The following is a 144,179-nucleotide window of genomic DNA, read 5'->3' as shown; positions in this document are numbered from 1 at the left end:
GGTCCAGCCTGGGCATTGTAAGTATTGGAGGAGTAAACCAGCAGTTGAGAGCTCTTTGTCTGTCTGTCTCTCTTCATCTCTCAGCCTCTCAAAAAAAAATCCCCCCCCCAAAAAAAACTAGGTTCTCTTTGGCAGAAGCATTAATTCTGTTCATAAATGGTCACTACAAAATTTAATTGGTAAACAAGTTCAGATTATGACATATAAAATCAAATAATCTAAAAGAATTTAACATTATTTGTATATAATTAGCCTAACATTTGGGAAATGTTAATGAGACTAGATCATTCTGCTACCCTTATAGAAAATGTCTCAAATATCTAATTCCAGGTCCTTTAAAACTGATAGACATTTCTTTTTCTTTTTTTTTTTTAAAGATTTATTGATTTATTTCAAAGGCAGAGATACACAGTGATAAAGAGAGACAATGAAAGAGAAATCTTCCATTCCCTGGTTCACTCCCCCAGTGGCCACATCAGCTGGGGCTGGGCCAAACCAGGAGCTTCATCCAGGTCTGCCATGTGGGTGCAGTGGCCAATCTTCTGCTGCTTTCCCAGGCTCATTAGCAGAGAGCTGGATCAGGAGTGGAGCAGCTGGGACTTAAACCAGCACCGGTATGGAATGCCGGAATTGCAGGCAGAGGCTTAGCCTTCTATACCTTAGCACCCCCTCCAACTCATTTTACTTCATTATGTTTGTTTTGTTTTGTTTTGTTTTTTGACAGGCAGAGTGGACAGTGAGAGAGAGAGACAGAGAGAAAGGTTTTCCTTTGCCGTTGGTTCACCCTCCAATGGCCGCCTGTGCTGATCCCAAGGCAGGAGCCAGGTGCTTCTCCTGGTCTCCCATGGGGTGCAGGGCCCAAGCACTTGGGCCACCCTCCACTGCACTCCCGGGCCACAGCAGAGAGCTGGCCTGGAAGAGGGGCAAACGGGACAGAATTCGGCGCCCCGACCAGGACTAGAACCTGGTGTGCCGGCGCCACAAGGCAGAGGATTAGCCTAGTGAGCCGCAGCACCGACCCATTATGTTTTTAAAATAATTTTTTGCTGTATAAATAATTTTTATGAAGAAATAAAATAACACACTGACAAGGCATATTATGCCAATCATTTTCTACCTCTCAATCCTGCTCATTAAAAGTAAACACTGATGCGTTCATCGTTCCAATATTTTTTTCCCAACAGATAGATTAAATACAATGAAATTACATTGAGTGTATTGTCATTCCCCTTGCTCCTCTTCATGTAATTGCATATGCATACTTGGGGCCTTTGCATGTATCTCCCTCTCTTAACAGTGACTGTAAGCAAATCACTAGAAATGACTAGATTAGGTCGCCACTTGGTGCAGCCTCTATGATGGCATATGTAATAAACTCTGACAGTTTGGAAAGGTAGGGGTGTCTATCAATGGAGGAGGAGAAGGAGAGAGAGCAAAGTTGGACAGCTGGACAACAGGCTAGGCTTCTGAGAGAGGACCAGGCAGGAAAAAGGACATTGAAGTCCAGATGGCAAGGGTGAGCTCTCAACCTCTGTGAAACTAAGCAGTGTTTGAAGGAAAGAAGGAAAGGAAGAAGGATTCAGACTTTCTGAATAGCTACCCATGCAAGCCACAAAGGATAGACCTTCTACTATAGCACGTGCAATTCTCACCACAGTTCTGAGAGGCAGGCCCCATTGCCAGCAGTTGATGAACAAACCAGGGGCTTAGACAGGCCCTTCACAAACAAGACGCTTGGCTGAGGTATGAGCACTGGTCTCTAAATGCCAAACTCCAATTCTTTCTGCAGTGTCAGGGTGGGATTTAGATGGACAACATGTACAAAGCAGCTATTTCAATGTCTAAGAAGTGAAAGTTGCTCAGAAAAATTCAGTCTCTTTCTCCATAAATAAATCTATTTAGAAATATTTGTGTATCTGAAATTAGACATGTATCCCAAAAGGGGAGTTTTTCTCCCATACATACTTACCACAGATTTGATACTACAAAGGTGTTTCAAAAAGTTCATGGAAAGTGGAATCAAAAGATAAGGTTTGGGTAAAGCATTTGGTGAAGGCATTAAGTCACTTCCTGGGATGGCCACTTCCCATATGCAAGTGCCTGGTTTGAGTCCTGACTGCTCTACTTCAGATCTAGCTTCCTGCTGATGTATACCCTGGGATGCAGCAGATAATGGCATAAGTACTTGGGTCCCTTCCACCCACTTGGGAGACCTGGACTGGGTTCTGGGCTTGTGGCTTTGGCGTGTCCCAGAAGTGAGTGTTGTGAGCATTTGGGAAGTGAACAAGTAGATGGAAAATCTCTCTGGGTCTCTCTGGCAATCTACCCATGAAATAAAGCAAAAAATAATTAAATAAGTTTTTAAATGGTAAGAATGTATTGTGTGAAAATTTAGAAACACATCACATGCATAGTTTTTTCATAGTACTCATTTTCCATCAACTTTCTGATGTGCCTTGATGTATGAGTAGAATAGTGCTCCAATCAGTCTTCGCAAAGTTGGATATACTAGCTAAGATATGACATGCCTAAATTAAAAAAAAGCAAGGAATCTATTGTGAGTCTGTTTATGTATTGATAGAATGTGAGGGTCTTTACCTTTCCACGATTAACTATGACAGAAGAATCTTGGGTATCAAGTCTTCCTGTCATAACAGCCCAATAGGTGTTTAAACTTTCAGTGAGTCAGAAATATGTGAGTTGAAATTCCCCTGAAATCTATGATGAGAAAGTACTTGTGTCAGCTCCTGCTAAGCTCCCACTAAGCACTCTGCTGATGATAATTAATCAGGGAAGTTTGCTCACTGACATGTCATACAGGTCAGTCAGGTTCTTGTGCAATGATCCGGGCAACAGCTCTTGGCCCACAGCTCTGACAAAGTGATCAACAGTAACACTCACACATGTGCTTGGTCTGCCTTATCCAAGACTGTATCCAGAACTGCAGAGAGAGCTTGGGAGCCGGAAGACCCTCCAGGAGTGTTTGATGATCAAATGATTAAACAAATGCAAAATCAATATGCCCAGTGCTGATCGTATCTGCCACTAGCAGCCATGAGTCAGCGAGCAAGTATTCAACTATCTGGCCTTAAGTTTTGTATTCAGTGAAACAAGAATGTCGCATATGGTGACCACTTTCGGCTCTTAGCCCCCTTGTTCTTTCTCTTAACTCCTACATGAAAGCACGTGCTCCCGAGGGATCTTTGTTCTTTCCCTTCTCTCAACACGTCACGTTTCCCAGGGAAGATTCTTGAATCTGAATTTGTCTTTTTTAGTTTGTTCTTTTAAAATAAATTTATAATGGCTATAATAATGGCTATCATGGCTCCCGAAACCTAACCACAACACCTTTAGAGCTGATTAACCAAGTTCTGTTAGCACCAATGAAAGAATAAGCTTTTAGAGGAAATTTTAGCTCTAGAATAATTCTGCCTAAAAGTCTTTTTTAAGGAGCAATGAATTTCATTTCATAATAACTATGAATAGCTTAAATACAAATATCTTGGAGAAGAGAAATGTTGAAAATTCAACCTATCTGGTTGACAGATGGCAACTCCTTTATTTGGATAGGTTTCTATTATGGGATAGTGGGAGGAGCAAAGGTAGAGGAGGAAGTAATAGAACACTCAAGGGTACCTGAATGAGGAAGAGGAAGAAAAATGACTTTGAGATTAGGCGGAAAATAAATGTGACCCACTGAGGGTTTGTCCTTTGTCTAAGCTCCATAAAACAAGAATTCTGTTGATATGGTGTATAATTATTTGAAAATAGGTAAACATTTTTTTGGAATTTTTTGTTTTATTCTTCCTTTTCATTTCTATTCAGTTCTTTTTTTCTTTGAAATTCACAGTAAATCAACTAATACTATTGAGAGGTGCAATTTTGTTTTAAAAAATACACCTTGGAAGACATATCCCAAAACTTTTCTCATAGTTTCTGTCAATGGCTAAACTGCTAATGGAGTAGTTCTTAACCATACAATGCTATGTTCCTATTGCACACACATGAGTCTTGAGTAGTAGACTCTTGAGTTCCAGCAGTAGCGTTTGAGTAGTAGTCTTGAGTTCCAATTTTGTTTGGCCAATATTTCTAAAATTGTTTTCCTTCATCATATTTAAATGCATCTTAAACAGACTTGGGGCCAGCACCATAGCTCACTTGATTAATCCTCTGCCTGCAGCGCCAGCATCCCATATGGGCTCCGGATTCTGTCTGGGTTGCTCCTCTTCCAGTCCAGCTCTCTGCTGTGGCCCAGGAAGGCAGTGGAGGATGGCCCAAGTGCTTGGGCACCTTCACCCACATGGGAGACCAGGAAGAAGCACCTGGCTCCTGGCTTCGGATCAGTGTAGCTCTGGCCGTAGCAGCCATTTGGGGGGTGAACCAGCAGAAGGAAGACTTTTCTCTCTGTCTCTCTCTCTCACTGTCTAACTCTGTCAAATTTAAAAAAATTAAAAAAAAAAACAGACTTGGAACCAGATATGCCATTCATTTCCATCTCTCAAATTTTGTGATGCTGAGTTTTCAGGGCAAACCCCAGAATCTGTTTATATCAGCAAACATAATACGTGAATGAAGTTAAAGATCAATTTAGAACCACCTTTTTGGTGGCATGTACCAATGCCATCTCACTAGTCCAAGTGATCAATTTCAGTTCACAATTGATCACACTGATAGGTCTAAGAGTCAAAGGGATCACACAAACAAGACTAGTGTCTGCTAATACTAACTGATAGAATCAAAAAGGGAGAGAACGATCCAACATGGGAAGCGGGATACACAGCAGACTCATAGAATGGCAGATGTCCTAAATAGCACTCTGGCCTCAGAATCAGCCCTTAAGGCATTTGGATCTGGCTGAAGAGCCCATGAGAGTATTTTAGGCATGGAAAGCCAAGACACTCTGGGGGAAAAAAAAGAAGAAGACCTAAATGAAAGATCTCTGCAAGGGAGGTCACATTGGAAAGAACGGGGCCATCAAAGAAGGAGGTACCTTTCTCTGAAGGGAGGAGGGAACTTCCGCTTTGACTAAGACCCTGTTGGAATAAGATCTAAGTCAGCAAACTCAAAAGGCTTCCATAGCCTTGGCAACTCATGACTAGAGCCTAGGGAGATTACTGACGCCATAAGCAAGAGTGTCAAATTGTTAAGTCAACAACAGGAGTCACTGTGTACTTACTCTTCATGTGGGATCTGTCCTAATGTGTTGTCTGATGTGAAGTAATGCTATAACTAGTACTGAAACAGTATTTTACACTTTGTGTTTCTGTGTGGGTGCAAACTGATGAAATCTTTACTTAATATATACTATATCGATTTTCTGTATATAAAGATAATTGAAAATGAATCTTGATGTGAATGGAATGGGAGAGGGAGCGGGAGATGGGAGGGGTGTGAGTGGGAGGGAAATTATGAGGGGGAGCCATTGTAATCCATAAACTGTACTTTGGAAATTTATATTTACTAAACAAAAGTTAAAAAAATTAAAAAAAAAAAAAGAACCACCTTTTTTTTTTTCTTTTTTGACAGGCAGAGTGGACAGTGAAAGAGAGAGAGACACAGAGAAAGGTCTTCCTTTTCCGTTGGTTTACCCCTCAATAGCCACTGTGGCCGGTGCGCTGGGGCCGGCACGCTGGGGCCAGCGTACCATGCTGATCCGAAGCAAGGAGCCAGGTGCTTCTCCTGGTCTCCCATGCGGGTGCAGGGCCCAAGCACTTGGGCCATTCTCCACTGCACTCCCGGGCCAGAGCAGAGAGCTGGCCTGGAAGAGGGGCAACAGGGACAGAATCCGGCACCCCGAGTGGGACTAGAACCGGGGTGCCGGCGCCGCAGTCAGAGGATTAGCCTATTGAGGCATGGCGCCAGCCCTAGAACCACTTTTTAAATAAATGAAGATACAGAACATTGGTTCCTGCTACTTCAGGACTTCTGTAAACATCAGTCTCCGATTTCTCAGTAGATGCAGAAACATGTCTGGCTTGACTTGCCCAAAATGGAGAAGATAATAATTTGAATTCTTTAACATATGTTCCTTGAACATATAAGAAGTATTTGATTGCTAGGTGAACATCTTATCCAGAAGATTTTCATTAAAGCATGTGTGACTGGCAATAAAGTAGATTCCTGTGACACAGATTTAAAAATATAACATTAAGAAACAACTTAAAAAGATATACTGTTGAGTAGCATTAACTCAATTTTTAATTAAATGTAAGGTCTGATATTTGAGTTTAAAAAACAAAACCTATATAACATGAAATAAGGTGCCCCAAAATTGGATATTTTAGTTCACAGTAAATTTAATGAGATAATAGCATATCATAATTTCCTAAATAAATAAAGGTTACTTTGCATTATTATAAGTGTTGTATACAAACTAAAAGAGGGCTCACTCTTGTTAGGGTGACTATTTTCAAAAAGAGATAACAAGTGTTGATGATGGTATAGAAAATTGGAAATCTTTATACATTATTTGTGGAAATGTAAATTGATACATCTGCTATAGAAAAAAATATACAAGTTCCTCAAAAAGTTATAACTAAGGGCTGGTCCTGTGTTGTAGTGGGTTAAACCATGACCTGTAGTGCCAGCATCCCATATGGGCACTGATTCAAGTCCTGGCTGCTCCACTTCCAATCCAGCTCCTACTAAAGCATCTGGGAAAGCAGTGGAGGATAGTCCAAGTGCTTGGGCTCCTGTGCCCACATGGAAGGCCTGGATGAAGCTCCCGTCTCCTGGCCCAGCCTGGCTGTAGTGGCCATATGGAGAGTGAACCAGCAAATGGAAGACTTCTATTTCTCTACCTTTACCTCTCTCTCTCTCTCTCTCTAATTCTGCCTTTCAAATAGATAAATAAATCTTAAAAAGTCATAACTATAACTATCATACATCCACCAATCCTGATGGCCATAAATCAAAGGAAATGGAATCACAACTTTGTAGAAATAGCCACACCCCCGTGGTTTTTTGCAACATTATTTCCAACAGCCAAGATATGGAAACACCAAGTGTCCAGTGACTGATGAATACAATGGAATATTATTCAGTCTTTAAAAAAAGAACATTTGCAACAAAATGGATGAAACTGGAAGACAATATGCTGAGTCAAACAAGCCAGACACAGAAAGAGAGATAACACTGCATGATGACACTGATGCGTGGACTCAGGAAAAAAAGTGAAATGCACATAAACAGAGTAGAGTAGGGAGGAAATGGGGAGATGTAAGTCCAGAATTTCAGACTTGCCATTATGTAGGATAAATAAGTCTATGGATCTAATGTATCACATGAAAATTGTAACTAATAATATTGTGCTGCATACTGAAAATTTCCTAAGAGTAGATTTTAGGCACTTTTATCTCTCTTTCTCTCTCTCTCTCACACACACACATAAATAATGGATATGTTAATTTGCTGGGCTGTTGTAATCATTTCACTAATTTTATGTATATGGAAAGTTCATGTTGGAGCGGTGTTGTGGTACAGCTGGTTAAGCCACAGCCTGGAAAACCCATATCCCATATGAAGATAACTAGGATGGAGTAACGGCCCCAATTCTGATGCAACTTCCTGCTTAGATGCATCCTAGGAGGAAGCAGGTGACAATTCAGATGCTTGCGTCTTTGTCTCCCACATGGGAGTCCCACGTGGAGTTCCTGGCTCCCGGCTTCAATGTAACTCAGCCTGGATGTTGTAGCCATTTAGGGAGTGAACCAGCAGATGAAAGATTTCTCTGTCTCTCTCACACTCTCTTTCAAATAAATAAATAAATTCAAGAAGAACCCTTGTTTTTTTTTTTTTTTAAAAAAACTTCATGTCATGCACGTGAAATATATTAAATAATAAATCAGCCAACCACTAAATAAATAAAGGAGGCAATAGTCTCATTGTCTTTTCCACTTAGACATGATCTGCAAAATTGTGTTTAGCTCCAGTTATCATTTGAGGAAGTATTTTTAATGAGATTAACAAACTGAAATTTCTCATCCAGTGGATGCCTGAAGGCTAAAGGATTTTGAATCCTATTCTTTGAGTGAAATTGAAATAAACTGGGATTTATCCAATAAAGACCAAGACTCAAAAAAAGACAAAAGAATCTCAGCTGAAAGATGGTAGTCAAATGGTGGGAACAAGGAAAATGCTAGCCACAAGCTGCATTCTGCAGATACTGACACTATCTGAATTAGAGTGCTCGATTCTAGATGCAGTCTTCAAATTAACCAATTCTCTTACAATGGAAATGATAGATTCTCATGATTAAAAAAATCAAATAAATTGACAGGTATAGGATGCAATATGAAAGCATTCCCACCCAACATCTTAACCACATTCCTCAGAGAAAAAGAATGTAAATAATCCAGTATGTATATGCCAGGTTTTCCAATACAATTATAACACATGTCAGTCTATTTTCATAGATATTTTCTTACATTTATATTTTGATTGTCTTTCCATATTCACCACATAGATTATGCCTCATTCTTATTAGTTGTAGCATAATAATCTATAACATGATTCAAATCTCTCTTTTTTATTTTTATTTTTTTTTCCAAAGAAATCTTTTATTTAATGAGTAGAAATTTTGTAAGTACAATTTTAGGGATATAGTGATTCTTCCACCATACCTGCCATCCTGCCCTGACTCCCAAACCACCTCCTCTCTCTCCCATTCCCTGTCCCATTCTCCATTAAGATTCATTTTCAATTAACTTTATACACAGAAGACCAACTCTATACTAAATAAAGATTTCAACAATTTGCACACACACACATAGACACACAAACTGTTTGACAACAAGTTTTATACTTAATTCTCATAATACAACTCATTGAGGACAGAGGTACTTCATGGAAAGTTAGTGCACAGAGACTCCTGTTGTTAAGGTAACAATTAACACTATTATTATTTATTTGAAAGGCAGAGTTATGGAGAGGCAGAGGCAGAGAGGAAGAGAGAGGTCTTCCATCCACTGGTTCACTCCCCAGATGGCTTGCAACTGCTGGAACTGAGCAGATCCGGAGCCAGGAGCTTCTTCCGAGTCTCCCACGTGGATGTAGGGGCTCAAGGACTTGGGCCATCTTGTACTGCTTTCCCAGACCAAAGCAGAGAGCTGGATCCGAAGTGGAGCAGCCGAGAATCAAACCAACACCCCATGGGATGCTGGCACTGCAGACGGCAGCTTTACACACTAAGCCACAGCACTGGCCCCCAGGACTTTTTTTTTTTTTTTAACTTTGGGTTACCTGTGTGCTTTTACTGGGTCATTTTCTGCATTCATCTTCTTTCATAGTGATGTTGCTGTTTCTGTGTGTAACACATCCTTGAGCATCTTTTGTAGAGCTGGGAGTGTAGTTACAAATTCTTTCAATTTCTGTTTGTTGTGGAAGATCTTTATTTCTCCTTCATTCATAAATTAGAACTTTGCAGGGTACACTATTCTGGGTTGTTAGTTGTTTCTCTTAGGACTTGGAATATATCTTGCTATTCTCTACTTGCCTGTAGAGTTTCTGATGAGAAGTCTGCAGTGAGTCTAATTGAGTTTCCTATGAATGTGATTTGGCATTTCTCTTATGTACATTTTAAGATCTTTTCTTTATGTTTTACTATAGGGCATTTTACTACAATGTGTCATGGGGAAGATCTTTTCTGGTCATGCATATTGGGAGTTCTGTGTACTTCCTGTACTTGGATGTCTCTTCCTTTCTCCAGATTGGGGAAGTTTTCTGTTATTATTTCATTAGGAAGGCCTTCTAATACTTTCTATCTTTCCATGCCTTCTGGTACTTCTAGGATTCATATGTTTGGTTGTTTGACAATATCTTGTAAATCTCTAACTGTGTTTTTTGTTTTCTAATTTCTTCTTCTTTTTGGTCTTCTAGTTCTGATATACTTTCTTCTGTCTCACCAATTCTGTTATTAAGGCTTTCCATTGCATTTTTATTTGATCTATTGAATTCTTCATTTCCATAATTTCATTATGACTTCTCTTTAATATCTCAATTTCTTGAGAACTTTTCATTTAGATTGTGAATTTGCTTCTGATTGCTCCTAAGTAATCTCATGATTAATTTTCTGAATTCCATTTCTGGCATATCCTCTATCTCTTCATCTTCACCTTCTATTATTGAAGAGTTGTAGTGTTCCCTTGGGGGGCTCATATGTTTTCCTTATTCTTATTTAGGTTTTTTCTTTTGGTTTTCGGCATTTGTGTGTTTTTTTTTCTTTTTTTTTTCTTTTTGCTTTTATCTTTAATTTGTGTCTTTGTGATTTACTGGAACATCTATACTTTTAGTGACTTCTAAGAAGTGTGTCCTGGATGTGGCCTGGGTGCTCTGTTCAGTATTTGAGGTTGGGGCTTTGTTGGTTTCCTCTGGTTTTTTGATTAGAGGAGGTTGTTCACTTCTTTTGGTGTGAGCTGCCCTTTTCCTCAGTTTTGAGATGCCCCAGTGTTAGTCTCTGGTGTGTACAGAATTATATCATCCTGCTTAATGAATTGCACCTCTTATCTGTGGAGTTTTCTCATGGTGAGGTTTCCTTCTGTTATGAGCTGCTATGTGTCTTGCATTGCAGGTGGAAGCACAGAGCCCTGCCTCCTGGAGCCCAGCTCACTTCTCAGTTGTGATGGAGGTGGGTACGATCTATGGTGCATGGAGGTCCACCTACTTTAGCCTGGCTCGTTTCTCAATGGTGGATGAAGCAAGCTCAATTTTTCTATATTCAGGACTTCTCCTTGTTGTACAGCTTGGTGGGGGGAAGAAACTCTTCTGAAATGTTGTGGTCCTCATTCCTGGGTGGGGGGTGTGTGGTGAGGTGGCCCCCACAATTGATGGGCTTGTGTGCAGGAGGCAAAGATATCAGTCCTCTGCTTCCATTAGAAAACGTAAAGAAGCAAAATGGCTTCTCCCAGCAGGCTGCAGGTCCAAGTGGGGAGAGAAGAGGGAGGGGTGTGGGGAGGGGGGGTTGCCAGACCTCTCTGCTTGTTTCTCTATATCTTCTCTTTTCCCCCATGGAACTTCAAAAGCAGTTTGCCAAGCTCTCCCTCCTGCTGCTATTTGCAGCTCTGTGGACCCATGATTTCTTGTCTCACCTGGTCTGCTGGGGGCTGGCACCAGCCTCCCCGATCTGAGCCTCCACCTCTTCCCTTTCTCATTTGCTCTTTCAGGGTGGGCCTGCCCAGTTTCTATTGCTCTCCCAGGCTTCCCATCTAGAATTTCCCATGGCTCTATCTTCATTGTGTATTGTCTCCCCTTTTTAGCTATCTTTTTTCCCCATATGGCTCAGATCATCCTGTTGCTATACCACCATCTTGGAACTTCTCCTCAATTCTCTTTTAAACATAATAGTATATGTAATGTTATTCTCTTGATAAAATTGTTTTCCATTTTCTATTACCAATAATGCCACAGGAAATATTCTTTGTCATTCATTATATGTTTTTACAGGAATTTCATGGTTGCCACTGGTGACACTACTGGGTCACAGAGCACATGTGCGTCTGCTGTTGTCCTTGGCCCTGCCCATCATCTCTGAATCACTCCTTTTGAATGTTCTCTTTCTCCACACCTTCACCAACTAGGTACCTTCAAAACTGTTAAATTCTTCCTAGGTGACCATTGTATCTTGTTACTGTTTTAATTAATATTTCTTTTTTATGAGAGAGATTGAATATTATTCCATATGTTTATTGCCAATTGCTCCTCCTTGACCTATGGACTCCTTCTTTATGTATTTCACTTATTTCTAAACTGTATTACTCAATCCTTTTTTGATTCATTGATTTTTGAGTCCTCTGCATATTAAGAAAATTAGCCCTTTACAGTAGCAAGTATTACAAATACTACTTTCTAATTTGCAGTTTGTCTTTTGACCTTGTTTGTGGTATATTTTCATACCACAGTATTTTTATTTGGTTGAATTTAGTTTTATCATGTTTTTATTTTAATTTTACATTTTATTAACTTCTTATGTAGTTGAATTTAGTCCAGTTCTTTTCTTTATGATCCTAAGTTTCACGCCATACCTTCACTATGCCCAAACTATATTTGCTAAAGTTCTTCATTTATTTTGGGGGCTGGTGCTGTGGCACAGTACGTTAAGCTGCAGCCTGCTGCACCTTCATTCCATACGAGTGCTGGTTCTAGTCCCAGTTGTTCCACCTCTGATCTAGCTCCCTCCTAGTATGCCTGGGAAAGCAGCTGAAGATGGCCCAAGTCCTTGGGCCTTTGCCACTCATGTGGGAGACCTGGAGGAAGCTCCTGCTCCTGGCTTTAGCCTGGTCCAGAGCTGGCCAGTGCGTCCATCTGGGGAGTAAACCAGCAGAAGGAAGATCTCTCTCTCTCTCTTTCTCTTTGTCTCTCTCCTTCTCTCTCTGTAACTCTGAGTTTCAAATAAATAAATAATAAGGACTTCTCCTTTAAAAATTATTTTTGTATGATGGGAAAAATCACTATATTCCTAAAGTTGTACTTATGAAATTTGTACTCTTTAAATAAACAGTTTCTTTGGGAAAAAATAAAATTATTTTTATGATACAGGACTTTCTGCTTACATGTTTGTTCCATTTGAAATTTGTTTTCCATTGAAGAGTAGACCAGAGAACAAACCTCATGTTCCCCCAAACAACTATAAATATGTCTCAGTGTCATTTACTGTCTTCATCCTGCTGATTTGAAAGGCAATCTTTTTCATACATAAAATTTTCTTATGTATTGAGCTCTACTTTTGGATTTTCTACATAGATCTTATATAACACCAACTATTTTCATTTCTGAAAGATTTAATGTTCTCCCTTCCATAATATTTTCTTGGCTATTTACACATGTTTCTTTTCTAGGTAGCAATTTTATGTTTAAATTAATGTGATCAAATTAACATCTTCCATCTACCAAAACTATCAACCTCTCCCTATGTTCATCTTTCCTTACTGAGAAGAAAAAAAAGTTCTTTCTCTCTCTACCTGTGTCCTGGTTTGCATTTTCTGTTGCTCTTGTAGTTCTCTTTCTCTCATTCATCGTTAACTACTTGCTAACTAAGGATCATTTTACAATATGCATTAGTATAACCCACTCAAAGAAATGACAAAAATGTTTGGCTCTATTTTCCTCTGTTCCTTTCGCCTATTATACTTTTCAGCAGAAATTAGTAAGACTCATCTGTATTGATGCCTTTACCGTTTCATGTTGTATTCTTTCCTAAACCAGAATACTAGACTCTTCTCTGTACCACTACCCTAAAGTAGCTTTTATCAAGGTCACTGCTGTCCATTATTTGGCAAATCCGGGTCGGTTCTCCCTTCTCATCCTTTTTGACTTTCAATATCATATTTGACCAAAGGGATTAACCTTTCGATACCGTTAGTTTTTTCTTCTGAGGCTTTGGGGTCACCACATTCTCCTGCCTGTCTCCCGGCTCACTCCTACATCCCCTCTGCTGTCTGCTCTCTTGAATCTACTGTCTGAGGATAAGTGCACTGTGGCCTCTCGTCTCCTTTCTTCCCCTCTTCTGCCATCACCTCTCCTCTCCTTCCATTCCTCCCTTGCCAGTGTTTCATTCTTTTCTCCTTCTTTCCACCCCCTTGATCTTATTTGGTCCCACACCTTTCCGTACTCTATTTCTCCAACTCCAAGCTCCCACTTGTGCTCCAGAGTGCTCTCTCTGACGGTCCACACCCAATCTTTGTTTGGATGCTTTAGACACGCAAGCATAATATGAAGGTGCTTCAAAAGGCTTGTGGAAAATGGCACTAGAAGTTTATTTTTATGTGAAGTATTTTGAAATCTATGCAGTTTTTTCATTATATCCACTTTCCATGAACTTTTTTGAAAACCCTATATATGCATGGATTTAAAAAATATTTTTCACCAAAATAAACTTATCCTTAAAAATTATTTATTTCTGGAATTTTGGTTAACATGAAATATTTGTACATTTATGGCATATACAGAAATATTTCAACAGATGCACTCAACATAAACCAATCATACCAAATAACTCTTCCATTTCCTTTATGGCTGACTGTTCTGCAGAACACCAGAACCCTTACTGTCACCCAACCATGTTTGGTACCCATTATCCAATCTCCCCCATCCTTGCCCTGATAACCACTATTTTAGAAAACATGCAGGTGCCAGTGCTGTGACATAGTGGGTAAAGCTGCTGCCTGCAGTGCTGGCACCCTGTATGGGCACTGGTTTGAGTCCAGGCTGCTCTACTTCTGATCCAGCTCTCTGCTATGGCCTGGGAAAGCAGTAGAAGACGGCCCAAGTCCTTGGGCCCCTGCACCCACATGGGAGACCGAAATAAGCTCCTGGCTCCTGGCTTCGGATCGGCCCAGCTCTGGCTGTTGCAGCCATCTGGGCAGTATACCAGTAGATAGAAGGCCTCTCTCTCTCTCTCTCTTTCACTCTCGCTCTCGCTCTCACTCTCACTCTGCCTCTGCCTCTCTGTAAATCTGGCTTTCAAAGAAATAAATAAATCTTAAAAAAGAAAACATGCAGTATTTTTCTGTGTCTGGCTTCTTTCACATAACATAATGTTCTCCCCTACTATGCTGTTGGTGAGAATGCACATTCAGCCATTATAGAGGACAGCATGGAGATTCCCCAAAAAACAAAAAATAGTCCTATCTTATAGTCCAGCTATCCACTTCTGGGCTTGTAACCAAAGGAAATGACATCAGCATGTGAAAGAGACACCTGTACTCCCATGTTTATTGCAATGCTATCACATTAACTAAGATGTGGAATCAATCTAGATGTCCATCAACAGGTGAGTAGAATATTATTGAACCAAAAAAAAGAACAAAATCCTGACATTTGCAACAAAATGGATAGAATCTGAGATAGTTATGTTAAACTTATCTTTTAATTGAGTTTTCCACAAACTTTTTAAAGTACTGTTATATATACAAGATAGAACTCTTTGCTTTCTATCCCAATTTCCATTCGCTGCTACCTTAGTCTTAACCAGAAGTACAAATGGCAGGACTTCTCTTTCCTCCTTGCTAATGAAAGACATGTTAGCATTGTCCTTGGATTCTTTCTCCCCTACAGTCCCCTATTCAATCCATCAGCAAGATCTGTCGTGCTACTTCTTTCTTACAATATAAAGTCCTATTACTCTCCCACTACTACTGTAGCTGAAGGGCTTGTCTAAGTCCAGACTTCCATCTAGCCTGCTTTCAGTCTTGCTCTTCACTCTCCAGAAGTTGAGTCTTTACACAGCAAACAGCGTGATCTTCCCAAATCAAATCCTATCACCGTCCAAATCAAAATGTCCTGATGAAATCCAACTGCTAACTTTGGAGTGTAGGCTCTTCAGGAAGTGACCCTCAACCAGCTGTGTGACCACCTCGTTGGCATTTCACTCCAGGAATTCCAGTCTCCTTGCAGTTCTTCCAACACAATGAACTGCCTCAGGGTCTTTGATTTGCTGGTCCCCTGTTGGCTGGGTTCATCTCCCGATGGGTTGTAGGACTGAGTCTCATCTTTAAGGCCTTCACTTCTCTGCAAGAGACTTCCTCACCTACTCTTGCTAGCACAGCATTCCTCCATACCAACACACCCACAGTCCCGTTGTTCTCTCCTCTATAGCCCTGTTACAGTTTCTTCAAGCTTTCTTAAGTGAGAATTAGTATTTTTTCATCTTTCTGGAGTAGAACATAAACCCAAGAGTGAGAATTTTTCTCTGTCATAAAGATGCTTAACAATGGCTGGAGTAGTGCCTGGTATATAGCAAGCCAATAGTAAGCTAGGTAAGTTTTGTTAGTTCTAGGGGGATAAAAGACCATATCATTTGGAACACATAGCATTTGGAATTTATATATTAACTAAAATCACACAGAATTTATAGATTACTGTAGGGGAGCACAACACCTACTCCCAATATAGTAATTCCTGACCAGAAGCAAGACATGTCTTTCCAATTATCCAAGTGTTTATTTTTAATTCTAAATTTTTGTAGCCCTAGTCCATACAAAGACTTATTTTTCTTTAGAAGGCTTTTTACGTTGGGGAGGCAAATATTCAAAATTGTTATGATAAATTTCTCCAAATATGATGCCAAGTAGGAGATAGAATTAATTTTTTCACCATATTGTAAAGAACAGAACTTTATGGCAGCTAAAAAATAGTACAAGATGGCCGGCGCCGCGGCTCACTAGACTAATCCTCCTCCTGCAGCGCGGGCACACCGGGTTCTAGTCCCGGTCGGGGCACCGGATTCTGTCCGGGTTGCCCCTCTTCCAGGCCAGCTCTCTGCTGTGGCCAGGGAGTGCAGTGGAGGATGGCTCAAGTACTTGGGTCCTGCACCCCTTGGGAGACCAGGAGAAGCACCTGGCTCCTGCCATCGGATCAGCGTGGTGCGCCGGCCGCGGCGGCCATTGGAGGGTGAACCAATGGCAAAGAAGACCTTTCTCTCTGTCTCTCTCTCACTGTCCACTCTGCCTGTCAAAAAAAAAAAAATAGTACAAGAAAGAAGTTTCTAAAAATTAGAACTGTTCAATGTTGGGTTAAGGGGCTGATGTGGTACAGCAGCTGAGCCACCCACTGCGACACCAGTATCCCATATCATAGTGCCGATTTGAGTCCCGGCTGCACCACATCTGCTGCAGCTCCCTGCTAATGTGCCCAGGGTAAGCAGCAGAAGATTGCCCGAGTGCTTCAGTCACTGCCACCCATGTGGGAGACCAAGAAGGAGTTCCAGGCCTCCAGCTTTGACGTGGTCCAGTCTCAGTCACTTGGCAAGTGACCCAGAGGATGGAAGATCTTGCATTCTGTGTGTGTCTCTCCCCGAACCCTCCTTGCCCCCTGCCTCATAACTCTGACTTTCAAGTAAATAAGCCAAACTGTGAAATAAAACCTTCGCACTGAAGCCGCCTGGTGAGGAGATGACCAAGCAGGGACTGTGCTATCACAAGAAGCTCCTAAATCTGTGGAGGCTGGGTTAGAAGGCACCTGAGGGCCATCTGAACTTTAAGCGACTATGACTCATATTCCCTCCTCAGATTTCCACCAGTTGGATGCATTCCAAAAAATTAAATCAACCCCGATTTTCACCAGCCAACAATTCTTGAAGGGTTCTGAGAGTGAGTAGCTTCATAGTGAAGTCCAGAATCCATTCATATGCCTTCAGCTCTGCCCTACAAATTATATCTCCTTTCATTAAATAAATCTTTAAGACCAGATTCTCCTAGGACCTAACTTTTCTGAAATATTTTACTGTACTTAAGCACCATGAAACAGTGTTAAAATCCAAAAGTACTTCGTATTTCCCTTAAGAAATCAGATGACAAAGCTGAACAGCCAACAGGTTTTGCAAGATGTTACTTGTCTCTGCAAGTTATTGCTTTCAAATAGGCTAAATCAAACAGTGTGAGACTGTACTGAAGAAGTTTTGTCCAAAGTTGTTACTACTGACCTGCAAACCTGAATTTTTTTTTTACCACCTCTAAAACCTTGAAACATACAGTGGATAGGAAAAAAAAAAAAAAGAGTGAAAGGGAAGGTAATAATGATAGTAGCCTTGCTTGCTATTATCTTCATTTGAAAGAAATGATATTGTTTGCCAAAGGTCCAAGGCTGTGGAGCTAAGCCACAATTCTAGATAGCTCAGCAAGGCTTAGCAGAAAGCAGAGAGTGCACTTCTTTGTTGCAGGGTTTTATGGAAAGGAATCATTTCACAGCTTGTATGGATTCTGCAAAGGCCTCAAGCTAGGAAGTGGAAGGTGACCTGCGGGAGGTGTGCAAGGGTCACTTGCATGATATGAGATGTCTCTTCAGGCTGCTGGATTACACTTATGAGCTCTTACAATGTGTTTGCCACTCTGACCTCCTTGTCGCTCAAGTCCAGGGCTCTCGTGAGCTAGGAGAGAGACTCCAAACCAACACACATGCACATGACACAATGTCACTCATTTGTCAATCCAAATTCAAAGAGAAAAGAGACTGCCTTGTTCCCAAAACAAGCGCTTACACATTTGAGCACATTAAACTCATGCTTTAGACAACAAAATCTTGTCTTATGAAACACAAGAAGTGATCTGAGTCCCTGACTATCCTAGAATATCTGTCTAGCCGACTTTATCAAATTTCAGAGCTTTAGATGTCATTTCCTCATGTGGACACCTCAGGCTATGGTTTTTAGGTACAGTAGGGATTATAAACTCTCCTCTTGAAAACTCCCTTAGAAAACCATGTATGCCTGCCACCAGGAGGAAGACACAAGTCAAACCTGAGACCCAAGGACCTTGCCTTTAAGATCTGCTCAGTGACTTTTCATCGCAGGATAAGCAAGGCTAAAGCCAGGTTCACTAAATGTTAATGTCCATTCCAACAGAAATCCAGTTTCCTGACCCTTCGGCTTCAGCACGCAGTCTCCCAGCATTCTGGCGACCCAGCTCTGCTCCCTTTTAAATTTTCCCTTTACCTCGAGTTCCTTTGCTTATAAAATAGGAATAGTACCATCCTCTGTGCTTAACAGGGGTAAGGGGCAGAGCTACTAAGATAATACAAATACATGAAAATACTTTAAGGGATTTTAAAGCACCGTATTATTTCATAAAATGGGGTGTTTAATTGTAGAATTTTTTTAATGTAGCTTTGTTTCTCACTTGCATTCTGTGCAAACAACAGAAAGGGAGGGATGAGGAATGAGTGACCTGTCAAGCTTTAGCCATCTGCAAAATATGAGTTTTCTGTGGAACGGAGGAGATGATGCATGACACACAATGAGACTTCGCGGGGGTGGCTTTTGGAAGCCATCCTCACTACTTTTCGGGAATACCAAGACATGATAACCATGTACACAAAGTCAGCAAGCTTCTTAGAACTGGAAGGCTGTGAAATGCATGGGTGGGTTCAAAATATCTCTAACATGGTGCTTCCAACTGAAGAAACCCCTAGACAGCATGTTTACACAAAACTATTGCTTGAATTCTTATCTTTTTTAAGATTTATTTATTTATTTGAAAGTCAGAGTTACACAGAGAGAGTAGAGGCAGAGAGAGAGAGAGAGAGAGAGAGAGAGAGAGAGGTTCTTCCATCTGCTGCTTCACTTCCCAATTGGCCACAATGGCTGGAGCTGCGCCGATCCGAAGCCAGGAGCCAGGAGCTTCCTCCGGATCTCCCATGCGGTTGCAGGGACCCAAGCACTTGGGCCATCTTCTGCTTTCCCAGGCCATGGCAGAGAGCTGGATCAGAAGTGGAGCTGCCTGGACTTGAACCGGCGCCCATGTGGGATGCCGGGGCTTCAGGCTAGGGTATTAACCCACTGCGCTACAGCGCTGGGCCCCAAATTCTTATCTTATAGCTATAAGATAAGAATTTGCACAGGCAAATTTAGCTATTAATTTGCAGAGGAAGCTTCAATAGATCATCATCAGATTAACCGAGTTATTAGTGTTAACCACTCTCACTTAGTATTTAGAGTATTTACTCCAATACGAGTTTCAATATAAATTATAGATACAAAAAAAAATTCAGTCCCAGGAGGAATTTCAATAATCCAGTCTACCTTCTTGTTTTACAGAACAAAACAATGAGACTCAGAGATGGTAAGTGACTTGACTAAAGACACACAGCTAACACATGTGGGAGAGAGATTATGACTCACCTGTTCTGGCTTGCAACCTGTGACTTGTTCCACCCTGTGCTATCTTAGCCCAGTGTGAGAAATATTTAATCAAGGGCTAATGACAAAAGACAATGAAGACATATTGAATTTCTTCTTTGAATTTCTTCCCGTATCCCTGCAGCACCTACGAATTCAGATAATTACGCTGTGAGGAGACAAGTGGCAGGGGAGCAAAATACCTCCTCTACTTCCTAGCCCTCTGTCAAAGGCAGGGGAGGTGGCAATTGCTACATGGAAGTTTCCAGAGGCAGCGGGGAGGGGTGCAGAACTCTCGTTTGGCGTCTCCCATTGTAAGCTGTAAATCTGAGATTTGGGTAGCTTTTGAGGATGGGAGTTCGGAGAGGGAAGGAAAGGCCTTAACCCATAGCCTTGGACTCAAAATATTCTTTGCTTCAGTTGCTCTCAGATTACCCTGAGCCATAAGCCACTACCTCCGCTGAGGCCCAGAGCCCAGTGGGGAGCAGTGAGGTTGATCTGCTGTTACTTAAACTCTTCAGGTTTTCTATTATCTAAGTCAGTTTCCCTCTCATAATGAAGATCAAGTTGTAGTGATCTGATTTGCTGAGAAGAGAGAGAGAAAGAGAGAGAGAGAGAGAATCATAGTGACATATCATTTTACAGGAGACAATACCAGCAAGTTCTGAATCAAAATCAATCTGGCAGCTAAGCCGCACACGTATTTGGACCAGCAATCAGTGGTTCTTTGGGGATGGACTGAGCTGGGCGGGCTTCAGAAAGGGACACACTGCAGTGGCATCTGTCCCAGGTTCTCACTGCTCGCCCCAGCACCTTCTATCACGGTACACTACTCTCCTAAAATTCCAGCGAGCTATCAGAAAATGAAAACACACCCCACCATATTCAGAAAAATATTAATTTTCTACTTAAAGCCATTGGAAGGAACTCTGCCTGCCCAGAACAAGAAACCAATTAAACATTTTCTACATTCAAATATTTGGGAAATGTTTGTTTATAAAATGAAAATGCAGGCTTTTTTTAATTATAAGAAAACTTGGTGCCAGTTAGGAGTGAAGGATCTGTGAAATAACTAATTCAAACCAGATGCCCAGAGAAATTGAGTTCACTCTTCTTTCCCAAGCAGTATTTCAATAGAATTAGTGCCTGCTGCGTTGTGCATAGCAAGTGTGACCCATGGCCGAAAATGAAGATGGGCTGAGGTTCCGTGTCGGGAAGAATGGCCTGATGCTTCCCTCCACCCACAGATGTTGCGGGGTGCGTCAAGGGTCCTCATGGCTTCCATCTTTACAAAGAGAAGGGGACGAAGCTGGCAGGGGGACAATGTGCCTGCCATGTGACCTCTCGGTGCCTTTCTCAAATTCTCTAAAACCTCTTGCTTCATCGCTAAAAAGCAGTTCTCCATTGCCATTGCTTTTGCAGTTTAATAATCATGTATGCTTAGAAATGCATATCTAACATCTATCCAAATACAATACAGAAAAAAGAATTAGTCCAAAAACAATGGCTTTAAAAAAAGGTTTATATATAAAATATATATATATACATAAAAACCCTCCTCCGTACGTCTATTCTTTCAAGGGGATGTTCTAAAAGAATTCAAAGTGGTGAATGACTACTGAGCATTCAGTCCCATTGCCTTTGGTCCGTTATGGCCTTGAGGTGAGGGTGCCACCCCTCGCTGGCAAGCTGTCATAATCACGTTTTCCCGTAATGGAAATCGTTGATGGAGGCAACCAAGTCATGTGCCATGCATGCTTCCACACAGCAGTGTAAATGTTAGTAGGTCACAATGGAGAGACAAAGATAATTTGACAAGCAATCTGTTTATTCTTCAGATTAGAAAACTGCGTTCAGGGCCACATTAAAGAATTGTACACTCGGCCACGAGAAAGAAGCCATCACTTGGTAACAGGCAGAATAGGGGCTTTCAGACAATCCAGGGAAGGACAATGAGTTGCCCCTCGGCCACCACAGGTGGTGACAGAAAGTGAAGGTTCTATCTCAAAGGCAGTATTACAAATGCCAAATGGGAAATTGGAAAAGAGGGGAAAAAAAAAAAAAAAAAAACAACATAGGCCAAAGACGGGAAGAGTGGCCTTCAACTTTCTAATATTTAAATGGGAGCAAACCAAGCAAGGGAACGTTTCTGATGACTGCAATACCATGGGTCATTGTAAAGGTGTCGCTGTGGGGGCAGGCGTTTGCTGAGGAAGCTGCTTGTGATGCCTTTACCCCATGTCGGAGTAACTGAGCTTCAGTTTCAGTTCTGCTTCCAATCCCAGCCTGCTGCTAATACCCACCCTGGGAGGCAGCAGGTGCTGGCTCAAGTATTTTGGGTCCCTGCCTCCACTGAGTGGTGGGCTCCTGGCTTCAGTCCTGGCAACAGCCCTGGCTGTTGCAGGCATTTGGGAAATGAACCAATGGATAGAGGATCTTTCTCTGTCTCTCTCTCTCTCTCTCTCTCTCTCCCTTTCAAATAAAATGGAAGTAAATACATTTTTAAAAAGGTTAAGAATGGCATATATAGCACACTCCCAAAGAAACTTTGAACATATCCAAAATGCACCTTTGTCCTTGAGTGTAGGAATTTAGCTGGTATTTAACCTAGGCTTTCGTGAGATGCCACAGTAACTGCCATTTCAAGCGCATTTATGTCTGTCTCTCTGTCTCTGCCTCTTTTCCAGATCCCTCCCCACATGCTCTCCACCCACCTGGAAAATGTGTTCTCTTTCAGAATTTTCCACCGTGGACACCCCTTATTCTTCCATCGCAGCCCAACTGTTACTTCTCGCCCAGAGAGAGGCTCCCTTTTTCTTCTTTCCCTGAGTCTCTGTCTCTGCTTCATGGAACTTGCACATTTTGAAATTAAAGCTTTCTTCATGTGTTTGCTTAGCGTCTCACTCCAGTGAACTCCTCAGGATCAGAGAAGTGGTCCTTTGAGAAAGCTTTCTAGGTTGCCAGCATCTAACGTGGTGCCTGAAGGAATGTCAGAATGGATGCAGAGGGCCAGCAGCAAACATAAATACCAGTGGGTGCCCACCACTGCTGCTGGTACCCCAACAAGTGGCACTATGGGGCCTGACACTCTAGATAGGGAGTACAGGGCGAGGTGGCCAAGGTCTCTGGTGGTAAATGACTGCCAAGGACCCCTAACAGTCCAATACTGCTAGGATTCTGATCCCCCAGGCCCACCCGCATCACCTGATTGGCTCCAACAGCCCACTGACATGATGGGGCATCAAGGCTGAGAGTGGCTCAAACGAGAGAAAGCTCTAAAGTTGTTTCCATCGGTTCAACAAAGGGTCCCGTTTTGCTTTCGGAAAAATCAACTGCTTATTAAAGTGTCACAGGCACAGCCAAATAAACGGAAGTCTGTAAACATCAAGTCGTGTCTTTCTTTTTTAGGGAAGTATCTTGATGGAGGGACTGTACCATCAGTCAGAAACTGGCCAGGGGGTGCCTCTTCTTCCCAGCAGGAATTATAGTTGAAATGTCACCCCTATGGTTGTGACCATCTATTTAATACCCATGTCTCTCAAATAGACTCAGCTGCCTGAAGGTCAGGACAGTGTCACTTTTGTGACCACTGTGTCCCTAGTACCATGTCTGGTATATTCAATGAACTAAGGAGTGAATGAATGCATGAGACTTGCGTTCTCCCTAGGGTTGGTCTTCCCGGTATCATGTTGACGGTCACTGCCATCACCTTTTTTTTTTAAGTAGCAAGAAAAATAAAGCTGTGGTATTATTCTCTTCATTCCTGCTTTTAGTGCTGATTGCAGAGGTCCAACCTTCTTGCAAACTGGCCTCTGCCTCTTTTGGTGGCTGCTTTAACATATAGTTTTGTCACCAGCTTTGGGTGCCTTTGAGTAAGTCACTGTGTCTTGCCAGCATTTATTCTCACATCTGAGAAAATGATGATATCATTATGACCCTTTGTTGGTACAGGTTCATGGATCAAATGTGACTTGAGTATTTGGAGAAGAATAAAATTCTATTAAAATATAAACTACTATTCAATTAAATACTTCTTCTATCAAGGCTGTAGGTAGAGGCAACGGAGCAGAAAGCAGGGTCAAGGTCAGGTGTGACCTGGAAGCATGTTCAGGACAGGAATGGGAATGAACCTCACTGCTAACTTCAGGAATTCTGGAACATCAGAATCACCACTATGATGATACTTCAAAAGGTTGCTGGAAAATGGAACCAAAAATATATTCATTTTTGGTGAAAAAACTTTTGAAATCCATGCAGAGTTTTTCCATGTTATACATTTTCCATGAATTCCTTAAATAGCCTTTGTTTTTGTAGAGGGACTTCCTATGTCACCTGTAAAGACAGGGGAATGAAACAGGAGGTTTCTGGTAACCCCGTGGACAGACAGAGACTACCTGGGCCTTGTGGGAAGAATGTCAAGGAGACAAAACGAGTCCAGGGAGCTTGCTCCTGGCCCAGCCTCGGCCATTGCAGCCATCAGGAGAGTGAACGAGAGGATGGAAGACTTCTCTCTCTCCCTCCCTCTCTCACTCCCTGTAACTCTGCCTTCAAATAAATAAATAGATCTTTTAAAAAAAAGAAAGAAAGAAAATTCAGGGTCCCTTGTTCAAAATTTATTAAGAATTTCAAGACAGCAACAGCAAAGCAAAGTCAAGCATACAGCCATTGTGTGCATGGGGTCCTGTGCTACACAGCTCATAGCCCAAGAAGCTGCTTCCCCAAACCATTTGAGATTGGCAAAAAAGAACAGGATAATCAAGAGAACTCATATTTTTTTTTTAGATCTATTTATTTATTTGAAAGGCAGAGTTACAGAGGGGAGAGGGTGAATTTAGGGGGAGTGAGGGATCTCCCATCCATTGGTTCACTCCCCAAATGGCTGCAACAGCCAAAGCTGGGCCAGGTCAAAGCCAGAAGCCAGGAGCTTCATTCTATGTCTCCCGCGTGGTAGCAGGGGCCAAAGCACTTGGGCCATCCTCAACTTATTTTCCAAGGCACGTTAGCAGGGAGCTGGATCAGAAGTGGAGCAGCCAGGACATGAACTGGCACCCATATGGAATCCTGGTGCTACAGGCAGTGGCTTAACCTGCTAGGCTACAGCCCCGGCCCCTCTAGTTCAGTTTGAGCACTGATAATAGGTGCAACTTTGCTAGCAGCTTGGGGATAAACAGGGCAGGATCACAGAAATGAAGCAGGCCATCACAACCACAATTACGTCATCCTTGGGCTCAGGCCACCGAGGACTAGCATCAAGGGGAGGGGCCGAGGACCTAACCTCCTCGTAGTAGTCCTGGACAAGACTGCAGTCTCACAGTGACTCCTGGGGAAATAAGATAGGCGATATGACGTAAACATACAAATAATTAAACAGAATGAAGAGAGAAAATGACCATGAGAAACCAAATAAGAAACACCCACTGGTTAAAAACTCAGGCTACTTGGAGACAGAACCAACCAAGCAGGACTTTTCCAGTCTGATTTCCATCACTGTCATAGGCAAGAGAGCAGGGAAGTCCAAAGGGAGCAGGTTGTCTCAAGAACGAATGGAATAATCTTGTAGAATTCTAGTCCTGGCTGAGAAAAATGTCTGAGAATGTCATTTTTGCGAAGGATGGACACATTGAGCATTCATCAAAATTTACTTATTTTTAACACTAACACAAAAGTTGTATATACTATTCCAGAAAACTGGAAAAGCAGAATCACAATTAAGAAATCACTCATAAGTCTACCATTAAATAACAGTCATTGTTAGTTTGACCTTTTGGTATATGAGCTTTCAAACTTTCATTATATACCAATATATATAATATACATCAATTTCATTATATACCATTATATACTTTCATTATATACCAATATATATATATATAATTATTTTCACATTTAAAAAAAATTAATTTATTTATTTGAGAGGCAGAGTTACAGACAGAGAAAAAAGTCTTCATCTGCTGGTTCACTCCCAAAATGTACACAATGGCTGGGGTTGGGCCAGCAGGAAGCCAGGAGCCAGGAGCTTCTTCCGGTTCTCCCACATGGGTGCAGGGGCCCAAGTACTTGGGCCATCTTCTGCTGCTTTCCCAGACCATTAGGAGGGAACTGGATGGGAAGTTCAACATCCAGGACTTGAACCAGTGCCTATATGGAATGCTGGCATCACAGATGGAGGCTTAACCTATTATGCCACACTGCCAGCTCTTCACACGTTATTTTTAACATTAGCAATGCATCATGATTTTCCACTTGCTAAATAATTTTTCTATGTGACTTTTTAAAAAATAGCTACATAGTAGTTCATCAAAGAAATCCTCCATAACAAACTTTCATTTTTTTAAATTTATAAATAATGCTAACATAAACATTTTTTGTAAACACACATACTTTTACCAATATATTATTTATTCTTGGTATTTTAAAAAGATGTATTTATTTATTTGAAAGGCAGAGTTCCAGAGAGAGAGAGAGATCTTCCACTGCGGTTCACTCCCCAAAGGTCCATAATGGCCAGGCCTGGGGCAGACCAAAGCCAGGAGCCAGGAGCTTCTTCCCGGTCTCCCACACGGGTGCAGGGGCCCAAACACTTAAGTCATCCTCTGATGCTTTCCCAGGTACATTAGCAGGGAGCTGGATCAGAAATGGAGTAGCCGGGATCGGAACCAGCACCCATACGGGATGCTGACCCCTCTTCTCGGCATTTCTGTGAAAAATTTTCATCTGCTATGGCATTTCCTCAGACTGCATTCTTGGGAAGCCTCATGGGGAGAACATGGTAATGACCTTGCAGTAGTACCTGAGCAGGTTGCCTCCTTGGTGTTCCCAGCACTTCACCTGGACAGCATGTATGGCACTTGACATCCTGCACTCTCCTGTTATTTAATCTGTAACTGGAGATTCCTCGAAGGAGAGGGCACAGGAGGCTCCTCTCTACCCCCCAGGGCCTGGTCCAGGTCAGGTACTCCATAAATGTCTATGTAATCGCTGAACGAGTTCCTCAAGTCCTGCAGCCCCGTTCTGATCTCAACCCCCTGCCAGCTTCACTCCCTCATTGCTGTGACATTTCCTTCCCAGCTGAGGGACAGAAGTTTAGGGGTAGGGCCTGAGGGGGTCAGTTAGTTCCTCTGATGCGTCTACCACCCAGCCACCAGAGGTGGGTCTTTTGAGAAATGTAGCAGGAAAGGCGGTTTAGGATTCCCTAGGCAGGTATGGAGGAACGAAGAAGCCAAGCCTTGTCCGAGAATCTGTGCCCTCCAAAAGTGACTTGATGTTTTATTCTCCAAATTAGTCACAATTTTTATATTCAGAAAGCACGGCTAGGCTTGCTTCTATAGACCATTCAAAAGGAAAGAAAGACAAGCTTAAGCACAAATGGCCTATTGCCTTTTAAAAGTGAAAAAAAAAAAAAAAAAAGCTAGTTCTAGACATTTGCTTGGTATATTCTGCTCTCAAAAGGCCGCCTTGGGCTTTTTCCTGCTTCAGCCTTGCAATTGTCTCAGTTGCCGTGAGCTGTTTAAAAGTATTAAATCACATCCTACCTCTTAGGAGTAAATAATGCCATCAACTCTCATGCCTATGCTGCACCGATTAATTGCAACAAAACCTCCTTCCTCACGTGGGCCTCCTCCCGGGTGTCCCACTGTGCGCTTCCTGCTACGCACTGGGTTTGGATTAAGAGCTGGACTGCAACCGTGCATGACACAAGACCTGTGCTTCTTTCAGGGAACTTTCCAAGTGATGGGAGAGACGGGAGAGTAAGCCAGCACCTGCTGGGCAGCGTCTGCCCCAGGTGAGCCTAGCAGACCCACTTCTGCTTTTTCTGGGTGATGGCGAAGGCTTGCTCTGCCTTCTGTAAACTAATGTTTTAAAACTAGACAAGTTCTCATCGTGAGCTAAAAAGACTAAAAAAAAAAAAATGCCACTCAGTACAGTAAGGGCATTTAGGGAAACAAATCAGCTTTCTGCACGTACACACTGTCCACCGGATACACTGCAGAAGACTGGAGTGAGCTGCATTCCTACCTGCAGCAAATCCCGCTCTGCAGGCTCCCAGCCCTTCCTTCCCCGACAAAGGCCAGAGCCTTTGAGAGGATCCCAAACAGTGAAGAAATGATTCTATCCCCAACCACAGGTCACTGGGCACTTCCCCCTCCTTCACGCGGCCGATCCTGTCCCCCTACACCTCTGCACTGAGGAAGCATCGAAGGGTGAGGGAAGAGCTTGGGGCTGATCAGCGCTGAATTTTGGCCCAGCTATTCGTTAGTCTCAGGTCCGGGCGTAAGTCACTCCATCCCTGAGTGCCCACAAGCAGGAAGAGCCTCCCTCACAGCAGAGTCCTAAGACTGCGGTTGGAAGCTGTGTCTCCTAGCGGGCAGTCTGCGGTCGGCTGCTAGGGGTTAAATATCTTTCCTCATTAGAAGCTCTGTGACCTTGGGAGGGCCATTGCAGTGCTCTGCGCTTCAACTCCGTCAGCTGTACAATGGGAATAAAACCAGTACCTGTATCATCAGGTTGTAAGATTAAATAGAGTCATACATATAAAGTACTTAGAATAATGTTCACTCTCGCTACCAAGCTACAAGAGCTGGTGCTGATAAAAGACATAACCGTGTTGGCCGGCGCTGCTGCTCACTAGGCTAATCCTCCGCCTGCGGCGCCGGCACAACGGGTTCTAGACCCGGTCGGGGCGCCGGATTCTGTCCCGGTTGCCCCTCTTCCAGGCCAGCCCTCTGCTGTGGCCCGGGAGTGCAGTGGAGGATGGCCCAAGTGCTTGGGCCCTGCACCCCATGGGAGACCAGGAGGAGCACCTGGTTCCTGCCATGGGATCAGCATGGTGCGCCGGTCGCGGCGGCCATTGGAGGGTGAACCAACGGCAAAGGAAGACCTTTTTCTCTGTCTCTCTCTCTCACTGTCCACTCTGCCTGTCCAAAAAATAAAAAAATAAAAAAATAAAAAAATAAAAAAGACATAATCGTGTTGACAGGGGGTGGGGGCCTGGGTGACGGTCATAACGATCTGCACAGTCACAGCTCCAGATCCCATGGGCTCACATTTAATCGCCCCTGGTTAACTCTCTTAGGATCTAACGAATTACTTGCATCTTCCCTGACTTAGTAATGACAGTAGCGTTAGCTGAGCATTTTCTATGTATCAGACGTAAACGAGAAAGAAGAATGGTAGAAGGGTTGGCTCATTTAATTCTCACAGTGTTAGGAGCTGGCTACTATTATTAGGTCCATTTTACAGAAAGAGCAACTGAGTTACAAGGAGAGGAAATGGTTGCAGGAAAACACACAGCTAACAAGAGGACTGGCTTCAGACCCACGCATTAACTCCCAACTGATAAGACAAACACAGTCTTGCTCCCCGCTGAATTCTACCAGGGCTTGATTTCCGCCCCGTGAGGAGCCAAAGCTCTGGAACATTCTTTGAGCTTCCACGTGCCAGCTGCTCTGTGTAACTGCAAGGCGCCATTCCAGAAAGCACTCAAGAAAATGACCAGGGCTTTTGCCACCGAAGATCGCGTTATTTTGTGACTTTGGCTGAGCCTTTCCCTCGAGTCCCTGTGTTGGGATAAGAGGGAGTGCTCCTGTTTGCCCTAGCCGAAGACAAGACGGACTGTGGACTATTATCTTACCTTGTTATCTGAGCTGCTGGTGCACAAGGAAGTTTCCTTTGCTAATGGTTGAACTGCTCTTCAGATAAAGGCCTCCCCTGGATCTCCGCAGCTCTAATTAATCAGCTGTTAAAACAGTAGTTGATAAAGACAGGCTTACTTAAAGTTCGAATTGCCTGCAATCAGAGATAACCAGTGAGTTTGGCAGTGCGATATGAAAAAATGGGGGAATGATCTGTTATCAAAGCGTACATGGCACTCAGATGAAAAATGTGGTTCAAAAATAGTTAAAGCAATGCTCAAGTTGGTAAAAAAAAAAAAAAAAAAAAAAAAAGAAGAAGAAGAGGAGGAGGAGGAGTATACATTTCTTTTAACCTGTGTTGGCAAAGTGCAAATGACAAGACACACATCCACACGTACACATGCACACATCAATATGAAACCATGATCCATGCTGACGCTTCCGGGGAAGCTGGGTGAACAGAGCTGGAGCAGGCTTCCTGAGTGTGGGCGCACCGGAGTACGCAACTGAGCACCATATCCCTTTGATGGCACTGACGACTTCTAAAAATTAAATTGGAAAGTTGATTTTTTTTTCCTCAGAGGCAAAAGATGTGCCTGTTTAAAAAATATAGTTTTAGGAAAATCACCTGAAAAAAAATGAGTACAGGATGGATGAAGAGAAAGAAACTTCCCCTAGGAAATGCTAAGATGAAGTGTGGGAAATCAAGTGTATGAATTGGCTTGGACGTTAATCGCTCTCCAGTGGACTTAAAGGAGACAAGGATCGAACTGAACTGGATGTGGAGGGAAGGGCAGTTCTACTCCCTGGGAAAGGGTTATGACTCGGGGCGTAAAGTGCAGCACAGAGGTGAAATCTCCTGAGTGGTATGTTCGTTACCGCATTGCATACACCGGCATTTTCAATCTGCTTTGCTTCCTCAACCTAGTAGAGTGAAGTGGAAATACCAGTGGACTTGGAGTCAGGCAGCCTAATTACAGAATAATAATTATTTTAAAATTACAAATAAGGAATAGTATAAAAACTTTCAGAGGGAGTCAGTCAGCTTCTGAGCCTCCGTGTGCTCAGCTGGAAAATGGGTGCGCAGTGCAGGGAGGCTACCGAGCTCTCTTACCTCTCACATGTCTTTCAAGCCTAACAGCCCATAATTTTACATTTGGCCTTGTGTCACTTGTACTCAGATGCTCTTTTTATTGTCAATTTCAAGTCACATATTTAAGAGCTCCTAAATGTTTGGGTTCTTAGAAGCAATGTTAGCTGAAAAACACAATGAAAAATGTGCAAGGCCTTTCCCAAAACCCTCTTGGAAAGTCTGACCTTTCAAACGCAATGGCAGTTTGTAATAATTCAGAACATTTGGACAAAAATGCCACCTACCTCCGTACTTACATAATGCCAGCCCCGTGGGAATTAGATGTCGCTGCTTTTCCATGTCAGTAAGCCCATTTTACAGGCCTGAAATTGCCTCTGGAAGCTATGTCCCCATTCTGTTTGGTATGTATGTAACATCTTCCCTGTAGTGCCCAGACGCTTTCCAGAATGGGATAGAAATCAGCCAGTACTATTAATTATTGCTTTAGCATGTGACAGTTCAGGAACTGACAAGTGTGGGCAGCTGATGAACTGGATGTGCGTGGGGAGGAGAGCGAACCTGGATCTGAGAGTCAGCGCACCCCAGTTCCCTGAGAACCCGGGCGTTCTGTCCCCCTGCTCTCAGTGAGTCCCAGTCCGCGCACATGAAAAGGAGATGATAATACCCCAGCCACCTCCACCGCGCTGCTGGCTGAGGCTCACATGTGGCTCACCTGATGAGAAAAACCAGAGGGACCCACAGAAGACTGGCGTGTAAATTAGCGAACGGTTATTATTTGCCAGGATGATTGCTCTGCAACCGAAGAAAGAACCAGCTGTGGCAAATAAGAAGGAGAGAAGAAAAATAAATATCCCTTAACCAGTTACCAAGAAACTAGCTTTTGAGAAAAATTCAGTTGCTTGTGATTGGTTCTCCCAGATTGAGTATAGAGAACCTGCAAAGTAGGTTGGGCCTCAAATTAGTTAAAACAAAATGAGCATTTACTACATGCTGGTCATCGGACTACAACTGTACCCACAATGTCTCATCTGATCCTCACCAAACCCCATGAGGGAGTTGTTATCCATGTTTTATAGATAAGGAAACGAGACACAAAGAAGTCAAGTTGCCCAAGGTCACACCGTTGTAGCCTGGGTTTGATCCAGGTGGGCCAGCTTCAAAAAAATAAACTAAAACGCAATCATCTTTGCAGGATCTCATGACCCACAGGTAACTTACTAACCAGAAGCCGGTCTGTCTCAGGCCCAGCCCTGGGGTTGCCAGCATTCTCCCCTCAGTTGTGTTCTCCTCCTCCTCCATACCCATTCTCTTGGTAGGTAGGCCAAGGGAGACTCCTGGGACCGTCACCCCCACCTCATGGTCCATCTGGGTGTGACAAGGCAAGCTTGCTCCGAGAAAGAAAAGCAAACAGTAAGTATAAAGAGGAAAAAAAAAAAAAAAAAAAAAAAACCAAAATTACCATCAAGATGCACTGACTTTGAGTAGCCCTTGTCTGGACTGTTGAGGAACAGCTTTTTTTTATGTTTTTTGATTTTAGATTTTTTTTGTTTGTTTTGATTTTTTTCTTTCTTTTTCTCCCTCATACAAAGTGCTGAACCCTTTACCTAGAATAGAGTTAATCTGTGTTTTAAGTTAAATGAAAATAGATCTTAATAAAAAAACAAGACTAGGAATAGGAGAAGGAAGAGGAAGAGGGGTGGGAGTGGGGGTGGGAGGGCAGGTATGGTGGGAAGAATCACTATGTTCCTAAAGTTGTATTTATGAAAGGCATGCAAATAATAAAAAAGTAATAATAATAAAATAAAATGCATGCAAATAATTTTTAAAAAGTCAGTGGGGGGAGGCAGGCAAAGAAACCAGGACTCAGTTCTTTCAAAAGCCCCCACAGTGTCTGCCTCCCTGTTGCCCCACAGCCCTTCTAGGCACAGCGCCATGCCTGGCATGTAGTAAGTGTTTAATAAATGTTCTCTCTCCTCTTCCTTTCTCTTCCCTTCCCTCTCACTTTCCTCCATCTTCCCTCCTCTTCACACCAGTTTTGGGCACAAGGACTGAATGCTCCCAGTGGATTCATGTGGATTTCTAATGTGACCCCCCCACACCCAGTGGAGGTGAAAGGGCACCCACCCTCCACCAGTAAGTTCAAATTTTCAAGCTGCCCGCTACCTCCTATCCCTGCCACACACCTCCTAGATGGGTAACCCCCAGCAAGGACGTGGAATAGACGTGTCTTCCCTGGCTGTTTTTCATTCTCTTTGCTATTTGCAAACAGAAGATTGGCGTCCAGATGCCACGCTCAGTCCTGCACATCGTGACGCGTAGTAGCATTCAAGAAATGCCATCGAGGCTGCTGTGATTGCTGGGAACAATTAGCTCTCTTCCCTGGACTGCTCACGACTTCTCAGGGCCTAAAAAAATGAAATGTTTTCTTCTTAAATTCAATGCACAGATTCCTCCCACTCACTAATTAAATACCTAAGCAATCTGCCCTTATAAAACTACAGAGACACGAGTCATACTTGCCTGGATTAGTTTCTGCGCCCTGGTCTCTGAGAAGGATTTTCTTTGCATTATTTGCTACATTTTTGCTCCTGGTGCTCAACAACAAGCGATGAGTGAAGCCAAATCTTCACATGATGCCTTGAATCTGCCTGATGTCTCCTTGTTCCCAAGCACCTGCTTAAACAAAAGGCATGAGTTCCTCTGGCCTGCACACTATTCACAGCAGTGAGCTGTTCTAATTGGTGTGGGGCTGGGTGCTTGTGCACGTGTGTATCTGCTCGTGTTCAGCAATATATTTACTCGGTTTCTTTCCTCTTTTTTTTTTTTTTGGTTTTGTTTTAACTTCCATCTCAATGCTTAACTTAAAAGAGAAGGGAGGCACATGTTTTCTGTCCAGGTGGAGGAGGGAAAAGGACTTAGCAAGCAAGCCCTGTTGAGAATAAAAGCCTTTTGTTAGCAAGGTGTCTTAATATTAGCGTAATGACTTCAGAGGAGAAATAAGGGGAGGAAAGGTGAGATGGGCTGAGATAAGACACGAGGAGTTGGCAACATCAACACGCAGTACAGTGGCGAACCACAAAAGGCGCACACACGAGAAATGCTTGACTCTGGAGAGAAACTGTACCTTTCAGCCGGGTTTTAAACGGACCCAGTGTTATTCCAGGCAACGCTACAGAAATTCACTCACTGACTTCCTCCAGTCTCCTGCAAGACTTGTTCTAGACGCACTGCTTGTGGAAGTGTGGGCTGGGAGCCACCCCTTCTGCTCACCCCAGGGAAAGAGGCTGCCTCTCCTGGTCAGAAGCACACAGCTCCCGTGGTCAGGCGGTGTGCTCATTCTCCCAAATGCAGCCAGTGTCTCCTTAGGCAATGCTTCCTCCTATTTGGGTCCAAAAGACCCGTGACACATTGCGGAAGTACAGTCAGCTGTGTCCCAGAGTGAGAGATGTGTGTGCCCCAAATTCTGTGAGTGTTTTCTCGCCTCCTCCCTGGCCAATGCTAGGATAAAATGACCTTTTGAAGAGTATTGAGATAAGCACTTCCGTTTTCTTTATCCCAGTGCTGATCTTGGACACACTACTTCAGAGCTAGTCAGATTCAACTCAGGGAGGGTGCTGGCCTCCGCCTGGGTTCTTTGGAAGCTCTCCAGGCAACAGAGTGCGCCAATCAATCATAGGGAATCAGCCTATCTGAGCTGCTGTAACAAAATACCTTAGCCTGGGCAGTTTGCACACCCAGACATTTAGCACTCACAGTTCTGGAGAAGGTGGTAGCTCTGGATTCAACGTCTGGTGGACAGGTTCCTGTGGCTTCTTTAATGAGGGCACTGAGGCCACCCGGGAGGTCTCCACCTTCGTGACCTCAGCACCTCTTAGAGGTCCCACTTGCTGACAGTGCGCTGGGCATTAGGTTTCAATGCAGGAATTTCGCGGGGACACAGACACGCAGACCACCACAGGGAGGGTTGCACTGTCTGCTTTCCACCTCACAGCCATCGCTGCGTTTCATTGCCTAAAGCCAGGGCCTTGAAAGCAGGAGTCTGGGTTTTTTTGTGTTTTTTGTTTGTTTGTTTTTCCATATATTTGATGTGTCTTTCAGTTCTTTTAAATGGCAGGGTGAATCTGGTTCCTGCTACTCTATCTTAGCCAGAGGCAGAAGTGTAGAAGTCCACTGGAAGTTCTGAGGAGCTATCTCTCCCTAGGCAGAAGTCTTTATAAAATCTAGATGTGCCGGCGCCGCAGCTCACTAGGCTAATCCTCTGCCTTGCGGCGCCAGCACACCGGGTTCTAGTCCCGGTCAGGGCGCCGGATTCTGTCCCGGTTGCCCCTCTTCCAGGACAGCTCTCTGCTGTGGCCAGGGAGTGCAGTGGAGGATGGCCCAAGTGCTTGGGCCCTGCACCCCATGGGAGACCAGGAGAAGCACCTGGCTCCTGCCATTGGATCAGCGCGGTGCGCCGGCCGCAGTGCGCCGGCCGCGCTGGCCATTGGAGGGTGAACCAATGGCAAAGGAAGACCTTTCTCTCTGTCTCTCTCTCTCACTGTCCACTCTGCCTGTCAAATAAATAAATAAATAAATAAAATCTAGATGGAGAAGTCATAGCTCCCTCCTTTTGGTAAAAAATTTTTTAAAATTTTTTTTAAATATTTATTTATTTGAAAGGCAGAGAGGCAGAGGCAGTGGCAGAGAGAGAGAGAGAGAGAGAGGTCTTCCATCCACTGGTTCATTCCTCAGATGGCTGCAACAGCCAGAGCTGGGTCGATCCAAAGCCAGGAGTTTCTTCTGGGTCTCCCACACAGGTGCAGGGGCCCAAGCACTTGGGCCATCTTCTACTGCTTTCCCAGGCTGTAGCAGAGCTGGATCAGAAGAGGAGCAGCCAAGACTCGAACCATAGCCGCCCGCCCCTCCTTTTTCCTCCTTTACTTCCTTTGTAGGCCAAGGAGAGAAAAAAAAAAAAAAAAAAAAAAGAACTTCGTCTCTCCTGTGGCTAGTAATCATAGACATTGCTTTTGTGGTACTTCATATGAATTAGGGACTAATGTTTACTCAGTATTAACTAGGCCCCAGGTTCAATGTTTTATGTCACTCATCTCTTAAATCATTGAAACGAGTGTCCATAGAAACTATGTGCACTGCTGTATCTAATGTCCCAATGAGAAGACTGCAGCATAGCAAAGCCACTTTAGTCTACCCCCAGGTCCACATAACCACTAAGTGGTCAGGTGTCAGCCAGAAAGTACCAGGCTGACTTCACGGATTAAGTTGTGTCTTCCAAACCAAGCTGCTGCACTGAGCGTTCTCATCTCTATTTTATAGATTTCAAAACCCAAGGCTTGGGACCAGCCTGGCGTAGCCAGTAAAGCCACTGCCCGTGATGCTGGCATCCCCTGTGGGCACCGCTTTAGGGTCCCGGCTGCTCCATTACTGATCCAGCTCTCTGCTATGGCCTGGGAAAAGCAGTAGAAGATGGCCCAAAAGCTTGGGCCCCGCCACCCATGTGGGAGACCTAGAAGAAGCTCCTGGCTCCTGGCTTCTTGCTGGACCAGCCCTTGCCCTTGTGGCCATATGGGGAGTGAACCAGTGGATGAAGATTCTCTGTCCCTGTCTCTCCCTCTTCTCTCCATGATGCTGACTTTCAAATAAATAAATACATCCTTTTTAAAAAATATTTTATTATTTATTTATTTGAGAGTACAGTTACAGTGAGAGGGAGAGACAGAGAGAAAGGTCTTCCTTCTGTTGGTTCACTCCCCAAATGGCCAGAACTGCCAGAACTACACCGATCCAAAGCCAGGAGCCAGGTGATTCTTCCTGGTCTCCCACATGGGTGCAGGGCCCCAAGCACTTGGGCCATCCTCCACCGCCCTCCCGGGCCACAGCAGAGAGCTGGACTGGAAGAGGAGCAGCCGGGACTAGAACTGGAGCCCATATGGGATGCTGGCGCCACAGGTAGAGTATTAATCTACTGAGCCATGGCGCCAGCCCCAATAAATAAATCTTTTTTTTTTTTTTTTTTTTTTGACAGGCAGAGTAGACAGTGAGAGAGAGAGACAGAGAAAAAGGTCTTCCTTTTGCCGTTGGTTCACCCTCCAATGGCTGCCACGGCTGGCGCGCTGCGGCCAGCGCACCGCGCTGATCTGAAGGCAGGAGTCAGGTGCTTATCCTGGTCTCCCATGGGGTGCAGGGCCCAAGCACTTGGGCCATCCTCCACTGCACTCCCTGGCCACAGCAGAGAGCTGGCCTGGAAGAGGGGCAACCGGGACAGAATCTGGCACCGCGACTGGGACTAGAACCCGGTGTGCCGGCGCCGCTAGGTGGAGGATTAGCCTATTGAGCCACGGCGCCGGCCCCCAATAAATAAATCTTAAAAAAATAAAAAACCCACAAAGGTCAGAGAGGTGAAGGGTTTGGCTTCAGGAGGCCTGTATCCACAGCACAGGCCCAGTTCCTGGGATACAGAAGTCACCCACCCTCGGTTTAATATTAGACAACCTTTGAGTCTTACTTAGAGCCACTTTTACACACAGCCCTTGTTATTAAAGTGCTAAGGTGCATTACAAAGGATGGTGAAAAATCCCTGTTACTCAGCTTTACTGAGACTGGGAATCTTCTATTCTTTGCTTCATCTTATTTGAGAGGATTATTATAATTAGCTTTGATCCTGATTTCACAAATTCTAACATATAAACAAAAAAGGCTGCCCCCGGGCAAACTTGAAAAATATCCATTTGCAGTCTAATTATTTCCGTAGTGCTCATAGCAATGCATGAAGTACAGAGGAAAATTATGGAAAAATGTTTTCTGGGTTCATTCAGGTATTTTTCCCCGGAAAACTAAATATGCCAGTAAATTTCCTTGTCTCTTTTTCTTTTTTTTTTTTTTTAAGATTTTATTTATTTATTCGAAAGTCAGAGTTACACAGAGAGAAGAGAGGCAGAGAGAGAGAGAGAGGTCTTCCATCCGATGGTTCACTCCCCAATTGGCCGCAATGGCTGGAGCTGCTCTGATCCGAAGCCAGGAGCCAGGAGCTTCTGCCAGGTCTTCCATGTGGGTGCAGGGGCCCAAGGACTTGGGCCATCTTCTACTGCTTTCTCAGGTCATAGCAGAGAGCTGGGTCGGAAGAGGAGCAGCCAGGACTAGAACCAGCGCCCATATGGGATGCCAGTGCTTCAGGCCAGGGCGTTAACACATTGTGCCATAGCACTGGCCCCTGTCTCCTTTTCTTTTAAAGTTAATTTATTTATTTGAAAGGTAGAGTTACAAAGAGAGAGGGACACACACACACATACACACACACACACTGGTTTACTCTCCAAATGGCTGCAATGGTCAGAGTTGGACCAGGCCAAAGCCAGGTCTCCCATGTGAATGGCAGGAACCCAAACACTTGGACTGTCTTGTGCTGCTTTTCCTAGGCCTTTATCAGGGAGCTGGATCAGAAGTGAAGCAGCCAGGACTCTAAACCGGCGCCCATATGGGATGCAGGCATTGCAGGCGCCAGCCTCTCCTTATCTCTTTTGAAATTAATATTTACAAACACAAGAAGGTCATTTTATGGCATATTTTGTAAACTAGTATTAAAATGATGGCAGTAATGCATATACTCCTTGGAAAACCAAAAATGCAAGAATATAAAGTTAAAGAGTAAAATATTCTTTTCTCCTTAAACCTTATTATCATTTCCCAGGGGGCCCAACTGGTAACAGTTTCTTCTGTGTTCTTTCAGAAATTATTATTGTATAAACATGCCTATAGAATAGATATAAATAGATGCTTTATTTTTGCAAATGTATCTATACATTTTCTTTTTCACGTAATATATCTTGGGTAGCTTTCTACATACACTGATGACCTGCATGATGTTATATGTTGTGCACACATGATATGTTGGAAATACCAGGATATTAACAGAGGTGCATCCAAGAAATATAAATTATTAATATAAAATAGCAAAAGTGTGTGCATTATCCATGTTGCTAGGTATTTCTAAATCATCCCCCTAAAAGACAGTATCAGTTTGTAAGCTGATCTTGAGTGTTTCAGGGTAGGACTCAGTAGCTATCTGTTGAATATCTGAGCGAAGGAGTGTCCACTTCTGCATGTTCTTGTCAACAATGGCTGTTGTTGAAATCTGAAAATCTGTATCTGGCGGGTTAAGTGGGGGTACATTATTGCTTTAATTTGTACTGCAGTAATTATGAGTGATGATAAAACTCTATTTGTTTACTGGCCTTTTATAATTTATTTTCTAAAATATGTCTGTACTTTATCCATTTTCTATTGACTGTTTTGTCTTTTTTTAATTAATTTTATAAGGGTTATAAAATTCCAAATGGGCTTTTTGCTGGTTTTATGAAGGTTCTGCTATAGACTGAATATTTCTGTCTCCTCAGAATGTGAATGTTGAACGCCAGTCCCCAACATGATGGTATTTGGAGGAGGCACATTTGGGAGATGACAAGGTCTTAAGGGTGGAGACGTCATGAACAGGATTAGTGCCCATATGAGAGAGACTCCAGAAAGTTTCATCAACCCCTTCCACCATGTGACGTTATGACTGAACAGCTGCCTATGAGTCAGGAAACAGGATCTCACCAGATGGGGAATCTACTTATGCCTCGGGCTTGGCCTTCTCTACCTCCAGACCTGTGAGGAATCAATGTCTACTGTTTATAAGCCATGTAGTTTATGGTATTTTGTTACAGCATTTCCAGATTCTCTATTCAATAAATGGACCTTTTTCCTGGTGTACAGATTAGACAAATTTCTCCCAATATTTTGTTATATTTTAACTTCTATTTTTATATATATCAAGTTATTAGCTCTTTTTTCTATTATTTCTAGATGTCTGATGTCATCTTTACACTTTACACATGGACTTTTTCTGGGGTGGATTTCTATAGCCTTCTTAATATCGTGAAGACCACTAAAGTAATATATTATCCACTTAGTATATCAAATTAAGGGAGAATGGATTTTCCTTAACATATTTTCTTTTCTCTGAAGGATTGAGGCTACTGAACACAGTAAAAGTGCTGCTATTACCCTCATATAAATAAGAAAATTATAATACATTGAGTTGAGAAGTAACTCAATTGAGATGAGAGAAAGAGAGAAATGGGATGGGTGATTGACCCCCAGACCCACATACTGATGTCTTGAAGGTAGAAAAGGTTTGTGAAGAAAGAAATTAGGGGGATAACAGGAATGAAAGATCGTCCAGTGGGGCAGGGGACACATGGAGAGTGAGACAGGGCTGTTGATCAAAGTTCAAAGACTTTCATTTCCCAGGCAAACGGCACTTAGTGACACTTGAAAAAGAGTGTGGAAGGTCCAAAAGAAGTATAAGAGGGGAAGCCTGGTCAAACTCCTCCTTTCCACTTCGCCTCGAAGAGATCCATTCCTTCCTATCTCTCTGCTCTTCAGGCCTCAAGAATAAAACCAACTCCCAGTCAGCACTGCCTGCCATTACTTCCAGATGCAAGACTCTTTGTTCCTTTAACAAAATAAACAAAGTCCTTCTCACCATTCACCAGCAGAGGCCATCTTCAAGTAGGCAACTCCCTGACTTAATAGTTCTTTTTACCATTTTAGTTTCCCTGGATAAAATTGGAGCCCAGAAAAGTGAATGACTTAATATGGCCTATTCAGAACCAGGAGCAGAATTATTTTCCTCTTCTCCATACTCTTCCAGGTTTTGCTGGGCTTTGTTTTAATTGGAAAATGAATCAGTACAAGTAAGCACTTTCAAATGGAACACTTTTATAAAGGATTCTTAGAATAGACCCTGATACAGAAAAATCAAGGTACAAGAAATCGACCACAGGACTTGCTCCATTCTTCAAAGGTTATAATTAATGTGTTCTCACGCTGAGGAGGATTTTGCATTCCCGACATTATTCAATCATATGTTTAAAGCAAAGAGACATCTCCCAATTTCTGTGTTTCATAATAATTCTGCATATTTGGGGTTTGGCTAGGCTTGGCATTAGCTGTGTTCCAACAGCATAAGCTGTCTGTGACTTTAAACTGGAAATGCATTCTACTCCTCCAGTTCTTTCTCATCCTCACCCTGCCCCCTCCCTCTCTCTGTGTTTTTTAACTGTTGGTTTTAGACACTATTAATATCTCAATTTCTCCATTTCACCAAGGTTCAGGATTTATATAGTTGAGTCTTTAAACCTTATGTGATTTTTGAGATTCTATTTTACTCCTGTCCTAACTGTACAGCCAAGTATGTCTATTTCTTCACTAGTGATACCTACAAAATATGGCTAGTTTCAGTACTATTTCCAACTTCTTTGTTTTGTCTTGTATTTCTATTGTGGCACTAATTACTCGCAATATGATTAATGCACTCGTACTCATGGCTTTGTTCCCTTTGTTTTTCTGATAATGCTAATTAATCCAATTTTGAAAAAAAAAATGCTTCTAGTCCTGCTCATACACGTTAGATTGCAGGTGCTTCCCCACCCCAACACACACACACACCCACCCCCTGCCTTCAGTTTTAAATTAAAAAGAAAAATAAGAGTAGGCCAATTAGTGATGTGGCCACCAAATGCGCTTATCAGTGTTGTTCCTCAGAGAACGTCTGGGGCCGGCAGTATTAGAAATGGCTCTGAAGTAAGAAATTTTCCCTAGAAAATCCTTTTGCCTTTTTGCTTATTTCTTAATTATTGCATGTGCAAGGGGGAGCATTTCTTGGGTTGGGTACAGCAGACTCTAATATTTCCTGGTGGAAATGTGGTTGAAGATGGCTGCCTAAGATAAGGGATCCAATCAGATTTAGACCAAAGCCCATTTGCCTCCCTCCTATCTCCACGTCTCAGTCTCCCTGCAGCTCCCTCATAGCAGGTGCTCATTAGGTTCAATGTTGGGAGACTCAGTTTTAAACCTGGAGTTGCTACTTGCTGTGCAGTTTGGTTTATGTTCACAGCATTCATTTTCTTTGACAGATCAATAATACCCAATGGACTTCCTCCATTTTTTAAGGGCTCTGCTAAACTACATTATACACATTAAAATTCGAGTGCCGCCTAGCTTTTTCAGACACCAAAGATGCAGTGATTTTTGCCCTAAGAAGATACATTAAAAAAAAACTATTTCATTTCTCCTTAGGGGAGAAAAAGACCTCTTAGAGGACTAATTTTGTATTTTTTAATAAATTAACATTTTAAAAAACCTTCCAGAACTTTAGAAATGTTGCATAAATAACTACATCATCACTCACACTCTTTCATTCAATATACATACATATTACTTTAAAATGTACATAATTTCAAAAATTTTTACCATCAAGTTAGAATATTTATGCCCCCTATGGATCATGAAAAGTGACCACAGATTTCCTCTTAGATTAATCGTTTACAATATATTCCATCTCATTCTGAGCTTGCATGCTCTAATCTGTGACTTGTGTTTCTTCCAGAATGCCCTGGAAGAATAGTTTTAAATAGTTTAAGAACCTCCCATGGAGGGCCATCTCAGCCCACCATCATTCTTCCTTCCCTCCCTCCTCCCTCCCTCCCTCCCTCCTTCCTTCCTTCCTCCCTTCCTTCCCTCTTTTCCTTCCTTTCCTTCCTTTCCTCCTTCCTCCCTTATTTTTCATCTTGTCTCCTTTCTTCTCAGAATTAAAATGTCAGAGGAAATCAGCACAAACTCTCATTCGCTCATCAGGGATGGGATTAAGTACGCACAAGCTGCAAAGAGCTAAGTATTTCTGTTGAGGTTCAAGGTTGTGCTTTTAACTTTTAAAATTAACTTTGCAATTGAATTCATTTCAACAAAAGGCAGGGAACTTGGCAAAGTCCCCACCCCCCACAAAATTGGATTAAGGTGCTAATTGTTTTATTTGAAATATCACTTTCAAGGAATTAATTCATTTTGCCCTTGACTGAATTGGTTGGAAACCCCAAAAGGTCTCTGGGAAAGAAAAGGAGAGCTGCATGCCTTGGCCTTCCTCATCCCCAATCCCATCTTTATTTACTATGTTAAAAGAGGCAGCTCTGAAACAAAAGGTGAGAAAATCATGTCAGTTGAGGGAATGGATTCCCCTTATGGAAAGCAGACTAACGTATTTCCTTCTCCAATGAGATAAAGCTTATGTGTTTACATGGCTGTAGAGAAACCACAGTCACTCTACTCTAGACATTTATTTATCAAGCCCCAACTGTCACTTTGTTTTCAGTCTTCCTTGCTCATATCTTCATGAGTTGCATTGAAAGATTCCATGTCACCCAATACCATCAAATATATGTCGCTGTCCATGAAAGCTTTTTCGAGTCAGGTGAAAACATAGATGAGACAACCCTGTATTTTCAGCAGTTTTCTCAGCCTTTCTTATTGCATATTTTAGCGCGAGGATAGGACTTTTCCAATATCTGTTTTTTATTTGCATGAGTCTCTTTCAACCAATTTTCAAAAAGTGGTTGAATACAGTAGGTTATAGCAGTTACTTTTATAAAACAGCATAAGTGAAATTCTGTGAGGTGAGTAAGATGCCCTCAAAGCACACTGAAACTCACAGTTAGCTGTTGCTGTCTTGCAAAGGGCCTGAGTATTTGGCAAAATGTATTGTGAATGCTTGTGTGGGTTATTTTTTTACTGCTCATTTTAGTTTTTTTTTATTTTTATTAGGTCTTGGATTCTTTTGTTTTTAGCTCCTGGTCACATTTAACATATACAGTATGTTTCATATAATTTCAAATTTTCAAAATAACTTTCATAATGTCTCTATTGTAAGTTCCAGTATTCCCATGCATAATTACTTATCTTGCTGTTTCCAAAATTTATGTATAATGACTAACATCAACAATGACACTGTGTTTTCCCTGAGTTCTATAAGAAGGTGTTTCAAAAAGTTTATGGAAAATGGAATTAAAAGATGTTTATTTGCTTAAAAATATTTTATTTGGGTGCAAAAAAAAAGTGTTGAAAAGCGTGTGTTATGAAAAACCATGTTTGGGGACCAGAGCTGTGGTATAGAAGGTAAAGCCACCACCTGCAGTGTCAGCATCCCACATGAGCTGCTCCACCTCTGATCCAGCTCCCTGCTAATGGTCTGGGAAAACAGTGGAAGGTGGTCCAAGTTTATGGGCCCCTGCACCGGAGTGGGAGACCCGGAAGAAGCTCCTGGCTCCTGGCTTTGGATCAGCTCAGCTCTAGCCATTGTGGTCATTTAGGGAGTGAACCAGCTAATGGAAGACCTCTCTCTCTCTCTCTCTCTGCCTCTGCCTCTCTGTAACTTTGCCTTTCAAATAAATAAATCTTTAAAAAATACTAAAAAATAAATAAAAAAGAAAAATATGTTTGAATTTCACAGTTGTTTTGCACCAAAATAAATTTATATTTTAATTCTGCTTCTCCATGAACTTTTGGCAGTGCCATCACATAATGGTGCTTTGGTTACTTAGGGCAAAATCACAGTATTCAGGCGATGACTCCATGCAGCTTAAGTTAGTACCGTTCATAATGCACAAACAAGAAACTGGTGAATTAAATAACCAAGGGCCTCTGCTATATGCCAAGCACTCCACCCCGGGCTACACAAATGCCACTTTATTTCATCTTTATGTCAACCCTCTGAGGGAGTTTTCTAGTTTTCCTGTTTTATACACAAGGATACCAGAAAAGTTAATCAAGATAACACACAGCACATGTTTGTCAGATCCCAAATCACCTGAGAACGAATTCTTTTCTCTTTAGTTCTAGAGCAAATCCACTGTCCTTTCTGGAATTCAGTAGTTATTTTTATTAGGAAGCGATCATTTTGGTGTCAGTTCAGTGGCTTGTCTTGGAATCTCTGTTAAGTGCACTTTTAGAAATTTCCAGAAAACAAAGGGATGAACAGTTCAGGTTGTCTGTAATTTGGCTCTAGGGCACTGGAACATTCAAAAAAAAAAAAATCCCACAAATTCAGTTAAAACAGAAAGGATGAAGAAAGGGAAGAAGAGAAGAAGGGAAGAAATTCTTCAAATTAACTTCAGGATGATCAAGTTTTTCACACTTCTCACCTGCTTGAAGTGATAACAGACAGAGGGGCTTAACCCTTTTAGTGGCCACATAGATCTTACCAGGTTCTGTAGTTAAAAAACAGAGGACTGGCTTTATTCAAAAGTTTTATTTGAAAGTCCCGCCTTCCCCACACCCCCCACCAAAAACTAAATGCAGTGGACTTATTCAAACACTTTTGACTAACTAAACAGGGCTCCACCTGTATATAGGGCTCATTAAGTTTTTAGAGTTTTTAAAAAGATTTTTATTCATATATTTGTGGAGGATATGTGTGTGTACATACAAATATATAGATATTTCTTTTTATAAAATATGTATTCATTTATTTTAAAGCCAGGGTAAGAGAGAGAGAGAGAGAGAGAGACATACACACAGAGACCCAAGTACTTGGGCCATCATCCGCTGCCTTCCCAAGCACATTAGCAGGGAACTCCATGGGAAGCAGAGCAGCTGGTACTCAAACCAGGACTCTGGGAGAGGATGCCAGTGTTGCAAGTGGCGGCTTAAGTCACTGCACCACAATGGCAGCCCCTGTAACTCTTTCATCCACGTGTGTGTGTGTGTGTGTGTGTGTCTGTGTTTCATTGTATATATCTCACTATATGTAATCACCTCTTAAATTTAGCTTCTTTATTTGAGTTCAAATAATTATAACTCACAACCTCACCTTCACTGAGGATGGTACGTGTGAAAAATCAGTAATGATTTCAGTCATAGTCCATCCTGATTTCCTTATACACTCTTTTTCCATAAATAGCTTGTTTTCAATAATAGATCCATAAGTGTTAGGAATGACATTTTTCATGTAAGAGTTAGCCTTGTTTTTGAGATGATCTTCACAGATACATACACATATTTATGAAACAGTGGCAACAGAAATTAACGCTAATACTCTTATTAGAAGCAGTAAGAACATGTGTGAAAATATGCTACATATATTAGCTTTCACTTATTTAATATTTAATATAGGGGTGGGTGTTGTGGCACAGCAGGTTAACCCATGGCATCAGACTCATTCATTCCATATTAGAGTGCCAGTTCAAGACCCAGATGCTCTGCTTCTAATCCTGCTTCCTGCTAATGCGCCTGGGAAGCCAGCGGCTGGTGGCCCAAATACTAGGGTCTCTGCCACCCATGTGGGATACCCGGTTGAAGCTCCTGGATCCTGGTTTCAGCCTGGCACAGCCCTGGCCATTGAGGTTCATCTGAGGAGTCAACTGGCAGATAAAAGATCTCTGTCTCTTCCTCTGTCTCCCCGTTACTCTGTAATTCAAACAAATATATATATATATATATATATATATGTATGTATGTATATATATTTTACAAAAAATACTTAATAGAATGCAGCTGGATTATCTGGACTTTTTTTTTTTAATTGATTTTCCTCTGCCAGTTACTATATTCTTGAGTCACTTCCCCTTTCCTATATAAAAATAAGTGCTTTGGAAATACAAAATATCTTTCATCCAGTTTTAGGAAAATTCAGAAGATAAATAAACCATCAGAAGAGAAGAATTCATTCCAAAGGAATATAATTTGATTTTAAATTATTCAGTCTATTTATATTTTCTATCAGAATTGGAATCCAGAGTTGACTCTACTTTCCTAAATAATTTTTTATGTACATGTGAAAATGAGCTACCATGCCCCTCATAGATTACTATGCAGCTACAGAGACTGATATTTAGAGAGTATTTATAACAAGAATTCATAAACATAGATGATATTTATTTTATTTATGTTATGGGAGGAATAAATCAGGTTGTAAAAGTAGATATGCAATATGATTACAACTGTGTAAAAAATAAGAAACATAGTAGAAGACAATATGCCAAAATGTTAACAGTGATCATCTTGAGTGACAGTTAGAAGTTATTTGTTGTCTCTTTTTTCTTCTCTGCAAATTTTGTATATAACAAGCACATGCTATGTTCATCCTATAAAAAGCTTCATTTACAATGAATAGTGTGAGTTGAGTCATATTTTCAAGTAAAGCTTAAAAGCATTAATCCATTTCCTTGGAGTTATTTTATAAGAAATGAAAATTCAGAGTTCGTGCCAAGAAGGAGACTGATCGCTAGCTAGCAGGTGAGCTGGTGAGGATGAGCTGGACCCAAAGCAACTGGTGTACGGCAAGAAGTAAGACGGGCAATGCTTAGAGCAACCAGGGCATCGGAGAGACCGCACATTGTTTTAATATAGGACAGCGAGTGAGGATTCGACTTTAGACCCAAGGATTCCTGTCACTGAATTGTTTTGTAAATTTTATTTATTTATTTATTTTATTTGTAAAGTGGAGAGACAGAAAGCAAGCTCCCGTTCACTGGTTCACTCCCCAAATGCCTGCAACAGGCAGGGCTGGACTGGGTGGAAGCCTGGAGTTAGGAATTCAATCCAGGTCTCCTATCTGGTGAGAGGGTCCCAAATACCTAAGCCATCACCGGCTGCTTCCCGTGACATGCACTTTAGCAGGAAGGGGGAATCAGGAGCCTGAGGTTGTCCCAAACAGCATCTTAACTGCTAAACCGAACACCTGCCCCTGTGAGTTTGAACACTCATTGTCAGTAATTCATTTACAAGATTTGTCCCATGTCCTATCAAAAGGAAATGTGTCTCCCTCCTAAAAAAAAAATGAGATTAAAAAATAAAACAGAAACAGTTGTGACTTGATTACTTTATCCTGCTTTTATTTTCTTTTCCTGCCAGCAGTTATGGGAAAATGAGTTAGTGATTGTGACCCTGAGCAACTTAGTTTAATTCTCCTCACCATTACAATGAAGACAAAAATATATTTTTACAATGTAGTCTATGGAAGTGGCTTCCAGAACCAAGCATGCTCACTCTAGTGAATGAAAGAAGAAAATCTCAGTGAACTTGTGTGTGTGTGTGTGTGTGTTATGCATTATAATTTTATGTGTACATGTATTTATACAGCTCTGCTGACTTCAGCAATCAACGCACAGATTAACCTTGGACCCAATGCTTGTTCATGTGTCTCTCGCAGCTCAGGGAAGACGCTGAGGGAGGGAGGGGGGAGGGAGATCATATCCCATGGGGTTGACCAGGCACCCTCACCTGTTAGGCTACTTTTGTTGTATTGTAAGGCATTCTGCTTTTTGTGTGCTTGGCTAAAGGAAATTGAGGATTATACCATCTGGTTTTAACTAACCCCAACAAAATTAGTGAGTGGCCTAAAAAGGTCTCTGAGATAAAACTACACCTTGAAATTAGAAATAAAATTGAATACAAATGACAAGGGAAATGGCTAATGTGGCACTGATAATCACAGTGAGCTAAGAACACAACAATCTATTTAAGCTTTGACATCATTAACAACCAGCATAGGGGCAGGTGCTGTGGCACAGTGGGTTGAGCTGCTGCTTGAAATGCTTGCATCTTATATTGGATTGTTGGTTCAAGATCCAGTTACTCTGCTTTTGCTCTAGCTTCCTGCTGGTATGCCTGGAAGGCAAAGGTTCACGGCTCAAGTACGCGAGTCCCTGTGTCTTATGTGCAGGAGACGCAGGTGGAGTTCCTGGCTCCTGGTTTTGGTCTGCCCTCAGCCCCAGCTGTTGTGGGCATTTGGGGAGTGAATCAGCGGATGGAAAATCTCTCTTGCTATGTGTCTCTCTCTCCCTGTCTCTGTCTCACTTGTCAAATAAATAAACCAATAAAATTTCTTAAAAGCTTAAAAAACACAAGCATAAAACCAAAGCTAACTTAGAACCAGACCTTACCAAACTGACAAATCTTATAAATCAGTATTTTCATAAAGCATGAAGCATATTCAATTATATTATTCTTGTAAAATATATTCTTTGGAGAAAAATAGTTCTATAAATAATTATAAACAAATATTGTAACTCATTTAAAAATAATATTTTTCATATTTATTGGGTTATTTTAAATTTCACATTTCTGTGCATATTTTGTAAGGTATATAATATAGTAGTAGTGTAGAAGATGTAGACAATATGCATATGTTGAGGGTACACATTTCAAATTATAAGACTGTTGGAACGTACAATCAAGAAGCATTTGGTAACCACTGGTTTCATGGACTGGCTATGAAAATATGTGGGAACTCCCAGGAATAGTACCTGCACCAGGGGCTGTCCATCATCCAGTGCACTGAAGGCATTCTATTGTCAATGGGAAATACATATAATTTACTTAAGAGTCAGAGTTACAAAGAGAGAGGAAGAGATAGAGACACACAGAGAGAAAGATCTTCCCATCTGCTAGTTCACTCTCCAAATGACTGCAATGATCAGGATTAGGCCAGGACTAGGCCAGGTTGAAGCCAGGAGCCAGGAGCTTCATCCGGATCTCCCACTTGGGCCAGCTTCCACTGCTTCCCCAGGTGCATTAGCAGGAAGCTGCATTGGAAGTGGAGCAGCCAGAACTTGAACTGATGCCCACATGGGATGCCAGTGTTGCAGGGGGCAGCATTACCCAGTATGCCACATCACTGGCCCCAACTAGATATATTTTTAAATTCAGTTTATAGCAAGTCATTCTGAACCATCCCGTTCTTGATGACAAATTGATAGCACATCTGAGGCACATAAGAGCTGCCCAGCAGTCCTTGGGCTAACCCTTTTTTTTTTTTTTTTTTTTTTTTTTTTTTTTTTTTTTTGCCTGTATAGATGGGATAGATGAGATATAGTGACTTAGTTGATTGAGGATAGTTGATTTCTGACTTCTGCTTACCATAACTTATTCATAGATGTAATGATAATCCCGTATTCAGCATCCAAAGTGATGGATAGTATAAAATATAAAAAATACAACATAAACCAAAGAGGAGGCTAACCTAGAAAAATTTGAATGTTGATAATGAAAAAGTTTGCTTATATAGCCATTTAAGCAAATGCTTTTTAAAAAACTACTGTTTCCTGAGCCCACATCTTCTCAGGTTGAAAGATAAACATAGTGATTTTGTCTTCGTCATTGGATGTTTGGCTTCAAGACAGAATTGGAGAATTGGGCCGGCGCCGCGGCTCACTAGGCTAATCCTCCGCCTAGCGGCGCCGGCACACCGGGTTCTAATCCCGGTCGGGGCGCCGGATTCTGTCCCGGTTGCCCCTCTTCCAGGCCAGCCCTCTGCTGTGGCCAGGGAGTTCAGTGGAGGATGGCCCAGGTGCTTGGGCCCTGCACCCCATGGGAGACCAGGGAAAGCACCTGGCTCCTGGCTCCTGCCATCGGATCAGCGCGGTGCGCCGGCCGCAGCGCGCCGGCCGCGGCGGCCATTGGAGGGTGAACCAATGGCAAAGGAAGACCTTTCTCTCTGTCTCTCTCTCTCACTGTCCACTCTGCCTGTCAAAAAAAAATAAATAAAAAAAAATAAAAAATAAAAAGAATTGGAGAATTGAGCGCAGTTTTTACATTGCACAAGAGATTTTTCCTGACTTTGTCACAGGCCTCCTTCTTCAAGGTACTGTCACCTGCGGAAAGCAAGTTGTTGGAAGAACGCAGAGAGAAAGCTCGTTGGTGGAGAATGCTGAGGACCTGTGTTCCAGCTCACCTCCTAACATGTTACCTCATTTGAATTTTTTTCCAGCCTGTTAGGCATTCAAATTTGTAACATGCTAGGGAAATCAGCAACCCTGATTCTCTCTTCCTTATCCTCACTGTTTTTTCCTCCACATACATACATATAAAGGAAATTAACAATGAAAAAAATAAAACTGAAACCACCTACTTGAAAAATCATTTTGATTCCTACACTTGAGGAATCAGATTATGATAGGAGTCTTTTCCCACTTTCTGTCTTTCCTGGTCTCTCCTCTAGCCTACAGAAATGTTAAAGAGAGAAAGTTCTTTGGCCCATACATAGTTGGCTCATTCAAATTCCATATGCATTCGACTGTGTGACAAAAGAGGCCCTCTGTTTCCTTGGAGCTTTGGAGAAGCCAACCTAATTTGATTTGATCAGTTAAATTATTGAAGGTGATATTGAAAATAAACAAAGTACCAAGGGAGTGAGAATCTAGAACAAAGCAGTGGTTGAGAGATTTGAGAGAACTTCTCACAGGTTTTTTTTTTAAGGGGTGTGTATGTAAAATCATCATTCAGCCGCTCTTTCTGAACACAACAGAGTGAACCGGCAGCCCCTCTCCCCGTCCCAGGGCGGGGGCTGCCTGTGACTGCACACAGGCCCCGCCACTTGTCCAGTCCTGATTTCCTACCCTGTGAGAACATCCCGCCATTTAAGGGGGTGTCACTCAAGCTTATCCTGTTAATCAGAGCCCTTAGAAGAAATGCCAGTTTGTTTTTGGAGACAGTTAATCTGACGGAAGTAAATTCAAGTTTTGGCAAAGATCTGTGGTAAGATAGAGTGAAAAGCTGCCAAACGGTATTATTCAAGGAAGAAAAAAAGACACGACCTCCCCAAGTCAAATGCCAAGCACACCTCCATCAGTTTCAATCAAGCCGTAGGGGGAAAAAAAAAAACGATATTTTTAGAAGTATTAAGCCTTAGTGCTTCTTTGCCCCAAGGGCTGTGTTTTACCGCAAAAAGAGCTTGCAATCGCTTTTCCATGAGGTTCTTACAATTTATTATGAAATGAGCTTTTAACAAGACTATACTTCAGAACAAACCCAAATGGTTATTTCTCTGCCTCGCCCTGCTGACCCCAGCTGCTACTGTTTGCTCTCTGCTTCCTCTCAAGGCTGCCTCACAAGGCTCTCCAGACAGCCGTCCGGTTCTGTACGTTGAAGCAGTGATGTGCCTTCTAATTTGGGTTTCCTAAGCTCATTGTGCTGCTCCAGTCCTTGTCACCCTGTGAGCTGGTAGCTCTGCTGAGTCCCAGCGTGAACTTGTGGCTTCCTGGCAGCAGAGCCGAGGAGCAAACCAAAGCCTCCGTTGTCAAGGTTACCCCCTGGAAAGGATCGTGGTGATGCTCTGGTCTAACAGTCTCCTCTTACAATGGCAGACACTGAGCTCCAGGTGGGTGTGAGAGTCCCCAAATCATGCAAGTCATTAAGTGTTAGGTATCAGAGCCCAGATCTAGCCCACAGTTTCACAGCTCACCCACTGCTTGGCCTTTTGGCTCTTACCAGAAAAATAGGAGTGTTGTTCTAAAGAGAGAAAAAAAAATCCATCTTTCTCGTTCTCCTCTGCCTCTATGGGCTGACAGGCCACAGGGAGGCTCTTAGGCAATGCTTAGTCACTCCCTGGAGTCCCAAAGAGAACGTTGCCATAAGCATGCCTTTACAGACTTTTCTCTGGAGTATGGGGTGAATCCGAGGAAGGAAATCCCCAATAACACGTTCTCCCATCAGTGTAGGTGATGGGATTCTCCAAGTCGAGCTGGGTATGTCCACAGCAGCAATTCCTGTTAATAACAAGGCACTATAATTTGAACCGTATGAAACTAACCATATTCAACCAATCCTGACCTACACAAGTAGCAAACTCATTTAGCTCAATCTAAATTTTATTGAGTGGCAGACGCATGCCAGGAATTCTGTCCAGGGCCAATCAGCAAGCCAGTCTTTAGTAGCCCGGAGTTCAATGTTTTAGCTCCTCCTGCACAGATGCAGTAGCGGAGCTTCAAGCAGGTGGTGTGGTTTGGTCGACTCGGGCTTGCTCCGTACCCTCTTCTTCTTTTGTGTTAGCACCAGTGGAGGAGAAAGGAGCTCAGCCCTTTCTTCCTCTGGCGCTGGGTACTCATGATGTGCAGGGTGCTGGCGGGGGCCCATGACCCTCTCTCCTCAAGCTGTCACTGGCAGCTTCCCCTCCCTCTGTTCCTGTCGCTCCTCTGTGTTCGTCCTTCCGGCCCAGTCATCCTGGTTCTGAGCCCTCCAGGAGCAGGTCCCTGCTCTCCCTGCTAGAAATTCTCCCTATGAGGCCTCTCCCCTCTAACCTGCCAATCAAGACAGAACTATGCCTGGAGGAAGGGTTGGACTTCAAGGACTTTGCCAACCTACAGTGAGACAATGTAGTCTGGCTGAAGAGTCCTCAACCAAGGTTACTAAAGAGAATTCAAGAATTCAAATGCCTTGCAAAATTAAGTAGAAATGACAACATTTTAGTTTTCACTAACATTTCTCTGAAATTTTCCATTTTCTTCCATTTTGAATGGAAAAAACCACTAGTTTTCATGGTACCTCTGACTTTGCGATCAACAAAAATCACAGCTATTTTCATAACCCATCACTGTTGTTGCCGATATCTCAAAACATTATTTACCTTCGCCACACTTTCTAGATCATGACCTGCCACCATCTCTTATTATTTACTCTATCAGCAAAGAAGCATTTTTAGTAGCTTAGCATATAAAAATTTGCTTTTAGGGCCAGCATCATGGCGCAGCAGTGCTGGCATCCCAAAGGAGCCTTGATTTGAGTCCCAGGTACTCTACTTCTGACCCAGCTCCCTGATAATGTGCTGGGAAATCCCAAGTACTTGGGCATCTGTTGCTTATATAGGAAACCTGGGTGGAGTTCCAGGCTCCTGGCTTTGGCTTGGCCCAGTCGCCACTGTGGCAGCTCTTTGGAGAGTGAACCAGTAGGTGGAACATCTCCCCTTATCTCTAATTCTCACTCTGTAACTCTGTCTTTCAAATGACTTAGATAGAGTAAGTGGATCTTGGCTTTGGCCTGGCCCACCCCCAGACCATTTGGGAATTTGGGAATCAACTGGATTTCTTTTCTCTCTCTCTCTGTCTCTCTGTCTCTGTCTCTCTCCTCTCTCTCTTTCTGTGTCTCTCTGTCACTCTGCTTTTCAACTAAATGAATAAATAAACCTTTTAAAAATTTTTAGAGGCAAACAGCACTCTGGCCTCAGAATCAGCCCTTAAGGCATTCAGATCTGGCTGAAGAGCCCATGAGAGTATTTTAGACATGGAAAGCCAAGACACTCTGGCAAAAACAAACAAACAAACAAACAAAAACCTAAATGAAAGATCTCTGTGAGCGAGATCCCAGTAGAAAGAACAGGCTATCAAAGAAGGAGGTACCTTTCTCTGAAGGGAGGAGAGAACTTCCACTTTGACTATGACCATGTCTAAATAAGATCGATGTCCGCTAATTCAAAAGGTTTCCATAGCCTTGGCAACTCATGACAAAAGCCTAAGGAGATTACTGATGCCATAAACAAGAGGGTCAATTTGTTAAGTCAACAACAGGAGTCACTGTGCACTTACTCCTCATGTAGGATCTCTGTCCTTAATGTGTTGTTCAATGTGAATTAATGCTATAACTAGTCCTCAAACAGTATTTTACACTTTATGTTCTGTGTGGGTGCAAACTGTTGAAATCTTTACTTCATATATAATAAATTGATCTTCTGTATATAAAGATAATTGAAAATGAATCTTGATGTAAATGGAATGGGAGAGGGAGCGGGAGTTGGGAGGGTTGCTGGTGGGAGGGAAGTTATGGTGGGGGGGGCATTGTAATCCATAAGCTATACTTTGGAAATTTTTATTTACTAAATAAACGTTTTAAAAAAATTTTTAAATTGAGGAATGTATTGGAAAAAACATGTGTAGAGGCAATTTTGGCCCAAGAGCAAGTTTAATTGGGGAGATAATAAACAACAGCACAGCACAGCTCAAGTGCAAAAGCGTCACCCGAACTTTGGACTGAGCTCTGAAGAAAGGTCAAGCAGTGGTCTCTGTGGGCCGGGGGTGGGGCTGTGCATCACAAGGGTAGCTTCCTGGAAAAGGTGGAACTTGCCAAGCTCAAATAAGTGCCAGATTGGCGATGTGAAGCGAGCAGGAGGGTTGGATGAAGTGCTGAGCACGCAGAGAGACACAGAGACAAGACAAAGAGTGAGTGTTCATCCACTTACCCCGCCAGGTCCTCTGTCCCTCGGCAGATCTATAGACAAGACCTGGTCAGTGCCAGGCGGAGTGCTAGGTACTAGACACACACAGATGGACACGCCACAGTTATTGTTTTTTCTTCTTTGGTTGTGGAACATGCTGTCGGGTGTGACAAGGATGTGCTTGGGAAGTGCGTCTCCCATGCAATCCTAGAGGCCGTGAAGGGTCCGTAGGACAATAATAACACCACAATTGTTATTTTTCGGGGAGAAAGGGTAGAGTTGTGTCTATCTTGTGACAAGGATCACTGATGCAGGAATTCTGGCTTGTCAAATGCCACATTTAGGGCAGGGGTCTTCGTGAACTGACACTACCAATACCTGGCCATGAACAACACGGAGAACTCGCACCCCTGGGTAACTCACAGGATGTGAGGAGACCCTGCAGGTTCATGGCCACTGCAGCTGTGAGCCCTGGGCATGGAGCCTGTGGCTGGCAGGTTCCGCTGGCTCCAAAGAAGGAAAGATTCTTAATAAACTTTTTTTTAGATCTGTAATTATTCTTTTTCATAACCAAACATCCTTACTTTTCACCACAGAGTTTGACATCCGAACTTTCCCCCCTTACCTCCTCCTTTGCACCTTTCATAGCCTCCAGGGTTGCGTGGGAGACGCACTTCCCAACCAAGCACACCCTTGTCACACCAGAGAACATACTCCACAAACGAAGAAGAAAAAACGAGGATCAGGTCTCTGCTGGAAAACGAAACACAAACCCCGTGCTTCACAAAGGATTCTTTAGAATTCAAAAGGACTAATAATAAATATGATGTGACCATTATTTTTGGTGAGCAATTAGAACGGCATTATCTTGCCATAATTGAATTTCCATTCATGGAACTAGGAAGAGTACTTCAGAATTTGGCCCATCTTCACTTTCATGTCTGAAGTAGGCACCGGAAAAAAACGTTCTCCGAAAAACTTCAAAAGCCCACTTATTGTTGGAAATTTGTTCCTGGATATATGTAGCTACTCTTTGGCGCTTTTTTGTTGAATGCTTTAATACCCGATTTCAGAGGTTTTCCAGCACAATCCTTCCAGTTCAGTCTCTATTCACGCACTCATTGATTTCAAGTCAGGAAAGAACCATTTGAAATGCACAGGACGTGTGGTCTGACTCCCTGAGCCAGGGCTGTGCCTCCATTGATTCTCACAAGCGTGTGTTTGCTGAGTGTCAACATGTGTGTGCACAGAAGGGTGCCACAGAGACAAGCATGTGGACACACCACACACACACACACACACACACACTTCTGCACTCATAGGTTCTTGTGCTATAGAATTACCTTCTAAAGGTTCATTGATTCTTTTTTTTAAAAAAACAAATATGACCTCCTATGAGGTCATACGCATCTCTTCCAGACAACTGTATGGGATTCAAAGAATTATCAGGCTCAATCCATCAATGAGAAAGAAGCCAGAGAAAAATGAAATGCTGAACAGCTGAGAAGTGCCACAGTTCATTTATGGCGAATGAGTGATCAGGGTTACAGGAAGAAAAATTATAGTAGTTGCAGCCTCAGCCAGAAGCTATGAGCCATTAAGGGACTTACCCAGGGACACACGGCAGCACTAGAAGAGGTAGGATCCAGACCCACTTGTGCAGGCAGCCAAGTTCTTATTGAACTTCCCACCTGCCTCTTCTCTTCACCTCACTCCCTGGGCTAGAACAACCAAGGCTCACTGCTGAGGCTACACTCACCCTTCCTGTAATCTCCAGAGGACACACAGCTCCCAAAGTGAGATGGGGCCCCAGTACACAGTGCAAGTGACAGAGCAGGGTGACCAGCTTGGGAAGATGTGACCAGGAGGGCAGAAGTTTCAGACTGGGAGTTAGCTCATCTCAGAGGGGCTGGGCAGCCATGTGCAGAGCAGCCTGTGTGTGCCAGTGACTTGGCTCTGCACAGCCATGTGTGGCACATATCAGTGTGCCTTCAATCTTAGATGCTCTACACACATGCCTCTCTTCCCAAGAGAGACTAGGGCTCAACACAAAGTCAAGTAAGAATGCAAAACCCTTTATAAGGCCTCTGGGGCTATGAGGGTGGGCCAGAGGCCTATACCCCATATCCACACATCTACATATGCTGAATGAGTCCGGATGTGGTGCATATTGATGCAGCCACATATGAGCTATATACATGACATACGTGTGTGTGTGTGTGTGCGTGTGTGTGTTCTCACACAGATTAGCGAAACGAGAGGTTGGCATCACTAGAAGATAGCTTATCAATAAAAGAACATATCTGTGGTAAATTTTCAGTATTAAGAACTGGCTCTAGGAATAACATTTGTTATTTATATTATTAATATTAATTTTGCTACAATACTTACCTAATTGCTCTTTATTTCTATGTCATTCTTTTTACCTTTTGTAAAATAAGGAGAGAGTCGCTGTTTCAGAAAAATCTTGGTGTCATTCTCATCAAGCAATTATTATTTGGTGCCCTGAGGCTTCAGAAAATCTAAAGGTCAGTAACACAGTCTAACATTCCACATCAGCAGGAGACAGTGTTTATGTAGTTTGTTCAGGAGCCCAGTCAAAAAACGGCAGGAGGAGCTGGCATTGTGGCACACCAGATCAAGCTACTGTCTGTGATGCCAATATCCCCTATGAGTGCCTGTTTGAGTCTTGGCTTTTATAATTTCGATCCAGTACCCTGCTAATGGCCTGGGAAAGCAGCAGATGATGGCCCAAGTGTCTGGGCCCCTGCCACCTACATGGGGAGACCCAGATGGAGGTAGTGGCTTCTGCCTGCCCCAGCTCTGGCTGTTGGGGCCATGTGGGGAGTGAACCAGCAGACGGAACATCTCTCTCACTCTGTGTCTCTCTCTCTCTGTAATTCTGCCTTTCAAGTAAATAAAAAATAAATTTCAGGAAAAAAAAGTAGTGGCAGGACCTCCTGACTGGCATGGTGTTGGTGGACCATGATATCAGATCAACAGCCATGCAGGAAGCATTAAGAGTAGAGTCTCGGGGCCAGTTAAGTTTCCATCTGTGAAGTCAGCATCCCATGTGGGTGCCAGTTGCAGACGCTGCTGCTCTACTTCTGTCCGGCTCCCTGCTAACACGCCTGGGAAGGCAGTAGAAGATGGCCCAAGTGCTTGGACCCTTGCTCCTACATGAGAGACCCAGAGGAAGCTCCTGGCTTCAGCCTGGCCCATCCCGGGCCATTGTGGCCACTTGGGGAGTGAAGCAGTGGGTGGAAGTAGTCTCTCTCTTTCTCTATTTCTCTCTCCTCCTCTCTCTATAACCCTGCCTTTCAAATAAATAGAAAATAAATCTTTAAAAAAACTGAAATATTTGGAGATATTTGTGTTCTAGTCTCATCAAGAACTGCTGCTTGAAGTCCAAATATATTCATCACAGGCAAAAAAAAAAAAAAGTAGAGTCTTTCCTTCTCTTCCTCCTTCGTCTCACTCTTATCCTTTTCTTCTCAAAAAAGTGAAGCACTAGGCTTTCATTTTTTTAAAAAATTGTTATTTCTGAGTAGCTTTGTATACACAGAAAAATTGCAAAGACAGGAGAGAGTTCCCACACACTTGATACCCAGTTTCCCCTATTGTTAACACTGTGTATTAGGAGGGTGCCGTGGTCTCTAAGAATGAACCAACACAGATGCGTTCTCACTAAGCAAGTCTACCCTTAATTCAGAGTTCCCTACTTCTTACTGAGTGGCATTGTTCTTTCCCAGGATCCCATCAGGACACGATGTTGCCTTGGTGAATTGCGTCTGCCCCAGCTCCTCTTGGCAGCCACAGTTCTCAGGATTCCTGGTCTTTGAAGACCTCTGAGAATGACTGCTGAAATACTTAAGAATGCCCCTCACTAGACATCAGATGGGTCTGCTCTTTTTCTCCTAATTAGAACGCAGCTATGAGTTTGGGAAGGAAAGCCACAGAAGTACAGTGACATTCGCTTCACATAATGAGTTCACTCAGTAGATGTCAGGTTCTTCCTCTGCTTCCTCCTCTGGGCCACATTCACTAAGTGGAAAATATTGTGGATGGGAAGTACCTGTGCTACATTTCATCTGCTCTCCTCTAGCACAGGCGTGAAAAGACAGTGACTAAGTGACAGTGATAAGACAGGGGCAAGACCAATAGTCCCCTGGGCTGGATCCTGGCCTTTGCTGGAGCCCTGTCTCCCTGCTGTGCCCTCCAGAAAGATGATCTCTGTGGCCTGTGACATCAGACCCTCTCTCTGCTGTCTTCCTTCTTGTTGGGTGTAGTCAGTGGGGGCACCAGCAGGGGTTCAGAGCGCAGGACAGTGAGACGTGGGTGTTGACTCAGAGCCGGGCTCCATCCCTCTCGGGTTGCTAGGAGCTGGTTCCTCCCCTCGTGCAGATCTTTGCAGACAGCCTGCCCCATAGCAACAGAGGACCCACCTGGGGTCCTCTCCCTGCCTCTTCCCTGGCCTCTTCTCCCCACTGCCTCTTTGCTCCTCATTCAGGGATCCATACTTCCCACTGTTGGTTGCCACAAACTCTGCTTGTCACCTTGTAGAGTGTTCCTTTATTTAACTCCCCTCACTTGTCCATTTTGAGTCACTGTCTCTTCCTTACCAGGATCCTGACTGATACATCCAGATATAAATGTGGGTACAGAAAAGAGCTGAAGGGGCTTCTAATAGGTCAGGGAGCCCAGTGGCATCTATGGGATTGGCACACACTAGTGCTTAGAAAACAAATTCCTGCAGCAGAGCCCTGGGTGCCCCTGCGCTGTCTAATGCCCTTCAGAATAGTGCGAGCTTTCACGTTTATGTTAATGCTGCTGCCATCACATAACACTATTTTGGGGATTTTTGAAGCACTGTTGGAAAATTATCTTTAGATAGAGTAATAGGCTCCAGTGTTCCACAGCACAGTGGGATGACAATAGTTGACAAAAATGCATCATATACTGTTTAAAGAATTGACAGCCAGGAGCTGGTGGGCTCCACATCTAAAGATAAGCAGAGGGAAATGTTAATTACATGATTGGATCAGTTTACTCTGTGTTGAAAATGTTGTACTGTGTGCCCTATTAAAATATAAAAGTATTCCATGCTAATCAAAAAGAAAAAGGAAAAAGAAAATTAATTCCAGAAATAGTTGAACCTCTGGCAATGTTACCAAACTTGATTTCTCCTGTCTTCACCAGCCTGGGTTCTGAATTATTTTGCATTGGTTCCAAAAATCAAATCTGACCTCAAAGAGTAAAGCCATTCCTGGTGAGACAGAAAACAACAGGCCACGGTCTCCACTGTTTAAAATGAAAGACAAGAGAGAAATATAGAAGTGGCTGAGCCATACCAATATTTGGAAGAAATGCTGTACATAGGCGACCGATTTGTAGCAGGTAAGATTCATTTAGATAGGTAGATGTGCTTGTTTAAAACCTGGTCATCAGACTATCATAGTGAGGGTGTTGTTGGGCAGATTCGGGGGTCTCATTGGCTGGGTTTTTAAGTTCTGGCTATATCCTTTATTATCTGTGTGTCACCCTGGAGAAGTTGTTCCACCTCCCTCTGCCTGAAATTTCTCATCTGTAAAATGGAGGCAAAAGTTCTGAGGTTACAGAGTGTTCTAATAATTGTTCTGATAATCAACTGAATTCCTAAATGCAAATAATTTTATTTTTTACTTTATTATTTTTTCAATGTTTATTTGAAAGGCAGAGAAAGAAGAGAGAGAGAGAGAGAGAGAGAGAGAGAGAGATCTTCCATCTGCTGTTTCATTTCCCCCCAGATGGTCACAATGGCTGGAGCTGGGCCAGACTGAAGTCATAGCTTGGAATTCTTATTCTCCATGTGGGTGGCAGGGGCCCAGGGACTTGAGCCATCTTCTGCTGCTTTCCCAGGTGCATTAATAGGGAGCTGGATCAGAAGTGGAGCAGCCAGGACTCGAACCAGTGCTCTGATACAGGATGCCAGTGTCACATGAAAGTGGCGTAATCCGCTGTGCTACAATGCTGGCCCCTGTAAGGGATTCTAACTTGGGCTGGAACATGGGAAAGAATCACTATGTTAGCTATGACCATCGATTTTCAATAAATTTGTGGATGGTAATCTTTCCACATTCTTAAACCTTGTTTCTTTATTTAGTTAATGGTTGTTATGCTCATTAAGCACTCAAACAAACCTCTAGGCTGGGAGAAGAGTGAGAGAGCTGCTAATATCCCAACTGCCATGGCCCCCGATCCTCCACAGATGCCCAACCAGAGAGGGAGACGTGAGAAATACCAGCATCAAGTGCGTACGCGTGTCGTTTGCGGTAAAATGGCACACGTAGGAATTATTTTCCTTTCCAAAGATTTCAAATCCAGACAGTGCTTTCTAATTACCCAATGACAGGTTTTACGTTTCAGTGTCTAAGCTGCAGTGCACTGCTGGGGTATAGGTAAATAAACAAGCTCACGGGTCCGTATAGACATTTTTCACACTATTGGACAGTCAAATCAGGTTGGCTGGAGCTACTGAGTAGCCCCATGAATGAATGAAGTCCGCACGTGTGCCCGCTGGGATGTGGAAGGCACCCAGGACTCCCAAGCGTACACCTGCAGAAACCGGTGAGTCACCTCTGAGTCACTCGAAGAACGCTAGCGGGCAGAAGCCAGCTGGGATCCAGAGGATGCGCTTGGGCGCCGCTGCTCTCCTGTTCTCCTGGAATAATAACATCAATGACACTTCCAAACAGCTCACCCCCGTCACAGAGTGGGAGATTACAGAACCCGTGTGGCAGCTGATTTCCTAATGGGATGCATTAAACAGGACATTGCATGTTTTATGGGCCAGGGTTGATTAGTCTATAAGACTTAAAATATGGAGCTAAAGTGGTTGAAAAATAGGCCTTGGGAGTTCAGATCAAAGCATTACAGGGGGGTGATTAGATAAATAAAAAGTTTAAGCCTAACTGAGCAAATAATTGCATATCCCCTGAACAGCTCGGTTCACAGGGATTGATCAAATGTGACTCACCCCAGGCACAGATGTCTTTCTAAGAATATTCCTTTGAATTTTTAAAATATACATCAAAAGACAAAAAATCAGGGGCCTGACCAGCAAATACTCCTGTTTGTATAAGCAAAGCCTTTTTAAGACTCCAACAAAATATAGACAGATAGCCCTCATTGTTGGAAGAGGCCAGTTTTTTTTTATTCCTCTTCCTTCTCAGTCTGCAGTAAAAGGTTTTTGCTTCTTTAACACAGACCCACAGAGCTCACCTAAGAAAATTCTGAAGTATTTCTGGAGTCTTGTTTTGTCCAGTCCTGTACAGAAGTCAGATGCCGGGCTAGGTTGAAAGCGCGCTATATGTCACTGGGGAAGATTCACGTTGGTCTAAATAACGAAAAAAGCCTCTGCGCAGCTTCCCTGTGCATTCGGGTGCACCAGACACAGGTCGTCACGTTTAATCCTCCCGCCCACGCGCGCAGGCGCGTTTTCCTATGGCTGTTTTACGTGGGGTGAGACAGAAGCTCACTTGCAGATGAAGGGGCCAGGCCGGCAAGTGGCAGAATGTGGCACGGGCGCAGGTCTGATGCTGGCCTCTTCTCACCTGTGTGCGCTTCTACCTGACAATTGTTCTGCCAACACCCACAGGGGCTCCCCCGCCCCACCGAGATCTCCAGCGTTTCCATGAGCCCATCTCGGCTGTGTCCTTTGAGGCAGTTTTTTCTTATTTTTGGAAACAAGCCATCTGAAACAGAGGCAATGACTTCCCCAAAACCATTTAAAACAAGCAGAGGGGCGGCTGCGCATGCACTCAGAGCTAAGTTTTGAGCCTATGATTTGGTCATGGGGGACTTCCCATTCCCGTGGCCAGATGGTGACCAGGAAAAAGATTTTGGTGGCTGCGGTTCTTGGTAAGCTTTTGTTCATATCCCAGAATCAACTGTTTCTTTAGACACAACATTGTTTTTTTCCACAACAACCTCACGAACATGGTGATCACAGGGCTGGCGTTGTGGCACAGTAGGTTAATCCTCCACCTGTGGCACCCGCATCCCATATGGGCACCAGTTGTAGTCCCTGCTGCTCCTCTTCCAATCCGGCTCTCTGCTGTGACCTGGGAAAGCAGTGGAGGATGACCCAAGTGCTAGGGCCCCTGCACTCGCGTGGGAGACCAGACTCCTGATTGGTGTAGCTCCGGCCGTTGCAGCCATTTGGGGAGTGAACCAATGGATGAAAGATCTTTTTCTCTGTCTCCTTCTCACTCTCTGTAACTCTACCTTTCAAATTAATAAATAAAATCTAAAAGAGTAACACAATGGTGATTAGGACTAGAGAGAAAATGGAAACTGGTCTCTTCAGTCCTGTGTATGAATCAACACAAGTTGTAGTTTGGAGGTCTGCCTGTAAGCGGTGTTTCACAGTACTATTGATATTTTTCCACCTTAGTTTGCACTCCACTTATAGATTTGTTTCTGAGCCAACACTCCTGCCATAGGGTGTTGCTGTGTATTTCAGTTTCCCTCAGATGGCAAGGCACGGGGAAACAGGTTACCCCCAGAGCCAGTCATCGCCGCAGGGAGTCCGAACTCCAGCTGTGTGACTCTGAGAGGCTTGCTGAGGTCTCTGTGCTCCAGTTTCCACAGTGATGAATACAACCAACCCAGAGGGTACTGCCTCGGTCCGTTCAGATTGCCAGAGCCAAACACCATAGACCGGGTGGCCTAACAACAGAAGTTGCTTGCCCATTGTCCTGGAGGTCCAAGATCAGGGCGCTGGCCCCTAGAGCCCCTGCTGAAGGCCCTCTGCCTCCTGGCTTGCAGTGATCCCCTTCTTGCTGTATGCTCACATGACAGGGACAGAGAGAGCCAGCTCGCTGATCTTTCCTGATAAGGCCACCAATACCATCTCATCGTGACCTTATCTAAACTGAATTTCCTCCCAAAGACCTGTGCCTCCTGATACCTTCATTTTGGGGCTAGGGACCAAATTATGACTGTTGGAGAGGACACCTTCCGTCCATAAGAGGCACTGTATGTAAAGCAGTTGACAAGAACTCCATCAAAGTTGACCATCAATACTGTTAGGCACAAAGGTAAAGGAAACAGATGATACTTCATTAAAGACCACGTGTCCTCATTTTGAAGACAGTGGAGGGGCAGGCTTTTCTTGGGGTAGATGCTGGGCTATGTCTACACAAAAGACACAAATAGGAACAAGGCCACGTCACTTCCCTCAAGGGGCTCCCCGTCTCCTGTGTCCTTTGGGAGAGTTCCCCCAGCAGACCCTAACCTGGAACACCATCTTGCGTGTTGCAAGCAAGGTGCCTGGCTGTGAGAAACACCCACAACAGACCAGAGCACACATCTGCTGCTCAGCACAGGGCAGAAGTCACTGGTCGGGGCTCATGTCGCAGCTGTTGTACTTAGGAACTGGCTGTGACCTTCAATAAGTCACTTATCTTTGTTCAGTTCACCTTTTTTCCTTTGTGAGATACAGCAATATTAATCCATTTGTTCATTGTTTTTACTATACACTATGAATGTGCAAGTATTTACTTTTATTGCAAAAGAGCAGTGTTGCTTGCCTTGCATCTTTGGCCAGTGACCAAGAAAGAGACAGCACTGGGATGCAGATTCCTTGGGGTGACTGACATATCAGCCTCATCATTATCATCATCAGTCCCTGTATATCACACATGGTGCATCAGACAGGTAGCCTCAACCTCCCACAGCCCTAGTTTGCAGGAGGATTGTGAGAACCAAATGAAACACATGTAAAATCAGGTAGGCGCAGATGACACACGCAAGGAGTCAAGAAGTGATCTTCCAACCAACAAACCAAACCAAGCACAGTCTTTCCTGGTCAGGTGTGTTTGTGAAAACAAAGGCTCTGTACTAACAACACGTTTCTGTTTGCAATGGGCCAGAGCTCCTGTGTTACACTGGGGATGTGGCTCACAGAGTCAAAAGGACCAAACTTACAGAGAGATCTGGTGCGGCGGACTTCCGCCACTGTCCTGGGAATCCATTGTCGCTCCCGGCAAGTTCCCCGTGTTAGCACCGAATCTGCTCCGGCACCAAAGATCAAGCAGAGGGGTAGCATGAAGCTTCCCTCTGTGCGACGTAGCTTTTCACTGATTCACTTAGGAAATGCCCAGATATTAAACAACAAAACACCACAAGTCTAGAACTGGGTGAGTTGCTTCTGCCTGGAAGCCGTTTTCCTCATTCCCTTTGTCTCTCGGAAATGCTGATTCAAAGGAAAGTTTTCAAAGCAGTGATCCGTGCTCATTTCTTTTTCTAAATTTAGATTTAAACCCCCATGAATATTAATGGAGAGAGCGAGCTGAGCTGAGCTAGAACAGCATTTTTCAAAGGCAGATGGTCAGAGGATCCTTTTCAGAACCCATTGACAGGGGGTCCAGACTGGCTTTCTCCACCCTGGAGGGGCGTGGGGCCCTGGCCTCAAGGGGCTGAGCCCGGGTCTTCCAGGGGTTGTACAGACACAGAGGAACCACTGATAAACGGGTCAGACTACACTTGCCAATTTCCAAAACAAACAAAACAACAGGCTGGTGTAAAATTGACAAATGAGAAGATGGAATACCTAAGAATAAGTGTGACTTAAGTAGTTGCAAACGCCTACATGAAAACACAGTCAACAACCATTTCAGTAAATTCAATCCTAAGGCTCTTGTAAGATTACTAAAGCATCAGGAACCCCTTAATAACTTAAAAAAGAAGTGTGTGTGTGTGTGTGTGTGTGTGTGTGTGTTTGAGAGAGAGAGAGAGGAAGGGAGGGAGGGAGAGCACAGACCAGTAGAACAAAATGTTAAATAACCATGCCAGAGTCCAGAATCACTGATTACATCTCTCTGAGATGTCAAAAATATGAAAACAAACAAAAACACAGGAAAATCTTCAGTCTGCAGAAGGCCCATAGCATATCAGCCCATAATGTGGGCCCCGCCCACGGAGCCCGCCCTGGCTCCAGAGGTACAAAGCTGAATGAAAGGCAGCTCACCAGCACCAGGATCCTTCAACAGGGCAGGCTCTCAGAGCGCTTGGAGGGGCTGAAGAAACTCATAGATGTTTCCCCTGGAAAATGCACGTATGCCCAAACGCTTGCTTTGAATATGGTTTCAGGGGATGAGCTGAGACCTCACTTAAGAATCCCTCATCAAGACCAGACACAGAGTATGAATTGAGAAGGCTGTCAGTTCTCGGAGCTTGATGGTGTCTTCTTCCCACATGTAATTCAAACTACAATTTAAATGCTTTAAAGACATAAAAGTGAAGTGTTCTAAATTAAAATTGCTTCTTTCTAGGTCTTCTAATTGCCCGTTTCTGTCTTCTTGTCTTTTGTTTGTTTGTTTTCCGTGTTGATGTTTTTAGTAGTGTGTTTTGTTTAACGCCTCTGCTTTGCCAGATCCCTAAACGTGTATTCAATTTTCCTGTGGATAATCCAGCATTAATCTAGAGGGAGGCGCAGCTCCCCACACACATGTGTTACAATGCAGGATGCCATAAGCTTTGAGAAAGGTCTGAGAGTATGGAGCAAAAGGGTGGGCAAGAACACGTCATCTCCACACCGGCATCCAAATGCAAGCTCTGAGCTCAAATGGAATGTTCTGTGACTTGCCCTAAGGGGAGGCAATGACTCCCTGTTAACAGTGCCCAGCCAGGTGTCCTCAACAGTTTCTTCCCACCAACTGGAGAGAAGGGGTATACGTGAGTCTGGTATGATGAGCAGAAAGGGAGAACATTTGAGTACCACCAGATGCTCTGGTCTGCTTCCCATCTGAAAGGTACCATTGCGCATCTACGAACGGTGAAGATTAGGGACCATGTGGTGTGAGAGCCAACAGGAAGTTGGGGGCAAGGAAGCAGAAGAAGGGGAGACTATCAGGAAAAGACTAGTCAGGAGCGAGAAGGACAGAGAACATAGCCCAGCCAGGACTGAGCTCTGCTGCCTGCCCCAGTGTTGACATCAGAACAAAGAGGTTCACAGAGCAGGTACCCCAGTGACCCAGGTTCCATTCAGGAAGGTTTTCCAGGGTTACTGTTCAGGTTATTTACTTCATAAGACATTCGTTTTTAACTCTCGTAGGCACATCGACCCACGTCTTCTCCATCACCACCTGCTTCCACCCAAACACAAGAGAAGGGTTGACTGTTTATTTATTGATGCTCTGCCTGTTTCCAAAATGGATTTAAGGCTGTGTTCAGTGGAACACAAGTCAAATTTCAATGTTAAAAATTCATCACTGTAAGAATTTTCCATATCTTTAGCCAGGCAGTACTTGATGGTTAGAATGTTAGGTTGGCGCTGCCAACACTGTTTATATTCAGGTGTTTCTTTCTGCTTACGTAATTGGGAAAAGGATCCCTTGGGCTTGGCTCTGTGCTGGTTCCTTTTAAATATTTCAGGCCAGGGTATCAAGAACTATATTTTCAGATAGAGCCTCAGCCCATGCGATGATTTTACATGCAACCACAATGAAGACTCATAAAACATTTGAAGAGACTATTTACTGCCAAAATTCCTTTAGGTCATTTAACTCACATTCTATGAATGGGGAAACTGAGGACCCAGAATGCATCTCTTACCTAGCCTGGGGTCTCACTGCTGGTCGGTGACAGGTTTCAAACATGGGCATCGCTGACTCCAGCACGCTCCTGTTTTCCTCAAGGCTGCTTTGCCTTCCTCAAAACGGGGAGCAGTCGGCAAAAGGCGTAGAGCGACGGAGGTAGCCCTCAGCTGCCTATGGGAGACCGCTGGCTCCTGTGGCCCAAATGTAGCAAAGGATACTGGCACAAAGCACTTCTCCTTGATTCTGCAACACAGTTTTGCTATTCATCCATCCCAAGGGTTCTATTCACACTCTCTACCTACCCGAACAGCGTTGGCTTAGCGGCACTTATGCAAAGTTGATATCACCTTTCCCCCCAGGAGTCTTTATCCTGTTGGAAACTGTGGGTTTGGGCCCGGCTGTGTGCAGGTTTTGCCCAGCAGATTGTGGCCGTGAGCCATCTGAGCAGCTGTTTGAAAGGTAAACAGGCTGTTCTCAAACAACAGTGTTTTCAAATACCGCTGCAGAAGGGAGATGAGGTAATGAAGACCCTCGGTGGCAACTTTTGTCTTTTATGCTTGTATGGCACTTTAAATTTTTTTTAGGAGGTAGAGGAAAAGACTGGATGTATTTCAAAGGGCAATGGTGATTTCACAGGATACAGTCAGGAGTTAATTAGCCACGGATGTGTCTGGGGGCCTGTGCAAACTCCTCCACTAGCCTTTGCTTCTGCGACTTGTGCCTAGAAGGGTGCTGAGGCCAGGGTAAAAGGCAGAGGCGCCACCAAGATTCTGGGACAGGTCCTCAGACCTGCATTCGTGAGTTGGTTCCTTTGTCGCGTGTTCGCCTGTGTCCAGATGAATTGATACGGCTTTGTATTTTGTGACTGAGCAGTGGTTCTCAAACCGTTTCTGAAAAATGAAAGAGGGATTTCCACCACACTCTCTGAAACCTGATATGAATCTTTTGCTCATTATCTGCCTAAGGTCATCTTTATGTCAATAAAAATAGTGGTTTTCCAACAAAAGATTTATTTTTGTTCCCAATCATAACCAGCATCAACTCAAAGTCCACTTCCTATGGCTTGTGGGCCTGGATCAAAGACGCTCTTTTCAAAAACAGATCACCAAAGCCCTCACTATATAGTTGACAGCACCATCAACTTGAAGACAGGCAGGGCAGCCCGCAGAGACAGGCAGTCCATCAACGGTTTGGACGATAAATGAGCTTGATGGAGGTGTACCGACTGTCATTTTCAGATCCCACTTTTCATTTATTGATGGAAGAAACAATATAAAAATCAAACTGTTTATTTCAAAAAAGTTAGAAATGAGACATAAAGAGAACCATGAAAATCACATGTGATACTACTACACAAAAATAATGACAGCTAACATTGTGGTGTATAGCCTTCCAGTCTTTTAAGAAATGTGCAGTATGTATTTTACACAAAAATAAATAATGCTATAGGTGATTTTTGTTTAAATCTAGGATTTTCTTTATAAGATATGAACTTTTTTTATAGCATTAAAGGCTTCTTTTACAACACCAATTTCTCTGCCTCTTGTATGCTCCATTGTTTGTAATTACTTTATGTTTAAATAAAATAGTTTTTAAAAAACCTAAATTTAGAGGCCACCATTGTGACACAGCAGATTAAGCCACCGCTTGTGATGCCTGCATCCCAATGTCAGAGTGCCAGGTTCAAATTTTGGTTATTCTGCTTCCTATCCAGTTTCCTGCTAATGTGCCTGGTAAGGCAGAGAGAAGTGGCCCCCACACCCCTACCCTGCAATGTGGGAGAACCTGGATGGAGTTCCTGGCTGCCGGCTTTGGCCTGACCCATTCCTGGTCATTGTGGCCATTTGGAGAGTGACCCACAGATGGAAGACCTCTCTCTCCATCCCTCTATCTCGCTCTCTCTGTCACTCTTTCAAATAGGTAAAGAAATCTTTTTTAAAAAACTAATTTTAAAGAGAGTGAATGATCATTTTAAAATATATATACCACTCACAACAAAGAGAAAGTAAAAAACAATAAACAAACCTATAGCCAGTCCTGTAGCACAGGTGGAATTTTTGCCTCAAATATGTATATACCTTCAAAGTTTATTTATGTATCAATAAATTGCCCACAAAAGTTAAATCAATGGATATTCTCAACAACAATATATGAAACTATCTACTCTTTTCATAATCTCAAAGAGCATTATCATTTAAAAATCTTTATGAACTAAATAGGCTGAAAAAAGAGGGATATGATTTTATTTTTCATGTCTTGATTCTAAGGTTGACTATCCATATGTGTTTGCTTGTATTTCTTACTACAATTTGCACATATGTCCTTCTCAACATAAATTGCTTACTTATCTGCCCAGCTTTCCATGGGGTTAAAAACCCTCTATAGTAAGGCTATCAATTTTTTCTGCAATCTATGTTAAACATTTTTCTCAACTTATTCTTTGCTTTAAAATGTGGTTATGTGTTTGTTTCCAACTTCATTTTTCTAAATACTTTAAAATTTATAGAAGGGTTTTAAAAGTAGTACAGGGAGTTCCCGTGTACCCACAGTACAATGATAAAAGTTAGCACTCGTACAACACTATTAACTAAATCACAGACCCTATTCAGATTTTACCAGTTTTTCCATGAATATTATTTTTCTGTTCCAGGATCCAATCCAGAACAGAAATGTGACACATTGCTTTAGTCTGTGCTGATTTTGTGACAGTCTCATATATCCTTAGTTTTCATGATTTTGACACTTTGGAAGAACATTCATCAAGTATTTCACAGAATGTCACTCAATTTGAGTTACTCCACTACAAAGTTTCCATTTTTCCCTTTTCATATTCAATTGTTTAGGGAGTCACTAAGCCCAATACACATTCAAAGAAGATATGGGCTAATCTTCACCTCCTAAGACCTGGAGAGAGGAACATAACCCAATTTGTGGAAAATACATGAAAACTATGAATTAATTGATAAACTTGGGGGATGGAGAGAACCTGAGGCTCCTCAAACATCCCAGTTCTCATTCAGGTTTCAACCACTACTTTTAACATTCATCAACGGGTTTTGTGTGCAGCCACCACTGCTGTCCACTTCCCTTGCTGCATTGACATTTGTGATTTGTAACCCTTCTGTAAGGAACATTTACCCCTTCTCCGCTAGAGACACTGCTGGCTTCAGTGACTAAGCAAGGTCATCAAGAGCCTGATTGCTCATCTGCTCTGCCTTGGAGCTGTTTTACTTGAACAGCAAGAAGGCTCCCAGGGCGTGTTAGTTTCCCATTGCTGTTGGGGCAAATGCCTATGAACTTGATGACTTAAAAATACACACATTTATTATCTTACATTCTGGAGGTAAGAAATCTGAAATATATGTGGGGGAAGCCATTGTAATCCATAAATCGTACTTTGGAAATTTATATTCATTAAATAAAAGTTAAAAAAAATAAATAAAAGTTTAAATAAAAATATTATGGCAAGGAAAAAAAAAAGAAATCTGAAATGGCTTTCACTGGGCTAGAATCAAGGAGATGGCAGAGCTGTGTGCCCTCTGGAGGCCCCAGGCCAGAGTCTATACCTTGCTTTTTCCAATGTCTGAGGCCACCATGCTTCTTGGCCCATGGTTTTCTTCCTCCATGTTTCAAGTCAGGAATGTCCAGCCAAGAATTTCTCATGCTGCAGCTGTTTGGGTTTTCTCTCTTCCCCACTCCTCTTCCACGTGAAAGGACCTTGTATGTTACATCAAGCCCACTTGAATAATCTAGGATACCCCTCCATTCCAAAGTCAACTCATTAGCAAACTTAATTACATCTGCAACCTTAATTCACTTTTTTTTTCCCCAGAAACTTTTATTTAATTCACTTTTGCCAGATAACACATTTACAGTTTCAAGAATTAGGATGTGATCATTTTTTTTTTTTCATTTATGGATGGAGAAAGAGAGAGGAAGGAGAGAAAGAGAACAATTTTATTGTCTCAACAGGAACAACGTAACAGAATTGGTTTCCACATGGTCCCCAGATGTATAGCACTGGGCCCTCATTTTGGGAGTCAAAGAAGTTTAGTTTGAAGATATTATTAAGAATTAGCAGGCATCCAGGGCCTGGGCTCTTCAGGTACAAATAACTTAGAGCCCAAAGGTAAGCTTCCACAATATCATCAATCTTCATGTTTAAGGCCTGTATAGATTTCAATTAATACAGGGACTGAAGAAATAAAGCATTATTCTAAACTGACCAGCAAAAGCAGACTTTGAAGAGGAGATCTCACTAAGTCTCACACCCACCATCTCAAAGATGTTTGGAATCTGAAGGAGGAACTCAGAAACCGGCTTCCTTCAGTGTTATTTTGACCCAATTATTAGAAGCTCTAAGCCCTTACTTTCCTTTGTACGAGGGAGTCCCCCTTTCTCGTCTGCTAGGTTTATAAAGCAGTGATATGTAGCAGTGGTTTAATTTTCCTTTGCTCTGATAGGTTTGTATTCTCTGCGTAGAGATCCACTTCTCTTGGTCCACCTTCCTATTACCATACATACTCCTCCTGCTAGGGGATCTCCACCTGTAAGTGGAGAGAAAGGTTCTGCTATCCCAAAAGACAACCCAACACAAAGCAATTGGAGCCACCTTCTCTCTTACTTGTGGTCCCCTCCAGCGGCACAGCTCTTTCAGGATGTGGAATGAACCACTCTTTGGAGACATCTAGGTGGTTGCAAATCCCATGGCTGCTTTGTAACAACTATGTGCATTTTTTTAAAAGCTGAAACTGTTTAGTGTTCTGTGTTTTCCATCCTTCATGAGTGAGATTGGTCATTGTCTTTGTTGTGAAGATTGCTTATCATCAGTAGCCTGTGATTTTTTTTTTCTGTTATTCACTCGTTGAGCACCTACTGTGCGCTAGGTACCTACGGTGCTTGGTATGAAGAATATGGAGAACACAACCACCATGGTACCTGACCTCATGTTGACTCTAATCTAGAGAGGAAGGCATAGGACAGTGGAGTAACATGATGCAGCAGGGAATTGAGTAAAGAGTGGAAGACAAGGGTTTAGGAAGGGACTCAAGCATCGTTGTAACTTTTGTTGCAGTTATAAATGTACATGGTTGCCTCTTCTGGGTAATAAATTCCTTAAAATAATTGAGTTCTCTCCATTTGTCCAGCTTCTTATCCTTACAAAGCAAGAGCTTAATAAAAATCTGTTAAAGTCACATCTACATGGTGGCCACTTTAAATGTTACTGCCAAGAAATAGCCTTAGTTAATCAACACAAAAGGACTAGACCACGGGCTCTTTCATGGCAATCATTGCCTCCCTCTTAATCTTGGTACCCTCAGTATCTTGTCTGGACTCAAATATGCTGTAGTTATGCAAAACGTGTATTTGTTTAATAAATGAATGAACTAACCTGGAATCTAGAAGTATCTCTATCCATCACTAAAATTTTCCTTAAAGAAAAGGAAAGACATATATTTTTGTGAATGTTTATGCTAACTGAACGCTTAAAACTCGTTGGGAGTAATATCATCTTATCCTAGTAAGCCTTAAACATGCACTGCATGAATCAGGTGTGAGTTTTACAATCTCAATTGCTCTATCTATGTAAAGGCTTTTTATTTGGCTTCAAAGTCTTCAACTTCACAGCAAAATTTCATTATGTCCCAGTTGAGTTCTGTTTAATGGAATTAAATTTCACCCTTTCTAATTATCTTTTGGAACAGACAATCTTTACAGAATAATTAGTAATAGAAGAACATAATGGATCATTGTCTTTATTACTGCAAAGAAATCCTAGATGCTGCTCTAAATCTTAAAAAAAGATCTCATGAAATATAAAATGTATTGAATCCTTCCTCTTAAATTATGTAACATTTAAACTTTGTCAACATAGCTTAAAGATGATGGGAGGCAATTATTTTCTTGCTTCACTTTAAATTATTTTATGAAACTAATGATCCCACTCAAATTAATTATGCTTACATTTAATTTTCAAGACTTTTACTGGTTGAACATTCTATTATCAAACACAATTTAAATGCATATTTTTACACTCTTCTTGAGCCCAGTTTTGCTTCCCTGGATATTTTTTTCCAGACTCTAAGCTCATTCAATTATACATATAGAATATAGAAAAAACTATAGCTACTGCAATATAAAAATATGAATAAAGTATAAATAAAAATAATTCCACTTACCCATCTGAAAAAAACATGCCATTGGAAAATTTTTTTCTAAAAAATAGCTCAGTTAAAAAGAAATATCCAAACATACATTTTTTTATAATCACGAACAGACAAAAAAATATTGTTTGTTTCTTCCTTCCTAAACATCCAAGCAATTAAAACATCTTTAAAAATGGAAGATGGAAAAAGGAGTTGAAAAATGAGTAGGGTCCTTCTTGGACTTCTAGTCTTTATAGTTTAATTTGTTGAGAATTTAAAATTACAGTAATTGCCCTTAAATCACTGACATTATTTGACACTACAACAACAGAGGAGTGGAAATGACTGACAAACACACAAAAGACTTTTGTTATCTTTGTTTGTCTGCCTGAATAAATCTCAACAAGTATTTCAAAGATTTAAATTTATCGCATACTTAATCGCCATTAGATGGCCAATTCTATTGGCTTTCAGCTAAGTTTCACTGACACTCAACATTTCTGGTATCAATTCTTTAACACATCTAGTTTGTCTCAACAGCTATCTTTAAGCTAAATTATTACCTCTAAATTAAACATTTTGATAAAATATGTGAAATTAAACAGAATTAACTTGAGTTAAGTAGAGCCCTTCTCTTTCTCTCCTTACGTTGAGAACTGGATTGGTGGGGGAGGGTTGTTGATGATTTTCAAAAATATAATGGACTACCCACCATATATAATGGTAAATTGGTTAATATTTGGTTTAGTGACTTTTTCTTTTCCAGCAAATCAAGTTCATTTAAGAAACTGATGCTTAGAACCATTAATGGTGACTTTGATGTCAAGCAAGAGTTACCCAAAGAAAATCAAGTCTGCTAAATCATTTAGAATTTCTGCAAAGAATTTAGAATCCCCATAACATCATGAAAGATAGTTTTATTTTTCCCCATTATTCCTATTTCAGTATTTAGTCTTATGTTTCCTACTTCAAAATAAAACGTAATCTGTTAATGAACATAAAGTGTGATTTCTCTCCAAGGTCAACACTTAAAACAATTGAATTGCAAAAATTCCTCAATTTGCCACAGGTATTACATTTTGCAAAAATGCTTTCCCTCACCTTCACTTAACATTTACCAGGCTTGTAACAATTCGACTCCCTGTAGTGTTTCAGTCTTGATATCAAATAACAAAACACCAAGAGCCACACCTCATTCTATAGGCATTATAATCTAGTGACTTTCTGATAAGTGGTAAAGGAAGGAAATACTTCATCTGATGTATAGAAGAGTCTTTTGCAGTGTGAGTGCCAGCAACATCACAAACATGTTAGGTTTCCATGAGGTTAGAGGGGTGAGGTCATGAGGATGACTGAGGCCTTTAGAGGAAAGACTTTGCTTTTTTTTCCCCCCACTGGATGTATTCCTTTCATTCTTTCTTACAATTCGTTCTCTTAAAGGAGTTAAGACATTAGTCTATTTTCATATCAGAAAACAAATTTATTATTTGTTTTACTTGAATATTTCTAGAGAGCAAGTACTCAAAAGTATGAAGACTCAATTTTTTCTTTCAGGCTTCTCCTAATACCTTTATGAAATCAATGAAAGGGCTGGCGCCACGTCTCACTAGGCTAATCCTCTGCCTTGGGGCGCCGGCACACCAGGTTCTAGTCCCGGTCCGGGCACCGGATTCTGTCCCGGTTGCCCCTCTTCCAAGCCAGCTCTCTGCTGTGGCCAGGGAGTGCAATGGAGGATGGCCTAGGTGCTTGGGCCCTTCCCCCCCTGGGAGACCAGGATAAGCACCTGGCTCCTGCCATCGGATCAGCGCAGTGCCCACGGCGGCCATTGGAGGGTGAACCAACGGCAAAAGGAAGACCTTTCTCTCTGTCTCTCTCTCTCACTGTCCACTCTGCCTGTAAAAAAAAAAAAAAAAAAAAGAAAGAAAGAAAGAAATCAATGAAAGCGGGGACCGGAGCTCTGGCACAGCAGGTGCCCTGGCCTGAAGCGCCGGCATCCTATATGGGCGCCAGTTCGAGACCCGGCTGCTCCACTTCCCATCCAGCTCTCTGCTATGGCCTGGGATAGTAGTAGAAGATGGCCCAAGTCCTTGGGCCCCTGCACCTGAGTGGGAGACCCAGAGGAAGCTCTTGGCTTCTGGCTTTGGATCGGTGCAGCTCTGGCTGTTGCAGCCAATTGGGGAGTGAACCAACAGATGAAAGACCTCTCTCTCTCTCTCTATGCCTCTCCTCTCTCTGCTTTGTGACTCTGACTTTCAAATAAATAAATAAATCTTTAAAAAAGAAAAGAGAAATCAATAAAAAGCACAGTCTTGTTATCTTGATTCTAAGGACTTTTACCCTGGAGCTGTTTGTTCCACTATCCTAATTCCCTAATTAAATAGCACAAGCTCACATTCATTACTCTGGCCCAATGAAGGAATTTGCCGCAGTCATCCTCACCTGGTGCAGGTGCAATGTTCCCACCATGTCAGATCTGATACCGTCATTACAGCGGTACTTCCTCTCTCCCCAGTGTTAAATACCATGAACATCTTTTCTTAATGACTAGTGAAGATTTCACCAAGCTTCATAGTGAAGAATTGTCCTTTCAGATCTGAAGTCTTTCAACAACTTCTAAAAACGAAATCACTGAAATCTTTTATTTCCAACTGAACTATTGCAACTCCATTCTTTGAGCTGAGAATGTTCTAACAATCTTGATTACACATGCTGAATTCAAAGTTAAGGGTTTGATCTCCTCTTAGAGACCCAGAAACGTTCTATAGACCCATAGCTACTCTTATCTGAGCCAGCATTTCAAGCGAAACAGTAGGCGATAGACACGAGGTAGAAATTATTTTGGCAACTTGAGGACGAAATATTAATTGGTCTATAAATTCCCACTCTCCAGTTACTCAATCTCAATCATGCACCAATGACAAGCAGAGAGTCTGATGTCTTCACCCAGCTTTCAAAAAGGAGACACTGATCCTAGGGACTGGGCCTTCCTGTGAATGTAGCTGCTCCTAAGCTGATAGGATCAACAAACTTCCTAAAGCCTACAGGGGGGATTGATGTTGTTCAAAGAGTTGTCTAGGAAAACAAGGGAAGCATATGTTCTGAGCCTTTAGGGTAGAGGGCTGGGATAGGGGGGATCAAAACAAAACAAAAAAACTGCAGCAAGGATTATTCCCTTGTGGATTCTATTCTGACAGGAAAGGAGAGCATGTCCTTTACACTGTTTTTCCCTTTAAGATTTATTTGCGGAAAATCTGTCTTCAAAATGGGGCTAAAACAGGGAGATATTGATCACGTGAATGGCAACCACAGATACATTATCTGCAGAATTATAAACTGCTCAGCAATGTAACAAGTCAACGCAGCATTGACTTTTTGACTCACTCTCAGCAGGTGCTTGGCTACAGCTATAACAAATCATCTTAATTTCAATATTTGCGCTTGAAAGAGTGGGATGGCGCTAGAGAGACCCCTTCCATTCAGAGGCTCTCGTAGCAAGATTAATTTGGAAAACGATGCGGAAATGGACAGCCTGATTGCATTTTAACTTGAAAAATCTCCATGCATTTGTATTCTCTTCAACACAGGTTACATGGTTCGGCGCTCTTTGTTGGTGACATCTTGACTCAGGATTGAGATCCTCTGAGAGAACTTCTTACCAACCTGGAGCAGGTGTTAGTGAGCTTACTTTATCTAGGTTAGACTTCTAAGGAACTAACTACTTTTGAGAGTTACTGACCAAAAGATTGATCTGTAGTCACTAATTATCTTCGTGTTGTTATAAATTCTTGGGGTGAAAACAGAAATATTTACTCACAGTTTGTTTGCGATCAAAGCTTAAGTAACTTCATTATTCCTTTGTGATTTAAAACATCTTAACCATAAAATGGAAGAAGAAAAGCAATTAGTACTTAGTTTTTGCATTTTGCAATACCAGATGAGTGATGTGTCGAGACTATTCTTGTAGAAGGACACTCATTTGTAATAATTTAGTTAAAATTTAGTTAGTTTAGTTAAAAGAATATTTAGCAACTAAACATTCTATTTGGAGACATACTTTAATTTTTACAAATCTCCTGTGCACAATTGTCTCCTACTGCTACCAAATAAATTACATTGTTGGAGCAATATGTTGAGAAACGCAATATAACTTCTGTTACTGAAATCACTTCTAAAATATTTTCTGATAAAAGTTGGGGGAAAGAGCACAAGGCAGCAGACAAAATTTAAATCTAATGAATCTTATGTTGCTGCCTGGCAGGGACCATCAACATGATTGTATTTTGTTCCTCTTTTTAAGCACATCTAGTAACTACGTTCCCCTCCACGTCTGTGTCTGATTCTTTTAGAAGTAATTAATCATTTTTCTCAGTGGATCACACAAACATGCTAGCATCTTCCTAAAGTGCACACAGCACTGTTCAAGGGGAATAGTAATGGATCTGCAGCTCCTGGCTATCTGGCTGTTGGTCTCAGTCATACACTGAGATTTGCAGCCACACCCAGGAAACAAAAGGTCCAGGAGAGTAGCCATTGCCAGCTACTAAATGTTAAGGCTGGTTCTCTGCAAGGAAATAGCCCTGTTTGCTCATCCAGGGAAACCTCTTGTACTTGTAGCGCTCCTACCCTGAGAAAACATTCGGGGGCTTTCTGAAATAGTCATATGCTTCTCTTGTTATGATTTCCTATTAAGCCAAGCTACACACTGGTTGTGGGGATGACTCAAAATTAGCCATGTCTGTGGTAATGCATGAGCATCTAAACCTTGTCCAGTGCCCTGCCGTACTAATGGGGATGAGAAATGCCATGGGCTGAAGACCTGCTGTGTGACAGGCCCTGCAGACGCTGCAAACACCCTAACAACCTCATGAGCGCCTTATTATTATTGTGCTCCCCATTCTGCAGAGGACAAAATTGAGACCCAGATGGAGTAACTTGCCCAAATGTTTGGAATGAAGACATTACACAAATCTGATTAACTTGCCAATTGATACCTAAAGTTGAAAGCCCGGGTTGGGTGGAAAAGCTCCGATAAGCATTTTCATTCAAAGCGATTCAACAAACTGCGGTAACCAGAGACTTTTCCAGTCTGAATAAGTCACTTGTTCAAAACACTGGATGATTCCCGACCTTGCTGGCAGCTTTCAGACAGTGAGCATGGTATGTTTTCAGCTGCTACAGCAGGGGAAGGGTGGTCCACTGTGTTTACCTGCGCTGTACAGTCTCTTATTTAAAATATTTCTCACACACTGAAGTTCAGGCGATGAGCAGGATAAAAACTAAAAACTTCAAAGGTGTCTCAAGAAACACCCTGTTTGTTGAGATGTCAAGAATCTGTTTCCTGAATAGCAAATACAGCGTATTTTGTTAGGACTTCAAGAAACATTCCCGTTTGGATTATTTATCATTCAGATTGGGTCTATACAAGTGTACATTTCTGATTTGAGTCATCAATCAATAAAGAAAAATATTTATCTCACACGTAGACAGAAGTCTCTGGTATGCAGTTCAGGATAATTAGTATTCTTTGCAGACTTTATTTTTTTCCCTGCTGTTAAACCAAAGTACAAATAGGATTGGGGTAGAAGGCCACAGTCCAAACAAATATATCATACAATTTGGCGATGCACACAAAGTACTCTTAAAAATGGTACTGGATAAAAAAATCAAGTCTCTTAAAAATAGACAGGTTTAGTCAAGCAGGCCACGCATAATATTTTTGTCACTTCCTTTTGGTTTGCCCATTTCTTTCATAGGGAGAGCGAGCTTCCACCTGCTGGTTCACTCCCCAAATGCCCCCAAATTCTGGACTAGGCCAGGCCAAAGCTAGGAGCCAGGAACCCACCCTAGGTCTCCCGCGTAGGTGGGCAGAGACCCAACTGCTTGAGCCATCACCTGCTACCCATTAGCTTCTGCATTAGCAGTGGAGCTGGACCCAAGAGCAGAGCAGGGACTTGAACCCAGGCACTGTGAGACCCATTTCAGTGACAAAATGTCTTCAATTTGCAGACAGAGGTTGGGAGCTCAGAACTTGCAGCACTAATTCCTGATGGCATTCAATCTAGATACAGTGATAGTAAATAACGTCTTAAAGCAGTTCTTGTAATGACGTTAGCTCGCATTTACTGAGAACTCAATAGGCACGAAGCACCCTCCCAGGCACTTCCGTGTGTTATGTCATTTAGCCTTCACCACAGTCTCTTGAAGGAGATACTATTATTGATCCCATATTACAGATGATAAAACCGAGGCTTGGAGAGATCAGGTCACTTGCTCAGTGCTACAGAGTAGGTTGAAAAATTGCAATTTAAACCCAGATCTGGGGTTTGCATTCGGCACAATGTGTAAGACATCGCTCGAGATGTCTGTCTCTCATATCGCGTGCCTGGGTTCAGGTCCAGTTCTACTCTTGATTTCAGCTTCCCGCTAATGCACTCCTCGAGTGGCCGCAGGTAATAGGTTAAGTACTTGGCTCCAGGCCACCCACATACGAGACCTGGATTAGGTTCTGTGCTCCTGGCTTCAGCCAGGCACAGCCCCAGCTACTGCGGGCGTTTGGGGGAATGGAACAGCAGATGGGAGAGCTCTGTCTCTGTTTCTCTCCATCTCTCTGTATGTCTCTCTGCCTTTCAAATAAAAATAGGTAAGTAAATACAATTTTCATTTGTTTGAATTCTAGATGTGTTTGGCCCGACCAGCTGTGCGTCCGGCTTGCAGCAGCTTTCCACATTCAGAATCCTCAAATGTTACGCTGAGGGCAACGTCTGGGATGGCGATGCAGCCACCTCTTTTACGAACGTTTAAAAAAGTAACTGTGTCTTAACCATCATCCCCATAACAAATTAGTAACTGAGCACGCCTGGACTCAGGTCTCCTGCCTCCGAATCCCGAGAGAACACCATTCGGTCATTGCACAAGATTTGCATGACCCAGGAGATCAGAAAACTAGCTTTGCAGTTTAACGCACGCCCCAGATAAAATACCAAAGCGCTAAATTCAGGTTGCTTCTGTGTTTTCTAACTTGCAGCTGCTTCGTTGCCGGATCATACAACACATGATGCGACAGGGACTTAAAGCCACACATAAAACATATTAAATGTAGTCAGCAGTGATGAGATTTGGTACCAAATAAGAAGCTTTAATTAATTTTAAATGGTGCTTTTCATAGTGTCAAAAGCTCAGTCCACTGGAGTGGAAAAGGGGGTTGCAATGGCCAGATCCTAGCAACCCGGCTAATCTGGGCCCTTCTGAGCAAGCTCATTTGGAATTCTTACATCAGTGCATCGGCACGCCAAGGTGGGGCTCATGGGGGCAAACAAAACAGCAACCCCAACTCCAGCGCTACTCAGAGCGCCGCATCCCAGGGAGGCCTGAGAGCCCAGCTGTATTAAGGGGCCGTTGCAGTTTCCCTGTTATTTGTCTACTTTTTGAGGATTAGAACTTCCGCTGGGCTCTGTTCATCTGTGCTGAGAATTTCAACGCGGTGCATGCAACAACAGGAACAGTGAGAGCTGCTAGGAATGTTCAAAAAGCAGCCTGTTTTGACTTTTAAAAGCTTTCAGATGCACAAAGAGTAGCAAATTGATGGGTTTCCGATTTCTTCTAGGAGTCTACATTGGATAGCAGTTTCTTTTTCTAGTTCTTTTTCCTCCCTGCGTGAGTTTCGTGTTAAAGCTGTGATCATACAGACATTCACCGTAGTCCAGTAGTATTGTGCTACAAAGGCGAAGGTAGTACACACACACACACACACACACACACAGATGCACAGAAGCCTCCTTTTCCTCGCTTCTAAATAGGAACTGTCTATAAGGTCCTTGCTCCTAGAGACCACAGAACCACATAGCAAGACCAAATGGTGAGGACTACTTGGGATTTTCTGTGTGGGTCTGACCCTGAGCTTTGCAGCTAAGGAAACTGAGGCTCAGGCTTCCATGGCAAGGACAAGGATATAAATCCAGATTTCTCCATTTCCCTCTTCCTTCCTTTATTACACAGCTCATCATTTACAGGTATTTTTATAAGAGTAGCATATAAATAGACAAGGTACTGCTTAATGTGACACGTTGCTATTTTCAACACAGAAGCGTGCTAGGCACACATAGTAATAATAATAATAATAGTGATTGTGATTAGATCTGAACAAATGAAGCACTTCATTGGGGTCAATAATCATGGATCAAAGATATTGTACTTCTCTCTCAGTGTATCTTACAAATGCACCCCTTGTCACAAAGAGCATAACTCACACAAAACACTGCTACTTTCCGTGGTCATTCCTTTATTATTGAGTTCAATAAGCCCTTATTTTTCCAAATGCAATGGTGACTCTGTTTTGTCCTCTACAGAAAGAAAGAGTGAGTCCCTCCCCATTGGTGGCTCATGTTCTCCGTCCCTGTTGCACAAGGGTCTAGCATCAGAACTGTCCTGCAGCCTAGAGGATTTGCTGTCAGTGGTGGGAAGCATGCAGAACCATCTAGGCAAGCATCCAAAAGGATGTACCCATCCAGGTGTGTACATACCGCAAAGGAACTAGAAAGAATCAGGTTCCCCTCCCAGGATTTTTAGAAACTTGATATTAACAAGCTTGAAAATATTCTAAGGAAATTCTTTCTTAAGGTGTTCCTGTTGTTTTTTTTTTTCCTTAAATTTCTAGTCCAGATTGAGTTAAAGCGAGGAAGTAAAGGGGTTACAAATATAATAATAATAATTGTACTTCGTATTATATCAAGGAAAAAAACCACACCATTGATTTTCTAGTATTAGTTTTCAACATTTTATTAATGAAAAGTTACAGAAACTCAAGTCAACACTATATTGGTAATGCCAACCTTTTTTTTTTTTTTTTTTGGCAGGGGTAAGTATGATATTTGAGATATCCTTCATAGTTGTTGGAGCCATTCATTAACTCTATATTGATAATCCAGATAGTTTTTCCCATGCAAATAATTGAACTTTCTTTTTTCATTTGTCTCTCTTGCCTCCTTAAACACAGCCCAAATGTAGAGTGCTGGTATTAGTGTGGTTAATCTGAGTTTTTAAAGATATCTTCTTGGTCTTATCTACCCATCATCGCATTCCAAAGAACAAAGTAATATGGAAGGGAGCATACTCATCTTGTTTCATTGGTAGCTTTTACTAAAGAAATGTTTTATACAGTACTCATTTAATATCTACTAGGGTCATCCCATCTACTAGACAATTCCAGTGTGTGTACGTGTGTGTGTGTGTGTGTGTGTGTGATGGAATTTTCAAAAACCAGAATGTTCTTGGCATATGTAAAGGACAAAATCACCAAATATTAGAATAATCGAATCAATAGAATATATAAATAGATAACTGCTTTGCCCATCTGCACAGCTAAAATGCAAATAACATATTAATTAAAACTTTGAAAAGAAAGAAAAACGAAGCTTAAACACTGATCTGAAAACATTCTTTGTTTGTATATGGGATGTGCAGTAGGAAGCTGTCTCCCTCAACTGCTTCAATCACAAAGTGAGTATTAGTGGAGCAGGTCACAGAAACCGTGAGTGCAGAAATGCAGGGAGGTGTGGGGAGAGGGTGGAGGAGAAATCCAAAAAGGGCTGGTAGACAAGCAGCCACTCTGGGCACACTTTTCATCGTGGCTGAGAGAAGGGTGGAGAACCTTTGTCAGCCTTCTCTAAGTCCAGCAGCAAGAGACTCAAGGTTCAGAATCCAGCGCTGAGTTCCCGTGTGGCACTAGAAGTCCATTCTCCCAGCAGCACACAGGGGACTGGCACACGAGACTGGGAGCTACGTAAGCAAATCCTTCAGGGACCTGTGAGAAAAGAAACTCTAACAAGAATATTCGAACCACACTTTGTAATGGAGGGGTCGCCATGAAAGACAGGCTATGGCAATATTTGGATTTCAAGAACAACCTACAGATATGCAGCTAAATGTATCGACGTGCATCCGTATACACACATGAAGCACGTATGCGTATGTGCGTGAAATCTCTATGCACAGGTGATTATGTACCAACTGTTGTCAGTAAAAGGGTTCACCAAGGGCTCGGAGAATATGACTATACTACATCAGATTGCATTTAAACAATTGAAATAACTTAGATGAAATAACTTAGATGAGCTCCATGTGAATTTCACTTTTTTCCAATTTTTCAGTCACCTCTATCATAAAACTTGCAAAAAAAAAAAAAAGAGAGACAGTTTTTCTTGGTTGAGCCTTTTCACCAAAAGATAAAGCATCTCTATTTTGGTTTTAAAAGGACCAAAAGATGTCAAATTTCCATTTTCTTTTGCCAGGGACCCTGTGGATTTGCACGTGCAGCTTTTACCGTGAAGCATTTCTTCCCTGTGGGAAAAGCGGTGCATCCTAGGGAAAACCACGCTGGGAGATTCTCACTGCAAACGCGTGTCCTATTAAGAGGCACCCAGGACCTGGGTGCCAGGCTGGTGTTGATTCGATGATTTCCGATCTTTCATAATCTGTTTGCTTACTCCTATAGCAACTTGTTGATAATAGGAAGTCTTTTGTGAGAAACGGCGTCAAAAACAATGGGCAGCCTCAGATTCAATAAAGTATCTAAGGAGAGTCTCGAAATGACACCCATGCTAGGCAGAGAAAGCCAAATTTGCTTTTTCTGAGGGGAATTTGTGTTCGTCAGGAAGGGTTCCTGGAGGCTTTGTTTGCAGGCCTTCATGTGTGACCAGTGCGCGCTAGGCCGCCCCTCACCCCTGCCCTCCTTCTACCACTGCCCTGCCCACCCATACTGACACCGCAGGGGGAAGGGTTTCAGAGCAGAAAGAATCAAAAGCTGAGGGACGGGGAAAAAAAGTGCTTTTCAGGGTCTGATGTGTGGGAATCAAATGAGAGGCCTAGCTCAAATCCGGTCGCCAGGCAACCGAAGTGATATGCGGAGGGAATATCATTAGTGTTGGAAAGTAAGCTGCGTCTCTGAATTAGTAAACCAACCCCGGGATCCACCGTGCGCCCCAACTCTCTTGGTGCCTAGCGCCGTGTCTCCAGGGAGGACAAGTGGGGGGCTTTGCGGAGTTCAAGGAGCAACGCAGAGGGACAGGGAGCAGGAGAACGCAGCTGATTTGTAGAGTTTTTTTTTTTTTTTTCATTTAAAAAAAAAAAAAAGACAATGGCTGTCCAGACATGGAGTTGGTGGTGAAATATGGTAACTGCCCCGGCCGCAGCTGGCTCTCTGACACAAGATTAATAAGTGGCCGTTTCCTAGCCGACCAGAACCTAGTGGGAACCATCCAGCATTTTATCTTGAATTGTGGGTAACAGCCCTACTGCAAGCTGGCCTAGTTTACTGCTCTGTTTTTTCCACATCTCCCAAAGTGCAGCAAACATCTGTGACTCTAATGAGGTCATCATTGAGGGTGTCCAGAGAGCCGGGCCCTGAGAACTGACCTCACCTCTGCCTGAACGTAGAGTACAAGAGCTGTGGGGAAGCGGGACAAATTAAATGGGGGAGCTGGCACTTGGCTGTAAGTTAAGCTCTTAAGAAACTTTTTGCTGTGATTAAAAAAGAGAGGGGGAGAGACAGGGAGAGACAGAGAGGGAAGGAGGGAGAGAGAGGAGATTGACGTTCGGAAATGACAGTACAACAAGGCAGGAGCAAGCCTACAGAATTAGATTGAGGCTTCACTGGTGAATATTATCACTGCCGTGTACAAGCAAAGCTTATCTGGGCCTTCCTTCTTGAAAGGCTGAATAAAATTGAATTGCCAACTTCTGCATTTTACCACATTTTGGTGGAAATGGCTCAGAGACCTACATGATTTGAAATGAAGCTGAGCAAATTCAACCACAAAGTATATGTGTGTGTGTGTATGTGTGTGTGTGTGTATGTGTGTGTTTCTGACAGCAACATTGCCACCATTATGCAACATGTCATATCATTTATAAGTAATTTGATTACAGACAGAAAACCAATCAAACTTTCCTAGATAGGCCTGTCCCCCACCACAGTTATTCCAACAGTCACAGCTTTTATAAATAACACCACCAAACAAACATGCAAACATAGCCCAAAATTGCATTCGAATCAGTGAATTATAATAATTCTGTTTGGTCATCTAAGGAAAGAACAGTGAGGATGGGACTCTTGCGACTGCTTCCTCAGAACACTCAATTCCAATGCAATGAAAAATACAAAGTTTAAAAAGAAGGCAAATAAAATCTGCAGGAAAAAAAAAAAGTGTTTCTGAAAAACAATCCCTATCATGAAATTTATAAGCTCGCTGACCACATGTTGACTATGCATTGTCCATTTTGGTCACATCAGCCAACAATCAAGCAAATGGTGTCATCTTTGATGCTTCAAGGAAGTAGCAATGTGGATAAAACCCAGAAGGAGAAAAAAAGATGAAGGTGGTCTTCAGGACTCATCTGGAAACCTTGACCTATGAGGGTTAACTCCCTCTCTCTGCAGATGTGTTTTTCCCTGAGAGCCATTTAGCCTAGAATGCTGCATTGCGGTACCACTATATTGAGTTTGGTTTTGGAAGGTGGCCACATTATGATAGGATTAAATTTGCCAAATTTATATTTTATTAGTAGCATATCATTCTCAATTTTGAAGACCAGATCTGATGCAAGAGATACAGAGGACCAGTAAGAGAGAAGCAATCATTTCGTCAAAGGTTAGGGAATGTTGCAATACCTCCACTTGATGAACTAGGTGATCTAAGTGGCCCGGGAATGAGAGGATGGTATGAGATGGGCCGCACAGGAGAAAGTGTTAGCCACTTGGATACTGAGCCTTTTCTCTCTGATAGCAGGAAGGAAATCCAAACGTAAGTTGTAAACATTGGGCCATATGGAAAGAGATGACCGTGGACATGTGCTTTATGTAGAATGTTTGATATGAAAGGTCTCACACTGGTAGTGCAATAATGCTGTAGAGAAGTTCCAGTACCACGTGCAAGACCCTCAACAAAGACAATTTCACACGGGAAGGAGAAAGGATGCAGCTCATCATTCAAGGCCTTGAGCCAGAGTTTAATGGAAAGAGAGATCGACAGAGCCAGACACTTCTGCCTGCATGTGAACTGGGAGAGGAGCACTGGGCGAGCAGAGAACTAGCCCATTACAGTCTTTCTCCGTTTGCAGGAAGGGCTCCCTAATGCCCATTTCAAGGCTGAGTTTATTTTTTACATGCAAATGAAGGAAGTGTTGCGCTCCGCTTTGCAAACACTTTTCAGAAATCCTGTTGGCCTACATTTAGCTGGGAAGCAGCACCGGGTACCAAGGCAAGAGGCTCAAACAATCAAGTAGTTGTTTGCCTCACTCACATTCCTGAGGCAATCTGGTTCCAGCTGAACTCCTTGGGAACAGTCTGGGCTATGTACCCCTGGGGAATCTGCCCCAATTAGCACTGACCCTTGGGAGCTTCCTTGCTGGTCCTAGGTCACTCCCAACCTCTCCAACGCTGCATAAGCCAGGTTGCTTTAGGAACCTTGAGAGGAACAGGCTTAGCAACAGAAATTCAGTAACCCTGGAGTGCCCTAACCAACATGGCCTGCTCACGAACCAGAGGGGAGACCTATGGGATGTGCCATACCTGAGGAACAACAGGAAAGAGAGCTCAGAGAGCACACCGCCCCCACCAGGCTAACCTCTGGGTAGCAGGGGGAAATCTTCGGCTGCAGAGCCTTACAGACTGGGTTTGGCCCTTGGATCTTCTCCAACTGTTGAGTTGACCTTAGCGATCACCACACTCCTGATATGTAAAATAGGGAAAATACATCTAGCCTGCAGTGTTTTCATGCAAATCAATAAAATACCTGGTTTACAAAAGGCCCCCAGTAAATGGAAATGAATTTCAAAAACTAAAATCCATCATGGTGGAGGACAAGCCCATTCCTGAGAAGATGAGGGCCAGCATAATTCTTTAAATTCTTGCTTTGCCATGACCCATGATCAGTTTGCTACTACTCTTTCCTTTCAAATGGAGCAAACAATCAACCTGGCTCTTGGTGCCTCTGTCCTCCCAGCACTTCTGGGCACTGTTGGGGGTGATAGAGGGGATGTATGATGTACTTTGCAGCCTTGACCACGTGACCACTGGAATAGCACTGGCAGAACATGAACCAACTCAAGAACAATTCAGGCATCAGGTCACAAGATATTATGCTATGGGAGTCGAAAGAAGGAAAGAATGAGCATGAGCTCCCATGGAAGTGCTGGGCTTGGTCAGTATTTCTCAAGTGCCTTCTCTGAGCCAGACACTGAGACAGAGCCAAATAAGGTGCAGCCTATGCTCTAAGGAGCTTAGAGCTCAGTAGAGAAAGACACATTCAATACAATTTCAATGTGGTATAGTGAGTGTTAGAAATGGGTTTCGGGGAGAGGAGTATTATAAGAGCATGGAAGAAAAGGGGCTTAAGTTGGCTTTGAAGGATAAATTGGGTCTAAGTTACTCCTAGGCAGGTGGATCAGCTTGAACAAAAGTTTAACAGTGGGAAGCAAACAAGGTACTCCTGTGGGGTGTGTGTGTGTGTGTGTGTATGAGAGAGAGAGAGGGAGAGGGAGAAGGAGAGGGAGAGAGAGAAGGAGAAGAAAGAGAAATAGGGTATATAAGCAAAAGAAAATAATAGATCTAAAATTAGATCCAAGTTTTAAAAAGGAACCTATTCTAAATTGTTATCTGCATTTCTTTTTATAGATGTAGCAGACGATTGTGCTACTACAGTGGCATAACCCCTGACTGGCAGGTTGTAAAGGCCAAGAATTCTTGAATATTCCCAGAGTGCGTTACCTGGCAAGACAGAGGACTACTAAGGCTTTACTCACACTTGAATCCACTCCTATTTCTCAGAAAACTTCACAGGTTGGTAAAAATCAACCAGAGCATGGCTGGAAACAGAGGAGGCTTTTCTGGGAAATTAGCCATGAAAGCAGATTAATAGAGCCCAAGTTCCCCAAGGGAAATCAATTGGCCGGGCGTTGGGAAGAAGTGAAGGAACAATGAGAATTGGGATGCAGACAGTGTTCCTGGGAGCTGGGTGAAAAGAACCAGTACTAGACCTTACCTTGAGACCCTGAAGATCCCTAAGTCCCAATCCAGTTCCCAGCAAGTACTTCCTGCCTCTTTGGCATGAGTCCGCAAAGTTGAAGGTGACCTCTGTTGGCATGGCCATCTGCCTCGTATGCTTAGGCCAGGGTAGGAAAACTGCTGAGCTTTGGGTCATTCCCGACTGCGTCACTCAAGCCTCTAGCTCAAGGAATTATCCATGTTTACTGATGATAATCTCCAAGCCATGGTAGCCCAGGAGGCCTTCAGTTCTAGAACACATGCTTCTTTGAACAGGAAAAAAAAATGAGTGCAATCCTGAGCTTCTCCCCTTAGTGACAAGAGGCCTGAGGCCACCTGCTTGCTCCCACCATAGGGACTGGCTACACTCAAACACTCATCTTTTCCATTTGTTTGTTTTGTATTAAATCTGTATTTATTTATTTTCACCGTATTTTAAAGACAGAGAGATGGAGAGAAAGATCTTCCATTTGTTGGTTAACTATACAAATGCCCGCAACAGCTGAGGCTAGGCCAGGCCAAAGCCAAGAGCCTGGAGCTCAGTCTGGGTTTCCCATGTGCATAGCAGGCATCCAAGTACTTGAGCCATCATCTGCTGCCTTCCAGTGTGTGCTTTAACAGAAAGCTGGAATTGAAGCAGTGAAGCCAGGACTCAAACCAGGTTCACCAATATAGCATGTGGGTGTCCCAAATGCCACCTTAACCGCTGCACTGAACAATCTTATTCCCAATAGTAATTTTGCAGTGTGAGTATTTAAGAGGTATTGACACCAGTGAGTTGTCAGAATACAACCACTCCGAGAATCATCTGGGATTCTTCCTCTTTATTTCATTCAGCAAACTTTTATTCAGCACTTATGATGAGCTAGAGACTGTGCTGGGCACCATGTCCATCCTCATGAGCATGGAGTTAGCTAAGTGGAGGAGACTTGCAGAGCGGGATGTGCTGATAGGAGTGAGCACGCGACTCTGAGGCAGCCCGGAGGAGCAGGTCTTGGGATCAGGAAAGTTTTCCTAGAGGAGGAGATGTAAGACAACATAGAAGAGTTGGCACGGTCTCACGAGGGAGCAAGTCAGGACAGCACGCTGAGCAGGGTGGCTTGGTTAATGTCAGGTCATGAAGAGTCTTGCACAGAAGGACAATAAGATAGGGCTTTATTCTTGAAGGTGACGGGGCATCGCTGTTGATCTTAAGCAAGGTCGTGGCACAATCACTGATGTGTTTTTAATTTTGTTTTTATGTAAAAAGGAATATTTGAAAGGTAGAGAGATGCAAAGAGAGAGAGAGAGAGAAAGAGACTCCTAGCTGCTGATTTAATCCCCCAAATGCTCGAAATGGCTGGGGCAGGGCAAGGCCGAAACCAAGAGCCCAACACTCCATCCGGATCTCCCACGTGGGTGGCAGGTATCACCTACTTGAGTCATCACTCACTGCCTCCCAGGATATATGTTAGCAGGAAGCTGGGATTGGGAACAGAGCCAGGACTCAAACCCAGGCTCTCTAATTGGGATGTGAGCGCACCATACTGCATTTTAACCAACTCGCATTCACCTCCAGAATACTGTGTTTCAAAGTAAGATTCTGGGGGCCCGACACTGTGGCATGGTGGGTCAAGCCATTGCCTTCGTCCCTGGCATTCTGTACAGTTGGAGTCCCGGTTGCTCTACTTCTGATCCATCTCCCTGCTGGTGTGGCCTGGTAAAGCAGCAGAAAACAACCCAAGTGCTTGGGCTCCTGCACCCATGTGGGAGACCCTGAGGAAGCTCCTGGCTCCTGGCTTCAGTCTGGCCCAGCTCCAGCCATTGCGGGCATTTGGGGGGCTGAGCCAACAGATGGAAGATATTTCTCTCTCTCCCTATCTCTCTATAACTGCCTTTGAAATAAAATAAATAAATATTTTTTTTAAAGTAACTAATCTAGTGGCTGAGTAAGTCAAACTCTTTAAGGGGTGAGGATGGCACAGGAAGCTACTACAAGACCGTGAGGCAGAAAATGATGGTATTATTAGCTCCTATTGCACGGTGATAATTGAGATTCTGGTTGGCCTGCCTGACCGCACTGTCAGGGCTCCGCATTGGGTTTCTGTAGGTCGCGGCCCATGGTTGTTTGATCGCGCTTTCCTTCGCTGGGGAATGGCCTGGGTATAGCTGGGGCCCAACCCCATCCGCTGCACCCCTGGGGCAATCTAGCTGAGGAGCTGCCTTTTCAGGGTTCCCATCTGCAGTTGTTTCCAGAACCACACAAAAGTTCCCCGAGGGCGTTTCATTTCCGAAGTGATTCAAGGCTGGGCTGGCAGGCCTGCGCCGTGGACCCCAGCAACTGGAGCTGGACAGGGTAGTGTGGGGTGGGCCAAGCTCAGAGGAGGGAGCCCCTTCGGTCTGCGGGGGCTGTCAGAGTGCGAGGCACTCTAGCAGGGGGAGCAGGCATTCTGCTCCTGCAAGCCTCGACATTGCAATCCGGAATCAGAAGAAGGCCTAAGGGTTCAGAGTGGGAAAGTAGGGGAGGAAGCCAGAAACATTTCTAGGAGGAAGGCAGAGACAAAGGAAATGGGAAGAGCTTGACTTCGAGTTCCGTCTGCCATTAGGCACCTGGCGGATCCTGCCCACCCAGAGAGGAGAAGAAGGATGTGAGAGGTACATGCAGGCTGCCCAGCCGTGTGGCTTCAGGAGCTCTGGGTTTTGTGTCCTTATCCGTGAAGTGGAAACAATGACAGCACCCGCTTCACAAAGGTGCTCTGAGGGCGCGTGAGAGTTCAGCACCAGTGTCTGACACTCACAGGCACTGCAGACGGAGACGAGACTTGCACTGATGGCCGCAGTAGCTAGCAAGGCAAGAGGGCCGTGAGACCAGTAATTGCTGTCTCAAAGATGTGCTAACTCTCATAAGCTACACTGCACTTCATAATCAGTCACAAGATGACTCTTTTTTTTTTTAAAGATTTATTTATTTATTTGAAAAACGGTTACAAAGAGGCAGAGGCAGAGAGGAAGAGAGGGAGAGACAGAGATCTTCCAACTGCTGGTTCACTCCCCAAATGGCCACAATGGCTGGAGCTGCGCCAGTCCAAAGCCAGAAGTCAGGAGCTTCTCCAGGGTCTCCCACGTGGTGCAGGGGCCCAAGCACTTAGGGCCTCTTCTGCTGCTTTCCCAGACACATTAGCAGAGAACTGGACCAGAAGTGGAGCAGCTGGGACTGGAACCGGTGTCCTTATGGGATGGCAGCACTGCAGGCATGTGGCTTTACCTGCTATGCCACAGCGCCAGTCCCCCAGGTGATTCTCACACTTCTTTCTGTCCACCTCTGCTCCCCCTGGGCCTGAGGGATCCACCTCACCGGGATGAGGACAGGCCCCCACGGCAGTGGACGAGGGACAGCCTGCTTTAGGGTCCCACAGGTGACTGTGAGAGGTCAGTCTTGCAGCCACACACCAAAACAAGGACTGGCAGCTGGCGGGAGGGCTTGGACAATTGCCTGCCTCGCAGCCTAGCTGCCGCTGGGAAGAGCAGGCCAGAGGGTGAAGTCTACACACGCAGCCTATCCGGAGCAGCAGTGCTGAGTGTGACCCGGGGAAATCGGAAAAGTTCAAGGGCTGGACTTCCTCCGGGCATCCTGTGCATCACAGCCTCAGTGTCCATCGTAAACGAAGCACTTGGAGGTGTTGGCAAACACCAACAAACTCTCAAAAACTCTAGTAACCCCAAAAACCTCTAGTTAAAAGGAAAACTAGAACATTTCATTTCTCCAGAAAAGGAAAATTTGATTGAAATATCCACTATTAGCACTTTCATTGATACATTTTCTCAATTACTATAGCCCTGGTTTATCTCACAGACTCTAAATAGCAGAGAACACTAGAAAGCATATATAATAAGGTGTGAAATGGCGCTTAAATTGCACTTGAAAGGAAAATAAAAATAGAGCTTGAAATTTATATGCTCTTCAAAAATTTAAAAAAAATTGATTTCTACTTTTAGGAAACCAGCTAGCTTAAGCCAATGGATAGAGATTGATCCAGCTTGGGTGCATGTGGCAGAGTGTTAAGCTACTGCTTATGACGCCTGCATCCCATATCCGAGTGCCTATTACAGTCCTGGCATCTCCGTTTCCAATTCAACCTTCTGGCTTATGCATTCTGGAAGGTAAAAGATGATGGCTCAAGTGCTGAGGACCTACCACCCATGTGGGAAATCTGGGTGAAGCTCTGTGCCCCTGGTTTTGGCTTGGTCCAGCCCAATTGTTGTAGACATTTGGAGAGTAAACCAGCAGATGGAAGATCTCTCTCTCTCTCTTTCTCTCTCTGTTGCTCTGCCTTTCAAATAGATGAAAACATTTAGAAGTTAAAAATATTTTAAAAAGAAATTAAGCCAATTAAGTTAGCTAAAAGATACTCACTACTAGGGCCAGCATTGTGGCATAGCAGGTAAAGTCACCATCTATAACACCAGCATCCCATATGGCCACCAGTTTGTGTCTTGGCTGCTCCACTTCAATTCAGTTCCATGCTAATGGCCTGGGAAAACAGCAGAAGATGGCCCAAGTGTTGGGCCCCTGCACCCACATGGGAGACCTGTATGAAGCTCCTGGCTCCTGGCTTCCACCTAGCCCAGTCCTGGCCTTTGTGGCCATATAGAGAGTGAACCAGCAGATAGAAGATCTTCCTCTCTCTCTGTAACTCATACTTTTAAATAAATAAATAAAATCTTTTTAAAAAATTACCACTGAATAATTACAGTAACAATAATTGAAAATAAATCTCATGTCGAGCAACAGACCTTTTAAATCCATACAATAAAATATTATGCCATTATTAAAATTATATGTGTAATGATTTCAAAGATGTGAAAAATGCTCAATATAATAATAAATAAAAAGAGATTCAGATTTTCAAATCAAGTATGATTTCAAATCAAGTATACATTTAAAAAGTATGGAAAATGCTTAGGATAAAAAATCATATATGTCAAAAATTTAAAGCTACAATAAATTCATCTTTTAATTCCAGTATCCACAAACTTTTTGAAGTACTCTCATGGGTATTTAGTAATAAGACTGAAAGGAAATTACTAAAGTGTGCAACATTAGTTACCTCTGGGTGGTAGGAATATGGGAAATTTTTATTTTCTTCTCTATTAAAATATTGTCTAATTTTATAAACAATATGCATGTTAAACAGTTGTAATTGGTTTAAAAACACAATAAAATTATCCTGCACATTTATAGTTGTTTCAGATCTCAGAAAAGGCACTAATTACTTCTGCCCGTAACGAATTTCACTTAGGTCTCTTAAGGGAAACTTCAAACCATGAGTAGTCGCTGCTTTCCCTCCCACTCTTAGATCTCCTACTCCCCAAGCTAGTCCCAGATTACACCCTTCCAATATTTTCCCCTTGTCATCCACTTGTCAATTCTGTCTTGTACCCACCTAATTTCTTCTGTCATAGATTAATGAGGGAGAAGAAATCAAGATAATATATTGGAGCCAGTGTTGTGGTACAGCAGGTTAAGCCACCACCTGTGACACCAGCATCCCATATAAAAATGCAAGTTTGAGTCCCAGCTGCTCTGCTTTCCAACCAACTCCCTGCTAATGTACCTGGGAAGGCAGCAGAAGATGGACCAACCTGGACCCCTGCCACCCATGTGGGAGACCTGGATGGAATTCTTGGTTCTTGGCTTCAGCCTGACCCATACCTGGCTGTTGTGGCCATTTGCAGAGTAAACCAGCAGACAGAATCAATCTCTCTCTCGAAGGTATGTGTGTATCTTGTTTTAAATAAAAACAGTATATAAAGCTATGAAAAAGTGACCCCTTGCTTTATAAATATTTCACTTTTAGTATCTACCGTAATGCATTCAAAATGCAATCATTTTGTTAAGAATGTGAGTTTGCCCAACTTTCCCAACTTTCCCCAGGCTCTCCTTTGACGGAGAAGTCTCACCCCAAGGTGTACAGAAGCTCACTTGGGGCTGCAGGGAAGCAGCCTGGAAGAAGTCCTTCCTTCCTTCCTTCCTTCCTTCCTTCCTTCCTTCCTTCCTTCCTTCCTCTCTCTCTCTCTCTCTCTGTTTCTTTCTTTCATTTATTTGAAAGAGTTACAGAGAGAGGAGGAAAGACAGGGACAGAGAGAGAGGGAGAGATCTTCCATCTTATGGTTCACTCCCCAAATGGCTGCAACAGCCAAGACTGGGCCAGGCTGAAGTCAGGAGCCACGAGCTTCGTCCGTGTCTCCCGTGTGGATGCCCTGAAAGTTGGCTATCTTCCACTGCTTTCCCAGGCTATTATCAGGGAGCTGTATTGGAAGCGGAGCAGCTGGGGACATGAAACAGTACCCATATGAGATGCTGACATCGCAGGCAGCGACCTTACCCACTACACCACAACACTGACCCAAAGTTGTTCTCTTTTTAAAAAGATGTTTGTCTCTCTATTTTTCTTTGTTTGAAAGGCAAAAAGAGAGAGAGAGAGAGATCATTTGTCTGCCAGTTCACTCCCCAAAGGGCTACATTAGCCCCGGCTGGGCCAGGCTGAAGTCAGGAGCTCGGAACTCAATCTGGGTCTCCCACGTGGGTGACAGGAACCAAACCACCTGGTCTGTCACCTCCTGCCTCCTGGGTTGTGCCTTAGCAGCAAATTGGAATTGGAAACTGTTTCAGGACTCCAATCCCAGCACTCTGATGTAGGATGCGGGCATCCCAAAGGTGTGTTAATAACTATGCCAAGAACCTGCTTCCTGGAAGAAGTTGTTGTTGAGAGTAGGATTAGCTTAAGGTATTTGAGTCACCAGCTTTGGGCTGAACCTTTAAGGGTCAGTGAAGAGGGAGCCAGAAAGTCATAGTTGAGGTAGATACTATCTTAATACAATATTTTTAAAAGTCAAAATTGATGAAAAAATCCCTTGATAACCAAATATCAAGATTTTAATATAATCACCATCATGTCAAGCCACGTTGGAGCCCCCAACACATGCTCTTATACATTTTAATGACTAGTCTTCCCAGAACGTTAAAATATTTTTAAACTAGTCACACACTGAAAAATTGGTTTTTTTCATTCTCAAGGGAGTGAAATCATACAAGAATCATTCCTCAGACTTGGTCATTTCCTCAAGGCCAGCCATGATGAAAGGGTCCAAAACCCTACTTAAACATTTAACGAACATCAAGTCTTAGGTCCTCTTAATTCTAGGTTGAAATTCCTATCCCAGGGTGGGAAGAGAGGTCTTAGATTCTAGCAGAGAACGTCATCCTACACCATCAGTTGACAAGTATTGATTGAACACACACCTCACGCTACACCAGTGCATAAGACCAATGGGAGTCCGATATCATGGGGCTGATATGAGGAGGCCATCATTAATTGGTTTTCCTTGCTTATTTGTTTGCTCTTAATGAATACCTTTTTCTCTTACCAGCTGCTCTAGTAAATTTACTGTCATGTCATCTGGATCATTCTTTTGGCTGCTGAAATGTGTTGTCTTGCTCTAATACAGCATTTCATACTGTATCTCTATGCTCCTGATGATGCTTTGTTTTCCATGTATGTCTTCATTTTATACTTACTTCTCTTTCCCTTTACCTATTTCTTGCTTCATGGAGCTCTGTGCTTTTAGATACTCATTGAATATTTGAGGTTCGATTGATTGTAGAATGAATGAATCAGTGATTTTAAAATATCGGCAATAGGAGGGACAAATGAATAAATGCACTTGGTTCCTGAAGATGTAGAGAGAGGACAGGAAATAGGGTCATCATGTGTCGTTTTGCTGTTCTGGTATGTTCAGTATATAATGTGGGAGAGAGAGAGAGAGTGTGTGTGTTATTTGTATCTTCAGCACTGGAAGCACTTTCTTTCTTTTATTTTTATTTTATTTTTTTTGACAGGCAGAGTGGACAGTAAGAGAGAGAGAGAGAGAGAGAGAGAGAGAGAAAGGTCTTCCTTTTGCCGTTGGTTCACCCTCCAATGGCCGCCATGGCTGGCGCACCGCGGCGGGCGCACCACGCTGATCGGAAGGCAGGAGCCAGGTGCTTCTCCTGGTCTCCCATGGGGTGCAGGGCCCAAGGACCTGGGCCATCCTCCACTGCACTCCCGGGCCACAGCAGAGAGCTGGCCTGGAAGAGGGGCAACCAGGACAGAATCCGGGACTAGAACCCGGTGTGCCGGCGCCGCAAGGTGGAAGATTAGCCTATTGAGCCACGGCGCCGGCCTGGAAGCACTTTCACTAGTGGAGCAGGAACAGCATGGTAAACTTTTCACCGAGTGCTGGTTTGGGAAGGACAGAAGAGGCAGTTACTTGGCACAGTGGTTAAGGCATTAAGTAAGATGCCCACATCCATATTGAAATTCCTGGATTTGAGTCTTAACACTGCTTCCAATTCCCGCTTTCCACTAATGCCTACTTGGGGAGGCAGCATGGATGGTTCAAGTAGTTTGGGTCCCTGTCACTCATGTGGGAGACCTGGATTGAGGTCTGAGTTCATGACTTCAGGCTGGCCCAGCCCTGGCTGCCACAGGGCATTTGAGAAGTGAACCAGTGGACAGGAAGATGGGAGATTACTCTGTCTCTCTCTCTCTCTTTCTCTCTCTCTGCCTTTGAAACAAATAACATCATTTTTTTTTTAAGAAAGGACCCCAGCCTGGGAGAGCTGGGCAAGTCCCCCCATTTCTTTGAACGTAAAAGGACCTGTGTTTCCTCATCTACAGGATAAGGAGTGCCCCTGTGACGTCTAAACCACCTTTCAGCTCTAACATAGGTTGAGTTCAAGCTTCTCATCCCGCTGGTGTCGGTAGCACAGGCACTAATGGGCACTGCCTTGAACTCTTGTGCTTTTGGTTTTCTTAGAAAAGGGAGGCCCTCTAATTCCACAATATGAGACTTGAGTCAGGAGAAGAGGCAAGTGTGACATTCCTTCTTAGTGAGGATTCCGAGAAGCGGCTGTGTGATTCCAAGATGTCCCTCTGATCTGTAGTCCTTTAAACAGTCAGCTGAGGGAACCTCAATAACCTCAGGGTTCTCCTGGGACAAATGACCTCCAGTTTGGCATGTTCTTTGAGCATTTTTAGACTCATATTTGGGGGGAGGGGCATTCTTTTGCTTTTAATTTAACCCATGAGAAAAATTGGCAAATCAAATGTCAGCCCCTGACTACTACTGCAGTCACTAACATCGGTAGAGTACTTTACAGTTTACATGGGAATTCTCACATTTATATTCCTATCTAGTCCTCATGACAGTCCTATGGGGTAGGCGTTTCTTATCATAATTCCTTGTTCTGTGTGAGGAAAATTAGCTCAGCCTAGGATGTCCATCTTCGGGTCCTAAACCTCTAGCTCTTTGCCAACACAGATTTTTCAAATCTCTTTCAAGGAGGAAGGGCCACGAATAGAGCAAGGCTCCAGCCAAGCCTGTGCCATTGTGTCCCAGAGATTAGGGGGAAGCTTCCTGCTCTACAGGATGGGGTGGAATAAATCAGTGGTTCCCCTGAACTTGGTCTCCCTGCAGACCTGCGGACATTTCCAGGGAGTGCTTTAAATTTCAGCTTCGAAAAAACTTTTTCCTGTTAAGAAATCTTTCTTATATAAAACTTCCACAAATATTTATTCAGTGATAATTTTGCGCCTGTTTGTATCTCTCCAGTTGAGAAAGGACAAGGTTGCAACACGGTATTTGGCTCCCCAAATTTTGAATTGTTTTTTTTTTGATTGTCTATGAATCGCTCTGAACTTTTTTTGACTTTTGTATAATGCAAAAGCCCAGAAAAGAGTGCTGTATACCCATACTTTTATCGTATTACTTCCTCACATAGAAGAGATCTAATAGTCTCTCATTACCACCGGATTAAGTACTAATTCCTAAATCTAACTTTATTACAAACTGCTGGATCTCAGCTGCTCTGGGTTTTCCATTTTAAGCTATAAAATGAGGTTGTTTGACTAAATAGTCTCTAGCATAATTCTTAGCTCTTACATTCGGTGGATTTGTGAGTGTCAGATCTATGAGGACCATGGCGTTCAAGGAAGAATAATCGAAGCATTTCCAGACAAGGCTCCTCCTGAGGCCAGGAAAGAGAGGGGCTCGGGCACTGCCACCTCTCCTCTGGGCGGTTTTGGCCCAGTGCAATGTGATTTCTGGGGTTCACCCTTAAAAGCAAGTGCTCCCCCGACTTCTGATGAGGTAGCTAGAGGAAGCATTTTTATACTGACTCGAATGCTTTTGCACATTTGTCCAAATGTCACAATTGAGTAGAACATAATGGAATGAAAAGGTAAAAACCAATCATTCAATAAGAGCTGCTCAAATGATAATTTAATGTTAATTTTCTCTAGAATATCACATTTAGACCATTCAAGACTTTTGTTTGATTTAGTGTCAAGTGCTTGATTCTCTTTTTGAGGGAATAATTACTTTCTCTTTCCTTCCCCCTTTTTTTGTGCCTTCTTTCCTTCCTGTTTCCTTTCTTCTGCTCATCCTTTTTTCTTTCTTTCTTTCTTATTCCATTGGCACCGTTAAAGAAAAACAAACATATCTATGGCTCATTTTAACACAGCCCATCACACGCATGGAAAGGAGTAAAGCAGAACAATGAATGTGTGTTGTGAAAACGGATAATAAAGTGGTGATAGATGACTATTATTGTGGTTGTTATGATATTGTCAAGTTAAATTCATGTACAATATGTCCATTCAGAAATACAGCAAAACACAAACACGATTCTTTTTTCTTGCCTTTTTTCAAGCTTTGTTTTAAAAAAGACACCTTCCTGTCACTGGTGCTTATAAGTGAATAAAATGAAATTGATGCCTTGCAAGGGGGAAAAAAAGGAAAATACTTCTTTACTTTGTATTAAGAATACGTGACATCTTTGCTGTCAGTGATAGTGAAATGAAATACACACCAAATATGTCTTGACATAACTTGACAGAAATGTATGTCTTCTTTTCTCGCATTTATTTTTGTGATAAGAATATGTGATTTTGCTGCCAAGGAAGCTTGTAATGTTGTAGAGAAATGGAAATGAAATTGTGTTGGGTATGTCCAATTTCCTCTGACAGAAGTGGCATAAGCTAGAGCAGGCAGGCAGCCTTGGGACGCTAACGGCAGGCCCCAGCCAGCAGGACCCGGGCCTTGACATTTGTCAAAACAACTTTCCTCAACACATCAAAATGTTCCTTTCTCTTTTGTGTTATTCAGATGTGCTCGGGGAACTACATTGTAGAAAATGGTGACTGTCAGAGAATTATTGCCCTCCACATGTGAACAGCACCGAGAGAAAAATCCAATTTTTCCTACTCAAGCATGAGCCCATTCCCTTTTGATTGTTATTCATCTGCCAGGGTCCCCTTAAAACAAATCCCAATCTGATGTAACTAAAAATATTCTCTTGTTGTTCTGTGTTTTTTTCCCTCACAGTCTGACAAAAAAAAAGAGAGAGAGAGAGAGAGAGAAATAAAAAAAAAAAATGACAGAACTTGGTTCATCTTTTCAAAGCATTACACAGGTGGAGGTTGTGTATTGGTGTGAGCTGCCCTATTGTTCTTGAGTTCACTGCTTTTTGTAAGCCTTACCTTTCTTAGAGGAACTCAGGCCACTTGGACGCCACTGGTCCATTAGAAAGTGTTCTATTCTTAATTTCTTACTCTTCTGCTAAGAAATAATAGATGGCAGGTGAGGTGGGGGATAAGCACAACAAAACAGCACTTCGTGTGAACCTCCAGTTCTGTCTTTTGGAACTCTTTTAAGGATCCACACACAATTTCTAGAACCCTAGCAACAGTTTCTACAATAAATGGTGTTTGAAGCAAGAATCCCTTACCTAGGGCAGACAGAAAGAGAATCAGCCCAGCAGTGTAATCATTGCTCTGCTGTTTGAAGGAATATTGAGCTCAGATGCCTCCAGAAAGCCCACCAGGCCCAGAGGCACTGGACAATAAAAGGGAAAAATAATAGAGGGCAATGCTTTATTAAGTATATTTTTTTCTCACTTAGGTGTCCATTTCCTGGTCAGACAATTAGTTGAGGTTCTGTCCAGAGAAAGTGTTTCCCACCAAGAAAAACTCTTTTAACCTTTCAAAATAACAAATATCTTTAATGACTTTTATCCCCTCTCCATTGACGCCACAGATACAATGTGGCCTGTCTTGAAGTCAAGCCCAAATTGAAATCACCGCTGGCAGGAACAGGAAAAATAGAACATTGGACAATAAGAGTGACAGATGAAGCATTGGGAACCTTGAAAGGGAGAATAACTCAAGCTAGGACCTGGGACAGAAATACTGCACCTTACTAAGACACCTGGCTCAAACTGTAAACTCATAGGCAGGGACATTTGCACATGCTAATGGGCTAAATCCAATGCTTGATAGGAAGTAGTACAATTTTCCATATACGTGTTCCAAAGGAAAACTGGACATGCTTTCTAGGAAGAATCTTTTGATTACAGACCAACTGCTCATCACCGCCCTCCCTGGGGAAAATATTTATATTTGGTTGCCTGAAAGGCTAACCTTTTTTAGAAATGTTTCTGAAAATGGGACTTCCTAAATTTGTCTAATCCTGCTATCAGTGATTTTGAGCACTTACAAGAATGAATATCAAAATACTTAGATATGTAAAACATATTCTAAAGATAAAAGCGCCTTCTGATAACAACCCTTGTCCAATCTGCAGATAAGTGAAACTTTATACTACATGATTTATAAAATCCACAAGTTGCATCCCAACTTTTTTTTTTTTTTTTTTTTGAGTTGTACTTCATTTCCAAATGAGTACTTGAATTAGCCAGGAAAACTCAGTAGGCTCTATCAACGTCTAGTGATTTCTGTCATTGATTTCTAACTGCCTCTGGTTGCTTTGCTGTTCATTTCAGGTTCTTTAACAACGTGATTTGCTTCATGTTCCGGGCTCCAGGCTTGTTTGCTGTCTGCTAGTGAAGTTGTTCTGCTATCACCCATTGCAATGAGCATTTTCCCCACAGGATGGCCATTGCAGTCTTTCATATCAGGTGTAATTTACTTTTAGAGCTGTCAGAGAAGAATTTAATTCCAGTAACTAATTATTGGAGAGAAGTTTTCCAAGGAGTCCCCAGCTTAGCCCACGTTAGAGATGCTGCTTTCTGTTCCAACAATAAGCAACCGTGTAGGTTGCATGAATAATTAAGTTTTGCATAATTGTGAAGCGGACACATAAGCCTACGTTTCCAGTGACGTTGGTGAGTCTATGGCTGAGGAGCAAATGTGTGTTTCCCTCTGTGCATATGAATGCCTGAAAGCCGTATTGTTTATTTTGCCTTCGATATAAATTTAAGCGAAATAAGGATGGTTCAAGTGGACACCGGGACATTTTGGTTGCTTCCCTGGGGTCCATCAGCATCTTAACCCACTTTTCAAGTGTTCTGGGGCTTTGCAAAGCCCAAAACATATTTGACCATCCTCCCTTTTCCCTTATTTTACAAACCAATGTAATTTTCAAGAAAAATTTAATCCATGTTTCTGATTAATCCTTACTAAATTCATCAAAATGTTGTTTTGTAAGAGTGATTTGGTGTCCAGAAAGCCTTTTGAGTCTGCCTCTAACAGGCCTTCTTAATGCCATTTCTCTTTGAAGCAGGAAGTTGTGTTTTGCCAACAGCAAAGAAACTCAAACCCCTAAAGGGTTGAGATCAGTTTGAAACTTCAAGCCGGAGGCACTGTGGGGTTCTACACTTGGAAAACAGGCTCCCTTCCCTCCGACCACTGGGAAATACCTTAGTTTCCTACTCTTAGAAATGCTCTACTTACTGTTTGGCTAAACGGCGTGCTGAAAAGTATCTGCGGATTCTCCGGTTCATAAAGCACATGAACTAGAAAGCGGGGTCCAGTGTTTAATTTACACAATGTAATACCATTTTTTTTTTTGTCATTTAAAGTTGTCTTTAGTTCTCCGATTTCTCAACTCTACACATCTTTGTGAATTATGTTTAGCAGATATGTCCCCAAAAAGGTGACCGCGAAGCTCTCAAGGGCTGGAAATAAGTGTGGGACAACCCCTGGCTTGCCTCCCCAGCTGGCCCCGAAAAACCATGTTTCTCCAGGTCCCAAGCTAACATCTCGCATTCTATTTTGCACTCTCCCGACTGTTGACAACCAAACATTCAGTGCAGCAGGTTTCAAATCCTGTGCGCCGTGTCACAAGGTGAGCCAGGATTCACAGTTTGCAGAGGTGTGCTAGCTTCTCCGTGTAGTTCATTGCTGTTTATATGTTTAAAGGAAGGCCTGTATAATTTCACTTTGTTTTTTAGGCAGTGGGTGAGAAAAAGGAGGGGAGAGAGTGAGAAAGAGCAAACAAAATAATATGTGCAGCAAGTTAAGCCTCCAGACCAGGGCTGTCCTTTGTCCCTCCTGTCTCCCGGCCATGAAGTGGGAGTGCCCTCTAGTGAAACTTTAAAATCACTGGAAGATGTTGGGTGTAACGTGGTTAAGGTTTCCTTCTAAATTCTTGTTTCAAGAAATCTGTGGGTATTAGCTGTTTGCATACGTGCTGAATGAGGCTGAGCGAAAGACACAAAATGCCACCAAGTAGAGCTATTTCTTTAGGAAATGAATAAAGGCAAATACACCAAAAAGCGAGTGTCTCTTCTTATCTCAATGTGGCATCTATCAATCAATCGATCCATCAATAGATTCCCCAGCTCCGCTAAAAAGCAATCACTCCCCCTGCAGGGCCTTGGCTAGCTTACCTGGACGTCGAACATGAAAAGAAAAAGAGGAGAGGAGAGGAGAGGAGAGGAGAGGAGAGGAGAGGAGAGGAGAGGAGAGGAGAGGAGAGGAGAGGAGAGGAGAAGAGAGGAGAAGAGAGGAGAAGAGAGGAGAAGAGAGGAGAAGAGAGGAGAAGAGAGGAGAAGAGAGGAGAAGAGAGGAGAAGAGAGGAGAAGAGAGGAGAAGAGAGGAGAAGAGAGGAGAAGAGAAGAGAAGAAAACCTGACAGCCTCCCAAGATGCGCAGTAAATAAATCATTTCTTAGTGTGAAAGTAAAGCACAGGTCTCCATACAAACAAGGGAGCAAGGAGTGGAGACGCATTTCGTGGAGTGTGTTAGCCACTGCCGACCCGACCCCTTTGTAGAAAGGAGCACAAGCTCAGGGTGGCGAAATCGGGCGTGTTCCGGCACACGGAGGAGAGCAGGAGGCAGGGTTCTTGCCCTGGGTTCCAGTCGCCAGCTGTGCAAGCTTGGGCAAAACCTTTAACCTCTCTGAGCCTCTGGTAGAATGGGGCTTCCGAGCACCTGCCTGGAGGAGGGACAGCGCTTTGAAACGACAAAGGACTGTCCCGTGAAAGTATTCTTTCTCTGACTTTTCCGTCTTCCTCCTGGGGAGATCTCAAGCGAAATCCCCTTTTAGACTCCTCTGGAGTCAAGTGCCGTTGACAAAACAGCTTTCTTCCCCCAACACCGAGCGTCCCAGAGGAAGAAACAGGTGGCGCCCGAGGAAGGAGGCAGGCAGGGTGCGACCCCACCGCCGCGGAGCCGCCGGCTCTCGTGGGCGAGAGGCCCCTGGGCGGGCCTGCGCCGGGCCGGCCGCGCAGCAGCTGCCGGAGGCGTCGGGAGCCGCGGCTGCCGCCGGTGCCCGCGGCGGGAGGCTCGGGCCGGGCGGCGCGCACCTCGCAGAGCCAGAGGCCCGACGGCGCGGAGGCTGGGTGCCTCCGCCTGCAGTCCCAGCCACACACAGCAGTTGCTGCTTTCTGGCGGTGCTGTTTTGTTTTGTTTTGTTTCCATCGAAAATATTTTCACATTGTTTATGCCAACAGTGGTAAACTCTTCATTTGCGCGACCAATCTGGCTTTTCGTTTTGGTGGCAGTTGGTTTGAGATTTGCGCTGTTAACATTCTTTACTTTTTTCCACCAAAAGCCTGTTTTCAGTGGGACGTGGGGTTTCCCTAGTCATGTTTGCCTGGAAGACAGCTTTGTGCATGTATTTTTAAAATCTACTTGGATGGACACTTTAAATCTATGTATTCCAAGTTACAGCTCTTCTTTCTTTCTTTCTTTCTTCTTCTTTCTTTTTAAAACAACACAGGTACCTTCCCGGCTCAGATCGCCTGCATTTTCCCCATCCGTCTCCTTTATGGGTGTCTACCTTCCTTTGTCCAGAGTGAGAAACTGTGTCTAGTTTCTTTGCTGGGAGGTACTGCGCCTTGTCAGACATGCATAATCAATCTTGTACTTCAACCTTTGTGAGGAAGCACAACAGATGGATAATGGGAACATGGTTGCCATTTGGGCTCTGGTGGATTCACGAGCTGTCTCCACCGCCTTGACTCTGGTGGTCACGGAGAAAAGCCATGAAGCTGAGCTCGCCAGCGCTCTGGCCAGGTCCATGCCTGCTGTTTAGGTCCCCGATCCCCATTTGACTTAAAACAGTTGGCCTGGGGGCCAGAGGGATGTGACTTGCTTCTCAGAATAAAATCAAACAAGACCCTCAGTGGGTCTCAGACTCCTTAGGGATTTATGCCCAACAAGTGACTCATTCAGTTGAGTGACAGGGGCTTCCATGTCATCAAAATGCTCTTGGCTAAACCTGGAGTTCACTTTGTCGAATCTGCACGTTCGGCTCCTCGTTGAAACTTTGGGTTCCTTCTGTTTTAGAACCCTCTCTGACCTGTGCTGAGCACCACAAAGAAACCAAATGCTAACCTCTGTTTGTCTCAAATTTTCCCCTATTAAGCCTGCGTCCAAGTCTACATTTCCAGCCAGTCTTTCATTTAAAAACACAATCTCATTCAAAACCTGCCTGGTAACTTTATCACTGGGGTAACTGTTACCTATGAGACAGGGCTGACCTGGGTCCTTGTAGCACTTGACATCATCTTTTGGACGGGTTACAGAGCCTTTTGAGGGAGTTGTTAGAAGCAGGCTCACCCTGCAATGCAGAACCGGCCACAGAAGAAAATTAGTGCATTTATCTGTCAGCATTAGACTAGATTTTCAACCCAGTTCACTAGTCACAGGGTCTGGTTTTCTCTCCCTCTGGGAGATGAAACCGCTATGCCGGTAGGTAGTAAAGGTGTCAGTTATAAATTGGACCGTCGGAGCACGCACACGTGGAAAATAGGCGAGAAGTCTTTAAGGCCACAAATTTAGCTCAAGGCAAAGAATTTCCCTAAAAATAGTCCCGCTTGTTAAAACACTGTAGGAAGAATGTGTGTCAGGTAACCGTTGGCGCTAGCAGAACCAGTTCACATTTCTTTTAAGGGTACCAGGGTTTGCAATTCCCCCTCCAATGGACCTCTGCTTTAATTGCTTCGGAAAAAGAGAGGTCCTGCTGACCCTGGTGTTAAATAAATACACACACACACACACACACACACCTAGGCTGGTTCCCTCTCCGGCGTTTCATAGATAAGTGAGGTTGTGGCAAACCTGAGTTGGAAAGAGGAGGGGCAAGTGTGGCCAACCCCAGCGAGCTTCTCCCCGGGCTCCAGCCATTTCACTAAATGGGGCTACAATACCAACTTAAAAGAAGTATGTACTCTTTCTCAACTCCCTGAGTAATCCTGCCCTAAACTGATTACTTCCTGGCCTCAATGCTATAAATAATCCAGGTGGAAACCCAGAAGATCAACCTAGTGTTAACGACCCATTCCTCAGACACAGCACAAACTAGAGGTTCAAGTGAAAACCTTCAAAGCGTCCAGTGACTCAAACTTCCTACGGAGAGCACCCACTCCCACTTAGCTTCAGTGAATCTTGAGTTGTCTGTTGACCCGGAAGTACTACGCTGAGCTGTCTGAGTACACAGATCCGCCCCTTGACTCAGCAAATAATGTGGAATGAACCAGAGTCAAAAGTAATTGTTTGGGGGCCAGTATCAGCAGTGTGTCAGAAATCCATGATGTAGCTTCCTGGTTGCTGTTTAATTCATTTATCATGTAAGCCTTTATACGTGTCATCTGCTTTATGTCATGTTCATTGGGGGGTTTTAAAATCTTGCCTTCATGGAGCTATATTCTCACTGAGATAACAGATCCATCCACTTCTTTCCTTCTCACTGCATTGTCTCTCTCCACAGGATGGACTTGTCTTACTCACCTTTGTGTCCCTAGAAGAGCACCTGGCACCGAGCAGGTGCACAATACGTGCATTTTAAGGGAAGGAAAAGGAATATTAAAATGTGCTATGTTTCCAAAAGGCTTCATTTTTTCCTGGATGAAGAGGAAAAAGTATTGGTGATGGAGATGTAGAAAATGCCTCCTAAATTTTTTGTTGGACCCCTGATAGATAAGGATGCTATGAACACAGATAGAGAACACAGAGGCCAACCAAATAACTAGGGCAAAGGGAAAGATGAAGATGTGGGCTGGAGTTGGGGCATGTTCCATTGGTAGCACCAGCTGCAGAACATTCAACTGGAAACATCTAGGAGGCCACTTAAAGAACTGGCTGACAGCTCAAAAGAGGACTTGGAGTTTATTCATTAGAATGTTGAAATCACATAGACTGAAGAGTTTGAAGGACTGCTATGGTCTGTTTGTGTCTCCATAAATTTCACGTGTTTGAATCATATCTCCCATGGTGATATAAGGATCTTTGAAAAATATTTATTTATTTATTTATTTGAAAGGCAGATGCAGAGAGAGGGAGAGAGGTCCTCCATCCTCTGGTTCACTTCCCAGATGGCTGCAACAGCTGGAGCTGCACCAATCTGAAGCTAAGAGCCAGGAGCTTCTTCTGGATCTCCCACGTGGGTGCAGAGGCCCAAGGACTTGGGTCATCTTCTACTGTTTTCCCAGGCCACAGCAGAGAGCCAGATCAAAAGAGAAGCAGCCGGGTCTCGAACCACTGCCCATATGGGATGCCAGCACTGCAGGCGGCAGCTTTACCCGCTGTGCCACAACACCAGCCCCAAGGAGATGGGAATCTTTGGGGTTTGATTAGATCATGAAGGCAGACTCCACAAGAGGGGTTGGTACCCTAATAAAATGGGCACAAGGGAGTTCATTCACTCCTCCCACCATGGAAGGTACCAATAACAAGGCACCTTTGTCATTCAGCAAACAGGACTTTTTCCTTAGGCAGCTTGATCTCAGACTTCAGGCTCTACAGCTGTGAGAAATAAATTTCCATTGTTTGTAAGCCACACAGTTTATGGTGCTTTGTCACAACAGTCCAAATGGACTAGATTCAACTTAATAAAAATTCACTGAGGACCAACTGAATATGAATTTCTGTGGAAAATCCACATTTAAGGAAATAATCCTAAGGCTGAGAGCATTTCACATCCTGTAGAAGGCACAGATCTCTTGACACCTAACTCTTGATTGGAGACACATATGTCAGGACTGGGAGGAGAGTGAAGATCCAGTGTGAAGACTGGGTATAGCACAGCCAGAGTCTCTGGACTCAGATGGTTTGGGCTAAAATCCTGGACTTGTCACTTAGGATTTATGTGGTTTTGATTAATTACTTAATTTCTTTCGATGACTTATTTAATACAAAGAAATATTATTTCTTCTTAGGATTCCAATGACTATTAAATATGAAATAAAATAAATTCTAATAAGATATTTCTTTTAAACATTTTAATTATTTAATTAAAAAAAATTAAATGGGCATTGTGGTGTCACATGTTAAGCCACTGCTTGGGACACCAGAATCCCATATTGGAGTGCTTGTTTCAGTCTTGATGTCTCCATTCCTGATCCAGTTTCCTGCTAATGCATCCTGGGAGACGGCAAGTGATGGCTTAAGTGTTTGGGCCCCTGCCACCCATGTGGGAGAGCTGGATGGAATTCTGGGCACCTGGCTTCAGTTTGGACCATGCCCTGGATGTTGTGAGTCTTTGGGGAGTGAACCAGCTGAGGAAAGATCTCTCTCCGTTTGTCTCTCTGTGCCTCTGTCTCTGTCTCTCTTTCTCTGTTGCTCTGCCTTTCAAGTAAGTGAACATAAACAAATGATAGAATAACACAAAGCAGCTATTTAGTAGACATTAAGTGCTCAAATAATAGTTATTGAGGGAAGCCACATTAGTAGTTGGTGAGTAAATTTTCAGACTTTCAGTTTCACTGCTGATCTCTGCTAAAATTAAGACTCATTTTACACATTATTTAGAGAGAGAAAAACAGTGATGTCATTGATTTAAAGAAATAGGAAATACCAGATATGTCAGAGAGATGTATATTAGTCTTATTTATCTAAGTTGATTCTGATTTCTGAAGAACAATTTAGGGAATGAATGCATCCAATGCAATTCAAAATTGGCTTAGATGCACTGAATTCCTAAACCAATAGCAATGAAGAAAATTAACAGGTTACTTCCACAGCTGCAATACACACAAAAAGCCCCAACCTCTACTGCAAAGTACAACAAACATAAAAAACCCATCGTTTTAATGGGTGATAGGTGAGCATGTTAATCTATCATCTTTGTATTTTGTGTTACTTTCTGCATTGAACTTTAGTTGTTTATCTGTCTTGACTTCATTCCCATATTACATGTAAATTCAATGTTTATTAAACAAAGTGAACAGAGAAATGGAGTCAACGGCACTATTTCCTTGGAGACCATTTCTCTAGCTTGGAGGAGCACTGAGAGGCCTTCGGCACAAAGTGCACATATGAGCACAACAATGAACTTGGGCAAATGATCCTAATGTCAGTGGGCACACTAGTAAAGGACAGTATACATGTTTGTTAGCAAGTATATTGTGCCTTGTTAAAGAGAGCTTATGGAATACGATCAGGATCTAACAATTCTGTTCAATCGTCCTGGGAATTCTAGCTCCACCCCAAGTGATGCTCAAGTAACCCCACATCTCACCTGGAGCCACTCAGACCTGCCTGGTCCCCTCAGTTGTATATTGGCTGACAGGTAAACCGTGGGTTCTTCTGCCTGCTGCCCACTGAACCCTCCAACATGGCTAAAATAGTTCCAAGTGTAATACAGCAGAGGAGATGGGAAGTACAGTCATCCTTTCAAGGAAAGGAGAGAATTGGTTTTCCTTTCTTTCTTTGAGAGAGAGTGCTCTCTTCCACTGGCTCACTCTCCCAGTGTCTGCAATAGCTGAGACAGAGCCAGGCCAAGACTGAATCTGGGTCTCCCACATGGGTGGCCGAAACACAGGTACTTGAGCCATTACCTGCTGCTGTCTTAGGGTGCACATTGGCAAGAAGCTGAAATCAGGAGCGGAGCCAGGTCTCAAACCCAGGCACTCCCCTGTAGGATGCAGGTGTCCCCAGCAGCCACTTAACTACCTCCTCAAATGCCTACCCTGAGACACTGGTTCTTGGAGAGACTCAAAACTCTTTAGAAAGAGATGAAGGAAAAGGGGACAGCGAGGAGCCCTCGCACCCTAGATTAGGGGAACTTTTGAGGAACCAGTTTCTCTTTTGCTTATTTCCTGAATGGTTCTTCTTTGAGTGGCCTTGTGAACTGGGAAATCAAGAGTTAAATGTGAGAATCCCCAGAGGAATCCCTCCTGCCTCAGGCTCCCACCCTTCCCCCTCTCACCCACCAATGCAGTCCACAATGCATGTAAAGTTCTTGATAAATTGAACTGCAAACTAAACTTTTTGTTGGATACTAGAGGGGATACAACAAAGTAAGGTGAGCATTTCATTAAATAGTGGTAATGACCCTAATTAAAAAGAAAACTTGATTTATTTTTTCATAGAATTTGTAAAAATTTATATTTCTTTCTTTTGCAAATGAGTATCAGGATCTTATTCTTTCTCTTCCCTGCGGCCTGACCCCCTCCACCCACCCCCAACAATTTCAAGTTCAGTCTGTGGCCAGATTTCAGGTGGAGACCAACCAGCAGTTACACATAGTCATAGCCTTTGTGTAGTACTGTTAGCTCTTCCATACAGTGTTTCAGGAGATTTTCAAAATTTCCTCTGCACCAGCCTCACTCCAGTCCATGGTGTTCCTATGCTTTTATCCCATCTGACTCACCAGTTCCCTTTAGCCACCGTCTATCAGGAGCTTTGTTCTGTATCCACTCTATGACAAGTGTTTGGGGTGCAAGGCCAGCTCAGCTAAGAGTTCAGACCAGTCCTCAAGAGGCTGGAAAAATAAGTCATCACCACATCATTTGCCGATTTTCCTCCCGGTTCACAAAATCAAACTTGGTGTGAGGAGTAAGATATCTAACAGAGAATGGAGGCTCTTCATTATGTAACTCAACCTTGACCCATTCACCTTAATGTTTTGTTGGTTTGCTTGTTAAGTATTTGCTTTTGTAGCATTGCATTAGATTATTCACTTGCAGAGACAGAAATGAGTTTTGGGAGATTTTCTTTAAAACAAAATAATTTGAGAGACAGAAAAAAAGAAAACTTCCATCCACTGATTCACTCTTCAAATGTCCATAATATCCAGGGCCAAAAAATGGGTGATGTGTAGTCAACCAGGACTCCCAGGTAGACAGCAGGACCCCTGCTACACAGCCATCCCCTGCTGCCTCCCTGGTCCCTCGTTAGCAGGAAGCTAGCATTGGGAATAGGGGCCAAGAGCCAAACCTAGGAACTCTGAAATGGGATGCAGGAATCTTACCTGCTAGGCCAAATGCCCATGCTGAAATTTTGAATGTCTGCATAGATGGCTTTTAGCATCTCCCTTTGTCGATTTGTTTCTTGATAAATAATTCACGGTGGTGATAAAGATGCCAATGAGACACTGGCTGCAGAGCCCACGTTTTTCCTCACACTTCTAGCTGATGAGGGATGTGTGAGGCAGAGTTCTAACCTGAATCCAAAGGGGTATCTCCAAACTCTCTGGTAAAGGGACAGCCCTGAGAGCTCACCACTTAGGCCTCCAGTGCTTGTCAGCACACAAGAGCATACGGAAAGAACATAAACAAAGTGGTAGTCAGAAGAACACGAACACCAGACAGGACGCGTGGCAGTGGCTAAGGACAGAAAGAACTTGTCAACTGAGTCACAGCGTCAGGCCTGCTCCCACCATGTTCCAGCATCACGAAGAGAAACAGCCAATAATCAGCATGGCCTGGTACTTAAGAGGGGAGCGCGAATCAAGCCTCTGGGAAAGAAACTGTTACATGAGAGGCAAGGGAAAGCCGTGTAACAGCACAGGCCCTGCAGTGACAGCCTTCCCGAGCCTTGACAGCCCAGATATGCTCAACGCTATTGAAAGGGCAGGCTTCCCACGGGCTGCTTCTGAAACCCAAGTCTCATCATGCTGCTTCCCCTCCTTAAAAATATTAACTGGGGCAGGCATTGGGGGCCGGCAGGTTAAATTGCTGCTTGAGGTGCCCACATCCCATATCAGAGAGCCTGGAATGGAGTCCTGCCTCTACTTCCCATCTAGCTTCCTGCCAATGCAAACTCTAAGAGGCAACAGAGGGAGCTCAAGTACTTAGGGTCCTGCCGCCCACGTGGGAGATGGAGATGAAGTTCCTGGCTTCCGGATTTCGCCTGACCCAGCCCTAGCTGTGTGGACATTTGGAACCAATGCATGGAAGATTTCTCTCTCTCTCTCTCTCTCATTCTCTCTCTCTCTCTCTCCCCCACTCTTTCTCTCTCTCTCTCCCACTCTTTCTTTCTCTCTCTCTCCCACTCTTTCTCTCTCTCCCTGTCTCTCTCTCTCCCCCACTCTTTCTCTCTCTCCCCCTCTCTATCACTGTGGCATGTACTGATCTGCTTCTTTCTATTGAGTCACATGCGGGAGTAAGAGCATTTTTCTCCTCCCCTGGGGCTCTCCCTGCACACAGGTCCTCAGCCAGCCTGTCGCTCCTCAGGTCTGGATTCCACCGGGCCCTGGACACTCTAGGGCCTGCGCTGTGATCCTGGGGACCCCCTCCCTCCTTCCTCTCACTCCCGCACTAAGCACAACAAGACTGAATTTTGAATAGGAGGCATATTTCTATCTGGAGAGCAACATGCAGGGGACCCTTGGCCTTCTTAGAGCCCACATGGCTTCAAATAGGATCGCACTGAATCCAGCCAGAGCCCCCCTTTCCTTCAGCTTTCAAGATGCCCCGGCACTGGCCCTCTCCTGCGTGGGATGGACACTCGGCCCCAAGTTCAGGCCGACGCTAACAAGCCCGCAAACGCCCCCAGAGCAGAAGGAAGGAAGACACAGGTGAAACAAATCAAACAGAACAATCAGGGGCGAATTTTCAGTGTGGCCCAGCGTGGAGATTCCTGGCGGGATTTCCATTAAGGTGAGTGGGAGTTGGACCACTAAATCCCTACACACTGTGCGGAAAATGCACCTCTAAGTGCTCCGGCAGCATTATGCCTGATGGAACAGAAACACAAACTACCCCAACTAGCCGGTGCGCTCCTGGGGCCGGGGGTCCAAGATTCAGTGCAGAAGGTGTCGCGAGCCGTAACTGGCCTGGGTGAGACAAAGTGGACCCCCACCCGGCTTGACGTGGCACACTGCCGAGAGGAGGGCTCTCCACGACCTGCCCAGGGGTGCAGCTCCTGTCCTTGACACAGACTTTGATTGTGGGTTGATCTGCTGTTCCACACAAATGGCCTGTGCTTACTGAATGCTCCCCTCCCACCCTGATTACCTGAAATTTCAGTAAATCTGAGCGCCGTTGCATCAGGCGCACTGGAACCAGAGACTGAGGGGATGATGGCGCATGATTCATTTTGATGTGGTTTTATGGCCTCTGCAAAGTAAATGTTGCAAAGGACTCTAACCTAGGATCAAAGAAAATAGGCAAGAAATCACTTAGCCTGCCTGCTTTCACAGGGCAATTTCCTTCCCATGCCGTCCACAGGGTGGGTCTGACACACAAGTCTGATCACGCTGCTCCCCTCTTCCGAAATCTCTACTGATTCCCTCCTTTCTCTACAATAAGACTTAAGGCACTCAATAAATTATCTTTTCCTACTTCGTCCCACACTACATGTATCCTACGCTTCTAGTGTATTTTAAAATTCATTTGAGAGCGTGAGAGTGCATTCTTCTAAATGCAGTCACCTCTGGTTGACCTTACTCGCACTGTTCCTTCTGCCAGGATAACTCCCTCCCAGAGATCCCTGTTCTTTGTCTGCTTATCCTTCCAAGTCAAGGTCGTGTATGTCATTTCTCCACTGGACATTTCTCCTGCCAACTTAGCCAGGCAGTCCACCATGTGCCCTTGAACCTGTGTGCTGGGACTCACTGAATTCTGCTCTTCCGCACCTTCATTTCTGTGATGTTGCTTTCTTACCTTTCTGTCCTCGCTTAGATTCCAAGCTGCACAGCAATGTTTCAGATCTTTCTTATTTCCCACAATGCCATGAACATAGTAGGCGCTTGAGAAACATTTGCTAACTAAATACAAGTTGGGGTTAAGGTCTCACTGTACCTTCTTCCCTCAAGCCCAAGTTTTCCATCTCCCATGGGGCACAGTGTTGAAGATATCAACCAAAAAGCAGTCATCACCAACAGCATTTTAACTGTTCTTCCTATCATTCAGCAAATATTTACTGTGTGTCTTCAGCTGGGTCAGGAGACTGCACTGGTAACCTGGACGTGAGCTGCACAGGGTCCTTGGCCTGGAGCAACTCATCCTCTGGCTAAGTGTGGAGGGTCTACAGTCTGTGTGACACAGTTTTTCGGAATCATGTCTGCAAAGAAAGGCTTGGTCGGGGAACGTGACCTTCAGGGTCTGTTCTCCTGAATGGGCAGGTGTCTAAGAAGGTGTGCTACAGCATCAGGCAAAACACTAGTCACCTGGCAGGACACTTGGCAGGGGCCAGGCATGAGTGTTCTGTGATAATAGCCGCCTCTCTTCTTCCACTCCAGTCCAGCTTCCTCTCTCTCTCTCTCTCTCTCTCTCTCTCTCTCTCCCTCTCTCTCTCCAGTTTGCAGGACCAGAGATTAGTCTCTTAACCTTTGAGAAATGTATCAAGCAAAGACACACTGCCTTGAGTTTCTCCTGCAAAAGGTGAAAGCAGGAATCATGGCTCCATAAAAAGCACAGAGGCTTTGGAATCCGGTGTCCCTCACCTCGGGACCTCAGCACTCCTGGGTGCACCAGGACGAAAAAGACGGACTTAAACTCTCTGAGCTACATTTTCCTCTCAGGGCAAACTCCTTGACCTCTACAGCCCTTCCTTTCTTCTTCTCTGAAATTAAGTTAGTAACACTTACCTGGCAGGTCTATTTTAAGGATTAGAAATACTACAGGTAAAGAGCTTAGGGCACACACACTGGACACTCAAGGCCTGATGGTTATTAATAGCTTCTTTAAAAGGTGTTCTTTGCGCAGACACAATAACTTGTTCAAACACTTGTTGTGCTAGTCGTGGAAATTCAAGGCACGGTAACAAGCAAATAATGGAAATAGTTGAGGCCTGAGAGCCAGGAGCCCTGGGAGTCCCACAAGTGCGGTGCAGTGGCTATCCATCCAACCCGCAGCTCAGTGCGGATAAATAGGGCTTTGTGAGCTCCGGGCTCCGCCAGGGGTATTAGCATGGGAATCGGGGTAAGTTGCTAATCTTCTTGCCTCAATTTCCTCCTGCTTAATATGTATCCTGAGATCGCCTCCCCTCACAGGGCGATTTTGACTAATGTACCGGCGAGCCTGCAAGTCCTTGGTTGGAGCAGAGCTGTAAAAGCCACAGGGATCGCGATTCATTGCTCCCGCATCTGCCCTGGGACTGGCCGCCGCGGAGTCCCCGCCCCCGCCCTCGCCCTCCTGCTCATATTCTGTTTCCCAGAGTTGCTTCATCAGAAGAAAATACCGAGTTCTCCATTTCCCTGGGGCTCGTTTTCCCCCTGACGAGGGTGATGTGAACGCCGCAGCCCGCATCGTGGCGAGATCAATATTATAGCGGCTGTGAGAGAAGGGCACCGGCCCTAGAACACAAACACACTTTCTTTTCCAAGAAAGACCACAGTTCCCCTCCGTGCCCGTCCTCCCCTCGCCGCCCTCCCCTCCTGCCACCAGCACGACCCAGATCATATTAGAGTCCCAGAGCACAGGGAACAGTTCTCGTCTATCCGTCACCAAGGAGGCAGACGGCACAGGGGGAACAACAAGTCATTTGTACCTGATGAGGAGGACACTCCTGGGAAACAAACAGATGAGCCACCCCATGAATCTGAGCCATTCTCCGCCGTAAACAGAACTGCATGAGAAACCACCGACTATCTCCAGCATCGCGCTTCCCTCGCGCTCTGCCCTCCTGGCGGCCCGGTGGGGGCCTGAAACTGAAGCTCGGACCAATATCTGATTCTGAGAAAGTTAACCCTCCCTCGCAAAGGTGATTTTCTTTGCCCGTCGTCTCCGGGACCTGAATAACCACCCATCTATTTCTGTTGCCTTTCTGTAAATCATATTCGTGTCTGAGCAGCATGTTTCCATCATAAAGCAGCAAAAAACAAACTTTCAGGGTTTGATCAGGGAGTGGCACCTTTTAAATAACCGGACCAGTGCGGAGCAAGCAATAAGGGCTTGAAAACATTTGGAGAGGCCCCGCTCTGAGGCACGCACACCCTGACACACGTACCAAAACAAAACCAAAAACGAACTGCCTCTGTGAACCAGGCCGAGACAGTGGGACCACTGACGACATCGCCAGAAGAATTCTGGCACATCCAATGGAGAGCCCCAGTGAGTTCCACAGACCTCTGTAGTTTGCTGTGCCTCCTAGTATCTCCTACTTCTGTGGATTGCACGGTGAATATTAAGAAATCCCCATGGTAGCTGAAGAACTGCATTTGCAGGTCAGGTGGTTAAAAACACACTTTGGTCCGTGTCACATTTTTAAATAGAAAATGTCACCTAGGAAAGTACATTTCCAAAACAGAAAGTGAGTGAAATGATGGGGGAGGCTTTGTAGACCGTCTTTTAGGATAGGCAAGCCTCACCCCCAGCGTAGTAGGAAGTCCAATTTCTATAGTTTTAAAACATGCATTCTTTTTTTTTTTTTTTTTCAAAATACAAAATTCATGCTTGAACTTTGTAGACTTTGAGCCATCATAAGAAAAGTCAAGGAACTATTTTTATCCACTAGCACTCACCCAAAATATGCCACTGGAAAACCATGTGATCAGATTTCTTTTGTTCAAAGTGCACCTGGACTACTGGTCTAAAAATTATTGACCTACCCCAAGAGCATCACACAGAACTAGTCCCTTTGATGTGCGTTCTCCCGAGGCCAGATGAGTGACCTCCTCGTTGTCTTTGGTGGGGCTCATCACCTACTCTCCCACGACCCAGGAAGGACGCCGAGGGAGGAAAGGTTAGCATGTGTGAGTCCAAGGAACACAGACCAGAGCAAATCCCTTAGGACAACCCCAGGGAAAACCTCAGGGGCCACATCAGCTGGCGACTTCTTCTAGGGCAGATGGGCACTGCCTGTGCTTGTATTCAGAAGACTTGCTAATAATCACATTGTCCCTCCCAACACCTATCAGATTTTAACCCCATCAAGGCCAGGAAAGAGGGAGGGAGTGTGCACAAGCCGTGAGGCACCAGCTGAACATTAGCTCCTTTTACTTCATTTGCATAGCATGTATTTAAGAGAGGTATTGTTTTGAGACAAGAAAACTGCAGCATATGAAAACGAGGGGGCTTGTCTTCTCGGGTTAATATATGGTTAAACTTTCAGAAGAACTCAAAAAGCTAGACGTCCTCAAAGGTGGCACTTAGGATTTCTGCATATCCTGATGAGCCCTCTGACTAATGCCTAGAAGTTTCTGCCTATGGTTCCTGAGGGAACAGACTGTAAGTCCTCGTGCGAGCACGCAGACGGTGAGGTCAGGACATGGAAAGAGTGTTCCGTGGCTTGCTGCATTTTCAGTGTATGCAGACGGGATTATAGGAAAGCGTGAATCACCTGTGCTAGAGCCCGCTCATTCATTTTCCTAGGTGGATCCCATCAACACAAGACAAAGACTCAGGAAAAGGAGTGCAGTGACCATTTGTGTAAGTGTCCAACCACAGAGACACCCTGGGAAAGAGTGGGAAGAACATCACCACTAAAAGAAATATCACTGAGACAGAGGAAGAAAAAAGGCACCGTGGACCTCAACTCAGGAAAATGAGGGCCAAGTCCCTTTCCTCTCTTACCTTGCTGTGTGGTCTCAGGCCAGCTACCCCAGCTCTCTGAACTTCAGTTTTCTTTCGTGTAAGAAAGGTAATTGGCCTTAGAAGATCATTGCCAAGCTCCCTTGCAATGTCCGCACACTTCTATTTCTTGAGAGGTCTCAGCATGTCCTGCTTTAGTTCCTTGTCCTACCGTGGTTCAGCGTAGCGGTTCACCACCTTTGGGTCATATCAGAATCACCTGGAGACATGTTGACATGTGGGTTACTGGGTCCCACTCCCTGAATTTCTGAAACAGCAGGTCTGAGACAGCGCCTGGTTTATATTTTCTAAGTCCCCAGGTGGTTGGTGCTGTGGGACAAGGGAGCACACTTTGGGAGAAGCTGACGAAAGATAAATGTGCATGCCTATCAAGGCCGACTCACCCTAGCAGAGTACTGATTGCATTTTTAGGTTCATAGGAAAGAATCTAAAATCGATCAGGGTAGATGACAGAGTTGTGGGAACTCTTCGGATTGGGAAGACACATATTTGGCCATACTCTGGAGAGCTATCGTGTAAAGATGGGTGGTTATCACTTCCTTATGTCTGTCTGACTGATTCCCCCAGATAGCTTTACGGCTGTTAGGAAATGGACAAGGTTCAATTTGTGCAGAGGTGGGATGGGCGAATTCCGACTCCTGAGTTTGAGGAATCTTCCTTCTCAAAGCTCTGCCCCATGCCAGCCACCTACCATCGACACACTTCTGAAGTCCACGTAACACAGCGGGGTCAGACTGCTTCGTTTTTTATTCTTTTATACCAAGTAGCTCTCATCTGTAAACATGAGAATGCTATCATGATAATAATGAGATAGAACATGCCAAGTACTTAGGTTTTTTTGGCACATAGTAAGTGCTCAGTAAAAGACAGGTTGCTATGCCACTCTCTTTTGGAGGATACAACCTTAAACTTGCCGCTCTCTATCTCTTATCCAATGTACAAGTATAAAGAACTCAAGAAAAATGGTCAAGGGAGCTTCAAGGAGAACAGCTTGAAGGATATGCTGCCCGTCCACTCCTCCGAAGCCATCCAGCAACCAAGAGGCTACATGTTTAAACCATACTTTCTTTGCGGGGAAGGTACATGGATTCCTTGTCTGATTGCTTTTACTAAATTTAGCTTTGACCTTACCCACGTCCTGCGATACATCATCAGAAGTACTTAACCCAGACTCACTAGCTGCAGCAGGAATAGGAAAATAGCTTTCTCATTGCAGTCTGTCTTCTTCATGAGAATCCACTAGGTGAATTTCTCCTGAGAAACATTTGGTTGCTGTCTGATGGACATCTTGTTATGTTTATGTATTGCATTTTCCTTTTGTTTTTAGTCACCAAGGAGCTCACAGCTAAATCTGTGCCTGTCTCCAGTACCTTACAGGTGCAGCATATAAGGTTATGTGTTCATCTTTGCTTTGGTTTATTTCCAACTCTCTATCTTCTTTCTATTGTGATTTGTGCAACTCCTTTTATCTTTCGAAATTACTTATACATTTCCAGTATATTTTGGACACAGTCAGAGTATAAGTGGGTAAATAAATAGATCAAGTGAGTCAAAAATAGATCAAATCTAGTGAGGCTACAATGATTTAGTGCACATTAATCATTCATTTCTGGTCCAGCAAGACAATATCCTGTTTTCTGATTTACAGTTTAACGTCAGGATAGAGCATGTCCTCACTCAATAAAGATGTAATAATCATTCTCCCTTACCTTTCTGTATGGAGAATTTTGGAAAGTTGCAGCTTTAAGACACTGGAATACGAAATAGGAAGAAGACTGTGCACACTTCACACGGAGATCATAAGTCCCATCCAGTCTCCTGAAGTGTAGCTGGGTGTAGCTTGGCCATACGGCCTGTGTTTCAGCTGGCAGAGGGGGAGCGGAAGGCTGGTCACTCTCGGGACCCCTCTGAGAGGTGAACTATTTGAGGAAACCTGTGGTGAAGCGCCCTCTGCACCCCAAGCCCACCCTGTGAAAGCAGTTCTCAAAGATTGGGATTTTGTACCTGCGACTCTCTCAAGGGAAGACTTGCCATTGCAAACCATCAGCCCCCTAGGGGATGTCCACATTTCTCTTTGTGTAGTGCCGTTCAGCTACATGGTGCGTGATTAAATGGCTGTCACGGAAGTGATAACTCCTCTGGGAAGCACGAGGACCAAACCCTTCAGTGAGCGTTCGGATTGTCACAGCCAGCAGAGGACACCCAGGCCCTCGCCCTGAGGAGCAGGGAGCCCCGTCCAGCTGCTCCGGCTGGCCAGGGCTGGCCCTGCTTCCCCAGCCCTCCCTGTGCTCGGTTCCCTGATCAGAAGCCCAGGGCGGTTTCAGTGTGGCTGCGGGGAGGCCGGAGCTGCAACATCCCCTGGATGGAAATCTCATCAGAGCAGATATCCATCAGCCCGGCTCCTCGGCCCTCCTTTCCGCCGTGGGCTTTGGGACCTGGGGGTTGGGAGGGTCCCTGGGCGCCTTCCCCATCCTCTGTGTCCCCTACTCCTTAGCATTATGTGAGAGGGTCCTTCCCGTCTATCCATTCCCACAAGAGAAAGCAACCTTTACGTTTTCAGAGGGCTTGGTCGAATTTTGAAGAGAAAGAATCAGCCCACCTTTAAAAGGTGTCTAGGGTCAGGATCGGGACATTTTCACCATGCTCTAAGTCAGATTTGTTTTAGGATTAATAAGTTCAACACGCGTATGTTTTTCTCTCAATCAGTCCCACTGTCACTAACAATGGGCTCACCTGACACCATGTGCCTCCTGAGAAAGGCTACATGGAGCCCAGTTTCACCTAATTTTTTCCTCGGGTGCAGTATTATTTACATACTGTAAAAGCCAAAGTAGTTCAATTAGTTCTGAGAAATGCATGTACCAGCTTACCATCCCCAAACCATGATGTAGAACTTTTCTATGATCCCAAAGATTTCTCCAGGGCCCCTCTAGGGTCTTCCATTTCCCCTGTGCCCCAAGTCACAAAGTCATGTTTCTCATAGCATAGATGAATAGTGTGGCTTCCTGAACTTCCAATAAATGGGATCATACAGTAGGCACAGTTTTGTGAATAGCTTCTTCCTTTCCATATAATGCTGTTAAGATTTATCCATATTGATATATCCATCACTAGTTAATTCTAACTAGTATTCCATTGTATAGATATTTTACATTTTATTATTCATCCATTATTCTCGTGGTGGATATTTATGTTGCTTCCAATTGGGAGTGAAGCAAATCTGGAGGGACCAGAAATAAAGTGGTATGAACATCCTTGCGGCAAGCCTTCCTGGTGATGAGGTGCTGTTGCTTTTCTCGGGTCTACATGTCGGGGTGGAAATGTTAGCTCTTCTCTGAAACATTCCTGCCCCAGAATGTTTAATTTGAGCCTAATCAGGGCTCCAGGCCCAACTCCCAGTTTATAGGAAACCCTGGGAATAGAAGAAAAAGTTAAGCGACCACCAGAAAACAATATTTTGTGGGACAACTGGCCTGCTCTCCTCAACAAGTCAGAGCCATGTGAGGTGAGAAAAGATGTATTCATGGGAAGGGGGAGGGGTTGGGCAGGATTGATTTGGAGTTGAAGAAACTTAAGAATCCTAACAGCCAAATGTAATGTGTGGTCTTAATTGGGTCTTGGTTTGAACAGAGTCAGCCATAAAATTTATAGGGAGTAAATTGAGTATGAATTGGTTCTTAGGCAATATGAAGAAATGTTTATTAATTATATTACTTGTGATACTGGGAATTGTTCTTATGTAGAAAATATTCTTATTAAACACTTAAAGGGTTTAGAGGTGACATGTCATGATGTCCAATTACTTTGAAAAATTTCAGCAGAAAAAAGTATGTGAAGCAAATATTAAAAGTTATTAAACCAAGTGATGAATACGTGGGTATTTATTATTCAGTTCTCTATTATTTTACTATATGCTTGAAAATCTTCCTAATAAAAGTACAAAAAGTATTTTAGATGAGCTATAGTAATTCAATTTTTTATTTCTATCCTGTTTTAATCCATAGAAAATGTTACTTTATTTGTTCATTTTTTCCAAGTTTAGCTCAGTACATGGCAAAGTAGAAAAAGAGTGAGGCTCTAGTCATCTCTTAAAATAAATTTGCATTGAAATGAAATCCCAATTTACCGTATTATCAACTTAATTGGCAACTCTGTAGTCTAGATCATTATCCAGCGAGTTATAGCATATCGCAAAACAGGGACAGCATAATAGATTTAGATTTTAATTCATAAAGCCCTTCGCCAAGGCTGCAGGAATTTGAGCCATTAAGAATTTTCTAGCCATCTCCACCCGTCTCTAATGTGTTGCAACACCACCCAAAGTTTATTTTACAACAGTAATTTCTGCTCACAGTTTTCTAGTCCTGAGTATCAAGCGACATTTCACCTTCTACCAGCCAGTGATTCATAGCGTTCTTGCTTGCTAGGTTAGACTCTGTTTTGTCTGGTGAAAATGATTTAGTATTTTATACAGATCACAACTCCTCTCCTCCCCATTCATAAAGGAAGTTTTTCTCCCTCGCCTCAGCTACAACTCAATGCAGCTCAGCTCTTCCGCTCTCCACACCGGTTGGTTTGCCCTCTTTTCCTTAAATGTGTTAGGAGTGGTTTGCTACATTCTGTTTTTCAGTTGAAAGCCCCACTGTCAGAAATGTATTACTCTTTTCCATCTAGTGCCTTCCTAATTTTGTTGAAGAAAGTCACTTACTAGTGATTAAAACAACAGGGTTCTGGAAGAAGATAAGTAATTGCTTGGGGATAGTTGCTTTGGATCAGAACTTGCATGGAGTTCTCTAGTGAGAATTGCAGGGAATAGAGCAGAGTGCAGTAGAGGGGATGGTACAGATTCAAAACCCACGTGACCACCAAGTGAGAGCTGTCACTGGCCACTGTGGGAGCTGGAGCAAGCATTTAACCTTTTTGGGCTACATTTGCCTTAACTGCTGAGTGGGGACTTCAGAGCAAGTGATTCGCAAGGTTGTGTAGGTTCTAATATTTGACAACTGAACACATAATGCATAGGATGGTACTTCAAAAAGTTCGTGGACAAAGGGAACTAAAAGAATTTTTGGAGTTCCCTCTTGTAATGTCTGTATCAAGACGCTTATAGATAATAAGGCTTTGATTGTTCAAGTACTGTATCCATAACTCATAAGAGAAGAGCCCCAACCATTAAAAATATATATATTCGATTTAAAATTATGTAACTTTTTTCCAAAAGAGGTTGGTGAAAACCAATTTTTGAAGAAATAGCTATTGCCAATTAGAAAATTCACAAAATACTGCCTTCCTCTTCTAGGAACAAGAGAATGAGGAAGGGGCTGGATGAAATACAATGAGCAGATCTATTGGATTTGCCTCAACAACTTGGGCAATCTAATCAGTGAGCCAGTCCACTTCAAGTCCAATGCATTTTCGCCAAAGCATGAGCAGTAACAGTGGGATGGACCAAAGGTCCACTTAGGTGTATCTGCTGTGGCTGTCCCAGAAGGCTTGCTTTCATCTCTCACCTATTTGTATTCACTAATACTCTCTCATTGTTCTTAATCCACCCCCCAAATTATTTTTTTTAATGGAAAACAGACACAACAGATTGAATAGCACAGCGCATTAGTCAAAACAGACCTTTGAAATGGCTCACAATAGTCCCCCAAGGTGGTTTGTTTTATGCCCTTTCAGAGCTGGGCTTCTCTCTCTCACCCCACCTTTCCTGTCTTACTCAGGTTTTGTACTAACCAACTCCCCTTGCTGTTGACCGGGGAGGGTCAACTGGAGGTGAATGCCAGGGGAGGTGATGGGAAAGCATGAAGCTGGACTTGGGAGGGGACTGTCCTGTGACTTCAGTTAAGAGTTGTGTGTTTTCCCCTAGCAGATTTTCATAGGTTCCTTCATTAAAAATTAAGATTCTACAACATTACAAAACAGATTGGCAGACTGCAAGAAATCGCTATAAATAATTTATCAGCTCGTCTGTTCTGATTTCTTCCAAATACTACTTTTGTTATTTTTAGCACAATAGAAATCCTAACTATTGAACTCAGTGGAGATGGAAGAAAAATGCCACTGAGTATATCACTTAACCACATCATGGGACAGCACGTTAATTGCCCTTGTAGCTTGTTATATCAGTCTAGTCCCGGTCGGGGCGCCGGATTCTGTCCCGGTTGCCCCTCTTCCAGGCCAGCTCTCTGCTGTGGCCAGGGAGTGCAGTGGAGGATGGCCCAAGTGCTTGGGCCCTGCACCCATGGGAGACCAGGATAAGTACCTGGCTCCTGCCATCGGATCAGTGTGGTGTGCTGGCCGCAGCGCGCTGGCCACAGTGGCCATTGGAGGGTGAACCAACGGCAAAAGGAAAACCTTTCTCTCTGTCTCTCTCTCTCACTGTCCACTCTGCCTGCCAAAAAAAAAAAAAAAAAAAAAAAAGAAAGAAAAAAAAAACATAAGATTGAGTTTAGTCATCTGGGTCATGTTGGACTGAAAAGGGAGACTCTTGGGGTTCAAGGCTGCGTTGGTTAAAATAGACGCTCTCTAGATTATATAATTCAACCAGTTTTAACTGAGCTCCTCTTACGGAATAGAACATCAGTGAGGCAAGTTCTTGCAGAACTCTAGTCTAGTGGGGACTGCTGCATAAACCGATTGGTTGGAAGACAAATTGTATAGGCTCCTGAGAGTAAGGCTTGGATGAGCTGTGTAGTAACGGCTAGATGGCAACAAAACCGTGTAGCCTACACTGGGGCTCCCCTGGAATTCTCTGAGTTGTTGGAAGCCACAGGCTGCACAACTTTGTTTCCATAGGAAAGGGAATTCCTGGTTTCCACTCAGAGCAGGATACTTTCCCTCCAGGCCCTTCTACCTCCTTTCCTGGCACAAGTGGTGAAGATGAAAGAAGTAGTTGAGACGGGAGCTAAAGAGGAAGAAGAGAATGAGGTGACTTTCATTGGAAAGCGAGTGGCACGGGTGGGGTCAGATCATGGAAAGGAGTTGGTCCATGGGGTTTAGGAGTAACACATGTGTCCCCAAGATCTACTCTGGGAGTGGGGTTTGAGAGGGTTGCGTCAGGAGAAACAAAATAGCGTTTGTCTGGCTGGTCCCTACCCAGAGAACCAAGGCAGCTCCGGCTCTTCCTTCCTGAAATTCAGGGTGTCTCGAGGGTGTGTCTCTCACGTGCTCTACAACACGAACCAATCACAAGGGTCTGCCTTATGTCAGCGGTGACCCAGGACACTGGGTCAACTCCTTGGCCACGGTGGTCCCCTTCTGCTTCCTGCTTCTTTTTTTTTTTTTTTTTTTTTTTTTTTGAAAGGCAGAGTGGACAGTGAGAGAGAGAGAGAGAGAGAGAAAGGTCTTCCTTTGCTGTTGGTTCACCCTCCAATGGCCGCCGCAGCCGGCGCGCTGCAGGCACACTGCGCCGATCTGATGGCAGGAGCCAGGTACTTATCCTGGTCTCCTGCTTCTAACGTCAGCCACAGGAGTCTCGGGTCAAACCAGGGAGGTCATCAGTTCCTCCTGAAGTGTGGCAGAGTCTCTAACCCTTGCTTTAATTTGCCTTCCTGCAGGCTGAGTCACAAAGGAAAAGATACCAAGCTGCCTCCTCCTCTTTCCATTGCACTCTGCTAGTGAATTCATAAAGCACCTCTGACTTGCCTTTCCTCGCCTTTGTCTGTGCTAATTCAGGAATTTGCATATCTTTCCCCTGTTAAAGTGACAGTGTGAGCCTAAATCAGAGACGAACTGAATGAGACCCAGAATGGTCTGCCATCATTGCAGGAACCAACCTGTCAGCTGCAACCCCTTGGTTTGAGAAGTTACTTCCCAGGAGGCTTCTCATTGTCTCCTCCTAAAATACAGGTCCTACCAATTTTCCAGTTTCTAGATGTGTACTAATACAAGGGGGCACTTTAAAAAGTTTGTGGGAAAATAACATTAAGAGATCAGTTGATTTTGGCGCAAAATTTTTTTTAAGTCTGCACGTAATTTTTTCATAATATGCATTTTCATGAACCTTTCAAAGACCCCTCGTAGAGCTGAGCTCATTGCTCTAAGACCTTGGTTAAAAACAGGCTACTCAAGAGTTGATGTTCACAAGGCAAGGTTTGGCTTCATATAAATGTTTTATACAAGAATACGGATATTCAGCACATAAATCAAATTGAAAAATTTAACCATCAACACCCAGTTTCATTCTAAACTCCGTGGAGCATCAGCCGTATGAAGGAGTTATAGGTTTTTATTCTTCCTTATATTTGTAAGTCTTACTGGGGAGGGTAGAACAGGTCCTTTGGGGAACTGTTGGGAGGCAGAGAACAAACAAAGTACTTCCAGAATGTCGTGATGTGTGACAAGGACTTAGAAAATGATGTCAAAGCCACAACTTCCTTAGAATTGTACCACCTACAACCTGCTGCCACCAAGAACAACTCCAAAGGTTATGTGTACAATGGCTTTAGCATTGATCTTCATAATAACTAACACTGAGAAAGTGCTTAGAGTTAATGAAATGCTAGCACATTCATTATCTCATTTAATCCTCACAATAATCCTGTGAAATGACTTATCACTCCTAGCAGACAAACGAAAATGGAGGCTTACAGAGCCAAGCAGGGAGCAGGTGTGTGGTCTCGCAGGTAAAATGCCTGCAGTCTCATATTGGAGTGCCTAGATTAGACACCCAGCTCCAGCTCCTGACTCCCGCTTCCTGCTGCTGCAGACCCTGGGAGACAGCAAGAATGGCTCAAGTAATTGGGTTCCTACCAATCATAGGGGAGAGTGAAATTGAGGTCCCAGCTCCTGGTGCTGGTCTCAGCCCAGTCCCAGCTGTGGCAGGCATTTGGTGAGTGAACTAATACATGAATATTTTCTCTCTCTCTCCCTTTTCCCCAAATAAAGCACATAGCTAAAAAGAGGGGTTTTTTTCTTTTTTTTAAAATTCTTATTTATTTCTTTTGAAAGTCAGAGTTTACAAAGAGAGAGGGAGAGACAGGGAGAGATATTTCAGCTACCGGTTCGCTCCCCAGATGGCCACAAGCTCTAGAACCAGGAGCTTCCCCCAGGCCTCCAACATGGGTGCAGGGGCCCAAACACTTGGGTCATCCTCTTCTGCTCTCCCAGGCCATTGGTGGGCTAGATCAGAAGTAGAGCAGCTGGGACTTGAACTGGTGCCCACATGGGATGCCAGCATCACACATCACAGGCTGCGGCTTTACCCACTACGCCACAAAACCAGCCCCTAAAAAGTTTTAAAGAAAAGAGTTACTACAGGAATTTCCCAAAACTTTCCAGAGTAGGAAGGGAAGCTTTGACCCAAACCCTGATTTTCTAAGTTTAAAACCCCCTTTTCTACCCATGTGCATGTACTGCTTGGTTTTTTATTCATGGCCAGCCACTCCACAACCCCTCATGCAGGGCCCAACACTCAGCAACAGTTACTGTTTCGCACCCGGGGAGGCTTAGAGAAAGCGTAAGTAAAGACGAACACCCTGGGGATATTTTTTAATTTTAGGGCTCTATTTGAGGGGCAGGAGGGTTCTTATAAAACTTAACTTTTTATGTTGAAATAATTAAAGATTTACAGGAAGTCGTAACAAAAGGCTCGGGGAACTTTTGCTCTAAATGGGAAAATAATGCAATGTGGAATATGTTCTTGTTCTATGTTCAAGGACTCTGGCTAGATTTGGACAGGAAAACTGGTCTATGGGCAATGAGGCAGGGCTTCCTGCAAGACCTGGCTTTTGGATTGGCCTGGGAACAATGAATATGGTTTCTATAGGCAAACCCCGGGGGTGGGGCAGGAAGCAAAGAGCATTCCACAGGCAGATGCTCACTCAGGCTAAGGCACACAACCAGGAAAACACAAGGCAGGTCTGGGAAAAGAGCAAATGGCTAAGAAGGAGGGAAAAAGTCTATTTTGCAGAAGTTCAAGTTGCAAGCTGTTCCCTTCGGGGTGTTCTGTTTAAAGGTCGGCATGAACTGAGAGAGATGGATGGAACCTCTTTTTTCCTTCAATATCCACAGGCGTGGGCTCCGACCTCTCAGGGCTACAAAAGCAACAGCTCTACATTTCTCTGGTGTGGAAATCCAAAAGGACTCGTTTGCAAAGTGAAGAAGGTCTTCTCTAAGTTTTCCTTCAAAAAGCAATACAGGGCCGGCGCCGCAGCTCAGTAGGCTAATCCTCCGCCTTGCGGCGCCGGCACACCGGGTTCTAGTCCTGGCCGGGGCACCAGGTTCTAGTCCTGGTCAGGGCGCCAGATTCTGTCCCGGTTGCCCCTCTTCCAGGCCAGCTCTCTGCTGTGGCCCGGGAGTGCAGTGGAGGATGGCCCAGGTGCTTGGGCCCTGCACCCCATGGGAGACCAGGAGAAGCACCTGGCTCCTACCATCGGATCAGCGCGGTGCGCTGGCCGCAGCGCACCGGCCGCTGCGGCCATTGGAGGGTGAACCAAAGGCAAAGGAAGACCTTTCTCTCTGTCTCTCTCTCTCACTGTCCACTCTGCATGTCAAAAAAAAAAAAAAAAAAAAAGCAATACAGGGAGGCTGAACAGATACTTATTAAAGTGAGTAAAAAAAAAAAAAATGGGTCTCCAAGAGCTGGTTTGTCCTTTCACACAGGTGTATTCATTTATTTATTTTTATTTGACAGGCAGAGAAAAAGAGACAGATACAGTGACAGACACAGACAAAGATCTTCCATCTGCTGGTTCACTCCCCAAATGCCCACAACAGCTAGGTAGGGCCACGCCAAAGCTAGGAGCCAGGCATTCAGTCCAGATGTCCATGAGGGTGGCAGGGACCCAGATACTTGAATCAGCACCTGCTGCCTCCCAGCGTGCACATTAGCAGGACCCTGGAATCAAGAGAAGAGCTGGGACTTGAACCTGGCACCCCAATGTGGAATTCTGGCATCCCAAGTGGTATCTTAACTGCTAAACCAAACACACATCCGACACAGACTCGTTTTCCATCTCTCCGCTTACCCACCTGCCCTAATCTTGCTCCGAGGCAGATTTAAAGTTCTTGCAGTAATGAGCACAATTTAGAAAGTTAGGTTAAATTAAAAATCAGGCAAGGAGGCCGAGATATTTATCAGGAGGGCGCTGTGCAGACACTTTCCACGCCATTACTCAGGATCCTTCCTCCGGGCAGCCAATGGAGCCAATTCTCCCTGGTCTCGTTAACCATAGCTTTGTTCTTTGTTGGGGAACTGGCTTGTTTTTGCTTTCATGTAGATTCTGGATCTTGTACCTGGCAGCTTCCCGATTTTCATTGGCTGCTAGGAATGGCAGAGCCAGGTGTGAGCCTCATCTTTTGGAAACACACAATACATTCCATGGCTTTCATGGATTTTGTTGTATCAACCTTACTTCTGCCTCTTTAGCCATGAAAAACATTTTTCCCTCTGATCAATGTAAGATCGAGGAACTAGAAATGATTCTAACTTACCTTGAAGGTTTTTCCTAAGAAAATTTACGAGAGTGTTTTCAAACAGTACAAATATAATTTCACTAGGAAAATAGAGTCTGGGTACCACGGCTATAGATAAGTCAGAAAGCAGCAAATTCATTGTGTGCATTTTTTAAAAGAATCGATCTTTTCAGATACTCCCCAGCAAGTTTCCCATCCACACCTCTGCCCCACCCTGAATAGCTCTCAAATGAGCGTTTGGGAAACATGCGCTAATAAAACCATTCTGTTGAGGTTCCTTCTGTCACACACAGCACCCCTTGAAGAAAGGATTTTTGTACTGCAAGCAAATTACAAATGTTTATCAACAGTCACTCGGTGTCATCCTCCCCTCTCACATGGCTAGAGTTGAACCCAGTGCAAGGAAGCAGACGCTGTCTTTTCATCCTATGGCCATTCTAGATTCCCTAAGTCTTCTGCAGCTGCCCTGTCTCCAGGCTCTTAATAATAAAGTGTTTACGGGTCTCTGGCCTGGGAAAAGGAGGCAGGTCCGCGGCTCTCCTGCTTGCTCTACCCCCTTCCTCGGTCAGGGTATGCAGGAGAGGGAGCTGGGGCCCACAAAAGGCTTCAGCCCCAGCTTCCTCCCTGCACCTGGCCGGCAGGTGGGCCCCAGGTGAGCTCCAGGCTCCCAGCTCTGAGGAGTCACTGCGCTCCTTTGTTCTATGGCCTGCTGCTTTCTCTGCCTGTTTGTTTTTCTGGTTTGGTTTCCTGTCCTGTTCATTAGTTCGTTCTTCCTTGTTTGTTCTGTCTCCTGTGTGTTTCTGTAGGTTACCTCGCTCCTTAATGCCGGAAGGCTGCTGGCCTTTGTTCCTCTTCATCTACTTAATGGTGGCAGCAGGGAGTTGTCACAAACCTGTGGCCACGTTCAGAGCACAGGGCCGAAAGCAAGTGTGATGTTTGTAGAAGTGACCAGATCTTGGGTGAAGGGCTGATTCGGAGCGTCCTGCTGGATCCGGAAATAGTCAAAACAATTTTTAAAAAGCAATTGTGGTAGTGGAAGGCTGACATTCTCAAGTCCTGGCTTGATTATGTTATTTTTTAACTTGCTAACTAAACATTCTTTATTATCAAGTAAACACACACCTGTGGTTTTTAAAAAAATTATTTATTTTTAAATTTATTTTTGTTTTTATTGAAAGGCAGAGAGATTGAGGGGCAGAAGGAGAGAGAGAATCCATCCAAAGGCCTTCAACTGCCAGGGCAGGACCAAGGAGCCAGGAATTCCACGTGGGTGGCAGGGCTCCACGCACTCCACTGCTACCTGCGGCCTCCCAAGGGGTGTATTAGCAGGAAGGTGGATGGGAAGTAGAGGAGGCAGGGCTCCTACCACGTCCTCCAGCATGGGACGGACGTGTCTCAAGCAGTCGTGCGACCTTTACGTCAACCACGGGCCCCAGCTCTGGTGTTTGACAGGCACACGTGACAATGAAGTGTACAAAACTGCTCTCAGCAAGAGTCCCCACAGCCAATTAAAAAGGGTAAGAGATTTTTGTGGCCTGGGATGACACACATAGAATCCTTTGTCGCTGGTAAACACCACTGTTTAACGCGTGGTCAGCGGAACCCGGCTGCTGAACTCACAGAATTGCCAGCATTTGGCATCATTGTGACGGACTAAGCGAGACTGCACTCTCTGTAGTCTGAAGGAAAGGGCCGATTCATAATTATGAATGCAAAATGTGACCATCGACGTGCCTAGGTCAAACAGCTTTCTCTGGGAACACCCCAAGTCACAGGAAACTGAAGAAACACAACCACCCCAGCTCCTGGTGTCGGCGATTCAGTGGGTCTCCGATGGGAACTAGCAAGCTACATTGTTAGCAAATGCACTCAAAGATTCTAACTGGCAGGCAAGTTCTGGGAACTCTGGCTTAAAAGTCTTGATCAAAAATTTATATAAAACGTACAGACCAGTTTATGGAGAGAACCAGCTTCCTTCTGTCTCGGCTCTTACTAGTCAGGCAATACCCAGGGCCTTATTACAATGATGCATTATACTTGAAAGTAACAATACTGTATCCCTCCAGCAAGTATTTCTTTAAAACTTTAGTGCAAAAGACTGCCCTAGGCCCTGAGGGTTAATAACAAGTCACACAGAGTTCTTAGCCTTGAAGGGTTACTATCCTAGTGATGGAACTGGATTCACTTACTCAGTATTGCTGCAGAATTTTGAATGCATTTTACGGACTAAATGAACACGTGTGTGGTTTCTTCAGGACGCCAGGTGCTGGGCTAGATGGTGGCGTAGTGTGTCCATTCACACATCTCCCTCGCTCTACCCATGGGCATTTGGCCTGGTGATTAAGAGACCTGTGTTCCCTGTCAGAAGGCCTGGGTTCCACACCTGCCTGCCTCCATCCCCTGATTCTGGCTTCCTGCTAATGCAGATCCTGGGAGACAACAGAGATGGCTCACGTAATCGGGTTCCTGCCACCCACATGAGAGAGCAGGACTGAGTTCCGGCTCTGGGCTTCAGCCTGGCCCAATCCTGGCCACTGCATGCACTTGGTGAGTGAATCAGCAGGTATGAGCCTGCACCATTTTCTCTCTCTCTTGTCTCTCAGATAAATGAAAAATATTCTTTTAAATCTTCTCTGTTCTCAAGGAGTGAGTGTGGAGAAAACTAAGTAAGCTAACAAATGCTAACACAGGCTTCACCAGCAGGGACAGAGGCAAGCATGGAGTGAGAGAGAACACCCAGGACAGGTCCTTAACTCAGCCAAAGGGTTGTGTGCGTGTGTGCGTGTGTGCGTGTGTGTGTGTGTGTGTGTTGGGGTACCTGGCCAATAATCAGTGTCTAATGGATAATCCTGAAGATACTTCAAAAGTTTCAGGAAAAAATTGTATTGAAAGATATTTCTTTTGGTACAAAAAATGTTTGAAATCTATGCATAGGAGGGGTCTTCAAAAATTCATTGAAAGATATTTTTTTTAAACTATGTGTGGACTTCTAAAGTCTTTTGCATCCAAACAAACCTATCTTTTAATTCCATTTTTGTCTTGAGCTACTTGAAGTACTGTCACAGAAGCTACTGAGGTGAGACAGGCAGGGAAGAGTGTCACCAGCAACAAGGCATGGCATGTGCACAGGCTGTGTGTATTGGGTGGCATCAGGTAGCTGAAGAAAAACCAGAGCCCCTGCGTTCCTCGGCCAGGGGTTCTGATGCACGGCCTCACGCTGGTACTCTCAGGTTGGGCTGCTGGGGAGGAGGGCACAGGGTACCAAGTCCTGAAGCATCTGAAAACGGTGTCTGTATGCTGGCATGTTGTGTGCCAAGATTCCATTCCACATTTGGTCGTACATCTATTGTTTTGAATAAGAAACCAAATCCCCAGTACATTAAGCTCAATTCAGGAGTGAGAAGGAGAGAGAGAGAACAAACCCCATACTTTCACATCCAGAATTAAAACTGTTTTACTACTTCTGTAATTTGGTTGTGGTTCGAAGAGTAAGTTCTCTTCATAATCATCAATATCTTGTAAAATTACATTTCTACTTGCCTATTAGTAGTTGCTAAGCAAAGTTGTTTTCTTTTCTTTCATATTTAACAATTCTTATGTAAACTTGGCTTACTAATAAGGCCAATATTTACTTTCACTTCACCTACATCTGCCCTTTCTCAATTTTCTCCCTTTAAATCATTTATGGTCTTAGTTAGAACAAAAGTAAATGAATAAAGTGTGGGTTAGAATTGGCTTTAATTTAATTTTAATCCATAGTTCAAAAAATGTGTACAGTATCCAATTTTATTAAAATTATTTTACTGGGTTACAAAATATTGAGGTAGTTTTTCAATATTGAGGAAAAGTGTTCATAAATCAAATCTTTTCCCATAAGGCTTTGAAGTATTACATTTGTGATTATTAACTAAAATTTATAGCTATAAAATATACCTAGGAATATCTGTCTGGAGCGGCCCTGTTTTTGTTAGCTATGCATAACATGCCAGAAACCATTCAGGAGCTGGAGTCAGAGGGTTGAGTCTTTCCCACAAAGCTGCCTCAGAGAAGCCAGGAGAGGAATGAGAGGAATGATGCACTCTTATTTCAATGTCCATCAATCCTGGCCAACAGCATGCGACCTCCTTTATAGAGACAAGACAGAATTCCGATGCAATGAATTTCTAACAGAAAACAGTACTATACCACTTTGTTTTTTTTCTTTGTTAAGATCTATTTAAAGATTTATTTATTTGTTTGCAAGGCACAGTGACACACACACATACGCACAGAGACAGACAGACAGACAGATCTTACATTTACTGGCTCACTCCCCAAATGGTCACAACAACTCGGGCTGGGACAGGATAAAGCCAGGAACCAGGAACTGTATCAGTGTCCTCATGTGGGTGGCAAGAGCTCAGTACTTGAGCCATTCATCTGCCGCTCCCCAGGTGCGTTCGCAGGGAGTTGAATTGGAAGTGGAATACTCTTTTCAATCAGGGAATCAATCAAACATTTATTGAAATGTTGCAATCGGAAAGCAAGAGTACAACTATTTCGTGCACCCAGGACCTTAAGGAAGACCACACCCTCAAGGATCTTGCCATGCCACTGGAACGTTTAGAATACACGTAAGATCTGTACCAACTTTTAAGATGCAAATAACCTGGTTGGGAGATGAAAATAGCAGGCACACAACTCTGATAGAAAGCTAAGCTAACTGTTCTGTGGCTTTTGGAAACTCTGAGGTGAATGTTACAGTTGCAGTGATAAGAAAATAAGTCTAGAACCAGAATGTAGAGTTGCATTATAGAACCTTACAGAAAGTTAGCGAGAGGCGTTATCAGCAGTAGCCAGCCACCATGGAATTGCACTTCAGGAAGATTTTTAGATATCTCTCTCTCTCTCTCTCTCTCTCATTTTTTAAAGATTTATTTATTTATTTGAAAATCAGAGTATCAGAATTATAGAGAGAGGGAGAGACAGAGAGAGAGAGAGATATTTTTCCATCCACTGGTTCACTTCCCAGATGGCCACAACAGCCAAGGCTTGGCCACACTGAAGTTGGGAGCCAAGAGCTTTTTCTATGACTCCCATGTGGGTAGCAGGGGCCCAAGCACTTGGGTCATCTTCTACTGCTTTTCCCAGATCATTAGCAGGGAGCTGGATCGGAAATGGAGCAGCTGGGACAGGATCCAGTGCCCATATGGGATGCTAGTGTTACAAGAGTCAGTTTTACCCATTGCATCACAATACCAGCCTCAGATTTTTAGATTTTTAAATTATTTCTTCCTACCACTCACTCTTTATGGAGCTAAGAAATGGTATAATTTCTGTATCTCAAAATTTGTTATCTGGTCTAACTCATGGACTACAAGATGAAAATCATGGTCTTTGCTCCCTTCAAGGAGTGCATGATTTTATACCTTAGACTCATTGACAGGTGGTAAAGCCAACAGTTCAAGTGATTAAAGTCTAAAGGCTTTGCGTGATTTTAGACCGAAGACTGGTGAACTTTCACCTACTGAGGATGGCTGTGATTAGCAATAGAGCCAAAACAAGAAGCCTGCTTCATAATTAACCTGTCTATTGAAAAGGTGAATACATATATAAAATGTGTGCCAATCCTCCCTCTCAGCCCAAGGCAGGCATCATTAATTGATCACAGAGTTCTTCCTTTCTGTGTTCTTTTTTTCTTTTTTAAAGGTTTATTTTATTTGAGAGGCAGAGTTACAGACAGAGAGGGACAGAGAGAGGGGTCTTCCATCCGCTGGTTCACTCCCCAAATGGCCACAACGGCTAGAGCTGAGCCAGTCTGAAGCCAGGAGCCACATGGGATGCCGGCACCTACTGCACCACCGTGCTGTCCCCTTTCTGTGTGTGATTGAACTCCACCACTTCTCAAAAACTCTACAGGAAGCTTCTATTGATTAATCGAAGTTGGTACCACAGATAAAGACTGTTTGCTACCTTGCACTAGCAGGCAGTTTTGCCTTAAATAATGTTAATTAGCTCCCCCATTAGCTGTGCCCACTTATTACAATACCTTTTTTATAAATCACAATCCCTTGGCTTATCACCTAATACAAGAAGAACTGAGTAGTTCTCAAAATGTTTTAATCCTTAGAGGCAGTGTAATATTTTTGGAAGAATGATTTATGATACACCTGCAGTGCACCATCCAGGTAAACAGCCCAGAGGTCTAAATAAATCACTGGAGAACTCTCTAGAATGTAGTCTGAGTGACAAGGGGATCACAGCAAATACCTGTTTTCTCCTGCTCTTCCTGACAGCTGAGTAGCAATTAGAGAAGTGTAAAACGCTGCCATGAGCGACGGAAGGTTTAATGCTGAAGATGATGACAGTAGTTGAGAATTTCTGAGTGTTCACCATGTATTAGGTACACTCCTGTAGCTTTCCCAACCTCATCTCATGCAAACCTCACCATTAACTTTGTGATATAGCTATTATACCCCGACTTTGCAAATCAAGAAATTGGCATTCAGAGAAACTAAGTGACTTTCCCAAGGCCATGCAACTCCTGAGTTTGTACCTAGGTCTGTCTGCTTTCGCTACCAGCACTGTCTCCTGGGATCTTCCATGATGATGAAAATATCCTGTGTCTGCACTGTTCAATATAACAGCTACTAGCCACACATGGCTACTAAGCCCTCGAAACATGGATAGTGCAACTCAGTACTCAACTTTTTTTTTAATATTTATTTTATTTATTTGAAAGACAGAGTTACAGAGAGAGGTAGAGACAGAGAGAGAGGTCTTCCATCCTCTGGTTCACTCCCCAGATGGCTGCAACTGCCAGAGCTGTGCCGATCCAAAGCCAGGAGCCAGGAGCTTCTTCTGGTTCTCCCACGTGGGTACAGGGACCCAAGGACTTGGGCCATCTTCTACTGCTTTCCCAGGCCATAGCAGAGAGCTAGATCGGAAGAGGAGCAGTCAGGACTAGAACCAACGCCCATATGGGATGCTGGAACTTCAGGCCAGGGTGTTAACCTGCTGCGCCACAGCACTGGCCCCTCAGTACTCAATTTTAATTTTGCTAACTAGAAATTAAATAGCCCTCTGTGGTTAGTGGTTACTGTATTGGACAGCAGAGTGCTAGACTGTGTACTTCATGAAGATGGAAACCACGTATGTTTGACTGCTTACATTGAATCTACTATATGTCAGATACATAATAACAATTTTAAAGGACTGAATAGGTTTAAAAGCTGTGTGCAGGGGTGAGTATTTGGCTCAGCAGTAGGGATTCTCACGTTCTGTATCCGAGTGTCTCCGTTCAGGTTCCTGCTCCACTTCTGCTCCATTTGCCTGCTAGTGTGCATCCTGTGAAGCAGCAGGTGAGGGATCCAGTAGCTGCCATCCACATGGGAAACCAGAAGGAGCTCTGAGTTCTTAGCTTCAGCTTGGCCCAGCTCAGGCTATTTCAATCATGTGGGGAGTCAACTAGTGGAAGGGAAATCTCTCTGTTTCAGTTTCTTTGTTACTATGCCTTTCAAATAAAATAAATAAATAAAATCTTAAAAATACGTGAACATAATTCATGTAGAAATCTCATCATCAAGAATGCCAGGATTGAAAGTTGATCTGAAACATCAGCTCTGGACAATTTGCTGAGATTCCTCAGGCTTTAAGAGTCACCATCATCACCAGGATAATCCAGGATAATGATAAAGGCAATGCTATTTGCATACTTCAGTCGAGGAATGAAAATTTAACAAAATACACCAATTTTGTAAAAAAAATTTTATCTATGACTCCTTGGTCAGTCAGAGGACAAAATCTAATTCTTTTTCATATTTCTTAGGAGCGGAAGTTGAATTTCTACTTCACACAAAGAAACCAAATGAATTCAGTGATCTTCTCCCTTCGCAAATGGAGTAAGGAACCCTCTTCTTTCAGTTAATGTTTATAACGATGGCAATCCCCACCGCTGGAATCAAAAGAAAGTTCAGATGTAGCCAAAGTGGATGTGGATCATTTGAAAACCACTCCTTAGAAAAGGAGACATGCCATGCATAACTTTTGCTTACATAATGCTGAAGAGCTAGATTCATTCTCCCTCCAGAAAAACCAATGCTATAAATCATTTTATAATCTCCTCAAATCATGAAGACGGTTCTTGATAACTTCACCTTTGGGCAAGTTTCTATGAAAGCAGTGATTTCCAAAGTTTAATGGGCGCTAAATAAAGCCACCCAAGAAGCTTGCTAAAATGCACACTCCCAGCTGCCACTCATAGATTCTTATTGGGAAGAGCCCAGCAACCCTTGTAATTTTGTTCCATGACCTACATTTTGAGAAAAGCAGTAAATTCTGCTACCAGGGACCAGGGAAAAGATCAACTCGACAGGACATCTTCCTTCTCAAGAATCATGTAGAACCAACACACTTGGGCCAGGCATTGATTGTGGAGCACCTGGCCACGTGGGCTCCTTCCATCCTTCTCTCAACACCACTGTTTCACAGAAGTCAATACTGGCTCACTAATCAGTTTAAGCCCATACCCATTGCCCATATAACCTAAACTGGTTCTATCAGAGTGAAACCCATTGGTTGGGAGAAAGACATAGACACTCCCTTGTTGGCCATATATAGGAAAGTAGTCCCCAGACCTATTGGCAGCCATTTTGCAACTGTGTGGGAAACCAGCCTTGGAATAAGACTGCCACTGTGAGCAAAATGCAGAGCAAGAGACATCCAGGGTCCATAAGGTGTTCTTGAGTCAGCACAAACCAGCTGTGGAGCCTACCTTCCCTCCAGGTTTCCCAGCACTGTAAGTCAATACATTCTTAATGTCTTCAACAGTTGAATTCTGCTATTTGCAACATAAAAAGACCTAACTAATTCAGGCTGCTGTTTCAGATTTTATATACCCATCTTTCTTTCTTAGCTTTGATCTCTGTGTCTTCAAGCTGTTTTACCATTCCTTTTTCAATACCCATTGAAGCATTATGCAAGTGCCTCCAGAAATGTTTAAGTCCCCATTACCCACTCAGCTCCCCCATAGAATGGCTAGTGGTGCCCTCACTATTCCTCTTCTTCACCTGCACATCTCTTCTCACTAAAACAGAGCCAGCAGAGACGCAGTGAAGGCCCTTGGACTGGCTTCTGAAGTTCGCACGCTTCTAAGAAGCTGCCCTTCCCGAGGCTGGGTGAACTCAGCAGCTCCTCTCTGTCCATCTCTATTGTTACCGCCCTGGAACTCCAGGTGCATCTCAGAAGCATTGCGACACTCGCTACCATCTGGTGCTTTCATGCACCATCCCCCCATGTTTTTGACTCATCCCAGTAGAAAAAGATGGAGACGCAGCAGAAACCACACTGGACCACCAACAAAGTCAGATGGCTACTGGCAGCGGCCTGAGGGGCAGTTGAATAGGTGGCCACCAACGAAGAACCTGGGGCTGCCAAGCTCTCTGTCCAAAAAGCAGCAATGGGCAGTGGTAGAGTTCTGTATTCTGAAGACAGAAAGCCTGAAAATTCACTCACTCTCTCTCTCTCTTTTTTTTCTTCATTTAAGGAAAGAAGAGGAAATGAAATTTGAAAGTCAGCAGTACAAACTAAATCTAGGAAGTTTGAAATGCCAAAAGAAAACAATATCAAGTAAAATTTTGAACAATTTTTTCCCCAGCCTTGGATGTATGGATGAAAGAACTGTTCCTAAATACCTCCTCCTAATTATTTTGTGGGCCATGGTGGGATTGAAACCAAGGCCTATAGCATATTTCCAGGAACGCCATGTTTCCGAAGGAAACATCAAGGAAATCAAGCATTCCTCTAAAGAAATGTTATCACCAGGCTTATTTGTTTGTGTATGTATCTAGTTGTTGCCGTCTGCTTTATCACTTATATAAGGTAACATTCTTTTAAATTGGGCAGATGGACTTCATTCAAGTTCTGACAGTAACTCTTTGTTATTGGCACAAATGGCTTCAGAGGTATTTAATTACCATTAGTAGTCATCCGTTTGCTCCTAGCTGGTGACATTTGGAATAGTAAGCAGGCCGAATTCTTTGTGTCCAGTGAGTTCATAGAAAGTTAAGCCTACTTTTGACAACAGACTCAAGCTTAGCTACCATTAACCCCTCTTCAGTTACTGGACGATGTGTTTGAACAGTATGAATGATTAATGAAGGCTAAATATTTCAGTTTCTAACTCAAAACCTTTTTGTTATCTGCCAGAGAGCTGAGTGACTGGCAAGAGGAGTTAGGCTCAAGTAAGTCTGCTTGTGCACTAAAAGAAAATTAATTTATCAACTATTTCTTTTCAAACAATATAATAAATCAGAAACTCTCATCCTAATGCCTTTTCCCTTTCACAGACCAATGCCAGAGCTTATGATTTTTACCAGCGTGGCATCAGAAAATGAACTTGGCTTACCCGTCTGAACTAGGGAGCTTACCTCATCGCTCAAGGAAACCAAAAGAAAATGTTGGCAACTGTTAGCAAAGCTCCTAAAAGTGGCATCTGGATGTTCCTGCCACAAATTCTAGGACTGTCCTTGGGGAAGAGCCAATGTGTCATCCGTGAAGCTGAGAAAACCACTCTGGCTAGCAGCTTGGGGGAGACGGGGAGATGTGTTCAGACGCTCCGGGTGCTTGCTGGTTGATGTGCCGGACACATCCCTACAGCTCACTCCTTCAGCAACATCCCTCATAAACAAGATTATGGACCACGTCAAGCAAAGCTGGAAGATAGAGGGAAACCAAGGTTAAAAATTCATGCAGAGGACTGAAATGGCAAAGATGACAGCTGAGCCCAAGAAAGGGATGCTCATGGGAAAAGTTTGTAAAAAGGCAACACAGCCTGGGAACATAGTTTAAGCACGTCTTCATAAGAATAAGCAAACGTTGCAGAGGTTTCTTTGACTATGCCTTAAATTTCTTCTTCTTCATTCTTCTGATCCGATAGCATCGCTTGTGTTACACCTGGGCACCCAAACAACCTGGAACGTGCAGCGGCACAGATGGATCTACCCATCAGCCTTTGTGAAAAAACACACACAAAAAACCAGAACAATCACAAAAATCCAGCTGCTGCTTCTTGCTTGGTAATCTATGGGGCATGTATTCCTTTAGGAGTTTCCAAATAAAGTGCACCAGGGCATTTTTCATGAATTAATTCTATACTAATTTTCTTAATGTGCTTTGCCCATCACTTTTGTCAGTTGTGTGTTGTTGCAGCCAAGAGAAGAACGTGAAGTGAAATCGGAACGAGTGTTTCCCTACAGTCATTCAGAGACCCATCTCATTCATTTACTGATGCAACAAACAGTTTATTGAGCACTTATTATAGTCCTAAGAGTGTGCTGGGCACTGGGAATACAGAGATGTTTACGGTTCAGTCCTTGCCCATTAGGATCTCGCTGTCTATATGGAGAGAGAGACAAGCAAGGATAAGAGCAGTAGCTTGTAGGTATTAATCATGCTTGACACAGCTCAGGACAAGCAGCTGAGCTCCCGGAACACATTGTAAACGTGTGGTCTGATAGAAAGAGGATTTGCCGGAGCCAGCAGATCATGTAAATTCTGACGAAGGCATGCCCGCCCTCAGTTCGAGAACCTTCACCCTCCGGCGCATCTGTAGCTGATCCGGACAGCTCCGAGGCGAGTTCGGAAAAGAACTTCCTGAGTCAATTCTCTTAAACTGGGCCCCATACAACAGCTAAAAGAGGTGAGTAGAATCTACCCAGATGTCATTCTGGCCTCTATAGGTCTTCCCCAGCTAAAAGTCCCACCTTGGGGTGGCCATTGGGTGCAGGGGCTATGCTTCCTCTTGAGATGCAGTGGCTGGGTTTGAGTTCTAGCTCCGCCTCTGATCCAGCTTCCTGCTGGTGTGCACCCTGGGGGAGGAAAGAGGCAGCAGGCAATGGCCCAAGGAGTTGTGCTCATGTCACCCACTTGAGAGACCTGGATTGAGTTCTTGGCTCCCAGCTTCAGCCTGGCCTAGCCTCAGCTATTGCAGGCATTTAGGGTAAACAGGAAGATCTCCATCTGTTTGTCTTCCTCTCTGCCTTTTGAGTTAAATAATAAATAATTTTTTTGACAGACAGAGTGGACAGTGAGAGAAAGAGACAGAGAGAAAGGTCTTCCTTTGCCATTGGTTCACCCCCCAATGGCTGCAGCAGCTGGCGCGCTGCAGCTGGCGCGCTGCAGCCGGCGCACCGCGCTGATCCGATGGCAGGAGCCAGGTACTTCTCCTGGTCTCCCATCGGGTGCAGGGCCCAAGCACTTGGGCCATCCTCCACTGCCTTCCCGGGCCACAGCAGAGAGCTGGCCTGGAAGAGGGGCAACCAGGACAGAATCCGGCGCCCAGACCAGGACTAGAACCTGGTGTGCTGGCGCCGCAGGCAGAGGATTAGCCTATTGAGCCACGGCACCAGCCTAAATATTTTTTAAAGATTTATTTATTTATTTGAAAGGTAGAGTTACAGAGAGGCAAAGGCAGAAAGAGACAGAGGTTTTCCATTCACTGATTCACTCCCCAGATGGCCGCAACGGTGGAGCAGTGCCGATCTGAAGCCAGGAGCTTCTTTCAGGTCTCCCACATGGGTGCAGGGGCCCAAGGACTTGGGCCATCTTCTACTGCTTTCTCAGGCCATAGTAGAGAGCTGGATCGGAAGTGGAGCAGCTGGGTCTCCAACTGGCACCCATATGGGATGCCAGCATTGCAGGATGCAGCCTTATCTGCTACACACAGTGCCAACCCCGATAAATATTTTTTTAAAAACCCACAAAGTCCCATCCTGCTGAAAATGTGCCCAGGAAAGGAATAGCCAAGTTCCTCTATGCACACTGCGTACTTTCTGCTTCCCATCACATTACTGAGCTGAATCATCTAATTCTGGCTTCTCCAAGGACCATTCAGGCCCAAGTGAGCAGCCACATAGGCTGCTGGGTGGATTTACCAAGTTTTGGTGGGGCAGGAACAGTAGAGGAAGGGTAGCCGGTGGCTCCAGGCCTTCCCTCGGCAGCTGCTCACTGGAGATGCAGGCAGCCACAGGGAAAGAAACAGGGCTGGTGGAGCCTATAAAATGGCAGGGCGGGGGCAGGTGTGTGGCAGGGAGGGCCACCCAGAAAGCAATAAAGCACCCCCATCCCAGCACACCGATGACTTCTAATTGAACAACCTGCAGTTTCACAGAGGCCTTTGTCTAAAGACTTCTTTTACTAGAGGCTGCAAAATCAGCTCTTAAAACATCTGATAACCTCGCCAGCAGAGGAAACCCCTTTAAAGTCAAAGGAGGTTTGAATCTGGATGCAGAAGTTTACCCAGTACTCTCGCCTTTACCAATCCTATCACCTTTAGTTTGGGGCCAGATCATGAAAAGGAAAAGCTTCCGATAGCAATAAGTGGACCCTGAATAGAATGGCTCGATGCTCAGAAATCCTACAGAGGAGGCAGAGGCTGAGCCTAAGGAAGGGCGTTTTCCTGACAGGTTGCAAGGAAGGACACGAGCTAGGGTGGCTGTTCACCCTGCATCCCTCGGCCAACACATTCCCCCGGTGACTAGAGTCAGACAACCTGTGTGCAGCCCCTGGTTCCATCTCTTACCAGCTGTGCCATTTTCAGAAAAACATTTGTCCTTGTGGGGGCTCAGTTCCCATACCTGCAACATGGGAAAAGGAAGAAAATATCCACCTCCCAGGGTTGTGGGAATTCACTGAAGCAGTTCCTGTCAAGTATTAGGACAGTGCCTGGTACTGGGTAAACACAAGGCCTGTGTTCAGAAAATAAGCTAGCGATGCCGCCCCACCTCAGAACATTACCTCCAACTAAAGATGAGCAAATTGGAAGTGAGGAGTCCTGGAGAAACCACAGAAGGCCAGAGAGCTCTAGGGTGGGGAATGAGGATTTACACTCACATTTAAATCACTGTGTAGTCTCTACTGTTTTCCATTAGTTGCATGCTGTACTCACTGATTTTTTTTTTCTGTTGGCTCTCTTGTTTTGCTTATATGTCAATGTGTTTATATTTCCATATAATTTTCTTTCCCAGAAATTCTGTTTGCTCTAACAACCATAAAGACCTGTCATGTTGGACATCTCTAAGATTTCTGATTTTTTTGTGTGAACATGCTCAGGGTACCCAGTTGGTTCTTGCCAGTACTTACTTTACTCAAAAGAGTCCCAATAACCCGGACCAGTCTTGCCAGCTATCAGGGACCTACAAGAATGGTTTTTAAGGAGCCAATCCTACATAATGGTCATTTTATTGATTCTATGATCTGGGCAATGACACAGACCATGGAATGTGTAGGCAGCAAGGGATGGAAAGATATGCTTCCAGCTTGACCAATTTCTACTCCTTTCAACAAGGTTGGATTCACTCCAAAAGACTTCTACCTGCTGTGAGGACAAAGGAAGGACTAAACGGAATCCACTCATCAACCTACCCCAAACCAAGGGCTGTCTCTGCCCTTCCTCTCTTAAGCTGCTCAGAGAAAGGTTTCCTGTGATTGGTGCTAAGCCTTGGCCTGGCAGTCGCTACAAACATGAGCCTCACTTTCCTGCTCCCCTGTGCTTTGCTGTTTGCTTGAGGTATTTGTTTCATCATGTGCCTTGAACAAGTCAAGCTTCCCCGTACACTCTCTCAGGTAGTGCTGTTTAGTTTTGTTTCTAATTAAATCACAGCACACCGAATTTGTATCTGGGGAGATGTTTGTGGGTACAAAACTAAAAACAGCTTTAGCAGGAAGCAGGGTGGTGTTATTTCCCATAACAAAAAGCCTGGAGCCAGAGAAGCCTCAGGCCCGTGGACTTAGCAAGCCGGTGGCACTGTCATAGATCCAGAACTTTCCTTCCTTTCTTCTCTCAATACCGACAGGTGAGTGACATCCCTCTGATTTGGGGTGGTAGCACTATCCAAAGCCAAAGAGTGTCTCTCTTCTTTAGGACCCTTTTTTAAAGCAAGAATCTTCCCACAGCCCCCAGAGCAGACTGTGTCTTGAGTTTCATTGGGTGCACTGGATCTTCACCCACCTTTAACTGACCACTGGTAAGAGGTCACTGAGTTACTCAAGACTCCCTCCTTGAGGTTGGAAAGAAGCTGAGGCTCCCATATCGGACAGAGTGTTGGTTCAAGGCCTGGCTGCTCCACTTCTGCACCAGCCCCCTGCACCAGGGAAGGCAGCAGAGGACAGCCCAGTGCTTGGGCCCCTTCCATCCATGAGGGAGACCAGGATGGAGCTGCTGGCTCCTGGCTTCAGCCTGGCTCAAACCTGGCTATTGGAGCCACTTGGGGAGTGGACCAGTGTGTGGAAGACCATTTTCTCTCTCGCTTTCTCTCTGCCATTCTGCCTTTCAAATAAGTAAGTAAATAAACCAATCTTTGAAGCATAAAGAAGCCCAGACTCCATCAAAACACAAAGCTCTCTGATAACCTGGTTCTGTGAACAGAGAAGAGCAGCAAAGGACACTGGTTAGAACACCAACAATGCCCGCCACTGCATCTGACGTCATGAAGAATGCCGGCCCCGCATGTATACACTTGGACAGTTGCTCCTTAAAATACAGGGCAAAGACACGCTTAGATGCATTTACTCCTGGAGTGGTTGCTGAAGACTAACAAGATGGTGCTTGGGACAGGGCCAGCTGACAGCGTGGCGCATACTAGCTATTGAGCGCCTGCGGGTGTCTCCTTTCTCCTTTTGCCTCCCTTTTTGGAAGTCTCTCAGAGTACAAGTTAGAACTGGAGGGCTTTCTCTTGCTTCTTCACCGCTGTGGGGTCTGCCTCTCATTCTCCTGCCTTCTCTTGTGATTCCTGGTTTTGCGGCACTGTTAATACCACTGTTGGAATAATTGATAAATGTGGAGCACCAAACGATGTTCGCCCCAAGTTCCTATCTG

Source organism: Oryctolagus cuniculus, chromosome 4, assembly GCF_964237555.1.
Source record: "Oryctolagus cuniculus chromosome 4, mOryCun1.1, whole genome shotgun sequence".
Classification (NCBI taxonomy): Eukaryota; Metazoa; Chordata; class Mammalia; order Lagomorpha; family Leporidae; genus Oryctolagus; species Oryctolagus cuniculus.
Note: the sequence above shows the minus strand (reverse complement) of the source record.